Here is a 144,179-nt window from a genome sequence, read left to right on the forward strand (position 1 = left end):
AAAATGAGAGCCAGATTTACTAACTTTTTGCATCTGCTCTACAACAGTGACAGAAACTGACAAAGAAGCTGCATTGGCTCCCTATAAAAAAATGCAGCTTTTAAGGCCCTTTGCATAGGCCACAAAGCCCTACATAGCCATGGTCCGGAATATATCAAGCTAAGATTCAAGTGGTATTTACATATAGAAATCTACACCCGTCATCCTCAAGAAATTGGGTGTTACGTAAGGTGGAGCAGGCATCCTGGGGTGGTAGAAGTTTTACATCTGCCATTGTAAAACTATGGAACAACCTTCCTGTGAATATTAGAAACCTGAAAAACTCTATGCATTTTAGGAGAGGGCTGAAAACATGGTTGTTTTCTCATTAAATTCTTGTTGGCGGTCACAGTGCATCCAAGTCAGTCCTGAGAGCAAAGACGCCTTTTGTTATTCGCACGCTATACAAAAATGCCATTCATTCATTCAATTGTCTGAAATTTGTGCCGTAAAGTTGACTGAAAATAAAACTGCTTTGTATTACTTTGCATCAGGGAGTGTTTCATGAGTTCTATGTATTTGGGCACTTCCTTGCAACCACCTAAGGTTTTTATTGCAAAACCATTTTTACCAACAACAGAAGACAGGAATTTTGCCCAAAAAACAACGTCTCTTTGAGATTGGCGTTAACTTGTAGAAATGCTTTTATTTCTCCAAACGTTTCCGACTTTGCACCTGTTCTGCATCTGCACTGTACAGCATTCATCCGAAGTAGGGAAAGGTTTAAAGTTTGTCAAGGCATGGTGTTTTGTAATGGAAAGGAATTCTTCTAGTACAACATCTATGCTTTCTCCCTCTCACTCAATGCAGCTCAGCAACTTTGATGGCTGTGCGACACTGTGTAACGTCTTTGTAGATCTGCCCCAGAGTACTATTTCTTAGTGGATACTTCGTAAGATGACTAGGAAAGTGAGCATTTAGGGAAAAAAAGTGGTTGGTAGATACTAAACAATTTCAAGGTTTCTAAAGGTAAGTACCAGTGCTTCCCTGAACCTGAGAACCAGTCTGAACATATAACATGACTGCAACGAAAAAATATGAAGAATCAAACGTTAGATATCATGGTTTAAGATGATGAGCTCTCCTCAAGATGATGGTGTGCAGGCTGATAGTTGTGGTCACGCATAAAAGTAACCCACAAAGTGGAGCACTGTCACCAGGGGAACCAAACAATTTTCCATCTCCTCCTCTTGACTGTTTGTTTTATCCTGCCACTGTTGGGGCTTTTGGAGGCAGAATTGCACTGCGTACCACCCAAATGCTAATATGGAGTTATGGTTTGGTTCCTGCAAGGGAGCCCAGGTGTCTTCAGTACCTAAGAGTGAGAATTTATCATGCAGCTTTAGAAAGACTAGAAGGTAACGTGGGGAAGGCAATACCAGAGTTGAAGGTAAGCATGGCATTCTGGGCATCTCTGCCGCTCTCTGTGATGGGCAGGGCAGCCCTTTTGAAGATGGTGGCACTACCACGCCTACTGTATCTCTTTGTAGTCCGGCCTATATGGATCCCAATGAGCATATTCCAAGCGCTCCGATCACTGATAAAAGGGTATATATGGGGGATGGGCAGACGCAGGGTGACGTTGTCCACCATGCAGAGACCCGAGATAGTTGCGGGGTGCTTGCCCTCCTAGACTTTGAAAGGTACTACCTAGCGGTCCAGCTCCAATTGTATATGTACTGGATAGCGAGTTAAATCCAGAGGGCAGAGAATTCAGGCCTGTATACACCAGAGCTACGTCGGCTGGCCTGAGTGGTGTTGCAGATAGCCACCCTGAGATCAGGAGATAATCCTGAGTTTCAAGTGCTCCAGTAGTGCTGGACCCGGAGCCTACAGAGAACAAACACTGAATTACCGTTAGACCCGGGATCCCTGGTTGGCTGAGGTAGGTACCTTAGGCCAAGTAGGGTCCCGCGTTCCAACGTCAGGGAAAGGAAGGTCACCTTCTTAGATTGCCCTGCTCATCTCCTCGGTAGCTTGGCACGAGAAGCCAAGCTTATCTTCAAGGCAAATGTGTAAAGTATTTGCAACCACGCTCACAATAACCCAATGATGACACACAAATAGACTTAACACGAATTTTATAAAAACGAGTTTAAACTTTATATAAAAAGATATTCGATAAGACCACACAATAGAAATCCAACATATGAGGTTGTGTACTATTTCTCTTGGCCGGTTGTTAGGCCAGCCAGCCCTTATAAGTTCTTGCAGTATCAATGAACTCTCTAAACATTCTCCTGTACTCCTAATATCATGTCATATAGTTCGTAACGCTAGAATCAGGCACTTTTGCAATGTAAAAATACTGTAGGACATAACGCAGCAATCAGACACTCTGCAATGAAAAGAATGCAATGCGTAACGCAACAGCCAGTCACTTTGCAAGGTAAAATATGCAATGCGTAATACAACCACCAGGTATGTCATTAAGCTAATATAAGGCAAAGCGTAATACACTAATCAGGTAATTCGTTATGCAGGAACAACGCAATACGCTAATCAGGTAGTTCGTTATGCAGAAACAATACAATGCGTCATACGATAATCCGGTAGTTCGATATGCAGATAAAATGCCATGCGTCATACACTAATCAGGTAGTTTGTTATGCAGGAATGATGCAATGCGTAATACTCTAATCAGGTACTCCGTTATGCAGAAATGATGGAATGTGTTATACGACAGTCAGGTACTCCGTTATGCAGAAATGGAATAATGCGTAATACACTCAGACCCCGATCACCGGGCCTTAGGCGGTCTCTCCTCCTTCTGACTTGCAGTCAGCTTCTCAACAGTTGCCCCCCACACGGGAACAATGGAACCAAACATGCAGCTCTGTGCTTGGGGCCCTGTACTGCCACTCCCTTGGCAATATGGGCCATGATACGAGCCGAAGTAGAGGCTCGCACTACCAACACGAGAGAGAGGCCGAGAGAGTCTCCTTCCGAGCTCGCGTCCCACCCCAGGAGTAGACACACGTTACCTGGGGAGCGCAAATCCACTCTCCTCTCCTCTCCTCGTCCAGTGGCTGGGCCTCCAATGCACCTTTATGAATTAGCAACGGCAGCTCAGGCCGGCAACTCAGCTCCTCTGGGACTCCGGTCCGGGTCGCTTCAATTAAGAAGATCTCAGACTGCCACAAAGCACATGCACACAGTGTCGCTGAGTCTTCCTTAAGCTTTGGGTGCACGATCACTGGGCACTCCACACACAGGTCTTCAGCTGCATGAGGATCAATGGCACAGAGTAGCTGAGACTCACTTTAACTTCGGTGCACACGAAAACAAGGCAAATCCTCACGAAGGTCTCCCGGTGCCCAATGCATACGCACACAGGGTCGATGAGACTCACTTGGATTCCGGTGCACACGATAACATGGCAAAGTCTCACAAAGGTCTCACGGTGCCCAACGATCCCAGGGCACGCCTTACAAGGGTCTCAGCTGCAACAGGCAAGCACTCACGGCGTTGCTGAGACTCTCATGGAAACATTTCATGTTCCTGTGTTTCCAAACAGGGAGCCAGCTCACCTCGGGCCCTTGAGGATAAGTTACTTCAGGACACAGCACACTGCAAAGTCCTTCAAGCAGGGGGACACAGCACACCGCAAAGTCCCTTTAGCTTTTCCTTGGTTAAAACAGCAAACTGCAAGCCAGCCCCAGAACACACAGCAAGGGTCAGCCCTATCCTTCAGTCTCTTCAGTTGTTTCTTCCTTGGCAAAGGTCCTCTTGACCACGAAGTAGCTCTAGTCTTGTTCACACTTGATTGAGCCATTTTCCAAAGTTCAGTGGCTTCAGCTCTCATAGTTATACCCCTCAACGGCGTTGAAGTCTTTGTGTTTCAGGGGGCACTGACCCCTGTTCAAACCAGTTCTGGGTGCCTCCCTGCCAGTGACATCTTTCTTCCTTTGATTAGTGGGGGTCTGGATTCTCAATCACTCAGCAGGAGAGGAGCCAATTGTTTTATAGCAGCAACCCAGTCCTCTTCACCTCTAGGGGCTTCTCCCCCCCCTACACTCCAGATGCAGGTCAGCCCTTTGCTGTCTCACCTCCTCTCCTGGATCAAGACATTCCCCAGATCCTATTGCTTTCAAATCCAGACAGTCAATCCTCAGCCAGGCAGAGACACACAACAACTCAGCCACTTCTAAAAGAGTGGCTTCTGAACACACAAAACAAAAACCACCTTCATAAAAAGATGTGTTATTACATTGTGAGTTCGTGCATACTAAACTTCATCTTTCCATCTTAAGCTTTTAGGAAGATAGGCTGGGAAACATATTTCACAGCCTTTCCATTCTATCCTATGTGCAAGATGGCCTTTCAACAGTGAAAAACTAAAATGGAGATTATTTCACTGTCAGAACATGGCAAGCACCTTAGTACATGTCCTACCTTTCACATGCACTACACCTGGACCTACCATAGGGGTGTCTGATGTGCATAGAAAGGGGAGGGTAAGGTCTGGCAAGTGAGTGCACATGACAGAACAACATGGCAGTTTAACAAACTGCGCCTGAGTTCCCTTTTTAAGGCTACTTGTGTGGGTGGCACAAACAGTGCTGTAGGCCAGCAAGTAGCAGTTGCATTACCAGCCCTGGCACACATAGTGCACTTTACTAGGGACTTTACTTAGTAAGGCAAACATATCAATCATGGACAACCAATTACCATTACACTTTACTCAGGGAGTACTTGCACTTTTACACTGTTTAGCAGTGGCAAAGTGTCCAAAGCATCTAAGTTGGCAACACCACATCAGAAAAAAGGTCTAGGGGGAAAGCAAAAGGTTTAGGGACTTTAGTAAAAAAGGACCAAGTCCTACAATGACCATCTGTCCCAGATATCTCTCTAGAGTTCCTGACTGAGCACCCACATGGAGGCAGCTCCAGAGGTCTGAGAGAGTGGACAACACCTGGCGCATCTACAGTAGGGGCCCTATATGAGTGTGGAACATTAATACCTTTTGAAGTCTTTAGAAAAATATATGATCTCCCACAGGGCCACTTCCTACTCCACAGGGCACTCACAGAGGCAATCCAGAAACACTGGGGGTTGAGAGTAATGGACTCACCATTATCAGCAGGATTCCAATATATTGTGACGTCCTCCGGGAAGTTCAAAGCGGTCACTTGTCTATATAGGAGACTCCGGGATGAAGGAATGCCCCCACTCAACAACTTAAAGACACACTAGGAGAATGACTTAGGGACCCCCATAGAGGAGAAAGTATGGGAAAAGCTGTTGTACCCCATTCCCAAAGTATCAAGAAATGCCAGATTTAAGTTGAAGAAGTTTTATGTGCTCCATAGGGCATACCTCACACTGGGACGGATTACCCGACACTTCACGATGACAGAGGCTGAATATCCCTGTTGTGGGGAGCCAGGGGCTGAATTCTTGCATATGTTCTGGAGTTGCCCAGACTATGGTGATTTCTGGAAAACAGTGACACACACCCTGACCGAGGTAGTGGGGAGAGAGTTGTACACCAGAATATTGCCTACTCCACTGGTTTCCACATACCCCGAAGACTAAAGTACCTAGTAGTTTCCAGGTTCTGGCACTCCTATTAGCCAAGTGGAGATAGGCTGACACTGGAAGGTATCCAGGGGACCTAGTGCGAAGGGGTGGAAAAGGGAGGTCATGTGATGGGCAGACTATGAAGGAGCAATTCGTCTTAGTGATGCCACGCTAGGTTGGGGTTCCCTTGAGGTGGAAAGAGCCTGGGAAGCATTAGTAGGAGAATTTAAACAACCAGACAGTTCACTGCTGGAAGAGCCCCACATACCACCTGAGTGCACCAACAGTACCCTAGACCGAGTAAAACGCATGAGCATCATGCGTCTGTGACCCGTCGCAAGTGCTCACTGCTGGAAACTCCCAGGAATTGAGAGATAGGGTTATAGTGAAACCTCGCCTAATGCCCTCTAGACCCGGGATAGGGGAACCAATTGATTGCTGCGATGTGAATCCCAACAGCCCAGCCATGGCATGCCAGGAGGGAAGAGGTGGGAGGAGGAGGGAGGGAAGGGAGGAGGGGTTTAGTTATTTCTAATAAGAAGAACTGAAATGTATAGACCAATACCTAGAACACATGGAAGGAGGATACATTACTTTGCAACAATATACATTTAGTAGCTTGACTATTGTATATTGCAGTGGTTCCCAAACTGTGATCCGTGGCTCCCTGGGGAGCCGTCAAACCTAGCCAGGGGAGCTGCGCACCAAGCACTTTAATGCATTTAATGTTGAACGGGTCTGTTGGTTTCAGTTAAACTAAATAGACTTAAACAAATGATGTCAATGATTTGTAAGTGACATGCCTAAAGCTGTAAACGAGGGAGATGACATCTATATTTCACTGGATCCCCACGTTTCAACACTCCCAAAGTAAGCAGAAGATGCCTGATTTATTTTGTAAGACTCGTTAAAAGTTTTGTTTTCTTCCAAATGCATTTTACACCGATGTAAGTTATCAGGAAAGTACAGTTGTCCTGTCTAGTAAACACACTAAGTATTATTAAATATTGACATTTGTACCTCAATCGTAGATACTTCCAGTACACATTTCTTTCAATCCACACACATTTCCAGGCAGGTCTGCTCACTCCTTGAGCACAGGGAAGTAAAACACCATATACTGCATAATGCCAACATTTGGAAGCAAGAAAGAGGGATCTCAGGAATTCATATTATTTGCATTAATTTGGAGGCAATTTTAGGGAGGAGACAGCAAAAATAAAGCTGTATGTGGTTTAAAAAATTATGAGTCACCCTGCTGAGACAGGTGTGTTGGCACGTATGACATGGGTAGAAATGGAAGTGCATACAAATATTCTTCAAGCGCAGAAACACTTTAGAAATGGGGCCTACATGCACAGGTTGTGCTAACTAGCACTGTAAGTGGGATAAAAAAGCTTGAGAGGGTACTCTAAAAAAGGCACGGACGAAGAAGTGTAACTAGGATAATTTTATAAGAGGCACCGCCTTAGTAATGGGAAACATTCTGCGTATATGATTATAATACCTTCATCAGCTTCATCCCAATTATTTTCAGGGACAGAAATTCAAGTACTCCAGAGGCCAGGCTTACATCCATCCTGCCCTCCAAATAAAGTAACAGTGGGGAGCCACGGGCAATGGCCAATGGGTCAAGGGAGCTGCGGGTTGAAAAATGAGTAGTCTTATTATTCGGAAACAGGGGGAATGGGGAACCTATCGAAGGATAATCCATACAACCTACTTGTTGACACTCAATTGCACATGTACTGGCCATTTCTATGGATGGGTATTAATTGTATTGTAGCTTGTGAGGGTTAATACATGTTTTGGATAATCCTTTCTGTGCTGAAGCACTGACCTGGAAACTGAAGAATCTTCACATCTCCAGTGTTGGTTCTTGTGTTCGAGTTCATGCCGGTGATTCTGTTGCTTTAACTGATGCTGCTGATATTGTTGTTACAGATAGTGATGGTTCTTGCACTGCTGCCGATTGAGTTGCTGCTACCGCTGTTACCACAGTGGAGGCTTTGCTGTTTCTTTGAGATTTCTCTTGCTTTTTGTTTTCAGCATGTATATATGTTGTTGCATGAAATCAATGCAACAAATACTCAGTACATGTATTTTTGTATGTTTCAATACATCTTGTTCAAGAAACACATCCACCTATCATATTTCTTAATATTCTTCCAACAATTTATCAGCTTACAATAATTTACTATATTGGGACATTGGTTTATGAAATCATAAGCAGGTGTAGCAGCAGTGTGTCACATACATACATGATCTCCTCACTTCTTGAAGCCTGTGGTCATTGCTAGTTCAGAACAGACCAGCAGGCCTTTAAATGGTCTGCAAGCTCATATGTAGGGACCTAAAATGGTGCCTGAATTAAAATGGATTCTGCATATATCAACTCTGTTGCCTTCATTCTCTCTGGGTGATATTTCCAACTCATTTCTTTCATTGCAACACCTATCCTTCAAGGAAATACAGAGACTGTTGCTTGAGAACAAACAGCCAGTGTAAATGAGGTGAGTAGGGTCGCAATGTAATGAAGATTCTGCAGTAGATTGGGTAACCCTCTTACACCTCTTTCAGTAGGATTCATCTACAAGCGTGTGTTGCAAGCAGTGTAGTATTTCAGAGCATATCATTAAATACATTACATGAAATACATCAAGTAACATTCATCATTGGGCCTGTTACAATTAGTGAATGGAAATTGCGCATCAACAATTTGTAACCTGACCCACATTTTCAGGTCAGTTAGGATGTAGCTTGGGTTCAATGATACAGTGAGCACAGGAACCACTTCTGGGCGTACCCTTGCACTTAGGGTGGTACCTCAAACTCCCAAAGGTGATGGGAGGAATGCTTGCAAATTGTCTAATTGCTGGCATAAGCACAGGGTAGCATTCCAGACCATTGTTCTTTTGCCCAGCATGCCACCTCAGTTTGGAGTCAGCCATAGGCAAATCAGTCTTGACCCGGCTCCCGTAGGAACAGTTCAGCCCAAACTGCCAAGGAAGGTCCTCCCTGAAACAGAACACAAGTAACCCAAGACCTGTGTTCGCACTGCCAGCATGTCAACATGCTGTTAAAGCAGCACATGTCCTTTAAGGGGCAGATGCTGCTTTAAGATTGTTGAAATACTGGGAGGACCTTAGAGTAGGAAGCAGTGATCCCCTGGTACACTGCCTTTTCCCCCAAGGACCAGTTGACACAATTCCTGAAGTGGAAGCTTCCCAAATGGATAGCTTCCTGATCAATGGTTTGCAACATCAATTGCAGTTACAATCCATTTGATACATTCCATTACAACTCGCAAATAGGGGAAGGCGAACACTACACTCCCCCCCCCCCTATTTGCAATTGTTAAGGTAGCAAAACCCCTTTGACGAGTCAGAAGGACTATTTCACAGTTTAAAGAGGGCCTGTATACCCTGGAAGGGCATATTTTGGTCACACATGCTTTTGTGAATCACAGGCTTGTCAATGGTAAATTGGAAAATACCTTAGTAGATCGACCCACTAGCTCCCAAATCTCTCCCACAATTGTATCATGAATGGCTTAAACATAAACGCAAGCATTTTAAGAGATTTCACTTATCCTCTGTATCAAATATTCTGATTTATCTGTCAGTCGTCCTTTACTTAACTCTTCGTATTAAGCACTTAGTTATTGGACACTAGCCACTGTGTCTGCAAAGGAACTAATCTCCATGAATCTATTACACCTGCCTCCAGGATTCATAGTTGTAATAATGAATGCATGATCTTCCGAGGAGTCGGTTATATTGCGCTGAATACTTTTTTCCCTAAATAAGTGAATTGCAAGGAGAACTGCCTTCTCATGAATAGCAGATTAAGATAAAAGCACGTAGGCTGAAAAGGAAGTAATTCCATCTCAAACTACACAGGATTAAGCTCAGGAGTGCTACTTCTCCCCAGATCCTCGGCAGATTAACTCCTTGAGTGCGTTGTATAAGTATATTGAATCAGTACCTTTTAGAGCTGACACTCGTGAATGATATGTTTCAGTCTTGCAGATACTGCATTATTTCTACCCACAGAAGATGACTTAGTGGTTAATACACATGAAATGCCATATCCATTTCAGCCAAGTGCTACTTAAGGGCAGTGAAAGCCTAAAGTATGGAAGCCAGACTCCATTATTCATGGTATTGGGAAAAGTAATCTAGAAACAGCCACAATGTTTAGAGACGATTCTCTTATGGGGTCATTCTGGTCTCTTTGGTCGTAAATTTCAATAGGAATGACCCATAGTTCTGATTACTGTAGTGCCTTTTGTAGATAATTTATTAAACATGCTTTTAGCTAAAGAGAAAATGCTTTAAAAACATAGAGTGAACATGTTTGATATTCCAATCATATTTTGGACTAAAATTACAGCAACAGTGAGTATCTGCTCATTGAATATCGAGGGTACTAAATATCAAGATCAAAATATCGAAGAAAATAATGACAGGTAATTAAGTCTATATTTCCTATACCCAGTTCCACATATATGTACCTACGCCATACATGTCTTCAAGATACGTCGATGTGGAATGCACTTTGTCATATGCATTACCTTTCGATATTGTGTCCCTCGATATTTTGTATGTCGATATTCGTCATGTCGATACTCAGTAGCACAATCGTCAGTGAGCATGTTGGATTTCATCCTTCGCTACAAGTTCACTGGCAGCTTTTGCCAAACAGCACCTGCAACATGTGAACCCCGGATGGCAAGGTGTAGGTGGCAGAGATACAGCTGGGCCCTATTAAAGCAGGGCGAAGTCTGATCTCAAGAGCAGCGGCACTAATAACGTATTCTGTGAGACTTGACGTACTTTGAGTCTGCTATCACCGTGGTAGTGTCAATGTGATCCCGAGAGGGTGCAGGTGCCAGGTGATTCACTATGCTCCAAGTGAAAGGCCCAATCGAGCACTCTCACCATTGTGCAGCGCAATACGGTTTTTTTCTCATGCCCTATTAACTAACAGGAATGTAAATGTTTACTCATTGAACTGAGATTTGAAGATCCACATTTTAAAGATACCTGGCCACTTCCCTTTTGCACCCCAAGGCCCATCCCAGCACTCCCATTTGCCCGATTAACGGTTCAATGACCCCAGGAAAAAAAGAGTAAAATATTACAAACAGAAAGTTTTGTTTGCTTATTAGATTACACTGTTCAAGTTCAAGATAGGAAATCAGGAACTTAGAGGCTTGCTATTCATCTTTTAAAACAAATACTAGTAAATCAGATAGGTCTGTGTTAGAGATGGGGCTCTCTAGTTGGCAGAGATATGCACATTGCCCAAGTAGGGACTTTTCCTTCCATTCAGGATAAGGGAGTTACACACCTAGATAACCCTTGTTTGGTAGCTTGGCTCAAGCAGACAGGCTTATCTAGGAGGCAATGTGTAAAGTATGTGCACCCAAACATACACTAACACAGTGAAAGCACTACAAATGGACACCACACCAGTTTAGAAAAATAATGTAGCTTTATCTAAATCAAAAAGACCAAAACAACGAAAAATCCAACATACATATATCAAGATGTCACTTTTTGAATGATTATTGCAAAAACAGCATTCAGAAACAAATAGCTCCAACAGGGGGTTATTACGATGTCATAACAGGCATAAATCCAAAGTATGGTGCTGACTGCAAGGAGCGCGGGTTGGCCACGGAGTCACACGGACCCTCAAGTAACAGTACCCTGAAAACAAAGTCAATAGATGGTACTGGGCATCGTGGAGGTGAGGGCCAAGATGAGGTGATGGGCCAAGACGGGGCAAGCTCCTTAAGGCTACATAGACGGCGTTGGTTCCGGTCAGCAGGGCGGTGCTGATAATTTCAAAAAGGGGGTGGTGATGGACATCACCACCCCCTTTTCTGGATAATTTCAGGAAGGCACCCACATTGATAACTTGCAGGAGTCAGTGGGTGTGGGTGGGCGTCGGGGTTGTGGTGCAGGTGGGTGGTGTGTCATGCACTTCACGAGCGGTGCCCACGACCTCGGAGAAGGTTGCGGCATCCCTGGCAGGGTCACTGGTGGCCTCACTGACGTGTCAATGTTGTTTTTCTTGGGTCGCAGCACCAACCACAGGATTCCAAGGGCACAGGAACTGGAATTGACACCCTCTTGAATACATGAGTCCAGCAGAAGAGTCCTGGTGCTGTTTAACTAGTTACGGGTGAAGTCTGTGTGTCCCTTAGACTTCAGAACAGAAGGCAAGCTCTACTTCCAGCCCTTGTAGAATCTTCTTTAAGCAAGATGCCGCAGCAAGGCAAAAGTCCAGTTGTTTCTACTGCCCACAGACAGAAGCAGCAACTACTAACCATCCCAGCAAAGAAACACACAGCAAAGGGGCAGTACTCCTCCCGACTGCTCTTCAGCTCTTCTTCTTAGCAGAGTCCTCTTAGTCCAGAAGCAATCTAAAGTTCTGGGATATTAGGTCCGATATTTCAACCCCAATTTCTCTTTGTGGTCTTTATTTCAAGAGTTTCTGAGCTCAGTACAATCCAGCTCTGCATTTACCTGGTTCAGCTTCACTACAGGAGGTGAAGACAGCATTGTGCAGAGCAGACACCGCCTATTCAGGTGCTAGGGAAAATTCCCCAACCACTTTAAATGCAGAGATGTCTAATCAGCCTGGTTATGAGTCACCCAGGAAAGGTATGACAAACTTCAGCCTCCCTTATGATTGACTAGCATCAATGCACATCCCGAGCTTCTGTCACGCCAAAACCAAACAGTGAATACACAAATAGGCAGAGGCATACAGGATGGTCATACAAGAAAAAGTCCACTTTCTAAAAGAGGCATTTTCAAACACACAATTTAAAAACCACCTTTACTAAAAGAGGTATGTTGGAATGGGCCATTTTTGTAGGGTTATCCCCAAACATTTTGCTTCTTCCTCCTATTTTTCCTGACCTGTTTTTGTTGCCCTTAGGACTCTGGGTACTTTACCACTGCTGATCAGTGCTAATGTGCAAATGCTCTCTGTGTACATTTTTATTATAATTGGTTTGATGGAGCAAGGATTCGCACGTAACGCGACTTGCTTGTACTCAACCCTCTCGACATAACGTTTGTAGATTAGTCAACATGTTTTTATTACTAATATTGCATTACATACTATACGAGGGAAGCTTGCATACGTGCTTTTATTAACCATAATCCGCTTGCATTAATATGGCTGCTGCTACGCGGGATTTTCTACTGCGAATGCGTCTCTCATACTCACGTGACATGACGTTCTCTTTGCTTTGGAGGGAATCTTTCACTTCTGCGCACTAGAATCAAAATGGCTGCTATGTGTTACAGCATGCATGAAGCTTGCACTGCTGCTTTTGCCAAGCTGTTTGTTCTGCTTAACCTTAACGCAATAGTTAAAAATAAATAAATGGGAATAGAGTAGAGATAAGTGGTATACAGTGCATTCATATATTCGGTGTTCTCAAACTGTTGCTTTTCTATTTTTATACATAAAAACATTTTGGGCCTGATGCTTGTCGCTGAACTCCATATTGAAACCTTTGAGCCTGCGCACAAGAGACAGTCTTGACCAAGATGCGCCTGGGAACCTCACCTTCTGAACTCTACAGGGGAAACAAATGATAGAACATACATTGTTGGGTGGAATAAAGATGTCATGAGAAAATAAAACTGATGGGTGGGGCCGAAAATTTAAATATGAGATGCAGAAAGTGCATTTTGGGATGGTGTGACGGCCTCTCCTCATTCCATGTCCAATCAAAATTGGGGATCCTTACACTTGCAACAGTGGGGGGTGGTACAATGACCTGAAAAATAGTATAACTAGGGTAGGATTAGCTAGTTAATTTGTCCGACTTGTCCGAATAGCTGACCTGTCACTGACCCAACGCACTCAATGGGTGATCGAGAGCAGAGGTGCTGCGAAGCACTCTGTCAGAGGATTCGCTGACCCAATCGGGGTCCAGGAAGCTGAGGTGCTGGCGAAGCACTTTGTCGGTGAAATCGATAACCCAATCGGGGTTCTGACTGTTAGCTACAGAGAGGGAGTAGCGCAGGCGTTGAAACTGAACTGCGGGTGCCGGTCTTAACCTTTGGTGGTCCTGTCCTGATCTAAATCTGGTTTTACCTGTCCTGATTCTGATCTGCACCTGCTAGCCTACTGGCGACTGCAACTTTCGGGGTTCTGTCCTTTAAACTGACCTGTGGCCAGGGTTAGTTCTTCACACCATTCTAGGTAAATATAAAATCCATGTGGGTTCGTTATTGATTTGTTCCTTCTCTTTCCCTTCCTAATCGCTACATGTTTAATTGCTGCATGTTTTTCATATCATGGTCCTTCTTTTTTCCCTTCCTACAGTTAAAATTTGACATGTTCCTTTTTTCCCCTCCCTTTTGTTAAATGCCTAAACATTTTGATCGCATTTTATGTTCCTTTTCTTACCCTCCCTATTGCTAAATGATCGAAATTAGTTTAATAAATCTTTTGCATAGTCACATTTTGATTCTGATCTTCATAATAGAAAGTCTTTTGGTGTTTAATCTTTGGATCATGACCATTTAAGGATCTTAGATAAAGAGTTTAAAACTTTCCCGAGTCTGTGGTTATTATACGAGTGCAAATGGTATTATCCTATTATTCTAACACCCTTGATCCCTTAGGACTTTAGGTACCGGTGATGTGGATTGGTAAGTCAAGGTATAGATAGGTCAAAAGTCTAAATGTATAAAATACACTGATAGTAGAGCAAATGTTACCTGCATAATTTGTAATAGAATAATTGAATTATGGGCCCAGGCGAATATTGATAAAAAAATCTATTCGGGTGACTTGCGCGCTGTATCAGGTTATCCATGATTGGCATGTTTGATTTACCGGTAAGTCCCTATAAAAGTGTGCCAGGGCCTGTAAATTAATTTCTACGAGTAGGCTTGCAGCACTGGTTGTGCAACCCCCCTGAGTAGTCCTGCAAATGTGTCTCAGACCTACCACTGTAGTGTCTGTGCGCGCAGTTTGTAACTGCCATGCCGACCTGGCACGTGCACCCACTTGCCAGGTCCTAACCTTCCCTTTCTTATATTTAAGACACCCCTCAGGTAGGCCCAAGGTACCACCATGGGCAGGGTGCAGTGTAATTTAACGGAAGGATATGTACTGGTGTGTGTTACATGTCCAGATAGCAAAATACTGTGCATTTCGCTTTTCATGCTGGTCTGAGACACATTTGAAAGGCTACTTGTGTGGCTGGCACAATCGGTGCTGCAGGCCTACTAATAGCATTTGATTTACAGGCTCTGGGCACACACAGTGAACTTTAATAGGGGCTTACCAGTAAATCTAATATGCCAATCATGGATAACTAATGATAATCACAATTTACACAGAGAGGATATGCACTTTAGCACTGATCAGCAGTGGTAAAGTGCCCAGAGACCTAAAGCCAACAAAAACAGGGTCAGAAAATAGGATGTAAAAAGCAAAATGTTTGGGGATAAAAAAGGGCCAGGTCCAACAGTCTGGATTTCAACTGAAAGTACCAATTCATTCTTCGATTATTTTCATTCATCCAACCATTTCCTCAATCTTGCATTTACCCACTTGCCAATAGATAATTCCACAGATATTCATCAATCAAGAAGCCCTTTGTTATAAGCCATACTATTGTCTCTGCCGGTGTTTCCAACAGTCAATGGCAGCAATGTGTAAGGCCCATTGCCATTTGTTCTAGGAGACTAATTAGTATCTTTGATCAGTACTCTCAGAGTTATCTGAATATCTCTAGCAGTGTGGATTACCGAGCACGGTAGACAACAGAGCGCAAGGAAAGTGGTTCGTACCATGTGGACAGAAGTACAGTTAACAGTGCAGACAGGGACAAGGTATTCTTTTGGAACCCTGAAAGGACAGTGTGCACTGAACGTCATTGGGTGAACACACTCAATCCACACTCCATGCATGGTGAGTGGACAGCAGTTGTTAGTCAATATCAACAATGTGCGGAAAGAGTGGGAAGTATGAAGCTGTTAGAGCTGTCAGTGAATGAAGACCACAGTTTATGTCGGTATTGTAGAGGGCAGCAATCAGTGCATCCACTGTGAACGACCAAGACCAGTGCCAGCAAAATAGGTATCCATATTTTACACTGGTAGGGATCATTGGCAGCAGTCAGTGCAAACAGTGTGTGCTAATAATAGTCAGAAACAGTAGATTGCATAGACAGAAGAAGGTGCAGAAAGCATAAAATCAAGATTGTGCAAAGATCCTGGTCAATGCAAGCAGTTTTTTTAACACTGGTAATTGCTGTGAGTATGCATGAAAAGTAGTCTCTGGTCACAGTGTAGAGGATTTATGAGCAGTGCTGAAATCCACCTTGTTTGTATATTTCATGGCAGTAAGACAATGCCAGAAGTGGCAACAACCATTTAGTGCCAGAAGTCTTCACGGACAGCAGACAATAGTGGGAAGACAGACTGATGTGAATGCTGGGTTGTTTTTAAGTGAGGGTGTTATTTACACGTGGAGTGCTGCCATCTACACTTTACTCCTTATTGTGGACTATCATGTGCTGCATGCAGCAGTCTGTAAGAGCTTTAGTGGAGTGGCCTTTAACATGGTCTATGCCTTGGTGTGTATCGTGTTTCATCCTTATCACGGTGATAGTTATCTTATGTTAAAGGGACATTTAAAGCGCACAATTAACCGGAGGTGTCTTGGCACTAACTCTGCTAAGCAGGATCAAAACAATTGCTAATTACAGAAAAGCCCACATTTTTATACTTTCCTGAAAGATAACAGACTGGGCATGCATTTAATCTGAAAGGGTAGGTGATTCCATGCTTTGGCTGTGCATGTCACAAAGCTTCTTCCTCCCCAGTTAGCACTTTTGAACACAAGGCCTATAAGGGTCTTAGGGCCACATGCATCATTGTAGGATTTTGCGATTCCTAAATTACGAAAATTAAGGAATCGCAATTTAGGAATTGCAAAATCCTATGCATCAAGAAATTTTACAAGTTTTAGCGATTCCTTAATTTTTTGTATTTGCGATTCCTTAATTGCGAATCGCAATTAAGGAATCGCATTACATTGATTCCTATGGGCCTATAGGGCCCATAGGAATCAATGGCAAGGCATTCTCATTTTGCGAATTCGCAATTAAGGAATCGCAAAATGAGAATGCAATTTCAAGGGTGCAGGGGGGAGTCCAAAGGACCCCCCCCTGCACCTCTGAAATGTCACGTAAGTACATTTTACTCACACACATGTCCCAAGGGCATGTGTGTGTGTAAAATAGAAGTTTAAAAATGCACTTTTGTGCATTTTTAAAACTTTTCGCAAATTACCATGAAGGTTGACTTCATGGTAATTTTCCCCTTCCTAATTGCGAATTCGCAATTTAAAAAAAATCATGCATAGCATTTAAGAAATCGCAAAATTAGCGATTTCTTAAATGCTATAGCAATTTAAGAAATCGCTAAAAATTGCGATTTCTTAAATAGCGAAAAATGAAAAAAAATGATGCATCCCAAAAATGGTTTTTGCATTCGCAAACGGCCTATTTTTGCGATTCGCACCGTTTGCGAATGCAAAAACCAATGATGCATGTGCCCCTTAGCCCAAAGGGAAGGCAGATTCCTTTTTGGCTCACACCAATTGAAGTTCAGTTTAAAGAAGTAAGGTCCTGTATAGTGCACTGCATTGTAAGCAGTACAGAATCCCTTAAACCTGATTCAATGTCTGATTGGAAGCCAGTGTAATTTTTGAATGGCTCAAGAAGCAGATTTAAATTTGGGAATCCCTGACAGCATACCCACGGCAGCATTCTGTAAGCTTTCAAGTTTGTTCAAATGTTGTTTCTGCATGTTTAAATACAGGCCATTGCAATAATCTGTTTGTGAGAGTATCAAAGCTGTTATAAGCGATTTTTTGTGCAGATTTATTTTATTATCTTCAGGATGTAGAAAGAGGATGAGATAACTGCATTAACCTGATCTCCAAAGGCGAGCTTATTATCCATTAAGACTCCTAAGTTTCTTGCCTTCTTTACAAGAGTAGGGAGGATTCCCAATTCCTCCATCCACCAAGATGGGTGTCAAAAAGAAATCCAATTGCCGAAGAAGATGGCCTCTGCCGTCCCAGAATGTAGTTTCAGGCAGTTATTATCCATTAATTTTCATTGAAGCCAACATACAGTCATGAAATCTCGTACTTGTGTTATTATCACTCGTGGATAGGGAAACAGTGTTTTCTGTTTCAACGGCATTACGATGTTAAAGCAAAATTGGATCTGATCAAATTGGCAGCAAAGTTACATAAATGTTAAACAAGGAACACCACAGGGCAAAGAAAAAGGTTCAGAAAATTAATTGTTCAAAATCCATGGTTTTCTCTTGCCCAGAAAGAAATGATCTTGACATAGCAAGTGTGGCCCCCTGTTCCTGATGTCATGGAGATGGTCAATAAGTAAATCGTGTTTGACCACGTGAAAGGCTGCAGATAGATCGAGTAAGACAAGGGCTGCACTCCCTTCCTTATCAAGGGCAACCCCTATCTCCAATAACGAACCACACCAGGAGCAAGAATCAACAAGCGGGACCGAGCAACACTTAGAACTAGTGACTAATCTAGCTACCAGACCCCTTTCAACCACTGAAGCACTAGTCCTTAACAAAGGACTAGGGTTTGTCCCTACACAAAGATTCGATAAATTTAATCTCCATTGCGAATTAGCCGGTTTCTTTAGGAAATTGAAACTAAAAGCTTTCTTTGAAAAAAATGGAAGAAATGCTAACAGCAATGAGAATCAAGATCGCAATGAGACTGGATTACGGTTGAAGTCAACGTTCACCCCTCCTCCCCACATGACACCGGTAGAACTTTCCGCTTTCGAACAAGCTGTATTTAATGATATAGAAACCTTAGTGCCTAAGGAACCATTCACCAACCTGACAAAATTGGAAAGGCGTGCTTTGGAAGAACTAAAACACTGCGATACCATTACTATCAAACCAGCGGATAAAGGGGGAGGTGTTGTTGTACTGGACACCACTATGTATAGAACTGAATGCCTCCGCCTATTGGGCAATATACATAACTATCGACAACTGACCTACGACCCCACTCATGAACTAAAAAATGAAATCAAGTCACTCATTGATCATGGTGAGAAAAGAGGTTTCATCACTAAACAAGAGGCAGACTTTCTGTGTAACAATGAAGGGAAGATTCCTTATTTCTACATACTAGCTAAGATGCATAAGAACAAACATCCCCCACCTGGCAGACCCATTGTTTCAGGCATTGGTTCGGTCCTAGAACCTTTATCAAAATTCTGTGATGTATTTTTGAGGCCTCTAGTCCAAAAAACTCCTACATACTTGAAGGATACCAAAAATGTCCTACAACTATTGAATCAATTGACAATTGACGAGAATACCATACTAGTCAGTCTCGACATAGAGAGCCTCTACACGAGCATACCTCAGGATGACACCCTGAAGGTACTAGAAAGAGCACTGGAAAAAGAAGTTTGGACTCACAGAACTCCAAAGAACTTTATTCTTGAATGTGCTAGATTGGCACTTAAAAAGAACTACTTCGAGTACGAGGGTACCCTGTACCTCCAAATAGGTGGGACCTCGATGGGAAGCACATTTGCTCCTAGCGTGGCAGGTCTGTATGTGTACTACTTTGAGGAGAAATTCATCTTGAGTAACTAGAATCCATTTTCGTCATATATCGTTCTCTGGAAGCGCTATATAGATGATGTCCTGACGATATGGCAAGGGCCAGAAGAAACGCTGCTTGAGTTCTTCGAGTGGATCAATACCCTGGACAACAACCTGAAATTTACATACACACAAGACCCCACTACTCTGACTTTTCTCGATCTAACAATTACAAAGGAGGGAAGACACTTGGAAACAAAGACCCATTTTAAACCTACGGCTAAGAACAATCTCTTACGATTCGAGAGTTTCCATCCTAGACCACTGAGAGAGAACCTGCCCTATGGTCAATATTTAAGGATCAGGAGGAATTGTAGTAATCTCAGTGACTACCGTAAACAAGCAGGAGATCTAACCAACAAACTCCAAGCAAGGGGCTACCCAGATAACATCCTGAATAAGTGCCAAAAACGTGCGAGAAACCAGCCACGAGAGGCACTTCTGGAGGACATTACCAGAGAACAAACAGACGCACCTCTGACATGTGTGACCACTTTTTGCACCGCGTCCAACCTAATGTCGAAATCTATCAATAAACACTGGAAGATCATTAACACTGGCAATCTGAAATGGGAAAAACCTTTATTTGCCTACAAAAGAGCAAGGAGTATACGCGACAGTCTAGTGAATACTAGACCTAAAAGACAAGCTGAAGTAGAACCTACTGTGCTCAACGCATGGGGCCTACCGAAGGTTTTGGGACACTACAAATGCGGGAATTGCAGTGTCTGCCCTCTAACAGAGAACACAAAGACATTACTGCTGGAAGAAGGCAAAATTTGGACCATCAGATCCCACACTAATTGCAATAGCTCGCAGGTGGTGTACCTTATCACCTGCCCATGCAACCTTAGATATGTGGGTATGACCAGTAGGAAGATCAAGCAACGCATATGTGAACATCGTAGCACGATCCGCTGCCATAAAACAATGACCAAACTCACAGAACATTTTCTGTCTATGAAACATGGCCCCAATGACTTTAAATGGACCATTATCGAAAAAGTTGAAAAGGAGTCCAATCTTTTCGAAAAAGAACAGCTTTGGGTTTATAGACTGGCCACCCACAAATTGGGCCTGAATGACAATATCCCTTGGAATTCAGTGAAAGACTAATACTTCCACGAGTGATCTGTGCAATTTTCTGTATGCCTTGTGATTTGCTGCATGATTTGTAAAACTGACTTGGCTTAAATACTATTGCGCTAGATTATCACAGCACTTTATTTCCTTTGGTCTTCACATTCGTTTTTTCATAAGACGTTTTTTCATAAGTGGTTAGTCACATTTACTAAATGCCTGCATTGTCTCGACTTGCACTCGACTTAATAGTTATTGTCACGAGGCTAGCAATATAAACAAGTACTATCACTTTAATTTCCTTCTCCTGATTGACGCTGCTGACAGCTCCCTGTTTGGCAGTACGTACAGTGACGTCTAACTGCTCACATCCCCGTGAGTCTCCCTTCCTATTGGCCATTCGATCGCCCACACTCCCAGCGCCTATCACGCCCTACCCGTCCAACCACGCCCAACCCGGAAACGGCACACTCATTTACCACGCCGGCGCGGCAGCTCAGTAACCCACGGAGCACTCGCGGTGACGGTGTAGGTGCAAACTGCACCTCTTTTTCATCTTACAAGTAAGATTGTTCCTTTATGGCGACGCCATTAACCGCTATGCGTCAGAGTTTCATAATCGCCAACACTCTGCATTGTTATTATCTACCTAGATCGTAACGAGAAAAACGCCAGTCCCGGAGTGACTCATGGAGCATTAAATAGAAAAGCTCCTAGTAAGACGATCAGCCTGAACCTTTGTTCACTATAATCATGCATGCTAACCACTACCAGACACCATCGCCTCACGTGTGGTCGTTGTGGCAGGTCCAGAATTAGTTTTTATTTTCACGTTCTTAGTTATTTTAACCCTGCGCAGTCGCCTTCACTTGCACGACGACTCCGCTGTTTCTCAGCCACTGAGACACAAAACACCCAGCACATCGCCTTTACGTGTCTGGTGCCTTTCCAAAACTAGCACTGACACCAAGTGATTTCGGTATCATAGATACATTGGGTGTGTTACCACGTGGTATGTGACACTATTGGGACTTACCTCACAAGTCCCTCACATCAAGTTTATGATGAATGTTGATGAACATCACCACTCACCGATTGTGTGTTATATATGTGTTTTATATATGTATATGTTCGTTATCCACAACCCTTTTCCCTCATTTCTCTCAACAGGTTTTTAAACAGACTAAAGAAGAAAACCTTTTTTTGGAGATTCATTTTGTTTCTCCTACTGCTACCTACGAGGATAGGGTGCGCCTTAGCGTGCGCATACCGTCCCGAAGGTACCCCACGGTCCTGACGAATACCTGTTAATTTGACACATAGGTAGAAACATGTAGACCTTTTTTATCCCACATGCCTCATATTTCTTTCACCAACAGCTCTCTTAATTGAGCAACAGGTGGCCCCTTTTTTTTTTTTTTTAACTATATCCGTTACACCCCAGAATAAATCACGTAAGTGGACAGTTCCGGATAATTTTAATATCACTTAGCTCTTCCCTTACACACATAAAAGAATTAAAACCAGCTCCACTGTAATCAGGTGTCGCAGCACACCTGGATGGCATTCGGCTGTCCGGGTGGGACCCCGATGATGAAGCATGTCACCAACTAGGTTGGTGAGTGAGGGGTCTTCTTAAGGACAAAGGACGTCCTTTCATTTGGATTGTGGCTAACACACAGACTCGCCTCTACTGAGGTTGGGTGTATCCCCCAGGTGTAACTCCCTCATTGTTGTTTAAAAACAACCATTTAGTGCCAGAAGTCTTCACGGACAGCAGACAATAGTGGGAAGACAGACTGATGTGAATGCTGGGTTGTTTTTAAGTGAGGGTGTTATTTACACGTGGAGTGCTGCCATCTACACTTTACTCCTTATTGTGGACTATCATGTGCTGCATGCAGCAGTCTGTAAGAGCTTTAGTGGAGTGGCCTTTAACATGGTCTATGCCTTGGTGTGTATCGTGTTTCATCCTTATCACGGTGATAGTTATCTTATGTTAAAGGGACATTTAAAGCGCACAATTAACCGGAGGTGTCTTGGCACTAACTCTGCTAAGCAGGATCAAAACAATTGCTAATTACAGAAAAGCCCACATTTTTATACTTTCCTGAAAGATAACAGACTGGGCATGCATTTAATCTGAAAGGGTAGGTGATTCCATGCTTTGGCTGTGCATGTCACAAAGCTTCTTCCTCCCCAGTTAGCACTTTTGAACACAAGGCCTATAAGGGTCTTAGGGCCACATGCATCATTGTAGGATTTTGCGATTCCTAAATTACGAAAATTAAGGAATCGCAATTTAGGAATTGCAAAATCCTATGCATCAAGAAATTTTACAAGTTTTAGCGATTCCTTAATTTTTTGTATTTGCGATTCCTTAATTGCGAATTGCAATTAAGGAATCGCATTACATTGATTCCTATGGGCCTATAGGGCCCATAAGAATCAATGGCAAGGCATTCTCATTTTGCGAATTCGCAATTAAGGAATCGCAAAATGAGAATGCAATTTCAAGGGTGCAGGGGGGAGTCCAAAGGACCCCCCCCTGCACCCCTGAAATGTCACGTAAGTACATTTTACTCACACACATGTCCCAAGGGCATGTGTGTGTGTAAAATAGAAGTTTAAAAAATGCACTTTTGTGCATTTTTAAAACTTTTCGCAAATTACCATGAAGGTTGACTTCATGGTAATTTTCCCCTTCCTAATTGCGAATTCGCAATTTAAAAAAAATCATGCATAGCATTTAAGAAATCGCAAAATTAGCGATTTCTTAAATGCTATAGCAATTTAAGAAATCGCTAAAAATTGCGATTTCTTAAATAGCGAAAAATGAAAAAAAATGATGCATCCCAAAAATGGTTTTTGCATTCGCAAACGGCCTATTTTTGCGATTCGCACCGTTTGCGAATGCAAAAACCAATGATGCATGTGCCCCTTAGCCCAAAGGGAAGGCAGATTCCTTTTTGGCTCACACCAATTGAAGTTCAGTTTAAAGAAGTAAGGTCCTGTATAGTGCACTGCATTGTAAGCAGTACAGAATCCCTTAAACCTGATTCAATGTCTGATTGGAAGCCAGTGTAATTTTTGAATGGCTCAAGAAGCAGATTTAAATTTGGGAATCCCTGACAGCATACCCACGGCAGCATTCTGTAAGCTTTCAAGTTTGTTCAAATGTTGTTTCTGCATGTTTAAATACAGGCCATTGCAATAATCTGTTTGTGAGAGTATCAAAGCTGTTATAAGCGATTTTTTGTGCAGATTTATTTTATTATCCTCAGGATGTAGAAAGAGGATGAGATAACTGCATTAACCTGATCTCCAAAGGCGAGCTTATTATCCATTAAGACTCCTAAGTTTCTTGCCTTCTTTACAAGAGTAGGGAGGATTCCCAATTCCTCCATCAACCAAGATGGGTGTCAAAAAGAAATCCAATTGCCGAAGAAGATGGCCTCTGTCGTCCCAGAATGTAGTTTCAGGCAGTTATTATCCATTAATTTTCATTGTAGCCAACATACAGTCATGAAATCTCGTACTTGTGTTATTATCACTCGTGGATAGGGAAACAGTGTTTTCTGTTTCAATGGCATTACGATGTTAAAGCAAAATTGGATCTGATCAAATTGGCAGCAAAGTTACATAAATGTTAAACAAGGAACACCACAGGGCAAAGAAAAAGGTTCAGAAAATTAATTGTTCAAAATCCATGGTTTTCTCTTGCCCAGAAAGAAATGATCTTGACATAGCAAGTGTGGCCCCCTGTTCCTGATGTCATGGAGATGGTCAATAAGTAAATCGTGTTTGACCACGTGAAAGGCTGCAGATAGATCGAGTAAGACAAGGGCTGCACTCCCTTCCTTATCAAGGGCAACCCCTATCTCCTCTGTTGCTTTAATCAGGGAAATGTCAGTGCTGTGGCCCTTTCTGGATGCCAACCGGGTAGGATCCAGAAGATGGTTATTCTGTACGAAATGTGCCAGCTGTTGATTCATGGCATGTCCCCCACCGCAGCCACATCACCCCCCACCTGAGAGACCTACACTGGCTCCCCGTCGACAAGAGGATCACCTACAAGCTCCTCACCCACGCAAACAAAGCACTCCACAACGCCGGATCAGCCTACCTGAACAGCAGACTCAACTTCACCCCGACCCACCAGCTCCGCTCCGCCTGCCTCACCCTCTCCAATGTCCCCCGCATCCAACGAACAACCTCCGGCGGCAGATCCTTTTCCTACCTCGCCGCCAAGACCTGGAACACCCTCCCTACCCACCTAAGGCAGACCCAAGACCTACTCGCCTTCAGAAGACTCCTCATGACCTGGCTCTTTGAGCAGTAGCGGCACCCCATCCCCTCAGCGCCTTGAGACCCTCATGGGTAAGTAGCGTGCTTTACAAGTACTCTGATTGATTGATTGATTGATTGATGGCCTTCTCTACAAACTTTGTCGGCAATGGAAGCTGAGAGATTGCGCTGTAGCTGTTGGGATCCATCACATATAGACTTTATTAGAGGAAGTATAGAGGCATCCGCGGTTGGTAGTGGGAGTACCTGTCAGGCGGTGATGTGGGTAGGGGCAGGGTGGGGGGGGTAGTAAACTGTGGATTACGGAGGATTACAGGTAAGAAAATATATATGTAATTAAAACGAATTTCGTTGCACGCATTGCATCCCATTTGGGGATGCAGTGCACACAACAAAATTAGTTTTATTTATTTATATGTTTACTTACCTGTAAAGCTCTGTAATCCATAGTTTACTAGCCCCCATCCTGCCCCTCCCCCTCCCCACATCACTGCCCGGCAGGTACTCCCACTACTGACCGCGGCTGTATAGAGGCTATCTTCCATTATTTAGGAAAGTAGCCTGACTTGAACATTGTGTTAAAGATATTTGTAAGATTGGTGTCAATGATCTCTGGTGCTAATTTGATCACTGACGATGACATTGGGTCCATAGGAGAACCGGACTTAGAATATTGAGTTTGAATCATTTCCTGGTTAGTGGCAATTGCCGAAAATTCCGTGAAGGTTACCTCAGGAATACTTTCTTTATTTAAAGTAAACTTGTTATATATCTGTTCCATTTTTGTCTAGGAAAAAGTGTGCAAGGAAATTGGAAAAATATTGACTGCTGCCTACCCAATTATTACACAGGTCAGAGGTCAATTTCATCACTATCTGAAACAGTTCTTTTGAGGATTATTTGGAAGATTCAATATTTTTGCGTAAAAAAAGCAGATGTTTCTTTTGTCAATAAAGACTTATTATCAGCCATACATTGTTTATACTTTTATTTTTCCTCCCTGCTATGAACCTTTTTCCACTTTCATTCTTGTCTTCTGCAGCATTGTTTCCACGTTCTAAGACTGTCCGTATACCACACCATAGTAACCTACTGAGCATAGTATTTTCACTACAGAATTCAATATTGTCCTAATCACAGTAGTTAGTACTGTTCACAGAGGGAAAGTCAGTAAATGACCAGTGACAGACATATGGTGTTTGGTCGCAGCACAGATAAGATGTGTGTTGTTTTTAGAAGTTCTCAGTATAATTTTCACTGCAGCAGTCTGTATTGGGCTCAATCTAGTGCTAAAGTATTGCCCTCAAGGTGTGAGATAATTCACCCCGTCTGAGGTTATCAAAATAATATTGTTTGTGGTGGAGATCTGAAAATTCTATTCACTGAAGAGGTCGGTTCAGAATATAAGCCCGCTTAGCACCCAGAGGTGTCCTTAGACCAGGCATTCCAGTGGTTAGTACAGTGCACAGTATTACCAAGGGTGCAGTGGACATATCCATGAAATATTTGTTGCTGTGTTCAAGTAATGCAGCCAGTGTGGCGCTTTTCCACAGTGTGTTGAGAGTGAATGCGTGTGCAGTGCTAGTGGTTGGAGGGTGGTGTTCAGGTCTCATTCTCTAGTCCTGCAGTTACATGGTGTAGGGGGTGTCATTTTCACCTATGCTGTGTGTATCTACCCAGATGCTTGCTGTGATACTGTAGCCACCGCTTCTTCACCCACTGCTATCCCACTGGTCATTCTCATTCACCAGGGTTCATAGGAAGTCCTGGAATGAGTTGCTGCCATGAAAGTGACAGGATTGCTGGTGCCCAAACACCTCACCCTATAAACATAGTGCATGAGGCCAAACGGCTATGTTCTATCAAACTGTGTCTATGCCTGTGCACGTGTTGCCAATGACATAATGGACAGTCAAGTGCTTGCTGTCCTAGTGCCTACTTCTGAATTTGGGGCGATGTGTTCCTGGGTTGCAGGAAGTCTCTTCTATTGCAGGGGTGGTCATGACTGTGCCATGACCTTGAGCTGAGAAGTGCATTTGAGATAGACTGATTTGTTTTCAACCAGCACAGTTTAATGCAACTCTGTGCAATACCCTTTTGAGCTGATTAAAAATATGATCGACACTTCAATAAAGCAATGGCTGAAAGGGGCTGACCCAAAACCAGTCTATGTTCATGTTCACGCAAAAATTCTTGGCTGCCATCAGACCTTTAAAAAGCTACTGACGTAAATAGTGGTGAATGGCACAAGGGAGGATAGAGGAGTAACCAATATTGGGGCGAGTAAAATGCCTCGGAGTTGATATAAAACTGGAGTGTTTTGGTCAAAGCCCTTTGGCTCACTCAGTACTAGGTTAACAGTCCAAGTCAGCTTGTGATGTATCAGTAATATAGATAGCTGTGCATAATGCTATCCGGAAAATATGTGCATTATAAGCGTTTGATGCATCTCAGTGCCTGGTGGAAAGCAAAATAGAGAGATATTGCAAGATCTCTGTGGATGATTCTTTGTAGTCAGTAAGATTTGAGACACAGTGTGACAGTCCTGTGAATTGCTCTGATCTGGAAAATAAGTGGATAGTGAAAAGAAGATGAAAGATTTAATATGAGTACTTTGATGCTTTCTCCATACTGAGATGGAAGTAACTAGGTTAGGTGCATATTAGAGTATGATGAACTTAAAAACCAGTGCATGATAGAGGTCAGAAGAAGGATAAGTCCTGAGAATGTCTCAGTACTGGGCCGTTGGTGCAAATTAGAATATAGGTGAATTGACTAAGATATGCCACTAGTCTTTAAAGTGGGTTTATGGCATGACTTTAGTTTTTGTTTTACCAATTCCAATGACATTTTAGAAACAGTCTCACTAAATAAATTAATATGTCACTTAAGCTGCCTAGCAAAATTGCCTTTCGTGTGTTTGAGGCAAAATAAAGATGAGCTCTGCCTCCTCCTTTTTCCGCCCCTTTGCACTCTGGTGCCTAAAGGTTGTAAAACCAACATGTTCCTGATCTCCTTTTCTCACTTTTTTCTGACATCTTCAGTGGCAGTTCCTCCGCTAAGGTGGAGGAGCTTTGCCCTAATGCGCAAAAATGAAAAATAAAATGACAATAACTATCTTTATTATCGTTTTGTTTTCCCCATTGCATGCACTCAGTGGCCTTGTTCAATGTAGGGCAGGGCTGGCTAGAGCAGGGGAGGAGTGGTGTTCACTCCCTAAGTGTGTATGAACTGTTTGGCTGGCACTAACAGTTCATGCACACTTTGCATGCTCCTACCAGGCTACATTACACAGCCTGGTGAGGAACATGCACCAGCTCCCTGTTCCAATACAATCCATGGCGCTCAGACCAATCACAATGCTGCATTGCAGCATTGTGATTGACTCCGGAAAGCCTGTGTGCCGGGTGCTTCCTGTTGCCTGCCGGACTGGAGAAAAGTAGAGGACGCAGTGGAGGCAGAGGCCGTCTGTTCCAAGGTACATTTGTTTTTCTTAATTAACCCCCCCTCACCCTTCCACCCCGTCCGGTAGCAGCCGCTTCTGGGCATCTTTGAGCCACATGCCAGAAGCCCTTGCAGGCTGGCATTATCATAAGATCCTCATTATTGAATTGGACAGTACCATCACATGTTTTGTGTCTGTTCCATTTTTAAGCCACTAGCGCCAGGATACCTCTTTGGATGCAGTCATGCGCTTTATACATTTTATAGTATTGTATCGTATTATATTGTCTAATGGGGAGACGATCTTGGGAGTATGTCACCCCTTGACATTTCGGACCTGGGCCATGGTGGAGTAGCGTCGCCCCACTGGCTCAGAACCAGCAGGTGAAAAATAAAACGATGTTATATCATCGCTTTATTTTTCACCTGCTAGCTGAGCCAGTGTGCGTAGGGAGGGCCGGGGCCATTGGAGGGGGGAAGAGGGCTGGTGTGTTTGGCCGGCTGTCTTAGGTTTCTCCAACAGGGCTGTATTGAACAGCCGCGTTGGAGAAACAGCACAGACTCCTGGTCCTGAGTGGAGCTCCAAACCAGCCTTCTCAGGCAATCCCCACAGCCTGAGAGAAGCGTGGGGATTGCACAGGAAGTCTGTGAAGCTGTCCCAGTGTCTGCTGGGACCAGGAAGAACACTGAGGCGCGACGTAGGAGGATGGGCGCTTCAGGTAAGTTCCTTTATAAAAAAATATTGTTATACCACCCCCCCTTGCTCTCCCCCTTCCATGCTCCCCCCCCCGCCCCTTCCACCCGCCTCACCACTTTTTGATTGTGGTGACCGCCACTGCCTAAGGGCTGTTCCTGCCATCTTGTCTCACTACAAAACTCAGACTCTCTAAGATCACATGCATAACGTAGAAGCCCTGGTCTGTCACTTTCGCTCAGCGTCTTCACTGACATCATCACTGAAACCCACTTGTGGTGGAATGCCAGGAAATGGAGTTCTGCATGTGGGATTTAAACATGTAATGTAATTTAACAGATGTCAGTATTGATTGGTCATTTTGCTCACTGACCAACGAGATCTATAAGAGCAATCTGGCAGGACAAGCAGATCATGTATCCAGAGTCATCCCTCCTTATTCTGAGGATTCTCTCAAACCTCCCTTCAACTGCAGTAGTGCATGCTTTGCACCAATAGGGGGTTGGGTCACTGGTTGCATGAAAGAACTGGCATATGTTGGAAAACCTGTATGCACGTCCAGTTGCTGAATATTACAGACATATGGTGCAATCACAGAGATCTGCTAGAAGCTGGAAAGAGGGGCAATATTGCAGGGAACATCTGTAATGTATCAGAAGAGCGTTGTGTGAGGTTCTAGATCCTGCAATCGCAGGGAGTGCTTCAGGCCAGGATTGTGGAAAATCAGAAAATAACATTGTTTAGGAATCAGAATTGGAGTGTCAAACAGTGCTGCAGTTCAGCAATAAAGTTCACCAGCAGTATTTTGTAGCCATAGGCAACATGCCATTTTGCCAATTGGGCACTCCCCCTCCTATATCAAGAAGGCCAATTTAAAGTGAATGGTTGCAGTCTGGTATCATCTTGTGTTCTCTTGTGGAGGAGCTTTAAGACATATGCTTATAGTTGCCTTAATCTTGCACCTAGCTCTGATCATGAAAGTTGTAGAATGAGGTCTGGTAAAGCAATAGCAGGCATTGCTGTGTTGGCGCATACATCAATCCCCACCCTATAAATCACGGGGTACACTTATGATATGGATCAAGAGTGGTGTAATCCAGAAACAGAGTTTGGTTCTCCCCTTCTGACACCGTGCTCTTGATAAGTTTAGATGCAGTTCACATGGATAAACTGGAACATTCTCTCAAAAATTAAATCAAAGTTTGGCATTAAAGGCGTTATGTAAATAATGAATAGGCAAATTACAATGAACACGCCATCAGTATTGTTAGCAACAAAAATATAATCCCAAGTAGAAAGAATTCAGTCCAGTTCTAAGTGAAATCCGGCATAGATTCGCCTTATAAAATGAAGGAAAGGTGGGCTCTCCGGTTATGACGAAATTCATGTCCTTTTATAGGATTTTCGACAAAGACTTACATAATACATTCTGTATGGATACGTGGTTCTCAGGATTTTTCGTACCAGTAAGCATCAAACTAAAAGATACAATTCACTACAACATACATTCATAAAAGTTCTCAGTATAGGAGTACATTGAGATTTAGTCTTTCTCACAGCTTGTAGTTGAAAAAGAGAACAGATAAATGTTTTGAGCAAGAACCAGAGACAGTCGGAAACGTCCTTGATACATTATAATGAGAAACATCCCTGGGAACACTCTGTGCCTAGTCATGTGAACATTAGTAATACTTTTATTGAAAAAAATAAATCTGCAGTAGTCATCACGGGGCATACTGTGACATTGAGGCAAGATGGAGAACAGTGTATGCACAACCTAATATTAGCGTAAGCCAGCTCACGATGCTCTTTATTAATAAAACATCAACTCTCACAGCTGCATGTGAGGCTTATGATCCCAAATTATATAGCCAAATACTTCAGCTCTACATGGAGAAGTGTGGCTGAATGGTTAGAGCGGCAGACCCTGATGCAGAGGTCTGGCCCGGAACCAGGGTTCAATTCCCGCCTCGGTGGGTCTTGGGCTCAATTTCCCCGGACCTGATAATTCTCGCTTCGGTGCCTATTCTAATCATGGGTCCCACTCTGCAACTCTGGGCAATAGCTTGCTTAATCTCCACAATGGCCCCAACAGCGCTGAGATGCCTGGCTTCACCTTGGGGCTGCCCAGGAGTGGACATTTCACAGGGAAAAGCCAGGAAGGGTTCTACAGCAGTATGAGTACAGCGCCAGGACGCCCCGTCGCTGGGGCAGCAGCGCGCTCTACAAGTACAAATTAATTCATACATGTCAGGTGGGAGGTGTGTCAACAAAGTTGTGCATAGGGACTATATACAAACGTGGAGGGCACTAATGCATGACTGGATAATGGCATATTAACAGAACCAAGGGACTGCCTACTAGTGTAGAAGGTACCGCTGTATGCCTGGATCAGGTGACATCAGCAGGGCTGTGTGGTGAGACCAGAGGCTGGAGTAGAGAGCACTGCTCTATGCCAGGATCAAGGTGCACCAAGGCTGTTATTTGAGAGGGTGAAGTATAGGATTGGCAGAAGAGGCTGCCCCTCAGGGTAGAGGTGTAGTAATAGAGCTGTAGTACACACAGAGATGAATATGCCTCTTTTTCCCGCTGCCTGTGACCCCGCATGTTGTTACAACGCGGTCATTACAACAACGCATACCAGTATCCCCCAAGTCGTAACTATGACTTGCGAAGGGGGACGCTGGATGTTGGAATATTATAATTTACTATGCCAACTCCAGTGTGTGCGGACAGTAAGGAAGGCGTTGGATTTTAAATCCACACCTTCTTCCCCCTCCGCAAGTCGTTGTTATGACTTGCGAGGTAATGGTATGCGTTGTTACAACGCGGTCATTGTAACGACCGCATTGTAACAACATGAAGGGTCACGGTTTCTTGGTCAGGGTTGTTTACCCACAGAGATAACACACTATTGGAGTGCATGTGCAGTGCTGTGTGTGTTCCATTACTGCAATTCAACTTATCACAGTAAAGTAAACAGGTGCAGATGAGTGGAATCCCGATTAGCACTGCTGCATGGCTTCTGCAGAGGAGTACTGAGGTACATTGCCAGAGCTACATATGGGTATGAAGTGTTGGAATTAGGAGAGGGTAGCACAGCTGGATTAAGGTGTGTCAGTAGCCCTCGGTGACAGGGCCACAAACTACAACACTAGACACTGTAGCATTTCTGGATTGAGATACATCTGTACAGCTCCTTGTTACCCTCGAAATATGAAGAGATGTATGGTCGCAATCTAATGTTTACAATGTCAGTGTCAGACTCCTAGTCCTGGCCTAGAGGAGATCTTAGTGTCTGCTGGTGTTCTGTAAACTAAATGAATACAAACTGGCATTTTTGCATGGGATGTTTTTCGAACGGCAGTTTTAAATTGACAAAGGGGTCTAGAACATACATTGTACTATCTGAGCAGAAATCTAGCAACGAGCATTTGCAATGCAATTGTAAAGGACAATGCCTTTTATTTATGTTTTTAAAACGAAAACAAATATAAAAGTCATTGTTATTTGCAATGTCAATACCTCAAACTTGCGTAAATGCGAGACCTATTTCATTGCAAATGCTTGTTTGTAAGGAAATGGCCTTGCATTTTATGGAAACTACTACCGTATCCAGAAACCCCAGAAAGATTTTGTTGTACCGACATGAACCTTCGTGCTGTCTACCACTGCAGTGTATACACCTTTTTTTTAATAAAAGGTGAAAAATGGGATTGTCTTTTATTAGAGAATATTACACATTCCACAGAAGTTTGCAGCCGAAAATATGTGTATTGCCCTAAAGTGGACAGTGTCAATTCTGCCTGTTCTTAGTGAGTCTATGCTTTGTAATGGCCCCTCTCACTGGGCATGTCACCCTTATGTGTCAGCATCTTGTGCATTTGATTAGATTCATAAGTTTGTCTGTATTATATTGAAAGTGTAGCCCAGCCATATAGTAATAAGGATATGAGTGATCTTGCAGTCCCTTGGCTGCCAGTAGACTTTTCTTGGCTTGGTCTTGAAACAGCTCAGGGTGTGACCATGTCTTGATCAAGTGGAAGGTATTTGTCACATCTTTCATACAATGTTGAGTGCATTGCGGTGTTGTCTTTTGCTCAAGGAATCGTGTTTGAGGCTCAGTTTGTTGTGAGAAAATGGCAGTTTTTGCATAGCCGCCACGTTGTTTGCAGAATGTTATTGTTAGTAAACATAGACTGACCCCTGTCTGGCATATTGAACTTTACTATAATGCCATTGTATATGGTGCATAAACTACATCCATGGCATGGAAATCGAATGCCACCGTGCTATCTACTAGTGTGACATGGAAAAAACATGGCTTCAGGAATGCCAGTGGAGCCTGACTGCTGCAGTTGAAATCATTGTTCCAATACGTCAAAATAACTCTTTTGATAGGAAAAAATCCTCCCTTTTACATATTAATTACTCTCCCCTATGTAAGCCTTGTAGCCCGCAAGGCTGGGTGCTCTGTTTTTAAAACAATACAATATGTTAATATTTCACACCTATTTACAGTTTTTGGTGCTGTTTGCTTAATTATACTTTTGTTCCAAACTCACACAATGACATTTCAGAATAGTTTTGAACACATGGAGTGTAGAAAATGTTTAGTGCTTTGGGGCAGTCAGTGAGTTGCAGCAATGGGGGGGCCTAAGAGGTAAATATTTCGGATGTTAGATCATGCACAAGATGATTTGGGTTCTGGCTGACAGGTCATAAACTCTTGGAGATTGTGTAGTAGTTTAGTAGGTTGCATGGTAGTCTGAGGATGAACCCTGAACCTTGGTTTAGCCGAGAGCCATCAGAGTTCATTGTTGAAGGGAGTGGTGCTTCTGTGTGTGCCCTGGCAGGGTAAATGCGCTTCTTCTGGCAAAGTTGAGAACCTTGTTCAGTGGAGAGTGTTAAGGAAGTCTGACGAGAAGGCAGTTGTAGTAATCTCACTTAGAAAGAACTAGTGAAATAGTGGCTTACACAAATTGGATCTAACCTGGCACTCTATGTAAAAACTTTTCAGGAATGTGTAGCCACAGAGATGGATGTATTTGTAACAAGACAAAATGCAAGGCATTCTTCAGTTGTCAGCAGAAGGTGGCCCAAGAGTCCTTTTCATAAACTTTTCCATCAGTACCACTGATACACCAAGTGATGGAAAACATCCAGAGAAGGACGACGTCTTAATCTGAACTGTTAAATGTCGATAGTACCACACAGAAGGAGGAGGTGTATCACGAGATGATAACCATAAACCGTTTTGGTCATGCCTTTCCAGAGCAATGCCATGAGCTGGCAGATCAAGTCATAAAGTCTGGTCAGTTACAAGTCTCAGAAAAATGCATTAATGTATTGAAGTGGACAGCAAACCAGCCACAAAGTTGCCTTACTCCCTTTGCAAGACATTTGCAGTATTGGGGCTCCGTGGGAACATTTCACAATGACATTGTAATTAAGCACATACTATTATGCTTCTATTTAACTGACAACTGGTTGTTAGATGCTTTTGACCCCCTGCATTGCTTTGCGACCTTTTGGCTAGGTTTCCATGCACAAATACTACATACGAACCTACTAGACTCGATAAGAGTTTGTTTCTAGAAGAGCACATGCCCAGTTTTCAAACTTTTGAGAAAAAAGATAACTTTACAGCCCATCCACGAGGTGGTAGGATCATCAAGAGCTCGCTACTCTGTATCAAGCTAAAATGTTAATGTTCCAGGTAAATTAACTTGTTCCATTATTCTAAGGAGCAGGGCCAGGCTATAGTGTCCACATGTACAGCGATGTTTCATGTATTCCTGAAGGTGTCAGTATGAAATGTTAAACTGCATTGAAACCCACTCATGAGAGAGGGTTCCAAGTTCACTGTTGACTTCCAGGTGCTTGTTTGCTGCAGCGTTTTAGCTGAGATTCAACAATTCTGGAATATCTTCTTGGGTCACTCCTCATGCTGCCATTGACTGAGCCCTTATGCAATTAGGCAATACTAGATATGCGTCTCGCAAATCATTACTAGATGTCTGTACATTGACCATGTTTGACACATGGGCTGTAGTGACTCTCAAATGCTTCAAACAATTAAAAGTATTAGTTTGAGTATAGCTCATTGCTGGACCAAGGCTTCAGCTAACCCCTTTTTGGAAAGATCGCAAACTCTGAGCAGTCGCTAGGAGAAGGAATGAGTCAGTATGATGTTGAGCAGAGGGCAAACATAAAGGGAGCCTTTGTAGAGTGTTCAGATTATCATGCTAAATAAGTAAATAAAGAGGGGAAAATTCTACACGGCACTCAACCGGGATGTCTAAATTGTTAGGAGAAAATTGGTCAGCGTTTTTCAAGTTGAACCACAAGAGCAGGTGGACAAACAGGTTTATTTTGATAAATCCAAGAACCCGGGAAGGCAGCCAGGATAATAAAGACACAGCTGAGGAGGAAAATTACAAAGTATAAAAAATGTAATAAAAAAAGAACAAGTGCCAATCTCTTAGTCAAAGGAAAATATTCACTGGGAGAGAAAAGAAAATGTCTGGGTTAGTTGTACGTTAAGGCCATAACACAAGTGTGTTAATGACTACCGCAAACAGCTGTACAAAGGCAGGGACCTCAAAATGACCACATTGCGGGGGAGTGGAGTGGTGGGAGGCGTTAAAAGCCCTGAACGGCAAAATGTAAGTTTGGCTGAGGCTCTGAAAATCCTAGCACCACTGCTGGAGAAGGACAAACCTTAAACAGTTGGTAGTGAAAGCCGACTCTGTATATGGTATGCCACTGGGTGGTTATATTGTGCACAGAGTCCGGGGGTTCCCCATATGTGCACATGGCTCAATGTATAACCCAAAATGCTCTATTAGTAGAAGTGTTGGTGAGCAGGCTTAAGCCTAACTGAGAATTATTGCACAGCATTGATCAATAATGGACAGACGACTCAAATCGAGGTCCCCCCTAGTTTTAGAAAAACAAGCTTGGTATTTCATTTTAAGACCAAGATCTTTGCCATGCCACCTCAGTTTGGATCCAACCATATGCAAATCAGTCTTGAATCTGCTCCAGTGGGAACAGTTCAGCTCTGTCAAGATAATGATCGACTGAGATGCAACCTGGGTATTAACCAGTGACTGGTAATTAATTCAAGCATTTCATCCAACACTTTTTTGTATACTTCAGTGCAACACCCTAATTGCAACGGGTATACCCAAACGTGGGTCCTAGGCTCACTATGCCAGTGAAACAATCTGCACCCGACTGACGAGCCCCAACCAGGCATATGGCTGGATCCAAGTTGATTTAGCATGGTGTGCAAAATAACGACGGGCCGAGTAATTACCAGTGGGTGAGGTTAATTCAAGCATTCCATCCATCACTTTTCTGTATACTTCAGGCCCTCGTCTTTTAGAAATAAAACCACATTTTGAAAGGCTTCAATTGCCCTTAAAATTAAATGTTTTGCAAATAACAAAGCAAAGAGTGGGAGCACCGAGTCATTGCTACTGGCTGAGATTAAGGCAAGCGGCCCACCCATCACTTTCTGCATAGTTTTTCAGGTCTTGCCTGCTGACAGAGCTCTGCCCACTGGCAGGGATATTGTTTATAATATTGGGCTTGGAGCCCATCCTCTGCTTACCATTCGTTGGCATCATTGTCACTCTTCTTACTTCCTCTAAAATGGCCAGCGCGTGCCAGGCTCAACTTACTTTTCTTTGTCTGGATCATGGACCAAGTGTACATCGATTTATCTTAATTATTGTCTGTCCCCTGCTTGCGATGTGATTCAGGTACAATTCTATCACTGCTGCACTTTTACATACATCTTTATTTTATACGTTTATATTGCTTATCACCATAAAAGTATGTGTTCCAGTACACTTCCTGTGTTTCCAGTTCTTGTGCTGCTTTCTCCATTCCTTATGTTTCCAAACATATTTTTTAACATTGTTTCTCTACGCCTGTATTTTTTTGGTGTACTTGTGCAGCTAAAATAAAATGACATTTTACGTGGGTTGGCTTAGGCCATTTTTAATGCATAAATGCCACACTGACATATTTACACCTTCATAATACTTGCTGCTGAATGCCTATTTTCATTGCCTTTCAGCAATTCATCCCCTCTATGCCTCTTATTCATAGTTGATATTAAGTTTAGTTCATTGTTTAAGCTATGTACACCCACAACTGTACCACTGTACCACACTCTACTCTGTGCCACTCTATTCCACTCTGCTCTGTGCCACTCCATTCCACTCTATGCCACACTATTCTACTTTACACTCTACTTCATTCTATACTACTCCACTCTGCACAACTTTATGCTACTCCACTGCATACACTACTCTGACATTCTGCACCATGCCACTAACTTTTAGCCATGCTGAACAACTACCACGTTGCTGTAAAAATTGGCGAAAAGACATTGTCCAAGCAAGTATCTCTCTTAGAGGCGAGACCTGTTGGCTTTGCCAGTACTTGTATACTTTAGGTTCTATCACCCGACTTTCTCTTGTTTGTTCCTAACACATGTTCTTTGTGTCAGGGCATAATAGCAGTTGAATTGAGGCCACCTGGTGTCCATACTAACTCACATTTTATACTTTATTTGTATTCAATTTCTATTGTTCTTTACATTTCTGTGGACCCCTTGAGTAGGTGTCTCAGACCTCAGGTTAAGGACTGCTGCCATAGAGAGTAAGATCTAATGCCATCCTGCAAACATTGTATTTTGGAAAAGGTCTGAAAGTTAGTTTGTTAGTTTGATCGCATCCATGTTGATGGTGTTTGACCCATTGAAAAAAAAAGAACGGAGTGACTTTAAACCACAGATAGGACGTTCTTCTCACTTTTTCACAATGGGAAGGACTGGAATTTTTACCAGAATTTTCTCAGACGGTAATGAGGTACATTTTGTAATGTAGGATGGTGGGCATGATCTGTGTGGTTTTCAATAAAGCCTCTGTTACTTTTTTATTTTAAATACACTTGGGCAGTATGTAAGTTGGGTGTCATTGGTATTGGAGATGGTCCAAAAAGTGCGTGTCTCAGTGGCATTCACTATGAGGAAAAGTAGGTGTCACTAGCTCATTCAGCGACCTAGTGGTCTTCATTGGAGATGTGCTTGTAGACTAGAGACACCTTTTGCAGATAATGCTATGGTACACTATATTACTGTTGGCCCAGTGCAGATGATGATTGTTGGACTTAGCCCTTTTTGCAGGGTTAATCCTGAACTATTTGCCTTCTTCCTATATTTTCTCTGACCTATTGTTGCCTATTTTATGACTCTGGGCACTTCACCACTGCTGATCAGTGCTAACGTGCATATGCTCACTCTATTGTAAATTGATGTATGAATTAGTGATTCCAGGATTGGCTGATTTGGTTTACTGGTCAGACCCTAGTACAGTGCACTGAGTGTGCACAGGGCTTTTAAACGTAATGCTGCTAGTGGGCTTGCAGCACTGGTTGTGCCACCCACAGAAGCAGCCTGTAAAAGTGTGTCTATGGCCTGCCATTGCAGAGCCTGTGTGCAGTCTTGTACTGCCATGCTGACAGGGCAAGTGCACCCACTTGCCAGTCCCTCAACCTTCCCTTTTCTTCATATCAGACATTTCTATGGTAGGCCCAAGTGCAGGGTGCATTGTAAGTATAAGGTAGGACATGCCCTAGTGTGTGTGGCATGTCCTAATAGTGAATTACAGCCATTTTCGGTTTTCACTATTGCAAAGCTACCTGTTCTCCATAGGTCAGAATGGGCAGGTAGATTATCACATCTTACAATTCTCACGGACTCAGGAAACATGGTAGAAATTTGAGTTTTGTATGCCGGAACTCAGAATGATAAAAATACATCTTTTAGTGAAGTTGGTTTTAACATTTTGTGTTTGAAAATACCACTTTTAGAAAGTCGGTATTTTCTTGTCTAACTATCCAAGCCTGCCTCTGCTAGGTTGTGTATTCCTTGTCTGGGGTTTGAGTGACAGGGCTGGGGGATTTCAGGAGACAGGGTGAGTCCGCCCAGTGGTGAATAGAGAGATCTGCATCTAGATTGGAGGGAGGAGTTGCACCTGGGACCTGAATAGGACTGTGCCTGCCCCCCGCAGTGCTGGCTCCACCCCCTATGATGTGTCTGATGTCTCTGCCCAAAACTGTGAAAGGAGAGAAGGAATCATGTCAACAGAGTACTCCAGGGCTGTGCCTTTCCTCCACAATGCTGGCTCCACCTCCTGTGGGGCATCTGATGTCTCTGTCCTGAACTGTGAAAGGAGAGAAGATGTCATGTCAAAAGAGTGCTCCAGGGCTGTGCCTTTCCTCCACAATGCTGGTTCCACCTCCGGTGGGGCATCTGATGTTTCTGCCCTGCACTGTGAAAGGAAAGAAGGAGTCATGTAAACAGAGTGCTCCAGAACTGGTTTGGCTTGGCAAAGGTCCCTCTGCCCTCAGAGGACAAAGGATTTTGGGGTATAAGTATTGGGTCCCTGATCCCAAGAATTTAGATCACTTTTGGACAAACAAGAAGAGACCTTTGCTGAGGTGAGAAACCTGAAGAAACTGAGGCGAGACTATCCCTAAGCTGAAGTGTTGCTTGAGGGATTGGCCTGAAGTGGTTGCCTGACTGCCAAAGAGAGGAAAAAGGGACTTTGTGTACTTTCATCAACTTGTAAGGATCTCCAAGGGCTTGGAACAGAGCTTGCCTCCTGCTGAAGTCTCAAGGACAACAGACTTCAACTTCCAGATCCCCGGAGTTCCTTGGGAAGTGCTTGCTGCTGTTTTGGGCCTTCTGCGGGGCTGCGTGTCGCAAAGAGCTGGAAGCGCGACTCAAGAGGAAAAAGCGTGTCACCGTCGCTGCTGCTGCCATTGCATCTTGGATGTCGCCGCTGTAGCTGCTGTATTGCACCGCATCGAGAGAAGCATCTCGCAACGAAGAAGAAGCGCCACGCCCTCAGAGCTGCTGCCATCGCATCTTGGATGTTGCCGCTGTAGTTGTCGCATTGTGCGGAACCTTCTCGCCACATCGGAGAAGAGTGTCGCAGCCGAAGCTGTTGTCGTCGCATCGCGGAACAATGGTGTCACCGCTGCAGTTGAAGCATCGAATCGAGACTTCTCGCATCATCGGAGAAGCATGCCGCATCTGGAAGATCTTCATGTCTTTATTTCATTGCACCGGAACTTTGCCGCATTTCCATCGCTGCAACACTTTTTTTGTGCAAGCATAACGCATCGTAAGGTACATTGAGTTAAAGTGTTGCATTTTAAGAACTGAACAGAACTAAGTTAAAACTACCATTTTAAGTACAGTATTGTGGATTTTTGCCCTTTATGGTCTTGTGTTAAGTCTATATAAAGAATACTTATTTTTAATATACAACTGTGTGGTGTCCATCTGTAGTGTTGTCACTTGATTACTGTATGTGGTCACAAATGCTTTACACACTGACTCTGAGGTAAGCCTGTCTGCTCATGCCAAGCTACCAAGGGGGTGAGCAGGGGTTATTTTAGGAGTGTACCCCTTTACCCTGACTAGAGCCAAGGGATCATATTTGTCACAAGTACCTACCTGTGCCAACTAGAGACACCAAATCTTACAATAATGTTGAGGAAAGACTTCAAAATGCTGGTAGCATGGTCTGGGAGATAGTTTTTGAGATCTGTGCAGCCATCTCACATGGAGCATAAACACCAGGGAATGGTACATGGAAGGGATGAGGTTCTAGAGCCCAACGAATATTGAGATTCAGAAGTCCATATAGCTAAAGAGTTATAAATGACTGAACAAGGAAGGTTGTGCTACCACTGTGTATATTATTAGTGGTCATCATCTGGAGCCTTGTATAATTATTATAAAAAATGTTTTGCAGCATCTTCAGTAGCATAGGAATGGCATGAGTCTATCACATCCGTAAACCTTGTTTAAATGAATAGCAGATAAAAATATAGGCATATATTGTATTGTATTGTAATTGCATTCACATAGCGTTTACTACCCCTGATGAGGCGTCAAAGCGCTTTTTCGGTGAGTTGCACACTACTCCGGGACCCCTAGAGAATTAGTGTTAAATTAGTAAAGTGAAATATGAATGCAATTTTAAGTGGTGGATAGGTTAGGCAGTTATTTGAATTCGGAAAGGTAGTAGAAGGATAGAAGATGAAAAAAGTTTGTATATATATAGCACTTGTTACCCCTGATGGGGTGTTGAAGTGCTTTTTTGGGGGCAATTAGCCCGCTTCTCCGGAAACCCATAAGGGATTAGTGGTGAAGTATGAAAGTAATTTGAGTGGTGGATATTAGTCCGTTATTTGGAGTGAAAAGGATAGCGTAGGGATAGAAGGGGTAGAAAGGTTTGGATTCATATAGCACCTGTTACCCCTGATGGGTGCTGAAGCGCTTTTCTGGCGGATAGCATGCTACTCTGGAACACATAAAGGAATAGTGTTGAAAATTAGTAGGGTGGAATATGAAGTCATTTGAGTGGTGGATATGTTATTCAGTTATTTGGATAGAGAAGGGTAGGTGGCGAGATAGAAGAGGGAAAGAGGTTTGTATTTATATAGCTCTTGCTACCCCTGGTGGGGTTATGAAGCGCTTTTTTGGCAGGTAGCACGCTACTCTGGAACCCATAACGATTAGTGTTTAATTAGTATGGTGAAACATGAAAGTAATTTGAGTGGTGGACATGTTAGTCAGTTATTTGGATTGAGAAGGAATGGGGAGGGGTAGAAAAGGGAAAAAGGTTTGCATTTATATAGCTCTGGTATCCCTGATGGGGTGTTGAAACACTTTATTGGCGAGTAGCACCCTACTCTGGAACCCATAAAGGTTTACTGGTGAATTAGTATAGTGAAATATGGAATTTTAGAAGCGAACATGTTATTCTGTTATTTTGAATGAAAAGGATAGTGAGGGATAAAAGAGTGAAGGATTTTGAATATTTTTTTTAGGTCAGAGCAGTAGGAGGAGGCTTTTGTATGAGTAAAAAGGGAAGAGTTTAGAAAGGTTTGTTTTCGGGGTTCGGTATAGTAAAAGAGGTGTCAAATGATGCAAGGAGGGGTTGAGTAGGAGAGAGTCTAGAATGGGTTATTTTGGTGATCATAGTAGTGGTATGGGGTTTGGGATAAATGAGAGAGTGGGTGTAGAGGATATATTGATAGATGTATAGGGTGAGAGATAGGGTAGTGCATGGGAAAGAGTAGTAGAAAGAAGCTTGAGATGAGTCAGACAGTTGGGCTAGAAGATATATTGAGAGAAGTATAGGCTGAGAAATAGGGTAGTGCATTGGAAATGCTAAATTAGAAGATAGTGATAAATATATAGATCCATAAGTACATTGAAAATATATAGATGCATAAAGGAAGTAAATATATGTATATTACTTATATTGATAGAGGTACAGGATGAGAAATAGGGTAGTGCATTGGATATGCTTTTTCAGGAGAAAAGTAACAAACACACAGATCCAAGTACATGGAAGGTACATAGATGCACAATCGAAGCAAGTACATGTAGACCAAAGATATAATTTTTTAACATATATATATCATGAAGGAAAGGATAGTGAGGGAAACCATAAGATAGTTATGACCATCAATGGCCTGCATACCATGCAGAATTGCATTTCTTCCCCTTTTTTTCAAATTGTTTTGAATAAACGAACCTTTCAAAGGCTTGTTTAAAATACAATTAAAATCTACATTATAGAATTCAAAGGGCATTGTGTGCAGGGAAGGTAAAGTGGCAACACTTTCATACTAAAGTAAGGACTCCCTTTATCAGACAGGTGCCAGCTGCAGAGGACAGGGGTGACCCTAGATCTGGATAGACTAAAGTGAACAATGTGAAAATGGTGAGTTGTCGAAGGAGAGCTCCATCGCGCTACCCCTTGGGCATATATTTATCAGACTGCTCCCAGCAGCAGGGAGCAGGAGTACTAGTGAATCTGGAGCCGTGGTCTTCAAACTTAATTAAGCTGAGGGCCCCCTAAGAAAAATGTTCTGGAGTCCGGCCCCCTTTCAAACCCCTGAAGGGGGAATAAGGAGGCTTCCTTAAATTATTTGACATATTGGGAATTGCATTGGTGAAAAACCCCCAATCCAAGACCCCTTAGTCCTGTGCTGAAAGCCCCATGTGTCTCCTAGTGTTTAAAGATAAATTCATGATTTATCATTAAAGGTTTGTACTCCTTAAAAATTCCCCATTCGAACCTGAAATTCCAATCCATAAATTTTTTGAAATTCTCATCAATCTCAATAAAAAAAAAAAAAATCAGTGCCGTCCTTGAAAAGTTATAGCCAGTGATCCCTCTTTAATGCTCCACTAAACCTACAGTTTACTAGCCATACACCTCATTTCACAGACCAGCCCCCCCTCACGATGCATCCAGAGTCCCACCCCTCATCCATCCATTCATAGGTTTGACCCTACCCAGTATTGTACCAGCCCTGGACAGTGTTTTTAGATCAAACATAATTAAGTGAAAAATCTGTGAAATCGGTATATTTCCACTTTCGAATCTAAACCTAAAACCACAACCGTGAATAATTTGATTCGAACATTAGAGAGCTGTCTAAACTATTTATGGATTTTTACTACAGAAACCCGGAAAATGTTTTGCAGAGTCCTTTCTCCTCTACGCAATGCCTTTCTCTGCGAAATATTCGGACTCCCTGCCCTCTCTTGCGGAGTTTATGAGAATGAGGCATTTGTAGTATCAGCCCAACTAACATTAAAAATGCCCTAAACACAACGACACAAATAGGTTTCCTATTATACCATAAATATGCCATATATATTGGGTTTCTAGCTCAAAAGGATCAAAGGTTACTAAAAACACAGGAACACTTCTTGTCACGCAATGGTAGTCATCTTCACAAAAGTTGACTGATAGCAGATATTAACAAGCGTTAACATAAATAGAAATAAAATACTAAAGTAATATCTAAATATCTAAATATTGAAGAAATACTATCTTAAAATGTGCAGCATAATTTGCCTTTTCTTGCTGCTCTGGCACGAAACTGGTCAAAGGGGAAGGGGTGCAACCACCCCGTCACAGGTCCTCCCATAGGTGGGACCCTAGAGTTAGTCCAACCCCTAAACTTGGTATAAGTATAGGAACCCAATCACTGAGACTTTAGATTACGTGGACGAAACTCTGAAGACGAAATCCTGGTCCTTCAACATTCCTTATCAACTGGAAGACGGAAGAAATCTCCCTTGAGGTTAAGGAGTGACCTCCCTGTTCAAACAGACACCAAAAGCCTCTTGCTGGTCTGCATTTTCAATGCTCCTGCTGGGTCCTGAATAATCCGTGACACAGGACATGGACTTCCCGACATCTCTGAGGCCGATACAAGATCCCAGCAAAGCTGAGACCCGCAGCTAACACTATAGACGTGGGACCGGAACTCCTGGACAATCTGCAAGTTTGCAAGTGCATCGACTTCCCAAAGTTTCCCGAAGTTGTGCATTGGGCTATTTGTCACCCTTGCCCCGAGCACCTTTTGCACTGAAGCTGAAAGGCCTACACTCCACGAGTGTACCTTGGGCCTGCTTTCTTCACCACAGCTTGAGGCTCCTTTGTGATCTCTAGTCCATTGGGTAGTGGGTCCCCACGAAGGACAACCCTTAGATTCTTGAGCTTTCCTGGTTGCTCCAGATGTGTTCTGACTCCCCTCCAAAGGGTGAGTCCCTCAGACCTTGCTGGTCTGCACCGAAGCCAATCTTTGCATCTTGCGTGGGTTGTTGTTGCCAAGACTTGTTGGTTCCAATCTGGATTCCGACGCTACAACACTCGACATCCTTTATGGGACAGCTTGAATCCAGGTCCCGGTTGTCGTTGACACCTCCTGATCCTCGGGGCTGAAGATTCAAGCTTCAAGTACTTCACTTGAAAGCACCCGACATCGGTCGGCATCTTATTGTCGCCATTCTGGTCACTGGCTAGTGACCCAGACTCTGCCCCCTCGGCTTTCAGGTTCTTCAGATCTCCGATCCACCCTTGGATCCACCCGGACACTTTTCCTCTGGTTGCCTGCAGCATTTTTTTGCAGCTCTCCATTGGAATCCACGATGAAACCCGACACGAAAAGACACCTATGCACCAGGCTTTCCTGGGTGAGGTAACACAAGTACTCCAGTGCTCCAGTGGTTCTTGACTCTCGAAGTGTCAGTCTAAAGGGGTTTCACTGCATTCCACTCCTAAGTGTCCTTAAACTTTAAAATTGTAACTTAACTTTCCTCATTGAAGTCTATAGTGATTCGTGGCTGTGTTTAGACACTGCACGCTTCCCCCGTGGGTCTCCTGTGTCCCTACCTTGGGTGGTTCCTGGTTGCCCCAGCAGTTCTACAAGCCCTAGGCCTCACTTCTATCCCTCACGTGGTTCTTTTACCACTATTTTAGTATATGGTTTGTGAGGCCCGAGGGCAAAATGTATACTGCGCGATTTACTGTGTGCTATTTAAAGTTCTTGTAATGTACTTTTGCCTCTAGCCTCATAAAGAGACTAGAGGGGTTGTGTTTAGAATAAATACATATACATTTGATATATACCTGGTGTGGTGCCCTTTCATTTGATCATTTGAGAGATTATAGACTGGTAAAACAAGCTGCTTTACATTCCTTCAAGACTTAGCCTGAAGGGTGCTCTCCACAGCTACCACTAGGATAGCTTTTTTTTTTTTTTTTTTTTGGGGAGTTTTATATAGCGCGAACTAGAACCGAACCGAATCAGTTATCAGAGCGCTTTACATAGAACCAGTTACATGAGGACACACTTTCATTCTTTTTTTTTTTAGGCACGGGGAGATTAAGTGATTTACCCAGAATCACAGGGGGTTTTGGCGTCGTTACCGAGACTCGAACCCAGATCCCCAGGTCCGAGGTCGAGCGCCTTAGCCGTTAGGCCAACCCCTCTCCCCGAGAGCTTTCTATAAGGTTGCCTTAAACCTCCCATCAATAAGGTTCATTTGGACTGGTGCAAGGTGCCCACTAGAATAGTGGACATCATATGCCAGGCCAACTTCTCACACAGTCACCTTGTGCTGATGGGTGGCGAGCTGCCCTCCCATCATGTCTTCCCGATTGTCTCAATGGGCACTTTGGCATTACCAGGCTGAGCCCTGCCAACAATAGTAAGGCATCCAATTTATGTTAGTTACTTGCTTTTGTGTTTGAGTGGTGAGCTTCTGTTATGGTGGTACTTTCAGTATTTTTTTTTAAATATTTTGACACATGTTGAATCCAAGGTTATAGTGCATAGATTTTTATTTGCACTAGTCCATGTTTCTGAGCGCAGCAATAATCGTACCTGGCAACAATAACACTTAATTTAAGAAATTCGGTTAATTAATGCAGAATTATATAATGTGAGTTCTTTAATTATTTAACGAGTATTTAGTATTTAATGCGGAGACGTTTTTGAAGAACACATCCATCGGCCCTTTATGCCCACACTATAAGTCATAGGTTTGGAAAATATTACTCTCGTAATGAGGTGGTATATATTGTTTCAAAAGCTCTTTGAGAATCTCTCAAATGCAGAGGATTTTAGATGATTTCACCCAAGTCGGATGTCTGTTGTTCATGGCAGTCCTTGGTGACCACACACATTTGCTGCTGCCAACAATATTCCAGGATATTGTTTGTTTTTGTTCCACTTTAAGCCATTTAACACCCATCCCGAAGTCAAACCTCTTTAAGGGCAGGTTGGGAGATTGAAAGTCCTAGCAGGATTATGATTTTGTGTTGACATAGGTTGCTTGGCAGCACATTATTATTTGAAAAATATAATCCATACACCCTGTAGTCAATTGCTATCCTAAAGTGAGGACAGCTGTAAAACAAGCCCGCGAGTGGTGTGCGCGCAACAAGGCTGCGAGGAGCGTGAGCTATTGCAAAGCGCGCGAGAAGCCGCAATGTGGGCACGCACATGTACTGAAAGGTAAATCAAGCGCACGGTGGGAGCGTGTGAGGAGACACCATGCGCGTGCACATCGCATGTCCGGGCGCGCACATGGTTTGTCTCCCTTCGCGCACAAAACTGACGACGATAGAGGCTCGCCAAGGCAAAGCAGCGTATGCGCTGCGTCCGCTAGGCGAGACCTAAAAACAACAAGACAAAAAAGGTTCCTGTGCATGAGTAGTGTAAGGCAACTAATAAATCAATCAATCAGTACACAAAGAGAAAGTGAAACTGGTTGCTCTGACCCCTACGTGCTGGCCAATGTCAAGCAAGAAAATGAGAGCGGCAAAGATACCAATCAATGGTAGACTCTTAGCCCCTTTAAGTTGAGTTAATTACAAAGGATAGTCAGAAGTGACAGTGTGCATGCGTGCTGCGTCAGGTGCAACCTAAAAAGGGGAGAGAGACAATGTTCTGCTGCTATGATTGTACAGTGTCTCCTGGGACTCATGGTCCAAGTATAAGTCCCTACTGGATGTATCTGTTATTTTTCTGGGTAGAAGGATGCAGCACGTATAAGAAACAAAGGGGTTCACTTCCCTGAAATTGAGAGCCGTAGCCAAATGAATTGTAGTTCTAGTTATGAGAATGGATTCTGCAGCAAGTAGATGCAAAATACCAGTGCTGCATGAGCTGAAGGATAAGAGAGAAATTAAGAGAATGATATATTCTGCACTCCAGCCTTCATAACAGACTCTGGTGACGAACAGGCTGAAACATGTAAGGTGCATGAATTACTTCTTAGTACCGTGCTCATGAGGTCACTGACAGAATATGGGAAACAAAAATATCAAGTGAACAGAATATCGTGTCAAAATATTGAGGACCAAAATATTGCGAAAGAATTGAATGATTGCAAAGAGGTAAGCATAGATTTACTATTCTTAACGCCACATCTACGTACCTTGAACATATATATATCGCCAAGGTACATATACGAGTCATTATATATTGTAAAACTTTGCTTACCTATAGAAAGTTACCTGCACAATATTTGTGTCGTCGATATTCTTGACACAATATTTTGTCCACATGATTTATTTTCTCCTAAGTTTTGCTTAAACACGGTGCTCATGATCCTCAAGGAGGAGTTTCAGTTATAAAGGCTGTTACTTGGTTTTTGACCGTTTTCATTACAAGGTTTCATAAAAATTGCTAAATAAATAGCTTTATTGATTAACTGAAAATGATAAAAGGATTTTTCGATAACGTCAGAAAGAAAGGAAACTAAACTGCTTACTGCTGGATTTCATTGAGCAAGTAGGAGAGCACCCTCAAACAAATATGTAGGGCAGATAGACACTTTCTAGAGAGAGAAGTAAATAAACATTGCACAGCATCAGAGAAAACGGAACACATCACACAAGGCAGGCTAATTGGTTGTTAAGCTAAAACACTACAACCTAAAATAAAAAACAAAGGGCAAGTAAGACTATGCAGGGGATTGTACAGCAACCACCAAAATATTTTAAAGAGGACAATTCCCTAAGGAGCACTGAGAAAAGCGCTGGGTGACAACCACGTTACCTTGAAAGGGCCGTAGAATTTATTAGGAATGTAGAGGGCATGCAATATAAACATCTAATAACTTAATCACGGCCAAATTTCCTAAGGACTACTCTACGCCTGTTGAAAAGCACGGAAAGAGGCTCATAACACAGCACGGATGGAATATGTATGAATATCTTGCATTTGCTTTTGATTTCTAAAGGACCAGAACGATCCGAGCAGTGGACTTGGCCCTGCCTGCAGAACCACTCACATGAATAAAAAAATGTTTAAAGGAAAATTAGTGTTAAATTCTGGTCTGCATGGGGTCCCTATGCCCGTGGGGCCCCAGGCAACTGCCCAGTGTGCCCTATGTTAAGACGGCACTGAATCGAGGCTCTGATCAGTTATGATCTGGAATCAAAGTAAATATAAAAGAATCTTGATTTAACATATAATCGGCCCTAAAATTAAAAGTAAAAAACAATTCACAAAACTCATCAAAGTTTTAAATGATATTACAGAGATTCGGGAGTTGTTCGTTCAGTGACATGCCGGAAATATCTCGCTACCACCTCATTAAAAATACCAACGTTCCATGCAAAAAGGACATTGAAAGCCAAGTAGTCACATAATTCACATGGCTTGCATTAAGTCAGATATAATTGTAAAATGCATGCTTTATGTTGCTTCCTGGAGCTGAGATCAAAAAGTCTGCCAAACGGAAAATAACATTACAGAGAAAGATAATATGACTTTCCAATTAAAATATCTCACAAGCCTCTCATTAAAATTATCACAACGATTTAAAAAAAATATTTCACAACTAATTTTCGCTTAGCCTACAAGACTTGTAGGGCTTTAAAATGACTCCAGAATACTATATAACTTGCGAGAAATCCACACTAGGATAGGTATGCCAATGAATGAATTAGTCTTGACCTGCTTATTAAAATTGTGAAAACCTGGGAGTTTCAAGCCTGGAGACTGTACTGCTCCCAGAAGATTGCATTATGGAATTCGTATTGGGTGGCAGGCCTATGTGATCAGATGTATGGGCCAGACTGCAACATAGGCAGTTATATATTTATCACTGATTAAACCTGGGGCCCGTAGCACATGCTAGGACAAATGCCTAGATGTATTATTACGCCCTCATCTCTGTCCGCCTCGTCCCAGTCCTAACTTGTGAGGTAACTTTGCCTCGGACAGAGGTTGCTATGCTATGCTTTGAGGATTTCTAAGGCGCATGGCTGGCTGTATAAGCTTCCCAGAGCTGGCTAAGACATAGGCTTGCTTTGGGGCAAGTGGAGAAACACAGGGGGGCAATTGTCGATATAGCCATGTTTTTAGCCTTTTCCTGAACTGTATTTCGTTGTTTAGGCATCTTAATTCTTTGACGAGTGTGTTCCAAAGTTTGGGGATGAGTTATGAAAAAGATCTACTGCCCCATTTGGCCTTGTGGATTCTATGTACCTTCAAGAAACAACCCGTAGAGAACCTTAAAGCCCTACTGGGGGATTAGAGGGTCAAGACTGCCCTTATCATAGTGGGTCCTTTGGCATTAAGCCCTCTATATGCAAAACAGTGTTTTACATTTTATCCTTGCCTCAATGGGGAGCCATTGAAGAGAAGTTAGAGCACTGTTTACTGAGGCAAATTTAGGGACCTTGTATAGGATGTTTGCTGACGCATTTTGGACAACCTGAATCATTTTGATGACAAATTTGGGGGAGCCTATATATAGAAAGTTCCCGTAGTCCAACCAGGGCATTGGACCGCAGTTCTTCAAACACACTCAGGATAATGTTTAGGATTTTACAGAGGGTGCTGAGGGTGCCAAAACAAGTTGACACACCTTTTTGGCCTGCATATCCATGGAAAGGGATTTGTCCAGCCGCATACCAAGGCTTTTGATAGGGAATGTGGGGATGGGTGGATTGTCCAAACATTCTAGCCAGTCTGCAGGTAGTTAGGGGGTCAGTACAGTTCCCCAGAATCATAAGCTCAGTTTTTCCCCCATTCAGTTTTAATCAGCAGTTCGCCATCCACTTAAATACTTTTTCCAAGCAGGGAGAAAACTGTTGGGAGTGTGAGCATTTTCCTGGAGTGAGGGAGATGACCAAGTGTGTGTCATCGGCATATGATACTACTGACAACTGAACAATATCTGCCAGTGTGTGTGCATGGACAGGTTAAACAGTGTGGGGGCTGAGGGCCAAACCCTGAGGGATCCCACACTTCAAGGGAAGGATGTCAGTGTAGCATGAATTCCCACAAATTTGGAAAGTTCTGTTTCTTCAAAAAGGAGGTGAGGCAATTAAGAGCGGATCCCTTTAATCCGGCTTAACCCATTCTGTGCGTAAGTGTCTCATGGCCAACCATATTGCACTGCGCACTTAGGTGCAAGAGGATGATATCAGCTGTTCCTGAGTGGTCCAGTAAAATGTTTAATTACTATGTTACTGCGTGGAAGGCAGTTTCCGTACTGTGTTGTGTACGAAATTCCACCTGGGAAGTGTGCAGCAGATGATTTTCTTTTTAATGTTCTAGCCATGCTAGAGATCTATTATCCCTACACCATGAAGCTCTTTTATATTTCCACTACTGCTATAAAGGCTCCTTCCTCCATTCATCCTCCTCTGTTTTCCCTGTCACTGAACAGAGGTAAGCTTCGCTTTTAATATTATAATTTTATTTTGAATGTTTATGCTTACTCTTTTCTTTGGCACTAGGCTTAAAGACAGCCTGCACCGTTCAGAATTGTGCTCCCTGTCCATGTGCTGGGCTAGTGTGGGGAGACTTTGATTCACGCTGCTATTTTGGGCCATGTTGGAGCAGCAGAAGCAGTAGCGGCCGATGGTGGGAGTGCTGCAGGGCGGTGACGTGGGGTGGGGGAGGGGCTGGGTGGGGGTAGAAAATTATGGAATACAGCTAAATACTGGTAGGTAAACATATAAATAAATAAAACGAATTTTGTTGTGCGCACTGCATCGCCAAATGCAGTGGGCAGCATCTGTTACGGACTAATGCGCAGCCTCCGTAAGATCTTCGAATGGGTTCCGCTGTCATCTCGTAGCCCTCTCGTGCAAGGACTAATCATCATCCGGATGGATTATGGCAATGCCCTTCTGGCCTCCACCTAACAAAACTCCAGGTCCTTCAAAACACGTCAGCCAGACTAGTACTAAACTTACCACCTTGATCTTCTTCGGATCCCACCCTGAGAGCTCTCCACTGGCTCTCCGTCATAAAACGTATAACATTCAAGATCAATTGTATAGTTCATAAAACCTTCAATGGCCACAGCCCTCACTACCTTGTTAATAAACTGAAAAGGTATCGCCCTTCCAGAACTCTCCGATCCTCCAATAAACATCTTCTCATCCCTCCCAAGATCCGCACTGGCCGGAACGGCGGAAGATCTTTCTCTTGCCTCGCACCCTACTCTGTGGAACGCTCTCCCTATTCATCTCCGTAGCGAGACTGACCATCGAACGTATCGCAAGTCTCTGAAAACCTGGCTATATTGAGGCGGTTTCCTCCTCAGACAGTGCCCCCTCTCCTTCCTCCCCATTTCCTACGACAGGCTAGCGCTATGAGACCTTCAGGTGAAATATGCGCTCAATAAAAAACCCATGAATAACATAACATAGGAGATTATGTTGAGCCCCTGGGATCTGACGACATCTGCGAGGGGGGTCATGTAGATGTTGAACAGGGTGGGGCTGAGGGATGATCCTTGTGGTATGGTACATGTGATGTCTTTGGGTGCAGAGCTGAAGCGAAGTAGTCGGACACTCTGTGTGCATCCTGTAAGGAAGGAGGCGATACACTTGAGGGTGTCTTGCTGTATGCCTATGTTGCAGAGTCTGTTGATGAGGGGTTTCTGGGAGACAGTGCTAAATGCCGCAGAGATGTTGAGGAGGATCAGGGCCACAGTTTTTTGTATGTCGTCTGTGGCAGCAATCAGCATGGTCTTAATTCTGTGATTGGCACGGAATCCTGATTGTGAGGTGTCCAGCAGGGGACTTTTTTCATGATTTCGGTGAGATGCTGGTAGATAGCTTTCTCAAGTGCTTTGGCTGGGTAGGGGAGCAGGGAGATAGAATGATACATTTTGAGATCGCTGGGGTGGGCAGAGGCTTTCTTTAGAAGGGGTCTGACGTCTGTTTGATTCCATCTGTCCAGGAAGGGTGCTGTGGACATGGAGGTGTTGAGCATGCTGGTGAGTTTCATGTCAATTGGGTTTGTTGCAAGGTTGTAGAGGTGGTTGGGGCAGAGGTTGGTGGGTGCCTCAGAGTGGATGGAAGACATGATGGCTGAGGTGGTCAGAGCAGTGAGTGGAGACCAGGTGGTAATGGTTTGGCTGATTCTTGCAGGTTGGTTGAGGTCATTGGGGTTGAGGGTTGGAGGTTGAAATTGTTGTAGAAGTTGGTAGCTCGCTATGGAAGTAGTTTGAGAGGGTGTCACAAAGCTCTTAAGAGGGGTGGATGGTGTTCTTTATGGCTGTCAGGTTGGAGAATACTTTGACTATTTTGGATAGTTCCTTTGAGTGGTTGGCCGCCGAGTCAGTGCGGGTGCTTTCTTTGTTTCTTTTTTTTAAGTTTAACTACTACAATTTTAATAATTAATGAAAAAAGAAAAGGACAGGAAAGGGATAGAGGGTTAAAAAGGGGAGAGATATCAGATAAATCTGAGGTGGCAAAATACCCAAGCAGAAAGAAAGTGCACTGTGCGTAACATAATACAGGGTTACCACCTTCCGAAATTCAGTGTTTGGAGTCTCCACCACCTATAACAAAGTTAAATACATTTTTTTTCTGTAACCTACTCAAGTTACAGCTACTTTCAGGCATGCATGGCAATAATCTTAATACAGCACACATTTTGTCCTTATAGACCTTGATAAGCCTGCCAGGCCCCCCATATTTTCTCCCCCTTTTTGGGGCACCCTCTGCTCTTACAGATCATAAGTTCTGCTTGGCAGCACCAATCCAAATCCTTTTCCCACTCCTCCAGTGTCAGAATGTCAGCCACGCCTCATTTCTTAGCTATATTCTGTTCTGCCACTACTGCTGCTAGTACCAACAATTGTTTAGTGTGTCTCAGCCAGTCATCATTTCCCGCCATTGCCAGAAGAAACTATTTGGGTGTAAGTGGTACCTCCATGTCCATCACTGCAGCCATTGCCTCGGCAATCCTTTGCCAGTGTGTCTGCAGGCTCGAGCATAATCACATCAGATGATAGAAGGCCCCTTCCTGCCCACATGCCCTGTGGCAGAGTGTGTTCGCGCACCTGCCCATTCGGTGTAACACTGTTCTGAGATACGATACTCTATGCAGCACCGTTAATTGTATCAGATGGAATCTAGCCCTAACCTCTCTCAGGCTTTGAAGCGCCTCCATCCATTCTTCTTCCTCCAGGGAGCCTACATTTTGCTCTCATGTTGCTGTCAGAGTGATCATAGGGTCCGCCCTGGACCCTATAAATGCCCCATTATTTGGTATTTGTTTGTATAGTAGGTAGATGGCTTTGTTTTGTAGGTGTTCTGTCAGGACCCTATCTTCAAGAGGTGAGGACGCTTCCAGCGATTCTCCTTCCCTCAAGTGTTCCTTCAGGGCATGTCTCAACTAGGTGTATCTGAGCCACTCCCCATTCCCCAGATCAAATTGCACCTGTAGGTCAGTGAATGTGATAAACGCCCTCCCCCTCCATTTGTCTTCCAGCATCTCTAGTCCTAGTGGTTCCGATTTGGCGAAGCCCTAAATCTTATTTAGTCCCGTCAAACGATCTCCTTCCCAGAGAGGCGTCATTTCTGTGAGTCTGTCCTCCCATCCCAAGTATTTTGTCACTGCCAGCCATACCTAGACCGTTCTTTTTGTGTGGCTCGGGAGATGCCCGTCCACACGTTTGGAGTATGGTAGTGCCCTTGGACCTTTTGCACCCATTGCCAGACTGTCAACCCTATAAGCTGGGTCTGGTCTATCTTCAAACACCCATCCATTAACGGTCACTAGCTGGGCTTCCCAATAATAGTTACGTATATCTGGTACAGCTAGGCCCCCATCAGAGATTCCTATTTGAAGTTTCCCCAGAGCTATCCACGGTGCCGACCAGCACCACATCAGTGCATGGAGCTCCGAATTTATTTGTTTGAAAAATGCAGGAGGTACTTCATATGATGTGTTTTTGCAGTGCATATAATAATCAGGGGAGAGTCATCATTTTATGCATGGCCGACTGGCCCATCATGGTCAATGGTAATGCCTGCCAATGTTTGGCAGCTCCTATAAATTTATCAAGCTGTGGGTCCCCATTCTTTCAGTGGAACTCCTGGGCATCCCTCGTTATGTGAATCCCAAGATATTTAAAACAAGTTTTTTAGATTGGCACCCTGCATCTGGATGTGAGGGTGGGTCTTTCTCTAGATAGGGGTATAGCAACGACTTGTCCCAATTACTTCTGCATCCCGAATATCCCCCATAGACACGAAAAACCTGGAGTATGCAGTCTACTGAGTGTCTCAGTTTCGGCGCGTATAGAAGGATCTCATACGCATAGAGTGAGATTCGGTCCTCCCACTCCTCCCCCAATGGTATCGCTGATATCAAAGGGTCCTGCCGCACCCACGCAGCAAGTGCTTTTAGGGCCAGCATGAACAGTGTCAGGGTCTGAGCCTTGCACCTGTAGAGTTACAAGTCAAGACATCACCCCAAGGACTACATATCCCAGGAAGCCCTGGTAGGAGGGGCTTCAGGGTACTTGAGGGGAGCACGCACGTTAGGCTACATGCGTAACACTGATCGCGAGACACAGTCGGTTTTACTCGCGGCTATAGATCTTGGAGGCTGATATTGCATAGTTACAGCATCTACAGCGGTCCGCTGTTTCCATTCGGATGCCTGCTGGGCTTAGCAGGGAGGGACCGTCTTGTGTCAGCTGACTCGCGGTCGGGAACCAGACTGGAGTCTAATTACGGACGTGCACCAAGGAAAGCGTCCTCGGGGGAAGAGATGCTCGAGAGAGGCTTCAGTTTTCGTGGGTCTCACGTCTCCTCTCCACTGAAGCATCTCCAACGGCTGATGAGGTAGTTTGGCTGCTCGGGATCCAGTGTTCAAACGAGGAGACTCCTCTACAGCGTAACGCCGCCAGTAAGGTACTGTCGGTGAACGCTCTGATATTGAAGTTGTTACTTTGGTGGCTTTTTCTCTCAGTTTGACTTTCAAGACTCCTGGGTATTATATTTTGGTTATATTTATGGAACTTTGGTTTATGGATACATTGTTGGCTAATGCTGCAACCTTTAGGAACCTTTGGAGTAAGGGCATTTGAGCCTTTTTTTGCTTATTTTGAACTTCTTCTATTTTTATGTTAGTGAAGCACAATATCACTTATTTTCTTCTGGGCTCCTGCTTTTTTTTTTGTGGGGAATTCGACAGACAGGGTATGTATGTAGAAGGGCGGTGGTTTCTATGGAAATGAAGGTGGTTTGAATGCAGTAGTAATCTATGTGCTTTGCATTATAGGTTTATCCTTCTCCAGTTGTGAGCTGTATCATTGCTGGGTATAGAGAGTTGATAAGGAACACAGTGGCTGGTGGACACTGGCTTTTTAGGTACTACTCCCTTTAGTGAGATCATTTGAGTGTAGTAGAAACGTCTTGCAGTATCTAATCAATGTGTTCAATGTGTTTTATGTTTTCAGGTATTCCATTCCCTGCTGTTTCTACCCTAATTCCTTTCCCTCACTTGATCGACTCAATACTCTGTGCCTCTTGTGTCAGAGTTAGGGATATTGAGAGGTGGACCCCTTTGAGCATCACCTGGATTCAGAGGAGTACCTGTGGCTGTGACAAACAGGATCGGGGACAGCGGGCATCCCTGCCTTGTGCCCCAGTATAGAGAGAACTCTCAAGATACTGTGGCATTGACCAGCACTCTAGCCATTGGCTGTTCGTATAGAAGTTTAACCCATTTTATGAATTTGGGACCTATGCCTAAGCGAACAAAGACTGCAAAAAGGTAATTCCACTCCATGCTATCGAACGCCATTCTGGTATCCAAGGATAAAAGGGCCGACTGCTCCTTCGCGTGCTTCTTAGTTATATGAAATATTCCAACCTATCTGCAGAGATTTAATCTGGTGCCCCGATGGGGTATAAACTCAGATTGGTCTGGATGTATGAGGGCGGCAATCACTCCAGCCAAACGCATAGATATGAGTTTGGCAAACACCTTCACTTCATAGTTAATTCGCGAGATCAGTTTGGACGTCCCACACTCCCTTGGTGGTTTGCCCACCTCAGGTATTACCGCTATAACCGCCGTCTTCTGATCCAGGGGCAATACCCCTTCCTGCTGTGGCCGTTGAGCATAGTCAGCAGGTGTTCCGCTGTTATATCCAGCAAAGACTCACAACATTTCTACAGAGAGGGCATTTGGCCCCACTGCTTTTCCGGATTGCAGGGATTGGGATGCAGATTTTATTTAATCTATTGTCAAGTCGCCCTCTAGCATTTCTCCATCCTCCTCTGTGAGTCTTTGTAGAACTATGTCACATAGGAAATCGGCACAGTCCTCCTCTGAATGTTTGGAGTCAGATGCATAAATCCCGTGGTAATATTTGGCAAATTCCTCCGCTATCTCCACCCCAGTCTCGCTCCTGCCCCCCTCCTTGTCTATCAGTCTAGGGACCTACCCTCCGCTTGTTCACCTCTTATCTAACGAAGCCAGCAGTTTGTTTGCTTTATCGCCCACGTCGAAGAGTTGATGTTGCTTTGCTAGTGCCTGTGCCCTAGCGCTGTCTTCTAATAAATTGTTGAGTTCTTTTTACCGTATTTTTAACCTCTGTCTGTCAGTGGTTGCTTGGTGGTCGGTTCCTACTGCCAGTTGTAATATATCTTTTTCAAGGGTTAGAAATTTGAGGTTTTCTCCCTTCTTTATGGCTCCAATTTTAGCCATGTCACTGCCTCTGAGGACTGTTTTGAATGCTTCCCACAGGGTCACTGCAGAATCAACTGATCCGTCATTAACCTAAAAATATTGCTCTACCCCATCCCTCATATTAACACGGAAGGCCTCATCCCTGAAGAAACATGGGTCTACGCGCTGCGGCAATGTGTAATCTCTCACCGGGCCAGGCAACTTAGCTTACACTGGGGAATGGTTGAACACCCCTAAGCCACATGTGTGGTGTCGGTGAATTCTCCCAAACCTGGGACCTGTGTGATGAGATAGTCCAGTCTTGAGAGACTGCCTGACGCTGCAGCCATGTGCGTGTACTGCTTCATGGTTGGGTGCTGGTGTCTGCAAATATCACCTAGGCCCAATGCTTCTAAGAAGCCCTTCAACTGACCTCCCTGTCTTGTGGTGTTTGTCCCTATGCTGATCCCACTGGTGACAGGGTCAGTCCAAGTCACAGCCTGGACAAAGGGGAATGTCCTCCTCACTAGGATTCCTACACTCCTGGAAACAGAGGTATATCCTGCATGTGCTATCAGTGTATAGCCATATCTATTGAGGTCTCTACAGCTATTGCCTTTGAGGTGCATTTCTGGTAGGAGGACCACATCTGGTGTGTGCTTTTTGACAAATTGCAAGACTGTTGACCTTTTTATCTCACCATTTAGCCCATTAACGTTCCAGTTAACGTATGAACTTGTTCTTCTAGGCGTTTCGCTTTTGACTGCAGCTGGGTGATTTGAGTCTCGGCTGCTGAAACATTTTCCCTTAGTTTGGAGAGGTTTGCTCTGATCAGTGTGACCTCCGTAGACACTGAGTCAACCTTTAACATCTCGAATCACGGCCATTATGGCGGCCAATTATGGCTCTTCCCGTCCCACCTCCTCCTCCATATTTGTTGCAGATTTCACGATGGCATAATTGTCCATTTTGTTAGACTGGACCTGGCCCACACCTCTGTTTTTATCTATTCTCCACCCGTCCGTTCCCAGAGGTTCACAGTTGCAGATCTCATCCCCTCCTACCCTCACCGGGTGCTCCACTTAGTCCGGTTCTCCTCGTGGCCCTCTCACTGGGGGCCTGCGTAAGTTCTTTAATATCCATCGCAATTGCCACAAGCCAGTGCCAGTTTGGTTACGTCTTGGGGCCTTGGGACAATCCAAAGTTCGTTGGCCCCAATGTATGTCGAAATGAGAGAGGAGGAGGAAGGAAAATTAGTCGTTCGGTGTGTCAACCGGAGTGTCTTGCCCGGTTGTCTTTGCTGGGCCCCTGCACTCATGCTGGGGTCATTAATAATAGTGTCTCTTCTCTTGTTGGGGGCAGGAGCCCCTGTGGATATCTGTGAGGGCTGTATGTCACTGGCCCGAGCCCCGGTGGGGACAGGTCTCCTCCTTTTAAACTGGCCTCAGTACATTCTCCTCACACCTGTTGTACCAATGCTGCTCATTTCAACCGGCTTTACCTACTCTGGGCTATGGGAGGAGGCAACTCCTCACTTTCTTGGGGCCTGTCTCTCGGCGCAGCCGCTCTGAGCTTCCTCCACGGTGCCGGCAGTGCCCGCACCCCCTCCTGACTTCACAGGCCCTCGTTCAGGTCCGGCTGCTGTGCTTCGGGCCCAGTTCACAGAAGCTTTGGCCGCAGCTGTGGCCCTGCCCAATCTCAGCAGTTCACACCTGGTGGCGTTCAGGGCCTCCTCCACTCTAGGTGGCGATGTATGTGTCCTGGCAGCTCCGTTGCTATCCCACCTCAAAACAGCTCTTTCGGCTCTGGGTTCTTTGTCGGGCTCTGGGTCCGGGCCTCGCCCACTCCGCATCACCTCCAAGTCACGCCCAATGCCACTGCCGCCCAAGGCCCGGGGTCGATCTTTGCTGTCTAATTCTGAATACAGGAGCCACCACACGCAGCTGGGCCCCCAGGTACATTCCCCTTTCTACCACTGCTACTTGTTAATGCACAAATATCCGCAAAGGCCAGGATTAATGATCGATGTTTTGGGCTCTGTTCGGAGCTCCACTAATCTGCAGCCATTTTCATCTGCAGACAAGCCACGCCCCGATGGCAGCCTTCTTGACTTCTTTGATGTACCAGTGATAGTAGCTGAGGGTTGTTTTGTGAGCTGCTCTGTCTGCAGGGTTCTTGGTGGTGCGCCATCATTTCTTCAGTTTGTGGCAGTTGCACTTGGTGGTCCTGAGTTATGAGGTGTACCAGCTGCCATGTTTGGAGGTCTTGTTGAATTTTGTAGGATACAATGGGATGTCTCTGTCAGCACTATGGGTGATCCAGATGGTGAAGTTCTCTCCGGCCTGGTCGAGGTCTGTCGAGACCTCAGGTTGGGAGGTGGTGAGGGCCTGTGACCACTGAGTTTTGTTGACCATGGTCCATCTGCAGTGGGAGGATATCTGATGCCTAGAGATGGTGTGCTGGGTGTCAGTGATAGTGAAATGTACAATGCTCTGGTCAGTCCAGATGAGTTCTGTGGTGTGGCTAATTTTATTCTGTTGCTGGGGGTGAAAATGGGGTTTAAGTGGTGTCCGGCTTTGTGCGTGGGTTCAGTGACCAGTTGGGTGAGGCCGATGTTGTTCAGGTTCTCCAGAAGGGCGATGGAGTTGGTGTTAGTGTGGTCATCGGCAGTGTAGAGACAGTGATAGCAGGCATCACAGGGACAGCAGGCAGTGCAGGGACAGCAGACAGTGCTGGGACAGCAGGCAGTGCATGGACAGGGACTTCGGGCAGCAAAGGGACAGAGACAGCAGGCAGCATAGTTACAGGGACTGCTGTAAAAAGGTTGCACAAGTACTAGTCACAATAGTAGCCTTTTTTACACTTGCATAAAGTTTTCATATTTCAATATATTTTAATGACTGGCTTTTGTCTCCTCCCTCTTTCCTGAAGGCCCAATAAGATGTCTAATTGGCACTAATTGATTCTCTTAGACCTGGAATTCATCATCAACTAACAGAAGTCTCATCTACATCTGTGTCAAGACAAGCTGTTCATTGCGGTTCAGTTCAACAGAATTCTGGCTCAAGTCTCTCTCCCCCAGATCACAAAATTCCTGCCTTTCAGACAGCTGTCAGCCACCTTTTTCAGCAATCCTCCCTATCAGCAAGAGCACAGTTGAGGGTGAATGGTCGCATAGCTGCTACCACAGCGGTTGTCCCGTGGGCCACATTCGATCAAAAACCTCTGGCGAATCATGTCCTTCACCAGATTTAGGTAAATAGCAGTCCCTGTTTAGGGGTTGTCCCTTAGGTCACAGCGATGATGCCGAGCAACGGCTGAATGTTTTTTATCCCAATGGAAAGAAGGTAATCATGAAGGTTGCGCAACCAAAAAGGAATCTTCAAATAGTTTGTATTTATTTTTTTAATCAAATAAAGTTTTCAAAAAAACGTTTAGAATATTGGCAGTAATCCAATCGTAGGTAAATGAATGTTAATCAATCATCATGGGTCATGATGGGAAAGAACCCAAAAAACCTATCTTTGATTGAAGAAATTGGATACAGTGCATTTCCCTTTTTTTTTGGCTTACAGATGTTCCCTGAAGAAGGGCATGTGAAATGCCCGAAATGCATCGGGATTTTTTGGGTTCTTTCCCATCATGACCCATGATGATTGATTAACATTCATCTACCTACGATTGGATTACTGCAAATATTCTAAACATTTTTTTGAAAACTTTATTTGATTCAAAAAATAAATTCAAACTATTTGAAGATTCCTGTTTGGTTGCGCAACCTTCTTGATTACCTTCTTTCCATTGGGATAAAAAACATTCAGCCGTTTCTCGGCATCATCGCTGTGACCTAAGGGACAAACCCTAAAAAGGGACTGCTATTTACCTGATTCCAATATTACACTCCACTGGCCCAGAGAGTGATACCTTAGGAGCACGCCATCACCATATATATTTTTTCAACATTCTATTTTTTCACCTTCGCTGTGCGTATCTTTTCTTCATTGTGATACTTCACCAGATTTAATCAGAGGATTTAGCTTGGTGGCTGAAGGGGGCCAATCTGTCAAGGGGCACCCCCTTTTCTTTTCCTTCCCTGCGTTATCTCACTAACAATGCCAGTTTCTGGGGTTGGGGGTCTGTACTCAAAGATGAAGAAAGGAAAAGACCCTGGTCTAGTTAGGAGGAAAACCAATACTCCAATTGGAGGGAATTGACTGCAGTGTGGCAGGTATTTGCTCCCCAGTTGCAAAGTCGGAATATGGTGATGGACAATTAGGTCATGTGTTCCTACCTGAATAATCATGGCGGTACGAGGAGTGAGAATTTGAATATGTTTGCGTTTTGGGTGTTTGACTTAGCAGAGATCCATCTCCTGGCTCTTTAGGCCCTGTATAGCAAGGGGACTCTCAATTTCAGAGCTGATGGTCTCAGTCCTGACAAGCCCTTTTCAGTCACATACCATTTTTCTCAAAGGCAATTCAATTGGATTTCTGACATGTATGGAGCTCCTTGGATACATATTTTTGCATCTCCACACAATGTGATGCTCCCATCCTTTTGCCCAAAGACATGGTTTCCTCAAGTGTGGGCAATGGACGCTCTCTCTGTCCCTTGGCCCCAGGAAATTCTTTATGCTTTACCTCTAATTCCCCTCCTTCCAAAGGAGCATTGGAAGATTGAGGAGGAGAAGAGCAGAGTGATCCTAATTGCTCCTTCTTGGTTGTGACAGCCCTGGTTCCCTCTTCTGATGGATCTGTCCAAGGGTCAGTATGCTCATCTCACCATCCATCCATTTCCTCTCCAGTTCCCTGTTCTACCATTAGTCCATCTCCAACACCTCCAGCTGCCAGCCAGGAATATGAGAGGGTAGGTCTCGAGTTACTGAGTTGCTCTCAGTTTGTTGCACTTGATGTTAAGACATCCTGCAAGCCTTCTACCCAGAAGTCGTATAAGAAACCCTGGCATACTGTTCATAAATGGTGTTGTGATGAGGGTCTGGACCCTCTGTCCAATGACTGTTTTTTGATATTGGATTGTTTGAGGGAAGGATTTACGAGGGGGCCTTCCCCTTTTATACTTTCTTCTCAGTGGGCAGCAATTAAGGCTCTTAGGGCCAGATGTACGACCATGTTATTTTGCGAGTTGCAAATTGCACTCAATGGTTAGTCACAATTTGCGACTCACAAAATGACATGTACAACAGTGTCAGAGACACTCTTTGCGATTCTCAATGGGGTTGCAAATTGCATGCCTCATCAATATTCAAGAGGCACTTGCAATTTGCGACCCCATTGAGAATTGCTGGTCCTCCCAGGTATGGTGGCCTGTTGGGCTCAGCAGACCTCCATGTAAGGGACTGCTTTTAAATAAAGCAGTTTTTTTATTTTAAATGCAACCCATATTCCTTAAATGAAAACGGGATGCATTTAAAAGAAAAAAAGATAAAACATTTTCATTAAATTTTTTAAGGGCAGGTAGTGGTCCTTGGGACCACTGCCTGACCCTAAAAAATATTTTCCCCTGCATTTGCAAAGGGGACGGGGTCCCCTGGCGACCCCTTCCCTTTTGGGATTGCATTACCACCCTCTTGTAGAGGGCGGTAAATTGCTAGTCTTTTGCGACCGCAATTGTGGTCACAAAACATTCGTACTTGGGTTGTGGGGGCGCTATTTGGAAGGGAACGCCCCTTCCTAATAGCGAGTGGCAAAACACTATTTTCCGAGTTGCTATTTATTTGTGACTCACAAAATAGTGTTAGTACATGGCCCACAGGTTTTTTGCGTGCGCAAATGGGTCGCAAACCCGTTTGCGCAAGCAAAATCTCGTCGTACATCTGGCCTGTAATGTTCATGATAATATTTCAAGGGTCTGTCTCCTGATGTCATGTCTCTTGAAGAGTTTCGGATATAAAACACCAATGGTTTTGGATCCATTTCCTTCTTGGGATCTTTCAATAGTCTTGACGGATTTACAGCTTGCCCCCTTTGAGCCTTTAATCATGGCTCCTTTGTCTTGGTTAACTGCAATTACAGCGTTCTTGATTGCCATCACGTCAGTAAGATAGTTGTGGGAATTGGGGGTGCTTCTGTCTTCTTCCCACTATTTGTGCTTCTTCCCAGATAGGGTTGCAATTCACTCCCCCTTTCACTTGAGGCAGAAAGTTGTGTAATAGTCTTTCTTTCTGAAACTTATGATATTCCTTCCACATTAGATGTCAAGCGTACTTTGTCTGTTTATTTTAATAGAACCCAAGATTTTCGAAAATAAAAGTCTCTGGTTCTTTTATAAGGCATGGCCGTCAAAGATAACAAGGCTTCCACTCAAAACGTTAGCAGATGGGTTACAACTAATATGGCGATGGCGTTTTGAAATCTAGGAGCACAACCTTGACACCACGGTTTGGATATTCAACCAAATAATAAAGCGTCACAACACACTTCATTGGCCGTGTGGAAAACGATTTCATAATTTTTTTCTGTAGTGCACTTTCGGCATTATATCAAGCATCACGAAGAAAGTTTGGCCCTAGCAATGACCATCCCTTCAATGTAGTACCTTCCTCGAACGAATATCCATTTTGTGGGAGTATCTCTATTATTCACCACAATTCGTTTGAACATCTTCTTGAGCAAAAAGCTAAGTTAGCGTATCATCTTTAGAGCTTTCAACTATCAGATTTCTTTGCATCAAGATGGTTCAATGATGAAGGCAGTTATGTTATGTTATGTTATAATTTGATAGAGCGCAAACAGCTGCCCCAGCAAAGAGGCGTCCCGGCGCTAAAGAACCACGAAAACTCAACGGAGGACAGAAGGAAAGAAAGCGGGGGGCCTAAGGGGAAGGGAAAAGGTAGGTTTTGACGGCTTTCCGGAAGGCAGACAAATTTTCCAATGAGCGAATGTTCGCTGGCAGGGTGTTCCAGAGTTTGGCTCCACGCACCCTGAAAGAACGTCCACCAGTACGGGCTAGCTTTGTGCGGGGGACCGTCAGTAGATGTTGGCCTAGAGAGCGCAAGTTGTGCTGTGGCACATAGGGTGTGAGGAGTGGCCGGAGAAGTTCAGGGCTTCCAGTTTTAAGGATTTTAAAGATCATGATGAGAGCTTTAAACTGGATTCGAGACTCGATGGGTAGCCAGTGCAACTTTCGGATTGTAGCTTTGGCTGAACACCTGCGGGGAAGACCTACCAAGGTTCTTGCCGCGGTGTTCTGCACGCGTTGCAGTCGTGCTATCTCCGCTTTGTTGGCGCATGCTGGTGAGTTTCATGTCGATTGGGTTTGTTGCAAGGTTGTAGAGGTGGTTGGGGCAGAGGTTGGTGGGTGCCTCAGAGTGGATGGAAGGCATGATGGCTGAGGTGGTCAGAGCAGTGAGTGGAGACCAGGTGGTAATGGTTTGGCTGATTCTTGCAGGTTGGTTGAGGTCATTGGGGCTGAGGGTTGGAGGTTGAAATTGTTGTAGAAGTTGGTAGCTCGCTATGGACGTAGTTTGAGAGGGTGTCAAAAAGCTCTTAAGAGGGGTGGATGGTGTTCTTTATGGCTGTCAGGTTGGAGAATATTTTGACTATTTTGGATAGTTCCTTTGAGTGGTTGGCCGCCGAGTCAGTGCGGGTGCTTTCTTTGTTTCTTTTTTTTAAGTCTAACTACTACAATTTTAATAATTAATGAAAAAAGAAAAGGACAGGAAAGGGATAGAGGGTTAAAAAGGGGAGAGATATCAGATAAATCTGAGGTGGCAAAATACCCAAGCAGAAAGAAAGTGCACTGTGCCTAACATAATACAGGGTTACCACCTTCCGAAATTCAGTGTTTGGAGTCTCCACCACCTATAACAAAGTTAAATACATTTTTTTTCTGTATCCTACTCAAGTTACACCTACTTTCAGGCATGCATGGCAATAATCTTAATACAGCACACATTTTGTCCTTATAGACCTTGATAAGCCTGCCAGGCCCCCCATATTTTCTCCCCCTTTTTGGGGCACCCTCTGCTCTTACAGATCATAAGTTCTGCTTGGCAGCACCAATCCAAATTCTTTTCCCACTCCTCCAGTGTCAGAATGTCAGCCACGCCTCATTTCTTAGCTATATTCTGTTCTGCCACTACTGCTGCTAGTACCAACAATTGTTTAGTGTGTCTCAGCCAGTCATCATTTCCCGCCATTGCCAGAAGAAACTATTTGGGTGTAAGTGGTACCTCCATGTCCATCACTGCAGCCATTGCCTCGGCAATCCTTTGCCAGTGTGTCTGCAGGCTCGAGCATAATCACATCAGATGATAGAAGGCCCCTTCCTGCCCACATGCCCTGTGGCAGAGTGTGTTCACGCACCTGCCCATTCGGTGTAACACTGTTCTGAGATACGATACTCTATGCAGCACCGTTAATTGTATCAGATGGAATCTAGCCCTAACCTTTCAGGCTTTGAAGCGCCTCCATCCATTCTTCTTCCTCCAGGGAGCCTACATTTTGCTCTCATGTTGCTGTCAGAGTGATCATAGGGTCCGCCCTGGACCCTATAAATGCCCCATCATTTGTTATTTGTTTGTATAGTAGGTAGATGGCTTTGTTTTGTAGGTGTTCTGTCAGGACCCTATCTTCAAGAGGTGAGGACGCTTCCAGCGATTCTCCTTCCCTCAAGTGTTCCTTCAGGGCGTGTCTCAACTAGGTGTATCTGAGCCACTCCCCATTCCCCAGATCAAATTGCACCTGTAGGTCAGTGAATGTGATAAACGCCCTCCCCCTCCATATGTCTTCCAGCATCTCTAGTCCTAGTGGTTCCGATTTGGCGTAGCCCTAAATCTTATTTAGTCACGTCAAACGATCTCCTTCCCAGAGAGGCGTCATTTCTGTGAGTCTGTCCTCCCATCCCAAGTATTTTGTCACTGCCAGCCATGCCTAGACCGTTCTTTTTGTGTGGCTCGGGAGATGCCCGTCCACACGTTTGGAGTATAGTAGTGCCCTTGGACCTTTTGCACCCATTGCCAGACTGTCAACCCTATAAGCTGGGTCTGGTCTATCTTCAAACACCCATCCATTAACGGTCACTAGCTGGGCTTACCAATAATAGTTGCGTATATCTGGTACAGCTAGGCCCCCATCAGAGATTCCTATTTGAAGTTTCCCCAGAGCTATCCACGGTGCCGACCAGCACCACAACAGTGAATGGAGCTCCGAATTTATTTGTTTGAAAAATGCAGGAGGTACTTCATATGATGTGTTTTTGCAGTGCATATAATAATCAGGGGAGAGTCATCATTTTATGCATGGCTGACTGGCCCATCATGGTCAATGGTAATGCCTGCCAATGTTTGGCAGCTCCTATAAATTTATCAAGCTGTGGGTCCCCGTTCTTTCAGTGGAACTCCTGGGCATCCCTCGTTATGTGAATCCCAAGATATTTAAAACAAGTTTTTTAGATTGGCACCCTGCATCTGGATGTGAGGGTGGGTCTTTCTCTAGATAGGGGGTATAGCAACGACTTGTCCCAATTACTTCTGCATCCCGAATATCCCCCATAGACACGAAAAATCTGGAGTATGCAGTCTACCGAGTGTCTCAGTTTCTGCGCGTATAGAAGGATCTCATACGCATAGAGTGAGATTCGGTCCTCCCACTCCTCCCCCAATGGTATCGCTCATATCAAAGGGTCCTGCCGCACCCACGCAGCAAGTGCTTTTATGGCCAGCATGAACAGTGTCAGGGTCTGAGCCTTGCACCTGTAGAGTTACAAGTCAAGACATCACCCCAAGGACTACATATCCCAGGAAGCCCTGGTAGGAGGGGCTTCAGGGTACTTGAGGGGAGCACGCACGTTAGGCTACATGCGTAACACTGATCGCGAGACACAGTCGGTTTTACTCGCGGCTATAGATCTTGGAGGCTGATATTGCATAGTTACGGCATCTACAGCGGTCCGCTGTTTCCATTCGGCTGCCTGCTGGGCTTAGCAGGGAGGGACCGTCTTGTGTCAGCTGACTCGCGGTCGGGAACCAGACTGGAGTCTAATTACGGACGTGCACCAAGGAAAGCGTCCTCGGGGGAAGAGATGCTCGAGAGAGGCTTCAGTTTTCGTGGGTCTCACGTCTCCTCTCCACTGAAGCATCTCCAACGGCTGATGAGGTAGTTTGGCTGCTCGGGATCCAGTGTTCAAACGAGGAGACTCCTCTACAGCGTAACGCCGCCAGTAAGGTACTGTCGGTGAACGCTCTGATATTGAAGTTGTTACTTTGGTGGCTTTTTCTCTCAGTTTGACTTTCAAGACTCCTGGGTATTATATTTTGGTTATATTTATGGAACTTTGGTTTATGGATACATTGTTGACTAATGCTGCAACCTTTAGGAACCTTTGGAGTAAGGGCATTTGAGCCTTTTTTTGCTTATTTTGAACTTCTTCTATTTTTACGTTAGTGAAGCACAATATCACTTATTTTCTTCTGGGCTCCTGCTTTTTTTGTGGGGAATTCGACAGACAGGGTATGTATGTAGAAGGGCGGTGGTTTCTATGGAAATGAAGGTGGTTTGAATGCAGTAGTAATCTATGTGCTTTGCATTATAGGTATATCGTTCTCCAGTTGTGAGCTGTATCATTGCTGGGTATAGAGAGTTGATAAGGAACACAGTGGCTGGTGGACACTGGCTTTTCAGGTACTACTCCCTTTAGTGAGATCATTTGAGTGTAGTAGAAATGTCTAGCAGTATCTAATCAATGTGTTCAATGTGTTTTATGTTTTCAGGTATTCCATTCCCTGCTGTTTCTACCCTAATTCCTTTCCCTCACTTGATCGGCTCAATACTCTGTGCCTCTTGTGTCAGAGTTAGGGATATTGAGAGGTGGACCCCTTTGAGCATCACCTGGATTCAGAGGAGTACCTGTGGCTGTGACAAACAGGATCGGGGACAGCGGGCATCCCTGCCTTGTGCCCCAGTATAGAGAGAACTCTCAAGATACTGTGGCATTGACCAGCACTCTAGCCATTGGCTGTTCGTATAGAAGTTTAACCCATTTTATGAATTTGGGACCTATGCCTAAGCGAACAAAGACTGCAAAAAGGTAATTCCACTCCATGCTATCGAACGCCATTCTGGTATCCAAGGATAAAAGGGCCGACTGCTCCTTCGCGTGCTTCTTACTTATATGAAATATTCCAACCTATCTGCAGAGATTTAATCTGGTGCCCCGATGGGGTATAAACTCAGATTAGTCTGGATGTATGAGGGCGGCAATCACTCCAGCCAAACGCATAGATATGAGTTTGGCAAACACCTTCACTTCATAGTTAATTCGCGAGATCAGTTGGGACGTCCCATACTCCCTTGGTGGTTTGCCCACCTCAGGTATTACCGCTATAACCGCCGTCTTCTGATCCAGGGGCAATACCCCTTCCTGCTGTGGCCGTTGAGCATAGTCAGCAGGTGTTCCGCTGTTATATCCAGCAAAGACTTACAACATTTCTACAGAGAGGGCATTTGGCCCCACTGCTTTTCCGGATTGGAGGGATTGGGATGCAGATTTTATTTAATCTATTGTCAAGTCGCCCTCTAGCATTTCTCCATCCTCCTCTGTGAGTCTTTGTAGAACTATGTCACATAGGAAATCGGCACAGTCCTCCTCTGAATGTTTGGAGTCAGATGCATAAATCCCGTGGTAATATTTGGCAAATTCCTCCGCTATCTCCACCCCAGTCTCGCTCCTGCCCCCCTCCTTGTCTATCAGTCTAGGGACCTACCCTCCGCTTGTTCACCTCTTATCTAACGAAGCCAGCAGTTTGTTTGCTTTATCGCCCACGTCGAAGAGTCGATGTTGCGTTGCTAGTGCCTGTGCCCTAGCGCTGTCTTCTAATAAATTGTTGAGTTCTTTTTACCGTATTTTTAACCTCTGTCTGTCAGTGGTTGCTTGGTGGTCGGTTCCTACTGCCAGTTGTAATATATCTTTTTCAAGGGTTAGAAATTTGAGGTTTTCTCCCTTCTTTATGGCTCCAATTTTAGCCATGTCACTGCCTCTGAGGACTGTTTTGAATGCTTCCCACAGGGTCACTGCAGAATCAACTGATCCGTCATTAACCTAAAAATATTGCTCTACCCCATCCCTCATATTAACAAGGAAGGCCTCATCCCTGAAGAAACATGGGTCTACGCGCTGCGGCAATGTGTAATCTCACACCGGGCCAGGCAACTTAGCTTACACTGGGGAATGGTTGAACACCCCTAGGCCACATGTGTGGTGTCGGTGAACTCTCCCAAACCTGGGACCTGTGTGATGAGATAGTCCAGTCTTGAGAGACTGCCTGACGCTGCAGCCATGTGCGTGTACTGCTTCATGGTTGGGTGCTGGTGTCTGCAAATATCACCTAGGCCCAATGCTTCTAAGAAGCCCTTCAACTGACCTCCCTGTCTTGTGGTGTTTGTCTCTATGCTGATCCCACTGGTGACAGGGTCAGCCCAAGTCACAGCCTGGACAAAGGGGAATGTCCTCCTCACTAGGATTCCTACACTCCTGGAAACAGAGGTATATCCTGCATGTGCTATCAGTGTATAGCCATATCTATTGAGGTCTCTACAGCTATTGCCTTTGAGGTGCATTTCTGGTAGGAGGACCACATCTGGTGTGTGCTTTTTGACAAGTTGCAAGACTGTTGACCTTTTAATCTCACCATTTAGCCCATTAACGTTCCAGTTAACGTATGAACTTGTTCTTCTAGGCGTTTCGCTTTTGACTGCAGCTGGGTGATTTGAGTCTCGGCTGCTGAAACATTTTCCCTTAGTTTGGAGAGGTTTGCTCTGATCAGTGTGACCTCCGTAGACACTGAGTCAACCTTTAACATCTCGAATCACGGCCATTATGGCGGCCAATTATGGCTCTTCCCGTCCCACCTCCTCCTCCATATTTGTTGCAGATTTCATGATGGCATCATTGTCCATTTTGTTAGACTGGACCTGGCCCACACCTCTGTTTTTCTCTATTCTCCACCCGTCCGTTCCCAGAGGTTCACAGTTGCAGATCTCATCCCACCCTACCCTCACCGGGTGCTCCACTTAGTCCGGTTCTCCTCGTGGCCCTCTCACTGGGGGCCTGCGTAAGTTCTTTAATATCCATCGCAATTGCCACAAGCCAGTGCCAGTTTGGTTACGTCTTGGGGCCTTGGGACAATCCAAAGTTCGTTGGCCCCAATGTATGTCGAAATGAGAGAGGAGGAGGAAGGAAAATTAGTCCTTCGGTGTGTCAACCGGAGTGTCTTGCCCGGTTGTCTTTGCTGGGCCCCTGCACTCATGCTGGGGTCATTAATAATAGTGTCTCTTGTTGGGGGCAGGAGCCCCTGTGGATATCTGTGAGGGCTGTATGTCACTGGCCCGAGCCCCGGGGGGCAGGTCTCCTCCTTTTAAACTGGCCTCAGTACATTCTCCTCACACCTGTTGTACCAATGCTGCTCATTTCAACCGGCTTTACCTACTCTGGGCTATGGGAGGAGGCAACTCCTCACTTTCTTGTGGCCTGTCCCTCGGCGCAGCCGCTCTGAGCTTCCTCCATGGTGCCGGCAGCGCCCGCACCCCCTCCTGACTTCACAGGCCCTCGTTCAGGTCCGGCTGCTGTGCTTCGGGCCCAGTTCACAGAAGCTTTGGCCGCAGCTGTGGCCCTGCCCAATCTCAGCAGTTCACACCCGGTGGTGTTCAGGGCCTCCTCCACTCTAGGTGGCGATGTATGTGTCCCGGCAGCTCCGATGCTATCCCACCTCAAAACAGCTCTTTTGGCTCTGGGTTCTTTGTCGGGCTCTGGGTCCGGGCCTCGCCCACTCCGCATCACCTCCAAGTCACGCCCAATGCCGCTGCCGCCCAAGGCCCGGGGTCGATCTTTGCTGTCTAAGTCTGAATACAGGAGCCACCACACGCAGCTGGGCCCCCAGGTACATTCCCCTTTCTACCACTGCTACTTGTTAATGCACAAATATCCGCAAAGGCCAGGATTAATGATCGATGTTTCGGGCTCTGTTCAGAGCTCCACTAATCTGCAGCCATTTTCATCTGCAGACAAGCCACGCCCCGATGGCAGCCTTCTTGACTTCTTTGATGTACCAGTGATAGTAGCTGAGGGCTGTTTTGTGAGCTGCTCTGTCTGCAGCGTTCTTGGTGGTGCGCCATCATTTCTTCAGTTCGTGGCAGTTGCACTTGGTGGTCCTGAGTTATGAGGTGTACCAGCTGCCATGTTTGGAGGTCTTGTTGAATTTTGTAGGATACAATGGGATGTCTCTGTCAGCACTATGGGTGATCCAGATGGTGAAGTTCTCTCCGGCCTGGTCGAGGTCTGTCGAGACCTCAGGTTGGGAGGTGGTGAGGGCCTGTGACCACTGAGTTTTGTTGACCATGCTCCATCTGCAGTGGGAGGATATCTGATGCCTAGAGATGGTGTGCTGGGTGTCAGTGATAGTGAAATGTACAATGCTCTGGTCAGTCCAGATGAGTTCTGTGGTGTGGCTAATTGTATTCTGTTGCTGGGGGTGAAAATGGGGTTAAGTGGTGTCCGGCTTTGTGCGTGGGTTCAGTGACCAGTTGGGTGAGGCCGATGTTGTTCAGGTTCTCCAGAAGGGCAATGGAGTTGGTGTTAGTGTGGTCATCGGCAGTGTAGAGACAGTGATAGCAGGCACCACAGGGACAGCAGGCAGTGCAGGGACAGCAGACAGTGCTGGGACAGCAGGCAGTGCATGGACAGGGACATCGGGCAGCAAAGGGACAGAGACAGCAGGCAGCATAGTTACAGGGACTGCTGTAAAAAGGTTGCACAAGTACTAGTCACAATAGTAGCCTTTTTTACACTTGCATAAAGTTTGCATATTTCAATATATTTTGATGACTGGCTTTTGTCTCCTCCCTCTTTCCTGAAGGCCCAATAAGATGTCTAATTGGCACTAATTGATTCTCTTAGACCTGGAATTCATCATCAACTAACAGAAGTCTCATCTACATCTGTGTCAAGACAAGCTGTTCATTGCGGTTCAGTTCAACAGAATTCTGGCTCAAGTCTCTCTCCCCCAGATCACAAAGTTCCTGCCTTTCAGACAGCTGTCAGACACCTTTTTCAGCAATCCTCCCTATCAGCAAGAGCACAGTTGAGGGTGAATGGTCGCATAGCTGCTACCACAGCGGTTGTCTCCTGGGCCACATTCGATCCAAAACCTCTGGCGAATCATGTCCTTCACCAGATTTAGGTAAATAGCAGTCCCTGTTTAGGGCTTGTCCCTTAGGTCACAGCGATGATGCAGAGCAATGGCTGAATGTTTTTTATCCCAGTGGAAAGAAGGTAATCATGAAGGTTGCGCAACCAAACAGGAATCTTCAAATAGTTTGTATTTATTTTTTTAATCAAATAAAGTTTTCAAAAAAACGTTTAGAATATTGGCAGTAATCCAATCGTAGGTAAATGAATGTTAATCAATCATCATGGGTCATGATGGGAAAGAACCCAAAAAACCTATCTTGGATTGTATCTTGAAGAAATTGGATACAGTACATTTCCCTTTTTTTTTGGCTTACAGATGTTCCCTGAAGAAGGGCATGTGAAATGCCCGAAATGCATCGGGATTTTTTGGGTTCTTTCCCATCATGACCCATGATGATTGATTAACATTCATTTACCTACGATTGGATTACTGCCAATATTCTAAACGTTTTTTTGAAAACTTTATTTGATTCAAAAAATATATTCAAACTATTTGAAGATTCCTGTTTGGTTGCGCAACCTTCTTGATTACCTTCTTTCCATTGGGATAAAAAACATTCAGCCGTTGCTCGGCATCATCGCTGTGACCTAAGGGACAAACCCTAAAAAGGGACTGCTATTTACCTGATTCCAAGATTACACTCCACTGGCCCAGAGAGTGATACCTTAGGAGCACGCCATCACCATATATATTTTTTCAACATTCTATTTTTTCACCTTCGCTGTGCGTATCTTTTCTTCATTGTGATACTTCACCAGATTTAATCAGAGGATTTAGCTTGGTGGCTGAAGGGGGCCAATCTGTCAAGGGGCACCCCCTTTTCTTTTCCTTCCCTGCGTTATCTCACTACCAATGCCAGTTTCTGGGGTTGGGGGTCTGTACTCAAAGATGAAGAAAGGAAAAGACCCTGGTCTAGTTAGGAGGAAAACCAATACTCCAATTGGAGGGAATTGACTGCAGTGTGGCAGGTATTTGCTCCCCAGTTGCAAAGTCGGAATATGGTGATGGACAATTAGGTCATGTGTTCCTACCTGAATAATCATGGCGGTACGAGGAGTGAGAATTTGAATATGTTTGCGTTTTGGGTGTTTGACTTAGCAGAGATCCATCTCCTGGCTCTTTAGGCCCTGTATAGCAAGGGGACTCTCAATTTCAGAGCTGATGGTCTCAGTCCTGACAAGCCCTTTTCAGTCACATACCATTTTTCTCAAAGGCAATTCAATTGGATTTCTGACATGTATGGAGCTCCTTGGATACATATTTTTGCATCTCCACACAATGTGATGCTCCCATCCTTTTGCCCAAAGACATGGTTTCCTCAAGTGTGGGCAATGGACGCTCTCTCTGTCCCTTGGCCCCAGGGGAATTCTTTATGCTTTACCTCTAATTCCCCTCCTTCCAAAGGAGCATTGGAAGATTGAGGAGGAGAAGAGCAGAGTGATCCTAATTGCTCCTTCTTGGTTGTGACAGCCCTGGTTCCCTCTTCTGATGGATCTGTCCAAGGGTCAGTATGCTCATCTCACCATCCATCCATTTCCTCTCCAGTTCCCTGTTCTACCATTAGTCCATCTCCAACACCTCCAGCTGCCAGCCAGGAATATGAGAGGGTAGGTCTCGAGTTACTGAGTTGCTCTCAGTTTGTTGCACTTGATGTTAAGACATCCTGCTAGCCTTCTACCAAGAAGACGTATAAGAAACCCTGGCATACTGTTCATAAATGGTGTTGTGATGAGGGTCTGGACCCTCTGTCCAATGACTGTTTTTTGATATTGGATTGTTTGAGGGAAGGATTTACGAGGGGGCTTTCCCCTTTTATACTTTCTTCTCAGTGGGCAGCAATTAAGGCTCTTAGGGCCAGATGTACGACCATGTTATTTTGCGAGTTGCAAATTGCACTCAATTGTTAGTCACAATTTGCGACTCACAAAATGACATGTACAACAGTGTCAGAGACACTCTTTGCGATTCTCAATGGGGTTGCAAATTGCATGCCTCATCAATATTCAAGAGGCACTTGCAATTTGCGACCCCATTGAGAATTTCTGGTCCTCCCAGGTATGGTGGCCTGTTGGGTTCAGCAGACCTCCATGTAAGGGACTGCTTTTAAATAAAGCAGTTTTTTTTATTTTAAATGCAACCCATATTCCTTAAATGAAAACGGGATGCATTTAAAAGAAAAAAAGATAAAACATTTTCATTACATTTTTTAAGGGCAGGTAGTGGTCCTTGGGACCACTGCCTGACCCTAAAAAATATTTTCCCCTGCATTTGCAAAGGGGACGGGGTCCCCTGGCGACCCCTTCCCTTTTGGGATAGCATTACCACCCTCTTGTAGAGGGCGGTAAATTGCTAGTCTTTTGCAACCGCAATTGTGGTCACAAAACATTCGTACTTGGCTTGTGGGGGCGCTATTTGGAAGGGAACGCCCCTTCCTAATAGCGAGTGGCAAAACACTATTTTCCGAGTTGCTATTTATTTGTGACTCACAAAATAGTGTTAGTACATGGCCCACAGGTTTTTTGCGTGCGCAAATGGGTCGCAAACCCGTTTGCGCAAGCAAAATCTCGTCGTACATCTGGCCTGTAATGTTCATGATAATATTTCAAGGGTCTGTCTCCTGATGTCATGTCTCTTGAAGAGTTTCGGATATAAAACACCAATGGTTTTGGATCCATTTCCTTCTTGGGATCTTTCAATAGTCTTGACGGATTTACAGCTTGCCCCCTTTGAGCCTTTAATCATGGCTCCTTTGTCTTGGTTAACTGCAATTACAGCGTTCTTGATTGCCATCACGTCAGTAAGATAGTTGTGGGAATTGGGGGTGCTTCTGTCTTCTTCCCACTATTTGTGCTTCTTCCCAGATAGGGTTGCAATTCACTCCCCCTTTCACTTGAGGCAGAAAGTTGTGTAATAGTCTTTCTTTCTGAAACTTATGATATTCCTTCCACATTAGATGTCAAGCGTACTTTGTCTGCTTATTTTAATAGAACCCAAGATTTTCGAAAATAAAAGTCTCTGGTTCTTTTATAAGGCATGTCCGTCAAAGATAACAAGGCTTCCACTCAAAACGTTAGCAGATGGGTTACAACTAATATGGCGATGGCGTTTTGAAATCTAGGAGCACAACCTTGACACCACGGTTTGGATATTCAACCAAACAATAAAGCGTCACAACACACTTCATTGGCCGTGATGAAAACCATTTCATAATTTTTTTCTGTAGTGCACTTTCGGCATTATATCAAGCATCACGAAGAAACTTTGGCCCTAGCAATGACCATCCCTTCAATGTAGTACCTACCTCGAACGAATATCCATTTTGTGGGAGTATCTCTATTATTCACCACAATTCGTTTGAACATCTTCTTGAGCAACAAGCTAAGTTAGCGTATCATCTTTAGAGCTTTCAACTATCAGATTTCTTTGCATCAAGATGGTTCAATGATGAAGGCAGTTATATTATGTTATGTTATAATTTGATAGAGCGCAAACAGCTGCCCCAGCAAAGAGGCGTCCCGGCGCTAAAGAACCACGAAAACTCAACGGAGGACAGAAGGAAAGAAAGCGGGGGGCCTAAGGGGAAGGGAAAAGGTAGGTTTTGACGGCTTTCCGGAAGGCAGACACATTTTCCAATGAGCGAATGTTCGCTGGCAGGGTGTTCCAGAGTTTGGCTCCCAGCACCCTGAAAGAACGTCCACCAGTACGGGCTAGCTTTGTGCGTGGGACCGTCAGTAGATGTTGGCCTAGAGAGCGCAAGTTGCGCTGTGGCACATAGGGTGTGAGGAGTGGCCGGAGAAGTTCAGGGCTTCCAGTTTTAAGGATTTTAAAGATCATGATGAGAGCTTTAAACTGGATTCGAGACTCGATGGGTAGCCAGTGCAACTTTCGGATTGTAGCTTTGGCTGAACACCTGCGGGGAAGACCGACCAAGGTTCTTGCCGCGGTGTTCTGCACGCGTTGCAGTCGTGCTATCTCCGCTTTGTTGGCGCCCAGAAGTAGGACATTGGCGTAGTCCAAGCGGGAAAGAATTGTGGCTTGTACAATCATTTGGCGAACCTTGGAGTCGAAGAAGCCGAGTATGGGATAAAGGCTCCTCAACAGGCCCACACATGTGGCCGCTACTTTTTTTGTGTGGGACTGGAAGTTAAGTGAGGAGTCCATCCAGACGCCTAGGTTTTTGACCAAGGATTTGGGGGGTGGAATGGTGCCCAGCGACGACGGCCACCAGTGCTGGTTCCAGTGGCTAGTATTCTTTCCGAGGAGCAGCACCTCCGTCTTGCCTGCATTAAGCTGCAGGCAGTTGTCTGTCATCCACTGGGCCACAGCAGCCAGATCATCCCTGAACCTAGCGGCAGAGACAGAGGGACCCTCGGTGAGAGTGATGGCCAGCTGCGTGTCATCGGCGTATGTGAGAAGTTGGCCTGATGTGCAGTGGTCACTATTCTAGTGATCACTATATATCAGTCCAAACAACCCTTATTGATGATTGGTTGTAAGTCAACCTTATAGACCAGCTATCCTAGTAGCATGGATACGAGCAGTCTAAGGCTAAGACTCTAGAGGGCGTGTTAAGCCAGCTGTTTTACCATCACATTACCCCTTGAACACCCAGTGAAAGGACACCACACAAGTGTTATGAAAATAAACAATGTATTTATTAGAATCACAACAACCCTGTACTCTTTATGAGGACAGGGTGCTAAGCACACAACAAAACTCTTACGAAAATACTTAAGTTAGCACGTTATACACAAATGCCCGAGGGGCACGAAAAACCATATACTTTAAAAGTGGAATGCGAAATTACTAGCAGGTAAGTACAGTACTAATAGGCTTTGGACTCGCTAGGACTTGACTATAGAATCGTTAGATTACTTCTAGGAGACCTAGGGGACTCGGGTGCAGAGTGTGCACTCTCACGCGGGATGCGGGACAAAGTCTATGGGAGCTAGTAAAGGCAAAGTTAGTGTTCACGGGCGAACCCGACCTGGTAGGGAGAAAACGACAGTGGATCCTGACCCTAGGATAGTGAGGCTATGCTGGGACACCGAAGTGCCGAAGTTACCTAGCCCAGGGGCTGCAGCTGCATAGGTCTGAAAAGACGTCGGGAATCTCGTTGCCGGACCAGGAGCCTGGAAGAAGGAAGTTGCTGGCAGGCGACCAGTGAAGGAAAGTTCGATGGATCCAAGCCTGGATCAAGGAAGAAGAAAACCTGAAAGCAGAGGGGACCAAGTTCTTGAATCACTAGCCAGTGATTAAGTGGGCACCAGGATGGCACCGGGCGAAGTCACCTCGACTAGGTGAGTGGGCGACGCTGGCTCTGCAGATCTCACGGACCAGGAGGCGTTGTCGGCAACCAGGATGGAGAGGCGAGCTGTCCCACGATGGATGAAGCTGTCGGCGTCGAAGTTACCCAGGATTGGGCAACAAGCCTTGGCTAATTCAAGCCCACGCTGTGGACTCAAAATGGCGTCGTGAGTGGACCAGGAGGGTCCGGAGTGCTCCTCTTCTGGAAGGGAGCAAGGGCCAGTCTGGAGCAACCAGACTAGCAGCAGTGATGTCGTCGGGCGTCGTTCAGGAGGCCACAAGCCAGCGGGCTAGTAGCCAAACAACGCGGTGAGCAGCAAAAAGCAGAAGGGCCCCACGCCGATCGTGGAGATGCTGGGGGGCTGCACTTCGGTGCTGGAGCTGCTCAGGGTCGGGGCTTCTCGGACCCCAAAGCACTCACCAGGAAATTACTCGGCGGGCTTGCTGTGCAGAAGTCGTGCAGTCTTGCAGATGGCCGGTCCCTCGAGGTCTCGTCGCACCCACGGTTCTCAGCTGGGCTGTAGAGGTGGGTAGAGGTCAGAGGTGCCAGGGAAGCCGGTTCTCGTCGAGCTGGGCAGTCGGATTCCGGAGGAAGGACTTGCAGCAGACCGCAGTGTTCTTTAGATGGTGCCTGCGGATGCAGGGTGACTACTCCTTAGTCACAAGGGAGAAATCTTAGGAAGAAGTCTTGAGTTCCTTTCGTGGAAAGTAGTTTCAGGATTCAAAGATGATCTGATTTGGAAGGGGGCCAGTTCCTACCTTTATCCTGTAAAAAGGGGCTGGCACGCGACTAAGTCCTGCCCTAGGGGTGGGACTAGGAGGGGGGTGGTTACACCCACTTCCTTGGCGGGCTTTTCCCCAGCACAGGGTCTGGAGTGACCCTGGAACTGGTTCCAGCCAGCCTATGCACAGTGAGCACCGGGGTGCCACGTGCAGTCACCTTCCTCTGAAGCCCTGCCTACCTACAATACACAAACCCTGTCTGGGACGGTGCTGGCACCGCCCCTGGCAGGAAACCCTTTGTCCTTATCTCCTGCTCTGGGAGGACTCCCAGCAGCAGGAGGGCAGACTTGTGTCTCGGTGGCAGCATCCATTTTGTGGATGCTAAGGCTCTGTCTGATTTTAACCGGGGTTAGGGGTTACATACATGTCGTGTCCCTCTAGAAGGGTGGAATGCTAACCCCGTCGCCAGAATTGGCGAGGGGTTAGTATTCCAATTCGTATGACACCTTACTCGACATGTTTTGATAAAGCGATACCAGAGTTGGCATATAACCGCGAGGATTATAATGCACTTAAGAGTATATGGTATGCGATATCATGGAAACGGCTAAGGGATGGGTCCCGAAAGCCGCAGACAGGCTCAGCTCATGCCAGAGCACCATCTCACACGATTCCAAGCACTCTGCCTTCAGGATTGTTAAGGCCTGCCATAGGAGTGACTGATAGGAGATCTGTGTGTCCATTTTTAGGGTTAGATATAGGTATACTATATCTAAAGCAAAGGGTGATTACACCACCTTGCCCCAGCTGTCAAGCAGCCAGTTGTGTCAGATTTGGATGGCCAGCCAGGGGTGGCATAATACATGCTGCAGCCCCTGGTAGGCCCTGGGTACACCTATGCCCTGGGTACCTAAGGTACACTGTACAGGGACTGGTAAGGTGACTCAGTATACAATTTAGATATGTACCTAAGGTACATGGAATCCATTTTACAGAGAGAGCAGTAGGCCTGGGGTCCTGAATAGCAGGGCCCCAGGTCAACTAAGTCAGAAAACCAGCAAAACACCAGGCAAAAAGTTGGGGGCAACCATAGTCAGGGATCTACCTTCCTACATAACCCCCCCCCCCCCCAAACGAAAGGAGATAAGGCTAGCCTTGCCAGGTAAGCCTATATTGCCTGAGTGGCCATATAAGGAAGTAACAGCACTGGCATGGTTACCCCCTATCTCATGGTCCACTAAGCAATCCCTCACCCTAAGGGTATCTGAGGGTCTCCACCATAGGGAATCTCTACCTGTGGTGTGTTTTGGCAAAGGAAAAGGCTGGTGCTGAAATGGAGTACTGAAGTGAGGCTCCACTAATTTTGGGCTCAGCTTCCTCCAATCATTTTCCACCATAGAGGCCTTTCTTTCCAAGACTGAGTTGTTTTGGGCTCTCAGGGTCAACCTCTGGCTACCTACAGCTGGAGGTTGGGTCCCTCTGTTTGGCTTACTGGAGGGACAGGTCAGGTCTGGGGCCCTCAGGTCCCAAGTTTGGCTGTGCCCAACAGTGTCCATCTGTGGGAGGTCCCTAACTAATTTTAAGGGGGATCCCTCAGGAGTATGTTTTATTTTCACTGGGCTAGGACTACTAGCTTCAGTGCCCTTAATCTGCTGATTGGGAAATTCTTTTGGACAGGGGGCCCCTTGGGGTCCACCACTGGCCTCCCTGACCTCTACAGCCCTGGGCTGACTGAGGCAGGGTAGAGAGGGGCAGGTTACCTGCTCCAGACTGGGTCCCACCTTGGAAGGGTCCACTGACATCAGGGGTTCTGCCAGGCTAGGCCTGACTACCTCTGTGGCAGTTTCTTCACAAGGGGTCAGATCAGTTCCCTGAGGAGGCTGATCTTTTCCTAAAGTCTGGTGGGAGGGAGATTTCTCTTCCTCCTCAATGCTCTCTGTCTGAGTGGAGTGATCCATAGTTTCAGGCTTCACAACACTATCATCTGTCTGAGTTTGAGCTGTGGCCATCACAACTCTCCCAACCTTTTCAGGAGGGGGCTCAGTTTGGGTGTGGGCTGTTACCATGACAGCCTTGACAACCTGTTCTGGGAAGGAAGTTGTCTGAGATTGGGTTGTGACTGGCACAACCCTCCTGACCTGTTCAGGGAGGACATCTTGGACTGGGGCTGTGGCTATCACTGCCCCACTAACCTTACCATGGGTATTTACCATTTTAGAATGGGTTTCTTGCTCAACTTCAGCCCAGGCTGAGAGCTCTAAATCATTCCCCAGTAGGCAATCTACAGGCAAGTTTGGTGACACTGCCACTCTCTTGGGGCCAGTGACACTTCCCCAGCTGAGATTTACTACTGCCATGGGATGAGTTTTCTTCACTCCATCAATGTTTACCACCTGGTATGTGGCACCAGGTAAAAGTTGCCTTGAGGGGACTAGACTCTCAGTCACCATGGTGATGCTAGCCCCTGTATCTCTATAGGCCTCAACTTCCATTCCATTGATGAGGGGCTCCTGTCTGTACTTGCCCAAAGTGTTGGGACAAGTTGTGAAGTTGGCAAACCCCATGCCAGTCTCACAGACAAGAGTATCTAAGTTTGGGGACCTGGTTAGGCCAGAGTCCCCAGGAACTCCCAAAGTAAATGCACCCAAATTCTTGGGGGCACTCCCACCACCTGGGGGATTACTACTAGTAGTAACAGGAGGTTTGGGAATGTTACTTGGGGGTATGTTTTCCTTATTGTTATTCTTTGGGCAACTGCTGTCAGTTTTTAAATGACCCACCTGTTTACAGGGATAACAATAAGGTTTCTTCTGGTTGTTGGAAGGATTCTGGGACCCACCCCCCTCAGAGGATTTTTGGGGCCCTGATGTGGTTTGATCTGTAGATTTATTCCCACCCTTCTCTTGAGGCTTGGTTGATTCCTTTTTCTGGTCACCACCTTGGTTCTTGGGCCTAATCCTGGTTCTGACCCATTTGTCTGCCCTCTTACCCAATTCTTGTGGAGAGGTCAGATCAGAGTCTACCAGGTGCTGGTGTAATAACTGGTTCTGACAATTATTTAAGACTTGCTCTCTCATAATAAGATTATACAATCCTGTGAAGTCAGTAACCTTGCTACCCAGTAGCCAGCCTTCCAAAGCCTTAGTGGCACAATCAACAAAGTCAGACCAGTCCTGAGACTGAGTTTTCTGGGTGTCTCTGAACAGCAACCTGTACTGCTCAGTGGTTAAACCAAACCCATCAACCAGTGCATTTTTCAGGACCTGGTAATCATTAGCATCCTCCACTCTTGTAGTGAGGAGCTTATCTCTACCTTTACCATCAAAGGAGAGCCACAGTATAGCTGCCCACTGACTCTGGGGAATGCACTGCACAGTGCAGGCCCTCTCCAAAGCAGCCATCCATTTCTGGATGTCATCCCCTTGCTTAAAGGGGGGCACTATCTTAGTCAGGTGTTTAGTATCTAAACCCTTCTCTCTATCTCTTGGGAGATTGCTGCCACCAGTGGGAGCTAACCCACTCATCTGCTGCTCTCTTGCCAGGGCAAGCTTCTCTTTGGCCAGGGCAATTTCTTCCCTTTCAATCCTCAGTTCAGCTTGTCTCATCCTAGCTTCATGCTCCCTTCTCTGAGGGGAAGTAAATCTCCTCTGTGGAGGATTCCTTCTCCCCTGAGAAGAGGCATTAGAGTGCAGAGATCTATTGGAGTCCCTAGAAAGAGATCTATCTCTCCTAACTCCAAGGTTAGGCCCACTTCGGGTTAGTACTTGGGGTCCCCCAGATCCTAGCCCAAGTAAGTCTAAGTTGGCCCTGGTTAGCCTTCTGACTACCTCAAGACCTTTGTCTACCTCATCCCCAGAGAGTTCCTCCTGATCCTCCTCCTCCTCAACTGCAGTAGCAGTGTTGGGGAGGTCTGGATCCCCAGAGGTCCCCTCTAAGGCTGGCATGTTCTCATGTAACTGAGAAAGCTTTCTGGCATCATATGTCTCTAAGAGACCTATCAGAAAGGGAATGGTGGGGTTAGACCCCTGCTTCAGTTTTCTGGAGACACAGATCTGTCTCATCTCCTGGAAACTGAGAGCTGCATATCTTGAAGTGACCTGTGGAGGGTCAACACTGACCAGGGGAGTCTCAGTAGAATCTCCCTGGGTAGACATGCTTTTCTAGTGAGGTGTAAGTGGTGCACTTACCTACACTATATGTTTGCCTACTGATCCCTTGCTAGAGTTGTAGTTTAGGGTGTGCTAGGCCCTAGGAGCTACAACAGCTGGTTCAGTAGAACTCAGAGTATTCTAAGCTAAGTTATATGTACCTTTAGTACTTATGTGATCTTTCACAAGATATTCTTAGGGCATGTGTGGTAAAACAACAGCAAGCTCAAATCCCAACCGCTGCTCACCAATGTGAGAAGTTGGCCTGATGTGCAGTGGTCACTATTCTAGTGATCACTATATATCAGTCCAAACAACCCTTATTGATGATTGGTTGTAAGTCAACCTTATAGACCAGCTATCCTAGTAGCATGGATACGAGCAGTCTAAGGCTAAGACTCTAGAGGGCGTGTTAAGCCAGCTGTTTTACCATCACATTACCCCTTGAACACCCAGTGAAAGGACACCACACAAGTGTTATGAAAATAAACAATGTATTTATTAGAATCACAACAACCCTGTACTCTTTATGAGGACAGGGTGCTAAGCACACAACAAAACTCTTACGAAAATACTTAAGTTAGCACGTTATACACAAATGCCCGAGGGGCACGAAAAACCATATACTTTAAAAGTGGAATGCGAAATTACTAGCAGGTAAGTACAGTACTAATAGGCTTTGGACTCGCTAGGACTTGACTATAGAATCGTTAGATTACTTCTAGGAGACCTAGGGGACTCGGGTGCAGAGTGTGCACTCTCACGCGGGATGCGGGACAAAGTCTATGGGAGCTAGTAAAGGCAAAGTTAGTGTTCACGGGCGAACCCGACCTGGTAGGGAGAAAACGACAGTGGATCCTGACCCTAGGATAGTGAGGCTATGCTGGGACACCGAAGTGCCGAAGTTACCTAGCCCAGGGGCTGCAGCTGCATAGGTCTGAAAAGACGTCGGGAATCTCGTTGCCGGACCAGGAGCCTGGAAGAAGGAAGTTGCTGGCAGGCGACCAGTGAAGGAAAGTTCTATGGATCCAAGCCTGGATCAAGGAAGAAGAAAACCTGAAAGCAGAGGGGACCAAGTTCTTGAATCACTAGCCAGTGATTAAGTGGGCACCAGGATGGCACCGGGCGAAGTCACCTCGACTAGGTGAGTGGGCGACGCTGGCTCTGCAGATCTCACGGACCAGGAGGCGTTGTCGGCGACCAGGATGGAGAGGCGAGCTGTCCCACGATGGATGAAGCTGTCGGCGTCGAAGTTACCCAGGATTGGGCAACAAGCCTTGGCTAATTCAAGCCCACGCGGTGGACTCAAAATGGCGTCGTGAGTGGACCAGGAGGGTCCGGAGTGCTCCTCTTCTGGAAGGGAGCAAGGGCCAGTCTGGAGCAACCAGACTAGCAGCAGTGATGTCGTCGGGCGTCGTTCAGGAGGCCACACGCCAGCGTGCTAGTAGCCAAACAACGCGGTGAGCAGCAAAAAGCAGAAGGGCCCCACGCCGATCGTGGAGATGCTGGGGGGCTGCACTTCGGTGCTGGAGCTGCTCAGGGTCGGGGCTTCTCGGACCCCAAAGCACTCACCAGGAAATTACTCGGCGGGCTTGCTGTGCAGAAGTCGTGCAGTCTTGCAGATGGCCGGTCCCTCGAGGTCTCGTCGCACCCACGGTTCTCAGCTGGGCTGTAGAGGTGGGTAGAGGTCAGAGGTGCCAGGGAAGCCGGTTCTCGTCGAGCTGGGCAGTCGGATTCTGGAGGAAGGACTTGCAGCAGACCGCAGTGTTCTTTAGATGGTGCCTGCGGATGCAGGGTGACTACTCCTTAGTCACAAGGGAGAAATCTTAGGAAGAAGTCTTGAGTTCCTTTCGTGGAAAGTAGTTTCAGGATTCAAAGATGATCTGATTTGGAAGGGGGGCAGTTCCTACCTTTATCCTGTAAAAAGGGGCTGGCACGCGACTAAGTCCTGCCCTAGGGGTGGGACTAGGAGGGGGGTGGTTACACCCACTTCCTTGGCGGGCTTTTCCCCAGCACAGGGTCTGGAGTGACCCTGGAACTGGTTCCAGCCAGCCTATGCACAGTGAGCACCGGGGTGCCACGTGCAGTCACCTTCCTCTGAAGCCCTGCCTACCTACAATACACAAACCCTGTCTGGGACGGTGCTGGCACCGCCCCTGGCAGGAAACCCTTTGTCCTTATCTCCTGCTCTGGGAGGACTCCCAGCAGCAGGAGGGCAGACTTGTGTCTCGGTGGCAGCATCCATTTTGTGGATGCTAAGGCTCTGTCTGATTTTAACCGGGGTTAGGGGTTACATACATGTCGTGTCCCTCTAGAAGGGTGGAATGCTAACCCCGTCGCCAGAATTGGCGAGGGGTTAGTATTCCAATTCGTATGACACCTTACTCGACATGTTTTGATAAAGCGATACCAGAGTTGGCATATAACCGCGAGGATTATAATGCACTTAAGAGTATATGGTATGCGATATCATGGAAACTGCTAAGGGATGGGTCCCGAAAGCCGCAGACAGGCTCAGCTCATGCCAGAGCACCATCTCACACGATTCCAAGCACTCTGCCTTCAGGATTGTTAAGGCCTGCCATAGGAGTGACTGATAGGAGATCTGTGTGTCCATTTTTAGGGTTAGATATAGGTATACTATATCTAAAGCAAAGGGTGATTACACCACCTTGCCCCAGCTGTCAAGCAGCCAGTTGTGTCAGATTTGGATGGCCAGCCAGGGGTGGCATAATACATGCTGCAGCCCCTGGTAGGCCCTGGGTACACCTATGCCCTGGGTACCTAAGGTACACTGTACAGGGACTGGTAAGGTGACTCAGTATCCAATTTAGATATGTACCTAAGGTACATGGAATCCATTTTACAGAGAGAGCAGTAGGCCTGGGGTCCTGAATAGCAGGGCCCCAGGTCAACTAAGTCAGAAAACCAGCAAAACACCAGGCAAAAAGTTGGGGGCAACCATAGTCAGGGATCTACCTTCCTACAGCGTATGACACCAGCGTGAGGTCCCATTCTCTGGCTACTGCGGCAAGTGGTTGCACATATAGGTTGAAAAGGGATGGGCTGAGTGCAGAGCCCTGAGGGACTCCCTGTCCGATGGAATGGGACTGGGAGAGGAATGGAGGAGCCGATACCCGGAAAGTTCTGTCCTTCAGGAAGGAGCGGAACCATTCCAAGGCAAGGTTCGAGATACCCACAGTAGTCAGACGATTTAGCAGAATGTTATGAGAAACCGTGTCAAAGGCAGCGCTGAGGTCCAATAGGATCAGCGCAGCACTTTGACCGGCATCAAGTATCGTCCGGAGATGTTCCGACGTGGCTAAGAGGGCAGACTCAGTGCTGTGGCCCGGCCTAAACCCGTTTTGAGATGGATCTAAGGTGTTATTTTGATCCATGTGTTTGGACAGGTTGATGTTTACATGGGCCTGCGCGAGTTTGGACAGCCATGGGAGCAATGAAATGGGTCTAAAATTCTCCAGTTTGGAGGGATCGAGGGTCGGTTTTTTAATAATGGGAGAGACCCACGCTTGTTTCCAGGCAGTCGGGACACTGGCCGAGGAGAAGGAGAGATTCAATATAAATGCCAGGGAGGGTAAAAAAAGTCTAGGGATTCGATGAAGTGGGCCGGTCTCATTGGGTCTGCTGGGGAACCAGATTTGACCTTTCTACATAGTTTAGTGAGGTCCTCATGAGAAATTTCAGGAATATGCGTCATCGTGGTGCCATTACTGATGGGTATAGGGGGGCTGGGTGATGTAGCAGAGTGGTGTGGGAAAGATTTATAGATTTGTACTTTTTCAATGAAGAATGATGCAAGGTCCTCACATTGCTGCGCAGAAGTAATGCTGGAGGAAGGAGATCTGCTACTCTGCAGTTCTTCTACAAGTGTGAAAACAACTTTGGCGGGGTTAGGGCTGGAATTAATTTCTTCAGCATAAAAGGCGGCGCGTGCGGAACAAATGGCTTTGTGGTATAGCTTTTGTTTGGACAGATAGAAAGCTTTGTCTCTGTCATTGTATTCTCGCCTCCAGGCTCTCTCGGCTTTCTTACATTCCCTCCGCATGGTTTTCAGGGTGTTGTTATACCATGGGTTGGAGGGGGAACTGCGTCCCTTAGTCCATTTGAGGGGGATGAGGGTATCTAGTCCCTGAGTGATCCAGTCAGGGAAGGCAACATATGCTGTATTGATGTTCATATGTGCCTCTTGATGGAAATCTTCTAAGGTGGAGTGCAGGTCACTGGTTGAGAGTTTATGCCATGATCTTTTTAGGCGGCGGGTAGGCTCAGCCCTGTTGAACGTTTCCTTAATCAAAATAGTGAATTTGATTAAGTAATGGTCTGTCCATCCCATGGGTTTGGGCGCCTGAGTTATAGTCTCTGGGATGTTAGTAAAGACAGGGTCTAGTATATGTCCAGCAGAGTGGGTAGCGTCCTGGATCAGGGGGTAGAGTTGTAGGGCTGACAGGTCGGCCAGAAGGTTTTTAATAATGGGGTCTTGGATCCGGTCGAAATGGAGATTAAGGTCTCCTAGTATGGTGAAGTTTGCTGAGCTCACCACAAGGGAGTTCGCCACTTCAGGGAGAGCTTCAATGAACGTAGACGTAGGTCCGGGGGTCGATAAATATAAAGGCCAGATAGAGAGAAATGGGGGCCCGCTGTGATCTTAAAGCGAGTGCTTTCACAGCTCGAGATATTTTCTTTGGTAAAGGAGCAGAAAAATTGCTTTTTGTAGATGACAGCAATACCGCCACCTCTGGTGTCTCTATTTATCGATTTCATTTGGTAGCTCTCTGGTAGCGTGAGGTTAGAAACACTAGTCATATCATCATGTAGCCAGGTTTCGCAGATAAAGAGAATGTCAGGGTTTTCTTCGAGTAGGAGAGCGTTAACCTCTGGATGGTGCTTGCAGAGAGACCTAACATTAAGTTGAAAGATGGTAAGAGGGGTTTGTTTTTACCCAACTGAGAGGCGCCTAGGTAGACAAGGGCTGGGTGTGGAAAAGTGACATGACTTACATTGAAGGCATGTCTGTCTGAGATGTCCCGATATCATCTCGCAGCTCCTTCCAGGGTTCAGGGCGACAAGGAGATCTCTATCATAGCGGTAGATTTCCCGGGTAGCTTGGCCAGGGGGACAGGCGAGAGGCGATGTCTTGGCGATGACGGGAGTAGACGGGCTTGCCTTAGGCGCGCCTTTGGCGCGCAAACGGCGCGCCCGCTGCGCCCGTCCACTGCGCGTACGGTGAATGCACATATTATCAAAGGGGTGGAAAGGGCGAGGGGCGTGGCCTCAAAGTGGGCGTGGCCTCGCGGCTCACCGGCAATGGCGGCGGGAATTGTTTTGTGCCCGAGTCCGCAACCAGCGCTGATTCCGCTGTGCGGTGAGCCCAAGGGTCAGGCAACAGAGTCCTGAGGTGCCAGGAAAAGAGTAAGTGGTTTAAAATAAGCACAGTATAGTGACACACACATTTTTAAAAAGTACAGTGAGCTCCCGGCTTCCGCCTCAGAAGGATACGTGGTTCTGATGTGGACGCTCGTAGTCAGCGTTTTAAGTAGAGCAGGGCGAGGGACGTGGCCTCAAAGTGGGCGTGGCCTCGCTGCTCGCCGGCAATGGCGACGGGAATTGTTTTGTGCCCGAGTCCGCAACCAGCGCTGAATCCGCTGTGCGGTGAGCCCAAGGGTCAGGCAACAGAGTCCTGAGGTGCCAGGAAAAGAGTAAGTGGTTTAAAATAAGCACAGTATAGTGACACACAAATTTTTAAAAAGTACAGTGAGCTCCCGGCTTCCGCCTCAGGAGGATACATGGTTCTGATGTGGACGCTCGTAGTCAGGGTTTTAAGTAGAGCAGTGTGAGGGGCGTGGCCTCAAAGTGGGCGTGGCCTCGCGGCTCGCCGGCAATGGCGGCGGGAATTGTTTTGTGCCCGAGTCCGCAACCAGCGCTGAATCCGCTGTACGGTGAGCCCAAGGGTCAGGCAACAGAGTCCTGAGGTGCCAGGAAAAGAGTAAGTGCCGAAACACGCATAGTTCCCATCTACCGCTTGCCCTCATAAGTTATCATCTTCTGCGTGTCCAATCAAATTTATTGTGGACCATCGTATATGATCAAGGAAAAGATACATTTGATAATAATGTATATATTGTTGTTGTCACTCAAAGTGGCAATCAAACTGTGTCTTAAACAATAATTATATTAATGAATGATAAAAAAGCTATATATAGATAAAGTAAAACAATAAAATGAGAATATATTTTTCTAAAGTTTGGCAGTCCTCCCCATTTTTATTACATTATGTGGTTACTGCTTATTTGCACCCAGATCATGTTGAGTTTAAAAATAAGCTTGCTATTGGTCTTTTCACATACACAATTCTTATTGTCCCTATGTATAGCAAGTACATTTGTTTGGCAGGGGTCCCCCTTTTTTCCAAAGAGGTTTGTCAACTAATATCCAAGGCAGACACACCAGCAGGAGAGGTTCCCCTGTTGTTATTCAAGGGTGGTACACTCAGGCAGTAATAGCATCTTGGGCAGAGGTAGGACAAACGTCCGACCACCATTGCAGTGAGATTGAGATCGCCCAACAAGCAGTTGGCAGTCCCACCCACCATATTTTTATAAGACCACTATGTAAGCAGTTGGAAACAGCATTTTTCTACTGTGACTTGTGGTGCAGTCTGGAAAAGGGCCACAGCACAATCCACAGTCCAAAAAGGCATGCTTTCAAACATCCATGCACCATGTGCCAGCCACAATGTATCGCCTGGCACACGGTGCATGGAGGTTTGGGGGTGCACCACATGTGTCCGCCTAGCCACTGAGTAGTGGCCCAAGGGGGTTTGGGGCCCTGCTTTGGGTTTCCAAAGTACCTTTGCATATGCCTTTACATGGCAATGGAATCAACAGTTAAAGGCTGAAGGAAAGGGACATTGTATTCCCTATGGCTGTGTGTGCGCAGGCACTGCTTGCATTGTAGGGATTACAGTCCGACCGCTGTGCTGACGAGCTCCTTGAGCCTGTCAAAGACAGTGGCCTTTCTCCATACCACTGCGCTCTGACAGCCGGTATTGTATCCAGCGGTCAAACCACTTCCCTGGATATTGGGTGGGACACCACCGACGGCCTGTCAGTGGCGATCCGTAATGAGGGTCCGGTCTATAGGAGACACCAATGCCCCCACTTAATATCCAGAGTCACCTTAAACCATCTGTCTTACTCAGAGAGCTCAATTATTGAAAATGAGCCATATACCTCCTCAACAACAGTGCCTGTGGCAACCCCTTATGAATATCACAGCTAAAATTACCTTACATTTCCTGAACAAAATTTGCATTGAAGGTTGGCCCTTTTTATTAGGTCTTTCTTTGCACGACAGCTATTGGCAAACCTTGTGTGATCAACAGAAAAATAGCATAGAGGAGCTCTACTGTAGACAGGCATTGGCTCCTCATACATGTGAAGTTTATTAACCACAGCATGTGATTGTGCAGACATTCTGGTTCCAAGGAAAAAGATTGCTCGTTTTGCACTTTAAGCGTTGTTGGACAAGCTAGACATGGTTTTATTCAGTTGCCATAGGTCTGTTATCCTAAGGTTTTATGATAAAGACAGTGGATCTGACTTATTTATTGTAAAAAGCATGTGTTAAAGTGAATTGGCCTGTAAGAATGACATCTTATTACAGTGTGTTAAAAAAGGTATTTTGTTACATGGAGTCTCAGCGACTAATGTAAAAGTTAATAAGCATGTCTGGTTGGGTTGTTTTTACAGTGCTGTGAAGCCAATATACAGATTGTTTGTTACATAGAATCTTACAGATTACCAGGAAAGGCAAAGTATAGTGCTGTTTACCCCATCTGACAGACCTTCATGGTTGAATATTTGCACTGTGAAAATCCTAGATAGGTCCACTTAGGAGGTGTTGTGTATTGTTTTGTCAACTGTAATGTACATACTTGCAATTTCATGCATGTATGCCTGGTGGTTGCCTTGTGTGAAAGCACATGCTCAGTACAGGAGGCTATCATTAGGGTATAGTAACAGGCGATTGTCAAAGGCTACAAATCATATCAGCTATAGGAAAAAGTGAAGTCAGATTCCTTATGGCTGTTCTGTTGATGAGGAGCAGCTATAAGAAAGGCAGTAAAGCAAACTTAGCGTTTGGTGCAAAATATATGCTAAAGGCAATAGACTTTAGTGGTGGACTTTTATTACACTGTGTTAAAAACTGTAGACAGGAATTTTGTTGCATGGAATCTGAGAGGTTACTGTAGTTGCCAAGGATTTTGATGTTTGTTATCCCATCTGACAAGTCCTTGGGGTAGATTTGTATTTGAGAATCATTGTTAGGCCCCTAAAAAAGAGTTGCGAATTATGTCTTCACAATCTGACCACAAATTACAAGATCGCTATCAAGATTGCAGCTAAACGGGGAACCAACATCATAATGGACAACCTCTATGAAAATAACTTTATCAGTCAAAATGTTCAGCATGAGTTACTTATATACTGTTTGATGCATATCTAAAACTAAAATATGCACAGATGTTTGATTTCATTCTAGAAGTAATACTGCAGAATGACCAGACTGGCATGCATACTAAACACTATATGACCCAATTCAAGTCTACCAGTTCTGTTAATGTTACCAAACATTCCCAAGAATCCACATACATTCCTGGTAGACCCATTATTTAACCAACTGGGTCATTACAAAAACTGCTATGAATATGAATTAACATCTTCATTCAAAATCTAGCAAAATGTGGGCAAACATTAGTGCAAGACATTCTAAGAAAGCTATAACAAATCCCGACAGATGATGCAACTAACATTTATTCCTTGTCAAGAAGGGCATGGATTATATTTGTTTCAGATCTGAGATTTTTTGAGCAAATTAGACATTTTTGCTTACACTCGTGAATTACATTCTGCCCCACAATTATTTCAAGCCCCTTGATAAATATTATGTACACACGAAGGCACTCCTATAGACTCTTTCCCTGATCCATTCATGCATAGTTTTGCTAAAATTTATATTCTGATTAATGATCCATGGGATAAGAAGATTTGAGGTACAAGGAAAACCTATTACTCCTTAGGTAAGGGACAAATGAAGACTTAGAAAGCAAAATTACAAACTTGAATTTGATACGCCTCATAAACCATTATCTGAAAGAACAGGTGTCATATTCACAATTTCTGAGAATAAAAGGATTGTCTCTGCCTCCCATAAGAAAATAAAAACCAACGAAGCAAATTGTAGGGACAGTAAAAAATGAGACAGTGCACACAATTAAAACAAAACAAATTGTATTCCCACTCCAGAGAGAATCTATTGAAAAGTAAGTTGGAGAAAAAAACAGTAACTCAAGATTAAAAGAATACTTCATTGGAAGATAATGGTATCTGACGAAGTCCTCAAGAAATCTTTTCCAAATAAACCAGTGTCTGCTTTCTCCAGAAATTGAAAAAAAAAGGATGTGGTTATCAGAGCAAAAATCAGATGACAGCCACTGAAGGCAGCCATCTGTCAGCACTGGAAGCAAGCATTTTAGATTGACCACAAAGCTCCATGTACAGCTATTAAAAGCCCCCGTCTCAAGCTGCAAGTAAAGCACTCCTGCTCGGGCAGTGACCCTCACTTAGTGAAAAAGTGCACACAAACCACTTAGGCAAAGGAAAAATAAAACAGAGAGAGTAACTCCTGGAAGAGCCAGGTAATTCAGAGGAGAAAACACCCAGTAACTTCAACCAACTCACGGACCATGTCACGTGACAGGAAAAACAAGTACGATCCAGCAGCCTTCCTAAAGTCCCTGCCACCATTGGACACAACAAAAGAGCAAAACATTTGCGACAGATGGACCTATCGGATAAACAAATGTAAGAACTTCATTGATTTCCTGGAGGAGTTTTAAGATGCAAAGATAATCTAATGCCTCATAAACCTAGCAGGCGATGGAGTGAAGGAGGCCTTAAGGAAAAGAAAGAAGAGAATACCACACACCAGAGTGTGACAAACGCTCTGGTATACAAATCTGAGCCGAGAGATAATGTGGACTGTGACAGATACAGGTTCAACAAAGTAAGATAGCATCTGACAAAACTATGGAAGCATTTGCCGAGCAACTACAGGTATTCCTTAAACACGCACATTCAATCAATCCAATGATGAAGAGGCCATGAGACTAAGGATCATTGATGGATGCATGTCTGAATCATTTCACAGACAAAACCTCAGATACACACACCCGTTGGACAAGATGCTGGTCAGTGTGAAAGCAGAAAAAAGGGCTGAGAGGCAAGCTGCTGCCATAGAAGCAGTATCTAACCTCAAAGAAAGCGTACTCGCCATAAGGAGCAACAGCCACACAGCTAAATACAAACAGTCTGCAATCCAGTGGGCCAGCGTGGACATGCTATTTATTTGGATTGTCATAACCACACAAAGTGCCCTGCCATGGGGCAAACCTGCAAAAGCCACGAAAAGAAAGACTACTTCAAGTCTCTCTGTCGAGGACAGGATGGACGGGGGAAGATAAATATCCATGCAACAAAAGGGAAGTCACACTCAGATAGCGTCACAGGACAAACTGAGGCACTACCCAGTTTAGACGACGATCTTCCACATCGTCTTCCTGCCATAAACAATTAATAATGGTGATTTGCTACTTCTAAGTGTGCTGCAGAATGCAAAAAAGGGACACCTTCCTGCACAAACATTCATCAAGGGTCGTTTTGTTCTTTAATGTGTGCTTCGGAATGCCTCACACACAGAAAAACCAGAAATGAGGTGAAATAAAAGTATTTCTCCACGTTTCGCCGTTCTAACTCCTATTCTTGCATGACATTGGTTTTTGGTGATGCATCAGACTTACACATCCTTGTAAATCTGGGGTAGTGTAAAAAAACAATGGATGTTGGTGTGGAGCACCCACAGCAACACCCATTGCAAGCCTCTTTCATGCAAAGTGATGCCTTAAAGGGACCGTATTTACAAGGCTGCGTTAAGACACAAAAAGTGACTTAACACCGCTTTGTAAATATGGAGAAGGGCATAGCGGCACAAGGTGGCGCACTGCCCTTGTAAATATACCACCCTGTGTTGTGTTGCATCAAACACGGAGGGGGAGATTTACTAAGATTTTGCACAGTGTTTGCATCTCAAAAGTGACACAAAATGGCACAAAATCTTTTTTTCCGAATTTACTTTCCAGTGTTAAACTTGTTTAGTGCTAGCAATAACTTCGCATTACTTTGTGCCATGGGGGGCGGTCCAAGGGTGGTACATGGGCGTTCCCATACAACCACTTAAGGTTTCTCACGCTAAACCCAATTTACTAACTACAGTAGATTGAGATTAGCGAGAGAAAATTGTGCCCTTTTAAACTAGGTGCAAGGAAGGAGAACTGCTTTAATTTCTCCATCCTTTTCCGTCTGTGCATACGTGCTGCACTGTGCAGCGTGCATACAAAGTGGGAAAAGCTTTCCCTCGTGTCTAGCGATAGTATTTTGTATAGTAAGGGTACCCTTCCTGTACAAAAACCTATGCTAGACTCACACACACCCTAACGCTATGGCAGTGCATGGTGCACAGCAGTTATAATTAGTGCCGGTACAAGGGAAAGGGGAGGAGAGAGTCATATCTTTGAATATATGGTGCTCTCCTGCTCCATCCCTGTCGCGCAAGGCAGCGCATTCTGTGTAAATCTCCTCCAGTGTTAAAAACAGCACCATGTATACTAAGATATGTTGCTGTTTTTCACTCCCTCAGTTCTAGATCAGTTTAGGGTACAATGTCCCAACGAACACACTTTTGTGCCACACGGCAAAGATGAGTGTATTTTGCTAAGCATAGGTTTTGCACTGTAACAATAGGGTTCCAGTACAAAACTATGCTTTAAGACTTTTCCTAGTGGCTCTGTGTACTGTACAATACAGCACACATGCAAAGTTTCAAAAGTATAGAGAAATTGAAATAGTTTTGACACTTATTCCTGTCTACCAGCGTTAGAAGATAGAGATTTGCACCAAAACTCCTTAGTGGTTGCATGTACTCCATGTGGAATACCGCCTTGAATCACAATAGCGCAAAGTCATACATAGCACTACTTTGCGTTCCTTAGGAAGCTTACCAACACAAATCAGGATTTGAGTTGGCAAGTATATACCAACACAACATTTTGCACTGGGATTGGTTCACAAAAGTGTGGTGCAAAAAGGTGATACATTTATTCCTGATGCCTGAACTCTCTAATTGCTGTCTACCGTGTATACAGTCTTTTCCTTTCTTGAACAGGTGTATATACACGGGAGGATCTAACAGATGCATGGTGGAATTTTCCTCTCTCCTAAGAAAACTGTATTCAACATCAGAGGTCTGTGTGCTTTGAATAAACAAAAATAATATTCACATTTACTTTCATACTCCCCTGTGGGTTGAGCAACTTTACACAGTGGGTTAACCACATGAGGCAGCATTCAGCAAGAGCAACGCACTGTGAAGAAATGTAGCACAGCAAGATATGAGAGGTTGCCATAGACCCGAGGACAACCTTACCTTATTCAAGGTTGCTTGAGCTGAAAAAAAAGAGTAGATGTTTTTCGTTTGAATTCCTTAAATCGGAAATACTCTGATGCTGGTATTTGTACAGACATTGGTATCACATTTTAACATATGATAATTTTAAGAATATGATTTACTTTATTTAGAGACATGATACTGATGAAGCAAAGCTTCGCATATTTTGCGGACTTGCTGTACTCATGAACCTCGTTTATGTATAACAAGGTAACAAGTGTACGTCTTACTAACATTTATATTAAGTTTGAATAAGGATCATGAAGCTTGCACATGTGTTTTACTAAAATAATTTACTCGAGTCACTTAAAATGTCTGCCGCTTGTATTTAGTTACTGCGCATGCGTCAGCCACACTCACGTGTCCTGACGCGTCTGCAGAGTTGGAGGGAAATGTATGCGCATGCGTAATACATAGCTTGGCCCAATGTGGTACTGCTCGTGCCACTGCTTTTGTCACCGTTTCTATGTAGCTAACATTTAGACTGCATAAGTATATTTTTATGATGATAAGTTGAAAGTACAACTCTGTGATGTGATTTCATAACGTTATTTCTATGTATTAATTTGTTCTCGCTTACTTTTCATGTACCGCGGGGAATGGGGGTCCGAACTGATTGGGAGCCATATTGACGGTCTCTTCTGCGCATGCCCATGGAGCATTGAAAGGTGGCCACTTTGGACAGTGGAACTCAGCCAGCTGGCAGCCACAGTCAAGATGCGCCTGGGAAAGCCACCTCTGCGATACGAGAACGGCGAATGTTGCGCCTCATGTGTTACATTGTTAACTTGCCATTGTATTTCTGCACAGTTTCTCATGGGAACCCCAATCTTGCTAGGCGGTACCCAAATATGTAAAGTAGGCATACAAATCTTGTATTCTGATTGGTGTGTTACCCAAAGCCTACCTTAGGACCAATCCAAATTGAGGGATTCTGACACTTTTGCAACATTGGGGGGTGGTACACCGTCCCAAAGAGTATATCTACCCTGGGTTCACCTAGGGAATTTGTCCGACTTGTCTGGTTTAGCTGACCTGTCACTGACCCATCGTACTCAATAGGTGACTGAAGACACAGAGCGCTGCGGAGCACTCTGTCCGAAATTGACCATAGACTAAGGTTTTACTGAACCTTAAGGTGCTGGCGAAGCACCTTGCTGGGAGTTCGCTGACCCAATCGGGGTCTTGATCGATAGCTGCAGAGAGGGTGGAGCGCAGGCGTTGCTTCCAAACTGCGGGTGCGGTCCTGTCCTGAGAGGTCCTGTCCTGAGGGTTTGCTGTCCTGTCCTGAGGTCCTGTCCTAATTCCTAATCTGAGGGTATCCTGTCCTGTCTGGGGTGTCCATTCTGCACCTGCTGTCCTTTGAGGGGTATCCTTCCTTGAGGGTTTCCTGTACTTAACTGACCCGTGGCCAGGGTTTGGTTTCCACACCAGTCTAGGTAAATACTGCTCTAAGTTCTTTAAACTTGCACCTTTCTATATTTCTGTCTTTTGCTTAAATAAAGACACACCTTTGCATATGTTGATTTTTCCATGCTTTTGGCACAAACTATTGAAACGTAAAGTCATTTGCATAATTTTCTTGATATGTTCTCATGTCATCCTACCTTGTAGAAATTATATTTTGCATTGCAGTTTGTCATTTTCTGATATGGTCTAGAACCTCCTTACCTAGACTGTTCAAAGGTCCCTTCACTTTAAGTTTAGCGTGTTACTCCTTATAGGCCCTCCTATAGTTACCCATGCATAGTCTGTCCATGCTTAAACATTTCTGAGATTATATAGTATTTTTCCATTTGCATTTTTATAACAGTATTTCGATGATTACTCTGTCTTTATTTCTCTATAGTTATATCATTTACATTATCCTAGTTATTGAATGTCTTGTTCTTGTATATCTTATGCACAACGAAAACGAACTTTAGATAAACATTTTAAAACTTCCAGTTGTCCGTGGTCATTTAAACAATATTGAATGTCATTTGGAATTTGCATTTGCTGCCTTTCCTTTTACAGCTAGGCCCCTGATTCATTGAAGTCATAGGTACCCGTGTCGGTGGATGGTAAGTCGGGTACACTGAGTCATAACAATAGGGAACGCACACACAATTGGTAGCAGCCCGTGAAGTCGCCTGGTCAATGAATAGTGTGAATTGAAAGTATATGGGCCCTGAAGCCGGAAACGGCGTAATCATTGGCTGGGTGACCTCGCGCGCTCTATCAGTTTTCTGGTAGATCAGAGGATGGTTAGGGACTAGCTAAAGGTTAGGCAGGATTAGTTAGACTAGTTGAGTCGGAAGCTGCTAGTACATTAATGCTGCTAAAAGAGCGGCTGTTCAGAGAGAGCTGATCATTCTCTTGGGAATACGCTGCTGAAATTCATGAATTGCTGTATTGTTATTATTCTTGTTCTTATATTGTTATATGTATTAATCCATGCATTTGTAAACCGTCTCGTATTGTGTTGTCCGAACTCCCCGGGGAATTGAAAGGGCAAGTGGTGAATAGAATCCATTGTCCTGAGGTCACAGGCTTAAAGGAAAGTTAGGTGCAGGTTAGGATAACCGGGAAGCACTAACTAGGGTTTTCTGAATACATGTGTGAATAAATGTCAGTAACGAGGTTCATTGGCAAAATTCCCATAGTGGCGTAACCTAGTAAGGGTCACATCGGAAAAGTAGCAGGTTCCTCGGAGCTTGGGTGAAAGCAAAGGCGTCCGCTGAGAAACCTTAGACTCGGAACATATCCCGGAAAGAAGTGGATGAGTTTAGGGGAATAACAGGTTCACTGATGCTAGAGTGAAGGGTAGGCGGAAGAGATCTGCCCGCAGCGCGTGAAAAGTAAATGGAAGTAGTTTACTTGCAGTAAAACAAAGCTATTCTGTCTAGACACTTGAGCACTGTGGCGAATGTGTATTTGTTGTTAAATAACCAAGCACTGAGCACTTTAGAAAGAAAGAAAGAAAGTTTCCGTTACCTTGTGAAGGGAGGGAGTCAGCCGCGAAGCGCCTCTGACGTCACTCCGTGCCGCGCTGGGATTGGTAGAAGCAGCGGGCGGGTAGCGGGGCTGGAATTGTAAAGGAGGGGTGAAGCGCCGAGGAGTGGGAACTATCTCACGAAGGGGCCGCGCACCCATTGGTCGAAACTATTTGAACGCGTGCACCTCATTGGTCGCACAGAATTGCAAGGCGCGTTCTGATTGGAGGTAGCTTTGTAAACAAAGTTAAGCGTAGAAATCGTATGTGGCACTCGTATTGTCCAGAGACTAGACCCGATCCAAGGAACCAAGGGTTTGAGAGGGATCAGTGGAAAGCCAATAGATACGATATTATGTACGGAGGAAAGAGAAAGATGTCCCTTGTAAGTAGGGTAAAGAATTATTTCAAAACGGACAAACCGATTAAATCTAGAGAAGGCGTTATTGTCCCGCCACCGAATACTCCTGCCTCATTCATGATGTTTGACCGAGGGTACAACACCTGTGTGTGGTTGGAGAATTGGGTGAAGTACACAAAAGATGACGGAGTATTGGCTTTTCCGTTAGACGGTACTTTTAATGGTAGAATTTTATTCAATTTGAGAACCCGCATGAATGAATTACATCCCAGACCGAGACTAACGCAGTATGAGGAATTAGAAGAATGGGAGATTGAGGCTTTTGAAAGGGAGAAACCCCGAATGGACAAAGGTCTGACTAAATGGTACCCCAGGCTGAAACAAGAGACCAGGGATAAGAGGATGAAACAGTGGAGGCAGAGCATGATTGTTGAGGGTCTGTTTCCTATGATGCCAGCATGTACCCCGTCGGGGGGAGAAAAAAGGACAGAAAAGTGTAAGCATTGGGGAGCCCTTGGAGAGTCAGACGATGAATTGTTAGATGACATTTTTACGAGAAGTCCGCCCCCTTATAATGAGGGAGCCCGAACTTCCAGTGCAGGAGAGAACCACCAGCGTCCATCTATTAAGGAGGAGGACAGATCCCTATGTAGGGGGGGAGGGGGCCAGGTATTGCCCTATTTTGAGAAGCCCGAGCCCCCAGAGGTACGAAATATATATCCCAGTATGCCCGTGAACCAGGAGGAAAAATATTCCCGTGAAAAGCTCTTTTACCCCAGACCTCTTTATGAAAACGAAGAGAAACCATTAAGTTCAGGAGTACCCTTTTTGCAGCCTCCATATGGGGAAGAGCGTAGGTCATTTGGCACAGGAACTTTGTTCCCGAAACCAAATTATGGTGGGGGACCAAGTGAGACGCATCCTACTGCCCCGAGTTTTACGCCTCAACTGACCCCACAGATGATACCTGACCGAACATTAGGAAGAGTGTTAGATGAAAGGGAGCAAGAGGCCATAGCTAAACAGAGGTCAGAAATAATTCAGAAAATTTCCCAGTTAAATACCAGTCCTGAAGCTTTGACTATTCCGGTAACAATCGGACCAGTGGTTCCGTTGTACGGGAATTATCAAGGAGGTCTGAACCCTCCAGTTATGAACCCGATAATGGCCCCGCCGAGGCAAGAGCCCCTATTGATAGACGATCAGTCCAGTGAGTGCGAGTCTGAAGTTGTGTTCTTGGATCTACCAAACAAACAGACCGGAAAGGGAGTGCAGAAGAGGCATAATCCTTTTGATACGAAAGAAATTAAATTAGAGTCAGCAACGGGTACCAGGAGTGTCTCTTTGGTAACGCCGGAAGAAATTGAAAATTGGAGTCGGGAATTAGAAAAACAGGCTCCACAAACGAAACCTTTAGACCTCTACAAACTGAGAGTAGAAATAGAGGAATTAATGGCAGGAAATGTGGGGTTAGATAGACTGAACACCTATTCTGAAGAAGAGTTGCTGTTCATGTGTAAAAGCCTTACCAGAAGTACTAGGGTGCTCCACGAGAAACTGACCGACACCGCAGCTAGTATGGGAATAGATATATCCAGATCAAAGCCCTTGCAGAAACCATACCGAGCTGAGTTCTCAGACAAAGATTTAGAAAATTTGAATGTGTCAGGAAGAAAGTCGCAGATTAAAGAGTTGCTTGCAGTTTTGCAAAAATGGGGAGACGTGGAAAAATGGAAAACGAGGTGGGCACATAAGAAAGAGGAGGCCCGCTCCAGACAAGCTACCCCTGAGTTCCCTCTAAGAGAAGTAGACAAGCCCGAAACTTTATGCCCCATGCGCGAAGTACCCGGTGGGAGGTATGTGCACGTTCCATGGTCCAGACAGGATATTGTGTCGTTTACTAACGATTTCCCGAAACTGCGGGAGAAGCCAGTTGAATGGTAACGGCAAGTGGAAAGGTTTGTAAAGGTGCAGAAATGCCTGTGGAAAGACCTGGATGGGTTTTTCGACATTGTGGTCCCGGTCGATCTATGGACCGAGTGTAAAATAGCCATAGCCTGGCCTAGTGAGGAGTATACAAGAGATAAAGAAACAGGGGAACCTTCGAAGGAAGTCATGAGAAAGTATGAACAAGTAATTCAGCACTTGAAACTAAAGGTGCCAGCTAAAGAAACTGATTGGACCAGGATAGATAGAACAACGCAGGAAAGAGAGGAGACAGTGCACTCCTATTATGAAAGGCTGTTACAGGTGTTTAAAACATACAGTGGTATAGATAACATCGAGATGAAGGACATGACGCACTTCATTTATAGGTTTGTAAACGGTTTAAGACCTGAAATTTGTCAGTGGATAAAAGATAACAAAATCTGTTGGCACTCCAAAAAGGTAGACGAGGTCCTGCGGTACGCAAAGTACTGCGAGGACGAGATGGCAGAAAAGAAAAAGGCTCTAAAGGAAAAGGTGATGTGGGCTCAGGTGAAGCTCGCAGAACAGCAGGAAAAGCAGTTGAGTAACATGGTCAAAAATGCAAAAAACGAAGGCCCTGGGGGAGGGGGAGGAGGCAAGCCCCGGCCCAAAATGAGCAGGGAGGAGGCTATGAAGAAATTTCCCTGCCATCAGTGCGGCGAAATTGGACACTGGCGTAACGAGTGTCCTTACTTGCCCGAAGATAACCCCAAAACTCCTGATTTAACTCCACAGACGCAGAAAGAGAGACCAAGAAAGACTCAACCACAGGTAAAAACAGTTCAGGTGCCCCGAGCACCAAAGCAAGTATACAGGGGAAAACAGGCAGAGGGAGATGAGATAGAAGTCTGGGAAAGCAATGAGAACAAAAATGCAGCAACTTCGCAGTATCTTTTAAATGATACCTTCCTTTGTGATGACCAGTACTGACGGGGCCTGAGAGGGGAGGACGAGGAGTGCGTACTTGGCGCCTCCTTGCCGGTAGACCAGTCCGGACCATACATTGAAGGAAAGGTTGACGGAAATGATGTTACCTTTCTGTTGGACACTGGCGCTACCCGTTCTACTGTGAGAACAGTGGACGTTCCAAACCTACCCCTCTCGGGAGAAGCCATCCAAGTAGTGGGTGTATCTAATCAATTGATTAGTACTCCTGTTACCAAGCCCATGGAGATCTCAATTGGAAACTTTAAGGAAATGCATAGATTTGTTGTTTGCGACACCAGTCCAGTAAACTTACTGGGACGTGATTTGCTGTGCAAAATGAACTGTACCATCTTTTGCACACCAAAGGGTGTTGAAATTCAGACCCCAGATGAAGACGGCATTTATAAATTAATGTTAGTCCGCCCTGACTCGGAAATTAAACGAATGACCATGCAGGATTTACCCCAAGAACTCCAAGAAGCAGTGAAGCCAGAGGTGTGGGACTTTACTGGGAAAGATGTAGGGTTAATGAAAAATGTGGACCCCATACAGATAGCAATAAAGGACAATGCGGTATACCCCAATACTAAACCCTACAGGATGAATGCAGAAGTGAAAGCTGGTGTTGCTGTGGAAATAAAGAAATTGTTAGAAGGGAACATCATACAGGAGGTGATGAGTAGCCCATGTAACTCTCCGATTATGGGCATTAAAAAGCCTAGTGGCAAATACAGAGTAGTACAGGATTTACGAAAAGTTAACAAGATAGTAGTTCCCTGTTGCCCTATTGTCCCGAACCCAGCAGTGATTCTGTATCAGATTCCCTGGGATGCTGAATGGTTCACTGTGATAGACCTGTGTCATGCATTCTTTTCCATTCCCTTGCATCCAGATAGCAAATTTCTTTTCTCATTTGCCTTCGAAGGTCACGTGTATTGCTGGAACCGGGTCCCTCAAGGGTATACAGAGAGCCCCTCTATCTTTAATCAGATCTTGAAAAAATGTTTGGAAACTTTAGTCCTACCTGGGAACTCTGTCTTAGTGCAATATATAGACGACCTCTTGGTGGCGTCTAAAAGTCATAAGGATTGTGTGATTGACACCATTGCTCTGCTGAATCACCTGTGTGAAAAAGGACATAAAGTGTCCCCTGACAAGTTACAGTTTTGTGCAAAATCAGTGAAATATCTGGGGCACCAGATAGAAAAAGGTGTCAGAAAAGTGACATCGGAGAGAGTGAGAATAATTCAAAAGATGCAGTTGCCCCGTACTCAGAAAGAAATAAGAATGTTCCTGGGTGTGATAGGATACTGCAGGCAGTGGATTCTGGGATTTGCAGTCCTAGCCAGGCCCTTGATAAAAATGACTAAGAGAGGAACACCGGAAATTGTAGAATGGGATGATGAAAGCTTAACAGCCTTCACCAAACTACGAGATTGTCTGTGTACTGCTCCTGCATTGGGGATGCCAGACTTTTCCAAAGAGTTTGCCCTATTCTGTGACACTCGCGATAATTGCGCATTGTCAGTCCTAACTCAAGAACATGGCACAACGAGAAGGCCTGTGGCATATTTCTCTGCCACCTTAGATCCAGTGGCTGCTGGATTACCAGGTTGTCTGAAAGCAGTAGCTGCTACCTGTGCCAGTTTAGAGCAGAGTGAGTCAATTGTCATGGGACATCCGGTAACTGTGTATGTTCCGCATGGAGTGGTAATTTTGTTGACCAGAACAAAAACTCAGTATCTCACCCCTAGTCGGCTGACTAAATATGAGAGGATTCTTGTGGGTGCTGCAAATGTAAACATTGTTAGGTGCAGTATTCTGAACCCAGCCACCTTACTCCCGACCCAAAGGATATGGAAGGGGGGGGTGGATGATGAACACGATTGCATAGACTTAACAGAATTCAACACCAAGCCACGCCCAGACATAAAAGAAACGCCCTTGCCTGAGCATGACAAAGAATTATTTGTAGATGGTTCATGTCTAAGGCATGAACGAGGAGGCCTGAGTGCTGCGTATGCGGTAGTATCCTTAGAGAGAAAATCGAGGAAGCAGGTTACCTATATCATATCAAGTCTGCACAAGTAGCCGAATTGATTGCTATGATAAAAGCTTGCCAAATTGGGAAGAACATACGCATAACAGTGTATACTGACAGTCAGTACTGTTATGGGGTTGTGCATGACTTTGGCCAGTTGTGGTTACAGAGGGAGTTCCTGACTTCATCAGGTACCCCCATTCGAAATGGGAAGGTTGTTCAGGACCTTTTAGAGGCAATCCAGTTACCAAAGGAACTGGCAGTGGTAAAATGTGCTGCTCATAAGAAGAGCATGGACAAGGTATCACTGGGAAATGATTATGCTGATCGAGTGGCCCAATGGTGCGCAAGAGATCGGTATATTGTAAATCCGAAACGAGGGGGGCCAGGAACCAGCTGCCAGCTTCAGGTGTTTGAGGAAGTGCCTACATGGGATGAGGTGAAAGAGTGGCAGCAGGCGGCACCTTGGCAAGAAAGAGAGAAGTGGAAGGATGATGGGTGTCGACCAAGGCGTGTGGATGGTGTCATTATAGGTCCAACTGGTATGCCTGTGTTACCTAGACACCTACTTAGCACAATGGCAAGGTTGATACATGAAGGATCACACATTGGTAGGGACGCCATGATTCTAGTGTTCCAACAGACTTGGTACAGTAAAAAGTTCAGGAAAGTAGCAGAGTCCCTCTGCCAGAGGTGCCTGACATGTCAAAAGATGAACCCAGGGAAAAAGACTGTAGTGGAACTGGGAAAAATTGGGAGGTCCGGGGGTCCCTTTGTAAGGATACAGGTTGATTTCATCACCATGCCCCGTTGTGAAGGGAAAAGATATGTCCTTGTCATGGTCTGTTTATTTTCCAAGTGGGTGGAAGCTTTCCCTACTCCCCAAAATGACGCAAAGACAGTAGCTAAGTGTTTACTAAAAGAACTGATACCTAGATTCGGGGTGCCAGTCACTATTGAATCAGATCAAGGCTCACATTTTCATAATGAAGTCATCGATGAACTCTGTAAGGCCTTTGGAATTGCACAAAAGCTACACTGTGCCTACCGTCCAGAGGCTTCTGGAGTGGTGGAACAAATAAATGGAACTATCAAAAACAGACTAGCAAAACTGTGTGATGCAACTAAATTGAACTGGGTGAAGGCCCTGCCCTTGGTCCTGATGGGACTCAGAAGTATTCCTGATCGCAAAACAGGCCTAAGTCCCCATGAAATCATTATGGGAAGAGTGATGAGACAAGCGTGGGTACCAGGAAGCAAACTGTTGAGTATTACTGATGATTTGGTGCTTGAATACTGCAAGAGATTGGGTGACCAAGTGCGTTCTATCTCTCGCCAGATCGGAGAAGACGCCATCCTCAATCCAACGACTCCTCTCCACAAACTGGTCCCGGGGGACTGGGTGAAGATAAAGAAGCACACTCGGAAGACCTGCCTGGAGCCAAGGTGGGGAGAAAAACGTCAGGTGATTCTGGTTACTACCACAGCAGTCAAGTGTGCCGGGGTTCCGCGTTGGATACACGCCAGCCACACCCAGAAGGTACCACCAGACGAAGTGCCTGAAGCAGAAGGACGTCCAGCAGAGGACTCTGCAGGAGCCAGAGCAGAAGTAGCTGACAGCGTACAGCCCAGTACCAGTCAAGCTGCAGAATCAGCAGACGTTGGCCCAAGAATAGTTGACAACGAACTACCAGGAGCCCAGCCTGCTGAAGGGGTCCAAGGAGCTGAGCCAGAAGTAGCTGAAGACGAGCTGCCAAGCATATGGCCAGAAGAGTGGATTCCATTGATTGATCTCACTGAAGACCCTATTCGAACAAATGAAAGAAATTGGGAAGGTAGAGAGTGGACTAGTCAGGAAAAGCAAGGCATAGGCGAAGAGCCTCAGAATCTTGAGATTCACATCAAAACTGAGGAAGGAGAAGGTCAGACAGGGACAGAGCACGTGATTAATACAGAACAAGTGAATAAGACGGAACAAGTGCCCGATACTGAACAAGTGAAGGATCCTGAACAAGAAAGGAATACAGAACAAGTGATTGATACTCCTCCACTGACACCTGATATCGGGAAGGGACAGACTAGACATAGTGTAATAGTTCGAGCAGAAGAAAGTCCAGAGATCGAAGTGCTTGAACAGGATCAGATAGAATTAGAAGAACGTGTTCAGGAAACAGAATCAGAGACACTTGAAGAGCAAACACACCGTATACCTGAACAAGGCCAGATTAGTACCCAGGCAGAAGAAACAGATGCTAGCCCTGGAATTAGTCAGATAGAAGAAGAAGAAACTGAAACAGAATTGCCACAAGCTAATGAAAATAAGAGGGCAAGAGAAGAAAACGAAGTCCAAGTACCAACCAAAAGACTAAAGAAAAGAAAGCATCTTGAGCCTAAATACATAAAGAAATTGAGATTGAGAATAAAAACAGTAGAAGAAAAACGTGCAGGAGAAAGGAGAAGTGCTCGTATAGCAGAACAACCAGAAGACTCTTCCAAAAGAAGGAGTGATCGGATAAAGAGACAAACCAAAATGTCTGATTCAAACGTGAATGGTAGACCCAGTCGCAGCTGTTGCAAAACATGCTGCAAGGTATGTGTCTGTAGTATAGTTGTCCTGATATTACTCTGAATAGGACTAACAATTTTCATTCCCTTTGCTGTAAGCAAAGATACTAATATTGTCCCTACTGAAATTGTAAATACTGACAGTGAGGAGCTAACAACACAGAGTGTAGCAAGACATGAGAGAGCACTGAGACAAACAAAACAGAACTTAGAAGCATCAGATGAGGAAGAACTACACTATCATAGAATCAAAAACAGGACACGCTTAAATGTTTTCGCAAACTTGTTAATTCACTATGTAGAGACTATGGAAATTGAAGATTGCTATGTCTGCATGAAGCTACCTACTTCTGTAGCTGAAGGCGTGACATACCATCACTTGCCACTGACATACGGAATTTCCTGTAGCATTTTAGCTAGTTTATTTTACAAAAGAGGACCGTTACAGTACTATTACTCTAATAATGACGTGATCTTTTCTGAGCTTCCTATACGTGGGAACTTGAATCCTGTACATACCAAAAGTGACGCAATACGATACATGGGAGATTATTTCCTGACTATAGGTAACATTGACATAGCGGACGCACACAGAGATAACTTGACTTGTTCTTTGCATGAGCAGGAAAAGATGTTCCTAAACATGGCAGAGAAAAGGAGAATTAAAATACAAAAGAAGGCTAATGACGAAAGTCAGAAAAGGCCAAAGTGGGCAGAGAACATGGAAGGCACCTCAACTGGTGGGGCGGGTCCTGCTCTGTTGCTGGATTTTGAAAAGAAAGGCAAGCTATGTCTTCACCGCGAGAAGACTAGCTATTATAATAACATTTTCATTGGTTCCAGTGAATGCGAACATAATTACAAGGTAATTGGAGGTTGGGGTTTCAAAAATGGGTCAGAGCCTGTGTTTCCTGGAATTTATTATATTTGTGGGGACAAGGCTTATTTCAAATTGCCGGATCACTGGTATGGAAGTTGCTATTTTGGCATTGTCTTCCCGAAAATATACCATGTGAATGGGGGTGCTGGAAGCAGTGAAAATACTAATGGCTTAGTGCGTAGTAAAAGAGAAAGCATAGGTGAAATAATGGGTAGTATTTTTAGTGCACTGATACCTGGAGTGGGAGTGGTTCTGAACACTCACAGAATTTGCAAATTGTCTACTATAGTGGATGTATTGTCTACTGAGACAGCTCATGGATTTCTGCTGGTCAACACCGAAATGGTTGCGATCAGATCAATGGTTTTGCAGAATCGACTTGCTCTTGACACCTTATTAGCGAAAGAGGGCGGAGTCTGCCGGATGTTGAAGGCGCAACATTGTTGCACTTATATTCCGGACAAAAGTGTGCAGCTCAAAAGATATGTGAGAAACATTACTAATTTGGCAAAGGAACTCAGACCACTCGAGGTTGATAGTGCCTGGAAGAGACTGGTAGATGGTCTCTCAAATGTAGGTCATTGGTTCGCTAGTATAGGTAAAGGCTTATTGCTCATAGTACTGATGCCAATTGGAATTATAGGTCTCATCCTATTTTTCATATTTGTCTGTTGCAAATGCCGCAAGCACACAAAGAAGTATGAAGTGAATGCGAGAGAAGAAAATACAAGAGGAGTGAAACGGAGTGTGGATGAGCTCGAATTAGAAGAGATGAATAATCAGATCTATAAAAAGGTGAAGAATTCTCACCCTACCAAAAATGAACGAGAAAAGTTGGAACGCTTGCTGGAAGAGATTGAATTGTATAAAGTGTGAAAGAAAGTTGGCATCTGGTTCCATTTATTTTGTGATGATAGTAAATATCATCAAAGAGGGGATTGATGAAGCAAAGCTTCGCATATTTTGCGGACTTGCTGTACTCATGAACCTCGTTTATGTATAACAAGGTAACAAGTGTACGTCTTACTAACATTTATATTAAGTTTGAATAAGGATCATGAAGCTTGCACATGTGTTTTACTAAAATAATTTACTCGAGTCACTTAAAATGTCTGCCGCTTGTATTTAGTTACTGCGCATGCGTCAGCCACACTCACGTGTCCTGACGCGTCTGCAGAGTTGGAGGGAAATTTATGCGCATGCGTAATACATAGCTTGGCCCAATGTGGTACTGCTCGTACCACTGCTTTTGTCACCGTTTCTATGTAGCTAACATTTAGACTGCATAAGTATATTTTTATGATGATAAGTTGAAAGTACAACTCTGTGATGTGATTTCATAACGTTATTTCTATGTATTAATTTGTTCTCGCTTACTTTTCATGTACCGCGGGGAATGGGGGTCCGAACTGATTGGGAGCCATATTGACGGTCTCTTCTGCGCATGCCCATGGAGCATTGAAAGGTGGCCACTTTGGACAGTGGAACTCAGCCAGCTGGCAGCCACAGTCAAGATGCGCCTGGGAAAGCCACCTCTGCGCTACGAGAACGGCGAATGTTGCTCCTCATGTGTTACATTGTTAACTTGCCATTGTATTTCTGCACAGTTTCTCATGGGAACCCCAATCTTGCTAGGCGGTACCCAAATATGTAAAGTAGGCATACAAATCTTGTATTCTGATTGGTGTGTTACCCAAAGCCTACCTTAGGACCAATCCAAATTGAGGGATTCTGACACTTTTGCAACATTGGGGGGTGGTACACCGTCCCAAAGAGTATATCTACCCTGGGTTCACCTAGGGAATTTGTCCGACTTGTCTGGTTTAGCTGACCTGTCACTGACCCATCGTACTCAATAGGTGACTGAAGACACAGAGCGCTGCGGAGCACTCTGTCCGAAATTGACCATAGACTAAGGTTTTACTGAACCTTAAGGTGCTGGCGAAGCACCTTGCTGGGAGTTCGCTGACCCAATCGGGGTCTTGATCGATAGCTGCAGAGAGGGTGGAGCGCAGGCGTTGCTTCCAAACTGCGGGTGCGGTCCTGTCCTGAGAGGTCCTGTCCTGAGGGTTTGCTGTCCTGTCCTGAGGTCCTGTCCTAATTCCTAATCTGAGGGTATCCTGTCCTGTCCGGGGTGTCCATTCTGCACCTGCTGTCCTTTGAGGGGTATCCTTCCTTGAGGGTTTCCTGTACTTAACTGACCCGTGGCCAGGGTTTGGTTTCCACACCAGTCTAGGTAAATACTGCTCTAAGTTCTTTAAACTTGCACCTTTCTATATTTCTGTCTTTTGCTTAAATAAAGACACACCTTTGCATATGTTGATTTTTCCATGCTTTTGGCACAAACTATTGAAACGTAAAGTCATTTGCATAATTTTCTTGATATGTTCTCATGTCATCCTACCTTGTAGAAATTATATTTTGCATTGCAGTTTGTCATTTTCTGATATGGTCTAGAACCTCCTTACCTAGACTGTTCAAAGGTCCCTTCACTTTAAGTTTAGCGTGTTACTCCTTATAGGCCCTCCTATAGTTACCCATGCATAGTCTGTCCATGCTTAAACATTTCTGAGATTATATAGTATTTTTCCATTTGCATTTTTATAACAGTATTTCGATGATTACTCTGTCTTTATTTCTCTATAGTTATATCATTTACATTATCCTAGTTATTGAATGTCTTGTTCTTGTATATCTTATGCACAACGAAAACGAACTTTAGATAAATATTTTAAAACTTCCAGTTGTCCGTGGTCATTTAAACAATATTGAATGTCATTTGGAATTTGCATTTGCTGCCTTTCCTTTTACAGCTAGGCCCCTGATTCATTGAAGTCATAGGTACCCGTGTCGGTGGATGGTAAGTCGGGTACACTGAGTCATAACAATAGGGAACGCACACACAATTGGTAGCAGCCCGTGAAGTCGCCTGGTCAATGAATAGTGTGAATTGAAAGTATATGGGCCCTGAAGCCGGAAATGGCGTAATCATTGGCTGGGTGACCTCGCGCGCTCTATCAATACTAATATACGGTCTAGTATAATAAAACCTTGCTCGCAGTGCTCCGTTCTTGTCTACATCTAAATCAATAGTTTATTTTAGAACAGGTGCCAAGGTAGTGTTGGTAGCTCTAACAGAAGTAACTGGAATCATTAAAATATGTAAGGATTTTTTGTCACCATGAGTCTATTTTCTTTCAATTGATTTATGTTTCTCCAAAAGCCAAAAGGAGTTCTGCTTTTATGAATTACATGAATATTTAATTTACATACAGTAATAATGTGGGCATCAGTAAGTCTCAACAAGTGTTGTAAATGTTGGTGACTGTTAAAAATGACAACAAACACCAAAGTGATGGATGGAATAGCTGAATTAATCTAAGCCACTGGCAATCATTCAGGGCAATGCTCCAGTCCATGGATGTTCACCAAACAAGTCACTCTAGGTAGAAGCCCACCTTATGCAACTCAGTACTCAGTAAAGCGCTGGGATGCCCTCGGGTAGCCATGCGCTATACAAGCACGTAATCATTCATTCCTTCATTCAGTACTGACCCTGCTCCTCATAGGAAAATCCATCCAGAATTACTAGGAGAGGGCACCCTCAGAAGAAAACACGTGCAACCCCAGACTGGGTTGCACTGGGTTTTGGGTCCTGTGGCACAGTGAGCAAAGGGTCCACATATGGCATACGCATCACACTTAGGGAATCAGATGCAACACATTTTTTGCAACTATACCATTTGTGAAGTTTTTCTGTACAGAATTGTACTTCTTCAGGATATGTTCTGCTGAATATATCTTATGCAGAGTGTTCAATAAGGATATGTATAACATAATTTGTTACAAAATTCGGAATGTTTATGCATGTGTCAATATGAAAATCTTTACAAAGCTTGCAGCTTTTTGTCATCGTTCTTCACGAAGGCTGAAAAAAACCTAATTTAGCACACAACGCAAGTAATGTCAATTTTTCCTTCTCATAACTCTCGTCGCAAAACTCACATCCAGGGCCAGATTTTCAAAGATTTTACATCAGGTTTGAATCACTTTTTCGACACAGACCTGACATAAAAATTATTTGTGGTATTTTATATGTGCTGCTTTATAAACTAAAAGTAGCGCAGCACAGCTCATTCCAATGCCTATTTTTTACTGTGCATCAGGCACGTTCCATGCACGGTACATGATCATTCCTGGGCATCCATCCAAGGACTTTGATGCAAAATGGGGGACCAGCGTGAGTCTGTCATAAGGAGGAGCACACATACAAAGAGGAAATAGCCTTAGTGCAGACACCTTTGCGCTATGGTGCAAGCATGCCTGCGTTGTTGCAGGGTAGCCACAAGTGCAGGTCTGCTCTCTCCCGTACACGCAACACAGCACAGTAACTTCCCTTGCTGCACTGCGTAAACTCTTCAAAAACATGCTCCCCAGTTTGCAGGTTCACATGGGCAGAGTGATTATTTCACAAAAACTAACATAGCATTATCACAATTACAAATACAATGGCTCATACAAAACACACATTTAGCCTACTGTAGTGTAGTTTCTATATTCCCAATAGGCTCTGCGCATTGGAATAATATATCCTATAGATTTGACGTAGGACTAGGGTCGACTAGGTCTCTATCGAATATATTAAACTTAATAGTGAGTGCCAGCTAGCTCAGAGGTCACTAGAAACGTTCTCGAATTCACAAGACAGGATTAGTTTCTGACAACCGCATAAACATGACGACTTTGTTTCCCAAGAATAAGAATATATCTCTAGAGTCGTGGAAACAATAGATAAGTATTTCACTAAGTCAATCGTGCATGCTTCGTTTCTACAGAGTTGCAGAGAAATAGAGAGTTGGGCGTTTTCAATAAAAAGTTACAAATGGGGGTGGGGTGGCACACTACTCACACACCGGCGGTGTCGCCCCTAAGGACTCTGGTCAATGTAGTAAAGTGTTCGCGATGCATCATCTTTCGATCTTCTGCTATCTTCGCTGTCTTCGCCATCCCTGGACACGTGTTTCGGGGTATTACCCCTCATCAGCAGGGATAGGCCGTGTACTGGGGTTGCTGATGGCTGCCAATATCTGCCAGGTATAGTACCACTCAGGCACGTAGGTGCGGGATCCCAGGCTCGTCAGCCCGCTGCTCAAGGGAGCTTTAAAGTTACAAATGGGGGTGGGGTCGCACACTACTCACACACCGGCGGTGTCGCCCCTAAGGACTCTGGTCAATGTAGTAAAGTGTTCGCGATGCATCATCTTTCGATCTTCTGCTATCTTCGCTGTCTTCGCCATCCCTGGACACGTGTTTCGGGGTATTACCCCTCATCAGCAGGGATTGGCCGTGTACTGGGGTTGCTGATGGCTGACAATATATTTTAGGTAGCGTAGGCACCTGGCACACCTAATTTCTTTGCTTAATATTGTTCAATTTTGAAGATTATTTATTACTACACTTTCTTCCACCTATTGCGTGCTCTCAGGTGTCATGGGGCTGCCAGTCCCCGATGTATATAGAACTCAAAAGGAACGGATAGTAGTCAACTGCTACTCCCTGACCTGATGCACTGCTGAAATATATTCAACTACTGATCAAAATAAATTTACAATTTTTACTCAATTCTTCATCAATTTATCTTGGTTTTTATTCACCATATTTCTTTTTATGATGCAGACATTATTTTTTCACTTTTTATCTAATCATATTGTAGTTTCCACATAAAACATTTTTGCCTATACATTTAATCTTGGGTGTGATACTTCTCACACTTTAACACATCCCATAACAAATGTTATCGACGATTGAGGAATGATTGGCCCGATGCATTTCGGGACCCTGTCCCTTCTTCGGGGGCCTTCCTGTGAATAAAATACATATGTATCACTTACTGTTTCACTTTTCAATATTTTTTTTTTTGTAAATTTGTTTTTATTGTTGCCATCACACGTTAAACATCGACGCTTAGCCATTCGTCATTGCAGCTTCAACATTCAGCTGCCTGCAATCATTGGAGCAACTTTTCAAATTTTATGTTTTCCCCCCAAACTCTTAACTTACAACTCTATGGGTCATGATATACATTCCGTGGCAAAATTCAAATACAGCATCTGCGTGAATAGAAGCAATCAAAGCATTTCACTTTTCCTATAGCAAAACATGCTTGCCAGTATTTTTTCAGTACATAGGGCTTTGTGCATCCCGCTGTACCCAACGCCCTTCCCCTTTCCGTCGCTCCCCCCCTCTACTCTATATCCTCGTCCTCTCCTGAGCTGTCCATATCTTCTTCTTCAGGCAGTGGCTCACAGATATCCCCCCTGTATGTGTTCCAAGGTGACCATATTTTGTTCCACTTACGTGGGTTAAGTCTTTGTTGGTAGATTGCCCTCTCTGTTAACATAAGCATGTCCATAGTTCTGCACCACTGAGCCAGGGTCGGGGTATCTTGCGCCCCCCAATTCTTCGCTATGTCTCGTTTTGCCAGCATCATACCAATGATCACCCATCGCTTCCCATGCGGTGTCAGGTCTGTTGGGCCCCACACGTTCAATAGGCAAACCCTAGGGTCAGGTGTGAACGAGGTCTGTAAAGTCTGGCCGATAGTGCATGCTACACGCCGCCAGTAGTCTCGTATATTAGGACAGACCCACAATGTATGGAACAGCGTACCCTCCTCCCCACAATTTCTCAGGCAGTACGGGTGTTCCGCCCTGTGGATTTTGTGTAGTGCCGTACGGGTGTAGTAAACCCTATGTAATACTTTAAATTGTACAAGTCTGAATCGGGTGGATATACCCGCCTCCCTAGGCGAAGCCAATGCTGCATTCCAGTTCGCCTCATCCAGGTCCCCGATCTCATCCTCCCAATGTTCTTTCAGCTTCACCAGTGGATCCGGTAAGTTGTTCAGCAATTTACGGTATGTGAGGGAGGTAGCGCTCGCCTCCATGTAGTCCGTAAGCAGTCGGTCCTCTAACGGAGCAGACTCCGGGACGGTCACACCGGGCTCTAACACGGACATGAGTGCGTGTCTAATTTGTACATATCTGTATGTTTCAGTCACCCCCAGATCATATTGTTCCCTCTGGGTCGCAAAGGAGAGCACGCCATCCCTTGTCCACAGATCCCCTACCGTGGAGATTCCGATGGTGTCCCATTGGTCAAACCCTTTGCAGCTGCGCAGATTACCGAGGACCTTAGCATCCCATAGCGGTGTGAGTTTGGTAATCACCCCCTCCCATGCCAGTCGCCTCTGAGCTTTGTGCCATATAGACACAGTGTGCTTGGTGGGGCCTTCCAGTTTCTTCACCAGTCCCTTGTTGTAGAGTGGGGCCAGGAGGGTATTCGTGCCCAGCTGGCGCCTATCCGCCAGGTAGGCCGGGTCGTCCTGTGCACCATGAATCCACTGATTGATCACCTTCAGGTGAGCTGCCCAATAATACAATTCAAGGTTCGGGAGCGCTGTCCCCCCGCTGTACCAGTCTCTAATCAATTTCAAATGTGCCACCCTGGCCGGCTTGTCTCCCCACAGTAGGCCTGACAACTGTGCCGACACTTGGCGGAAGAACGATATCGGGACCAACGCCTGCGTGTTTTCCAGGACATAGAGGAAGCGAGGCAATGCCATCATTTTGAAGAGCGCCGCTCTCCCTAGCAGTGTTAAGGGGAGGGTCTTCCAGTGGCGTACGTCTCTCTTCAGCCTATCCAGCAGGGGCTTAAGGTTCAGGTCCAGAAACGTCGCATGGTCTCTTGTGATTTGAATGCCCAGGTATTTGAAGGAAAAGGGTTCTACGAGCAACGGGCAATCAGTAGTTAGGCTCGGTGGATCGCCGTGTATCATATAGAGTATTGATTTTGACCAATTGAGTTTATACCCTGATGCCGCACCATGTCTCTCACACAATGCCAGCAGGACCGGAATACCATTCGTGAGGTCCGTGAGGTAGATGAGCATACAGGGAAACTCTATCTTCCCAATCGCCTTCCCACTGTATGCCCTTCAGCAACTGGGTGGTTCTTATAACCATGGCCAGGGGTTCCAGCACTAATGCGAATAATAGCGGCGAGAGTGGGCACCCTTGCCTCGTGCCTCTCGCCAGCGGGAGCTCCCTAGAGATATGGCCATTGGCCGTCACCCGCGCTACAGGGTTGGTGTACAGCAGCCTGACCCATGATATGAATTTCGAGCTAACACCCATGTGTTCCAGAACCGCAAAGAGATAGCGCCATTCTACCATGTCAAACGCCATTTTGGCATCCAACGACAGCACCGCTGCCAGTTCCTTCAGCAGTGGGGCGCGTGCCAGTACCCCGTGGAGCCGTCGCAGGTTCAATGCCGTACTCCGGTGTGGCATGAAGCCCGATTGATCCGGATGAATTAGGTGCGCCAGATGAGGCAGCAGTCTCGTGGCCAATAATTTTGCCAAAATTTTACTTTCAGCGTTAAGGAGGGAGATTGGGCGGTATGATCCGCATTCATCGGGGGGTTTGCCGGGCTTAGGTATGGCAATGATAGTGGCCGTGCGCTGGTCGGGCGGCAGATGCCCCCGCTCATGGCATTCTTTATACATGTGGAGTAAGGGTGTAGACAGCGTCTCCGACATGATCTTGTACCATTCAATCGGCATTCCGTTGGGGCCCAGTGCTTTACCTGGGTGTAACGCCGCTATAGCTACTTGTATTTCCTCGGCCGTTATGTCCGAGTCAAGCTCGTCCCGTCTGTCCTGGGGCAGAGTACGGGTAGGTACTCCTATGAGAGATCCTTCTGCCATCTCCCGTGTGACCCCGAATTCAGGGGAGTACACTGATTGGAAATGATCGGCCAGGAGTTCCACTATTCGTGCCGGACTGGTCTGTACCCCACCTTCAGAATCTTTCAGTTGCAGTATGGCCCTCTGACCTCCCCGTTTTTTTTCCAACCAGGCTAGGAGTTTACCTGCCTTATCGCCTACGTCATATATCCTGCTCGTTGTCGCTGCCATACTGTCCATTACCCTGCGGCGCACATGGTTGGCATGACGCTGCTGACACAGCCGGAGCTCGTGTTGTGTAGCCCCAGTCGGGTCCCTCTCGTGGTCTTGTGTGGCCCTGGCAAGTCGCTCCTCCAATTCTACTAATTCCTGACGCAGTGTGCGCTTATGTTGTGCGATAACAGAAATGGCCTGTCCGCGAAGAACCGTTTTATATGCTTCCCACAAGGTTGTGGGGGAAGCCACCGACCCTGCATTTTCGTCGAGGTAGGATTTCGTGCCTCTCTTTAAAGCCTTGGCTATAAGAGGCTCCCTGAGATACCCTGGGTAGATAGGGTAGATGCGTCTGTGGGTTCGTTCCTGGCTGGAAAGAGTCAGTGTCAGCGGGGAATGATCTGAGACCCCTCGCGGTCTGATTTGAGTTTCAGCGATAGTGAGGAGGCCGCCCCCCAGTGTGAGGAGGTAGTCAATTCGTGACAGACTGTCATGAACCGCCGAATAGTACGTGTATTGTCGGTCCTCTGGGTGAAACTGCCTCCATATGTCTACTAAGCCCTGTGCTTCCATGAAGTCATGTAATCGGGAGGGCCCCGGTGAATGTGCGCGCACAGGGAAGCGGTCTAGGGAGTTGTGTGCCACCGCATTAAAGTCACCCCCCACAATGAGATCCCCCTCAGGTAGGTCCAGCAAGAATTTTCCCAGCTCTGGGAGAGCTATGGCCTGCAGTGCCGGCGGGATATACACCGAGACCACGTTTAGCGGCTTCCCCTCCCACTGCCCATGTACCGCCGCAAAACGCCCCTGTGTGTCTATGCTAATGGATTGAGTTATGAACCCGGATGATCGGTGTATTAATATCCCCGTACCCCGGGATCCCTTAGTAAACTCAGAGTGAACAATCATGCTGTAACCTTTCCTATCCAGGGCCCGTGTCGCTGTGCCTGTTAGGTGCGTTTCCTGTAGTAGGACCAAGGCGGGATTAAACCTCTTTATGCTCTGTAGTACCAACCCACGCTTTATCTTGTCTCCCAACCCTCTCACATTCCAGGACATGAGGCTCAACGGGGATGCCCGCCCCATACTAGCTTCTCCCCCCACCATGCTTGAAGGAGTGGATTGTTAGTCTATTCTCGCAAAGAGTCATGCAGCTTGTGCAGTGAGCATGAGTGCTATGCCGTGATACCGCTACTCTACGCTCGCGTGCCATATGGTTCCGTTCCTGACCCCGTATACTAACTAAGAACCCAAAACATATCCTACCCCCAACTCCCCCCCTCCCTGCCCCCCTGCTTAACGGACTCAGAACTGCCCGCCCCCCCAACTTAGCAGAGTGCCTGACCCCAACCCAAAACATAGTACTTGCTCGCTGGGGTGAAGGACTCTCCGGAGTCAGCGGCCCCCCTCCTCGGCCGCGGAGGCCCTCAGCCCAGTGTCCAAGGCGGCACTGCCGGTCATCGATGCATTTAGTTCAGTCAGACAATAGCAGTGGATCATTGTTCCCCGTCATCTTCCCCCTCCTGAAATTCGTTGAGAGGGGAGTGTATCTCTGCCTCCTCGCCGGTAGATTGCGAGCCCGGACGGGACCCAGCACCGCGGTGTTTGTTCTGCCTGTTGGAGCGACGAGGGAGGCCCACCGTTCTCCATCCCTCCAGCCATTCTTGTGCCCCCTCCGGGGAATCAAAAAACCAGGTTTTATTATCCGCCACTACCCGAAGCTTGGCCGGAAAAAGCATTGAATACGGGATCTCCCTCGCTCTCAGTTCCTTCTTTACTTCGAAGAAAGTTCTCCTCCTCCGTGCGACCTCCGCTGTGTAGTCCGGAAAAAAGGCCAGAGTAGAGTTCTGGATCTTAACAGGGGGGTGAGGTCCTTGCCGCCTGCAGGATGGCATCCCGATCCCTGAAATTAAAGAGTCGTGCAATGATTGGCCTGGGGTTAGCGCCCGTTTTCTGGCGTCCTCCAGGGACCCTGTGCGCCCTTTCCACAGTGAAAAAATCGGAGAGTCCTTTAGGCTGTAGGTTCTGCTTGATCAAGTTCTCTACGTACAGGTCCATCGCCCTCGTGTCTTCCGATTCCGGCACACCTATTATACGGATGTTATTCCGCCTCGAGCGCCCTTCCTGGTCATCGAGCTTGGCACGCAGTTCCTTGTTTTCCTTCGAGATGCGTTCCACACTAATCTGCAGCTCCGACACATCTTCTACCAAGGATTTGGTCACTACTTCCATATTATTCACTTTCTCCGTCATCTTATGGAAGTCTGCCCGTATTAGTGTGATTTCGGCGGAGATCGACCCCACCGTGGCTTGCACTTGCGTGAGGGCCCTCATGACATCATCCAGGGTCGCCTTCTTGCCCCCCGCCGCTTCCGCGGTTTTGCCCGGCTGTGATTTGGCGTCTGGCGGGGGGGTACCGGGTTTCTCATAGGCGAACCGGTCAAGGCGGGATTGCGCCGCTCCTGTTTTCGGTCCATTGCCGGCCATCTTGGCAGTGGGGCTCGCCAGAGGTGAAGATAGTCGATAACCCAGTCCCTAGACAGGTGCACCCATCCGTCTGCACTCTCACCTGGCTCCGCCTGGGCAGTCCCTCTCGTGCCTCCCCTGGATGGCCACGGGTTCACTGTTCAGTAGCCAACGTGGCACTTAGTGGTTTGGCGTGGTTCCTGAGACTCGCCTCCGGTCCAAGCGAGTAATAGCGACAGTGGTTACCACAGGGCCCCTCTACTCTTCCTCCGCTCCTGCAGTGGCGTGCTAGATCAGTGGGATGAGACTGCCAGCGGATGCGTAGCCCAGCCGTGGGGCTGCCGATAGCCCTTCTCCCCTGTAAGTGCGTGCGCTGCGCCTCACCACTCTCCCATGCGCCGCCCCTGCTCTGCGTCAATGGATTCTCCCGTCTGACTCCACAGTGTCTGCCGTAGGGCCCGCGGCACTAGTAGGTATGCCGGCCTGCCTCTGAGGGGAGAGTCCTGCGTGGATAATCGCTAGGGCCCGGAGGCAGCCCCGTGACCATGTGCAATGAGGTCCGGTGTCCGCCCGGGCTCCCCGACTCGCGATGCGCCCCCGCTCAGTGGGGGGCCCAGGAGCTATACTCTGCCCTGCCGGGCGGGGGGAAAATCGCCCTTTGCCTGTCCCTGTGCTCCGCCGGCGTGTCCGGACCTGCAGCGGCTGCTGCGGGACTCCCTCCGTGTCCCCAAAATGGCTGGTCGCTCCTCCCGATGTTGCCGCCCGAGTGCTCCTCCTCGCCCCTGCAGGACGTCAATGCATCTCTCCTCCTCACCTCGAAGTGGTGTCTGGGCTCGCGCCTCGGGCTCCTGAAGTCCGGTTGCAATTGTAGGATGCCGAGGCTTTCCCCTCTCCGGTGTCGGCCGCGGGCGGGCGCTTCCGGTGTTCCTCTGCCCGGGTAAGTGCACTTCCTGTCGGTGCAGCAGCGCAGTCCGCACCCCGGCCCCAAGGCTTCTCCGAGGCCCACCCGGGGTCTATTCAGAACTGGACTTCTCGACCTCGGATGTCAGTCCCGCTAGTCTGCATTCATGCCGCCCGGTCCTGGGCTTCGGTACCTTCCCGCCTGGGAAATTTTGTGAACGGATGAGTGTACGGATTGCTTAGGAGGCCGCTTCAGTCACGGAGCTCTCCTCCTAAGCTGCCGCCATCGCCGGCTGCTGGCCACGCCCCCCCACTTTTCAATATTTAATCTAAGGTCACTTTTCAGTTTCAAATCAACCACCAATAATATATGTGTAGTTCTGTCTATTCACATTGCATTCTAAACTGTGATGCTCATTTGTAATGGTGAATAAATATTACACCGATACTCACTGACTGATAATGAAATCTTGTTATTTGGTTATGCACACATGTTAGGACGAATACTGCGTTCGGCATGTTTTTCGATTTGCATTGCATTAATGACTAACGGTTATAAGGTGAATGATTTGGGAGGATTAAACACTGCATTCACTTTGTCAGAAATAAATGCCCATGGTCATTTCGCATGACGAATTTAAGTGTCGGGTAATTTACCTTATCGTTTACTTTAAGAGTTCTTGTGGGTTTGGTTTCACTCTTATTGTGCATCTACTGGAAAGCTGTAAAACATAGTGAACCCATTAAAATGCTACACCGAATCTACTAAATCCTTAGTTAAATATGGTGTCTACCGAGCCAGTCTTACCGCGTTTTGTTGCTTGTTCCGCGAGTGCTTACAAATAATGAATGGATGCTTCGTAGTCACCACTTTCACTCTGCGTTCTACCTGAAAGATTAACGTGGAGTTCAATTTGAAGTTAACTCCTGTTTGATCTGAGATCATAAAAGACCTTTGAGGTTATTACGGTATATTAGCTTACCAACTAGCGTTCTTATTCTGGGCTTGCTCGTCGGACTCAGTCATTCGATCTGCTGCTCTGTTGTCGCGTACCGAAATCTCGAGGGATTAGGACGCGATGCTTTGTTTTGAAGTGTTTCCTATCTGGGTTTTAGCTTACTGGTGGCCGTCATCTTAAAGTGGTGTAAACGTTCACTAATAATATAGTGTGTTAGTCTAAAAAGGGATAAGGATTGCGCTATTGGAATACTGGTGATCACAATCTATAAAGATTAAGACGCACTGTAAATAGTGGGAGCATAACCAGATTTACGCTTTCTCTCTAATGGTAGGTTGAACGGGTTAAATTGCGAGCCTGATACATACTGGCTCTGAGAATATTGCTGTTTTATACGTGCCCATTGTTCAACAGGATCTCATCTTACCTTAATCTTATAATTATCTACAAGTATTGTACATGTGTTTCCAAGTGGATGGCTATTTATGTGGCTTATCCTACCTATACAGATTATGCCGGTGTAAATTGTTTATCATACTGTATTTACATACATGATCAAAAACTGCATTCTCATATATCAGAATATGAAAACTTATAAAAAACATGCCATATCCAGTTTGTCATTTAACCCTAATGGTTCCATGGTTTGAAATTTTTTAATTAGCATTACCTCCCTTTGAGACAGAAATTTTTGATTATCCCTTCCTGGTTTTATTTCAATTTTCTCAATCACTAAGAATCTTAACTGAGAGATGTTGTGATGTTTTTCTAACCAATGAGTTGCTAGATTGGAGTTGGTATTTTTATTCCTTATCCTACTTTTATGCTCTCCTATTCTGATTTTGACTTTTCTCTCCGTTTTCCCAATGTACATGAGCCCACACGGGCATTTTATACTGTAAATAACAAAGTTAGAGTTACAGTCTGCTGTTAGTTTCAGTGGTATTTGTTCTCCTGTTCTCGGATGGGATACAAATGATTGTTGCATGACATTGTTACAGTGAATGCAGTTGTTGCATTTCTTCATTCCTTTGTATTGCAATGTTACTTTATTGCTTTTATTTTTCAATTCCTCCTTTAGATTCCTGCTTCTGGTGTATGCGAAAATTGGTTTGTCTTGAAATATATTATGAAAATCCTCGTCTTGTTGTAACAATTCCCAACGTTTCAGTATAATCTTTTTGATTTTTCTGGATTTTGTGGAATACTTGGAGACAAAGACATTGTTTGACTTTGGTGCTGGTTTCCTAGTGCTTTTGAGCAGACTTTCTCGACTTCGTTTGTTGGCCTTTTCTTCTGCTTTGTTGATGCTTATCATCGAATATCCTCTTTGTTTAAATCTAGTTTTGATCCTCTGCATGTCTTCTTCCTGAGCTTCAATTGTAGAACATATTCTTTTGCTTCTTAACATTTGTGAAAATGGTAAATTTTCTATTAGTTGAGGTAAATGAAAACTGCTCGATAGTAATGTATTATTCCTGTCAGTTGGTTTGACATATGTTTGTGTTTGTATTTCGTTTTCTCTCTTGGTTATTTTCACATCCAGAAAGGATATTTCTTTATTGTTTATTGTATGGGTGAATTGAATCCTGTTTTTTTTAAATTTAATTCCAAAATGTTGCTTTCAAGTTCCTCTTTTGTTCCTCTCCAGATCAGAAATATGTCGTCTATAAATCGACGATACATCAATAAAGAAGTGTTCCATTTTATGTCATTGAGAATTGTTAGACCTGGCATCATTGGCATGAGTCTCTCCTCCATTTTTTCTGTTTGCCTCCTCTGTTTACGATGTTTTTGCTGGTATATGCTTTGGGCACTGTGCCACTGCTGATCAGTGCCACAGTGCAAGTGCTCCCTATGTGAAATTGCTGTATTGATTTACTTCCATGTTTGGCTTATTTGGTTTACTATCAGTCCCTAGTAGCGTGCACCAGGAGTGCCAGGGCTTGTAAATACAAATGCTGCTAGTATTTACACAAGAGCGGCCTAGTAAAAGTATGTCTGAAGGTCTACCATTGCTAGACCACGTGCAGTCTGACTGTCACGAGGACTGCGCAAGTACACCTACTTGCCAGTCCCTAAACCTTCCCTTAACTTCATGTTAGTCACCCCTATGGTAGGCCCACGGGCAGGGTGCATTGTAAGCATAAGGTAGGACAAGCCTGACAAGGTTGGCATGTCCTAATAGTGAATTACAGCCATATTCGTTTTTCACTATTGTAAGGTAACCTGCTCTCCATCAGTTAGAATGGGCTGCCAGGATTATTAATGCTATAATCCTAGCGAGCTCGGGGAGCATGGTGCAATGTCGAGTTTGGTATCCCTGAACTCAGGGTTTAATAACGCATCCGTTTGTGTGGATGGTTTTTGGACTCTGTGTTTGAAAATAGCACTTTTAGAAAGTAGCTATTTTCTTGTCTAACTGTCTACCGGTCTCTGCTGGTTCTGGTGTGCGTGTGACAGGAGCTGGGTGGCTCCAGAGGTCTGAATGAGTCAGTGTGGGATGAGTGGGGCATTTGCATTGAGAGTAGGGGAAGAGTAGCTCCTGATAGCCTGCCCTGCCTGATACAATGCTGACTCCGCCCCCCTGCCAGGCGGCTGATGACTCTGTGCCTGCCTGGGACTTTCCTGGCCCACCTCCTGCCGGGCAACTGATGGCCCTGCCCCTGCCAGTGACAATGCTGGCTCCGCTCCTGCTGGGCGGCTGAGGACTCTGCCCTGCCCAGTGAATAGGCCAGGTGCCTCAGCCTGGCAACACCCACAACAAACCCGAGATGGGGGGAAATTCCCCTGCATGGACAAAGGGATCAAAGCCAAAAAGGGGTATAAGAGAAGGACCCCTGAACCAAGAATTGAGATCACTTCTGACAAGGAAACCTGAACCAAGGACAAGAAGCCTGGTGATCTAAGGACTGCCTACCCCTTCTGCCAGAGTGCTGTTTGTTGGGGGAATCCTGCATTGCTTCTTTATTTTTGCCAAGGAACCAGGAGAGAGGAACTGTGTGTGTACTCTCACTCTTTGCTAAGAAAATCTCCAAGGGCTGGAAGAGTGCCAGTCTCCTGTTGAAGTCACAGGGCTAAAGGACTTCATCTGCTTAAAGTGCTATTTGCTGGAATTTGTGAATCCAGCACCTCTGAAAGAATCCAGCAATCTCGACGCCGACGGATGCCGCCGAATCCAGCTCGACATCGTGAGTAACGGCTCCAGTGTCCCGCTTCCTCGACGCCGGCCGCCGGGCCCGATCGACGCCAGCAGCAACGCCAGTGAGTAGTGAGTTCGGCTCCAGCTCCAAGTGACCTCGTGTCTGCACCGCCGCTGATCGCATCGACTTCGAGCCCTCTCGACGCCGTGAGCGCTGCTCACTCTTGCAACATCGACATCGACGACGCCGTATCCTGCTTCATCCCATGAGCGCTGCTCCCGCCTGACTTCGGTCGACGCCGCTGCAGATCGCCCCGACTCCGAGGCCCGATCGACGCCGAAGACGCGACACCGGACATCTCGACGCGGCTGATCATCGAGTGCTTCACTTTTCCACGGTACTGTGTTGTTGGGGTCTGTGCGACTCCGGGCTCGACGTAGCGCTCCTCGCGGTCGACGCCGAACCTTTGGATTAACTTTGCCTCGACGTCGTGTGACTCCCGTGTGGGTTACATTGTTGCCAAGAACTGTGTTTTAGAGAAGAAGAGTTGCTTTTGATACTAAAGACTTTGTGCTAAGAAGAAACCGTGCTTGAACTATTATTTTTCCTCCCAAGAGTATTTATTAAGATCGTGGTATATTTTTGTCGTTATTTGGTCTTGTGCTAAGCCTTATATAAAAATACTTATTTTTATAATACTACTGTGTCGTGTCCATTTGTAGTGTATTCACTTTATTACTGTATGTGGTCATAAATGCTTAACGCACTGCCTCTGAGATAAGCCTGTCTGCTTTGCCAAGCTACCAAGGGGGTGAGCAGGGGTTATCTAAGTGTGTGATCCCCTTGCCCTGACTAGAAAAGGTGTGTCCCTATTTGTCAGAAGTGTATACCTCTGCCAACTAGAGACAGCCACTTCTAACAAGAATGTATTGCTCTTCGAATTGCGCCATAAAAATATTAGCGTACGTTGGTGCTCCTCCAAAACCCATGCTGGTTCCACTAATTTGTAGAAAGAACTTCTCTTCAAAGTGAAAATAGCTATGCTGTAAGCAGAACAGTAGTAGTTCAAGTAAAAAAACTTTATTGACTCCAATGTCCTCTGTTTGCAGTAGTGCCCATTCAATGGCTTCTATTCCTTCTTTTAGTGGTATTGACGTGTAGAGTGAATTGACATCAATCGTACAAAGTAACCATTGATCAGTGTCTTCCATTGTTAGTGTTCTTAGTAGATTGAGGAATTCTGTGGTGTCTTTTATATTGGTTTTCCACTGGCTCACACATTTTTGAAGGAAAAAGTCTATATATTTGCCTAGAGGCTCAAATATTGATCCTACTCCCGAAACTATCGGTCTAAACGGTGGGTCTTTCAAGTTCTTGTGCACCTTTGGGAGCATATATAGGTGTGGTCGTCTGAGTTCTGTTTCTGAGAGAAATTGTAGAGTTTTTGTTGTGATCCAACCCATGGTGAAGGCGTTTTGAAGTATTGATTCTAGCGTTCTTTTTATTTCATTCGTGGGATCCATATCCAGTGGTAGATATGTTGTCTCGTCCTTTAGATGTTCTTGAACTTTCCTTCGGTAAAATGTGGCATCCATAATTATCAGGGCTCCCCCATTATCTGCTCTTTGAAATTCTAGGTTGTCCATTTCCGCCAATTGTTGAAGAGCTTTCCTTTCGAATTTGAAGAAATTGGTCTTGCTTTTGGTTTGAAAATTTAACTTTTGAAGGTCTTGTAAAACTAATTTTTCAAACATATCGATGGTTTTGTGTGATGTAGGAGCTGTGAACTTGCTCTTGGGTTTAAACTCTATGTATTCCTTGGTGGTTGCTGGTGTGGAGTCTGGAAGTACATTGCTGAAAAAATGGCGTAATCTAATGGTTCTCATAAATTTCAAAAATGCTTAATGGAATTGACGAGATATTTATTACGATGTTTTCCCGCTCCTCAGATAAGGTGTTTTCTTTTCTTTTTGTTTTTCCTCTCCTGGTTTTTGTACGTTTGTACCCGTTTTTTGGGTTGTTCGATCCGGTGGTTGGGTTGTTTCTTGGTCCTGTAACAAAAAAGGATCTGTTGCTGTTGCTCCTGTTTGTTTTGCTTGTTCTTGTGTGGTTGCGATTGCTGGTTCTCTGCTTTGGATCGGTGCTCTAGGTGCAGCTATATCACTGTCTGACACAACGCTTTCATTAGAAGATGTATACTGCTTCTTTTGCGGCCTTCTTTGAGCATACATCTCTGCCCATGTATATACCTCATTTAAGTGGTAATCTATGGTATCTCTCTTAAATTTTCTCAGTTTTCTCTCTTGTAGGTCTTTTTCATATTGTTCAAGTCTTTTGTTGATTTCCTCGAGGTTTTGTTTCCATTCTTCATTTTCAAATCTTTTGGATAAATCTCTTTGGAGATTGAAAATCTCTTCTTCTAGTTCTTTTATAGTCTTCGCTAACTCTTCTACTATTAGAAGGATCAAGTCCAGAGAAAATTTGTTTAGTACTGAATACCACTTGTCCATGAATATTTTGTTGTGTTGTAATCTAAACAGGAGTGGTTTGATAGCTAGTCTTAGTCCTCTGGGAATTCGCTGGTGTTTATGGTATTGGATGAGTGTAGTTGCATGCAGGCGTTGATTCAGTTCTCTGCGCATAATAAACTCATGTGTTTCAATTGTTGTATTGCCGAACCTTGGTGGGACTTGAAATTTTTTGTGGCCTTTATTAAGCCATAAATTTCTTTTGCTTCATCTTCTGTGAAGGCTCTTGTGTTTGCTCTATTTTCTGTGGTGCTTGCTATGCTGTCAAAAGTCGACATAATGTTATGTCGGGTGCACTGGCCTAGGGTGGCAGTTAGGGTACTAAACTTTAAGGTAACGTAGGCACCTGGCACACCTAATTTTTTTGCTTAATATTGTTCAATTTCGAAGATTATTTATGACTACACTTTCTTCCACCTATTGCGTGCTATCAGGTGTCATGGGGCTGCCAGTCCCCTATGTATATAGAACTCAAAAGGAACGATGATGCATCGCGAACACTTTACTACATTGACCAGAGTCCTTAGGGGCGACACCTCCGGTGTGTGAGTAGTGTGCGACCCCACCCCCATTTGTAACTTTAAAGCTCCCTTGAGCAGCGGGCTGATGAGCCTGGGATCCCGCACCTACGCGCCTGAGTGGTACTATACCTGGCAGATATTGGCAGCCATCAGCAACCCCAGTACACGGCCTATCCCTGCTGATGAGGGGTAATACCCCGAAACACGTGTCCAGGGATGGCGAAGACAGCAAAGATAGCAGAAGATCGAAAGATGATGCATCGCGAACACTTTACTACATTGACCAGAGTCCTTAGGGGCGACACCGCCGGTGTGTGAGTAGTGTGCGACCCCACCCCCATTTGTAACTTTAAAGCTCCCTTGAGCAGCGGGCTGACGAGCCTGGGATCCCACACCTACGCACCTGAGTGGTACTATACCTGGCAGATATTGGCAGCCATCGGCAACCCCAGTACACGGCCTATCCCTGCTGATGAGGGGTAATACCCCGAAACACGTGTCCAGGGATGGCGAAGACAGCGAAGATAGCAGAAGATCGAAAGATGATGCATCGCGAACACTTTACTACATTGACCAGAGTCCTTAGGGGCGACACCGCCGGTGTGTGAGTAGTGTGCGACCCCACCCCCATTTGTAACTTTAAAGCTCCCTTGAGCAGCGGGCTGACGAGCCTGCGATCCCGCACCTACGCGCCTGAGTGGTACTATACCTGGCAGATATTGGCAGCCATCGGCAACCCCAGTACACGGCCTATCCCTGCTGATGAGGGGTAATACCCCGAAACACGTGTCCAGGGATGGCGAAGACAGCGAAGATAGCAGAAGATCGAAAGATGATGCTTCGCGAACACTTTACTACATTGACCAGAGTCCTTAGGGGCGACACCGCCGGTGTGTGAGTAGTGTGCGACCCCACCCCCATTTGTAACTTTAAAGTTCCCTTGAGCAGCGGGCTGACGAGCCTGGGATAAAAAGGTTTATTGAACAGTCTTCTTTCTCATGCAAGAGAAGTGAACGGCTACAATTGTTATGCGGACTGTAAAGTATAATGCGTACAGTGAGAACAATATTATAAAATAATACTGTAGCATTTGTATGGTTTCTAAGCCATATAAAAATACAGACATAAATACATAGACTAAAATACTCAACTGGTGCTTCTAAAATACGCCTACCCCAATGTACCTATCCTAAGTCTAGTACGAGGGAAGAAGTAAGTTTTGTGTAGCATAGGTTTTTAGTTTTTGCCAAGAATCTATCCAAGATTTCTCTTAGGTTCTAATCACCTCCATACCTTGGTTAGAATGAAGGAGGTCTGGTATCTCAGTCTCGGGACCCGATTTCCTTACACCCCGCAAGGGGAGCATGGAAATACCGGAGCTGGATTCTCTGCAGGAGAAGAGACAGCTTCCTAATCAGGGCGTCAGCTGGAGGGTCGGCTTCCTTCGGCACTTGCTGTAGCGAGCTGCGTCAGGCAAGTAGATAGTCGAACTGCTCCGAACCACCGTGTCTTGCTAGAGCAAGTGAAGGTATTTTTATACCTTGAAGGTGTCTAGGAATTGCATAGTTTGATGTAAAGTCGGGCATAGTAAAGTCAGGAAAGAACCCCTAGGGAATAGCTGTTCTTTGCAAGGTACATGAGGTCTTGGACAAATCAATATTCGAGCAAGGGGAAGTTCCCTACCAGCTTAAGCCAATTTTCCAAGAAATCGTTGTGACGTTTGGTACGGGTGGAAGTAGCATGCCTGTATTTGGTCTGCATGGGCTTTGTCTAAATAAGGGCTTGATTTCTATGCCTATATTAGGGCAATGCGAATTGTAACTATATAAGGGCATGAATCTGGAAAATTCACTCAGAACCTAAAACGCCACACAACACCCACTCCACTTTATTATGTACGACATTACTAAGTTTTAAACACATAAAACATATCTAAACATGATGTGTTAAAATCCCACCCAAAATATATAAAAATGCATTGGAATTGGTTGTACACGAAAAGAGCATTTGTGCTGTACGCATTTAAAAGCAATGTTTCATTCGAAGCATATAGATGACATTTTGAAAAAATGCTATCCGAATGAATCACGAAAATACATTTATGAAATGGCTCTTAAATACAAAAGAAAAAGTCAAGACCATTCCATTGCAAATTAACAAACTGTTTGAATGTGGACATGGTCAAATATTGTCTCTTGGAAGTTTTCAAAGAATTCTAGATCTCTGTGAATAGTTCTACTTTAAGCAGATTATTTTGAGCCCAAAAAAAGCTATATAAATGTTTGGAAAAACAAACGTTTGATCATAGAAAAAAATACAGTTCCAAGGTTAGATCTTCATTTTGAAAGAATGTAGGTCGAATCCAGAGTCTCCCAGAACACTGCGTGCCAACTTCAAAAGTCAGTGTCATCGTTTGGAGAAAACATCATATCTTCTAAGTCTGTAAAGAATTCGTCTACTATTGTAGGTGAAAGTTGGATTACCTCGTTAAGCAGATTAATCGCACATAGATGTGAATCATCGCCGTCAGCGGTGGTCGCATTAGCAATGTTCGAAGTAGATGGTACCTCAACGCCTGTAGCTCCATGTATCTCACCATCAGCATGTTGCGTCTGTGAGATCTCAACGAATGCCATCATCAGGATTGGTAGCCACTGGGGACAACACAGTGCATGAGCCGTTACTGGTCCAAGCAAAGTATCAACTTCCGTTGGAAGGACTGATGGGAGTGTCAGACAGATGTCTAGCACGCATTCTTCTCCACATAGCAGGCATCGTAGAACAGGTAAGATGCAATCTTGCCAAATTGGTCTGAATGACAGAAAGCATGTGGTATTCAAATCTCTTAAACGAGTTAATCCCAAAATTTGGATTATGCGCTCACGACACTTCATCGCCAGAAGAGTTTTCTCCAAGGTGATCTGGGTGTCGATGGTGAGTTGGCTTGCCGTATCGGAGCAGAAGGAGCAAAAATAGTATCCCTGCTACGAGTCCCAAAACGAGAGGCAGTCTGCCAAACACAGACTGCCTTGGAAATATGCCTAGGACTGCTTCAAAGGGTGCTGACAGTCCCGAAAAAACTGTTTTAAATACACATACAATACCACTCGTATCAGACATGTTTAAGATATGACCTAACATTTCTGAGAAATGTATAGGGCAGTTTGTGGATAAAAGGGCATGTATCTCTGCAGAAGTCCTTGCAACTTGTAGATCATACGTTTCTTTGGCCGAGGTCAGTGGCACAGTTTTTTGTAAAAGAATGGCTTTCATTCTGCTTAAAGTATCAATTCGTATAGAAGAGATGATCAGTGAAGGCCATACCTGCGACTCCCCGTCTGTCTTAGTTTTAGGAAACAATACTTCCATACAGCAAGTGAACCTGGCTGAAACAGTTACAAAATAAGGGATTCCTGGCAACATGCCACAGCAGCTGTGATCATTCAATATAATATAACTTCCATTAGACAGTTACCTGAAAACCGGATCAATCACCGCAGCTGGTGAACCTTGCAGGTGGCAGGATAAGTTGTTTGAGGAACCATCGCAGGCCCCATGTAAATTAGTACCCTGATATAGGAGAGAACCGCGTAGTGCGTTTTCACAATTTGTACCTCTAAGAAACGCTTCTTTCCCCCCACTCCAACATCAGTGTGTGTATGGTAAATCCCAGGATGTCTTAATGTATTCTTTACCCAACTTTTCATACACACCTGCTGGTATATGTTTCAAGCAATACTGAAAATGGAAAATTTTAACATGCAGAGTGATTGTACTCTGTATTATCCATTCTGTTGCTGGTTGCTCAGAAATAGTTAATGGCAATCTTTCCTGTTTCTCAATGCTCAGCACGGTATAGTCTGCTCCCCTCTGTGCCAGTTTGATCTGTTTATCAGTGAGATTGAATTCTGAAAACAGTGACGTGGTGTTGATTAAACGCCAAGGCACATAGCCTGATCTAAGGTTTTGTAACGTCCAGCCCAATAGCATTATAGAACGCAATTGTGACTGACCATGTTGTAACATGACCAAGTCCTGTTCCATTATGTCTATGGCAGAGGATACTATGCTGTCCAAAGAATATATTCTGGATGACAGAGTCATTAACCAATTGTCAACTACAGAGAGAGATTTCTCTAAATTAATACAATCAATTTCTCATATTCGTTCTTCAGTCTCTGCTTGCGTAATCTCCGCTCCGTCCATCATCCCCTTTTGTATCGCTTTGTTCGCCCTAAGTGTGGCAGGGTATGCTCAGACGTGAGTCCCTTGTTCACTTGGCCACTGGATTCAAGATAGCCTGGCTGATGAGGATTATGAATCCGAAACTGGTCCCAGGATGCTTGTTTCCGGTCCAGGGAAGACGTGGCTTGGCGGTTCGGGCTGGACTGTTCCCACGAGGCACAGGGTCAGACTGATTTGCATATAGCCATGTCGGAACTGGGGTGGCTGAGTGAACTAAAGAATGGTGATGGATTAAACCCAGATCAGTTGACTGGGGGTGAGTGTTTGATTTCTTCAAACGCTCCGTCCATCATCCCCTTTTGTATCGCTTTGTTCGCCCTAAGTGTGGCAGGGTTTGCTCAGACGTGAGTCCCTTGTTCACTTGGCCACTGGATTCAAGATAGCCTGGCTGATGAGGATTATGAATCCGAAACCGGTCCCAGGATGCTTGTTTCCGGTCCAGGGAAGACATGGCTTGGCGGTTCGGGCTGGACTGTTCCCATGAGGCACAGGGTCAGACTGATTTGCATATAGCCATGTCGGAACTGGGGTGGCTGAGTGAACTAAAGAATGGTGATGGATTAAACCCAGATCAGTTGACTGGGGGTGAGTGTTTGATTTGTTCAAACGCTCCGTCCATCATCCCCTTTTGTATCGCTTTGTTCGTCCTAAGTGTGGCAGGGTATGCTCAGACGTGAGTCCCTTGTTCACTTGGCCACTGGATTCAAGATAGCCTGGCTGATGAGGATTATGAATCTGAAACTGGTCCCAGGATGCTTGTTTCCGGTCGAGGGAAGACATGGCTTGGCGGTTCGGGCTGGACTGTTCCCACGAGGCACAGGGTCAGACTGATTTGCATATAGCCATGTCGGAACTGGGGTGGCTGAGTGAACTAAAGAATGGTGATGGATTAAACCCAGATCAGTTGACTGGGGGTGAGTGTTTGATTTGTTCAAATGCTCTGTCCATCATCTCCTTTTGTATCGCTTTGTTCGCCCTAAGTGTGGCAGGGTATGCTCAGACGTGAGTCCCTTGCTCACTTGGCCACTGGATTCAAGATAGCCTGGCTGATGAGGATTATGAATCCGAAACCGGTCCCAGGATGCTTGTTTCCGGTCCAGGGAAGACATGGCTTGGCGGTTCGGGCTGGACTGTTCCCACGAGGCACAGGGTCAGACTGATTTGCATATAGCCATGTCGGAACTGGGGTGGCTGAGTGAACTAAAGAATGGTGATGGATTAAACCCAGATCAGTTGACTGGGGGTGAGTGTTTGATTTGTTCAAACGCTCCGTCCATCATCCCCTTTTGTATCGCTTTGTTCGCCCTAAGTGTGGCAGGGTATGCTCAGACGTGAGTCCCTTGTTCACTTGGCCACTGGATTCAAGATAGCCTGGCTGATGAGGATTATGAATCTGAAACCGGTCCCAGGATGCTTTTTTCCGGTCCAGGGAAGACATGGCTTGGCGGTTCGGGCTGGACTGTTCCCACGAGGCACAGGGTCTGACTGATTTGCATATAGCCATGTCGGAACTGGGGTGGCTGAGTGAACTAAAGAATGGTGATGGATTAAACCCAGATCAGTTGACTGGGGGTGAGTGTTTGATTTGTTCAAACGCTCCGTCTATCATCCCCTTTTGTATCCCTGCGTGATCTTCCATGCCTCATTATAAGCAGCATAGATACCGGTGTATATAAAACGTTTATGACGCGGTTTAGTAGGTCCTTGTAAAATGTCCCTCAGATCAACACCATTTTTAAGTAAAGATAAGTGTTGTTTTACTTCTTTTAGAGTAGATTTGTGTAGCCATTCAAGGCACAGTTTCCCTACACTGTATGATGTTATTATCCCTGGATGTTGTCTCAGGACATATCTTGGATCTGGCCTAGTAAATATGAACCCTTGTTTCTTATTCAGGAATCTTTCTTGACAGTTGTTTGTGTCTGTGGGCCAGATTAACCATTTTTTCCAATTAGGATCTGTTCTGTTTTGAAGAGAAATAGTATGTACATCGACCACCCCTTCCGTAGTGCTTATACTATCAGGTGTAGGTGTAGGTATGGACGGTTTGTTTAAATCTTTTATGTTGGCTAACCCAAGACAAGATGTCTGTTGGACAGTGTCATTCAAAAACATTATTTGTTCTGGGACGATGCAGGTTCAAAATAAAGCTTCTAATCCCTGCACCTGCCAGTCTTTTGTGCCCCAGACTGTTTTTGTCTCAATGTTGTCTTTCCAAAAGTTAAAACCTAACGAAGACAGCTGAGCATAAAAGGCTGCAGAATACATTTGCTTGGTATTTGTCAACATACTTTTTATTCCTGTCCTATTAACATTTTTAAAATAAAACGATTCTGGATTTGAAACGTTAAAACATGAAAAGTATGGACATGTGTCATAAAATGTTTTTGAGCTACCCTTTGGTGGCGTAGGACAATGTTCCCAATGGTTGTAAGTTAGCACATTTCTAGGATTTGTAGATTTGTGCAAGAAATGATGACCATAGTGATTATAACAGTACATTTGTCCATAATCTGATGAACCTTCTAAGTATTCATGATTTGTAAATTTTGCAGACATTTCTAAGTCTGACATCATATTATTAACAGTCTCAAAGTCCCAATCATCAGAAAAGGTGCTAGATGAAACAAAGTCACTCAAGGAAACCTTGAATTGGTGTGGAATCTTCAACAGCTCTGCAGGACCAAAGATGTCATAATCCGTTCTGTCCCAGGCTATGCCACCAGGTATAGGGTCGGCTATGATGTTCACTGATGACAAATCTCTTTGTTCACGATGAGATGATTTGTGTGGCTTGAGGAGTAAGTTGATGTTCTTACTTGCTGTGTCCTCTTTAGCATATCTTTCATTTATCAGCATTCCCAAGGTATATACAATAGTCAACCAAAGTAGAAGAAAAAGTATACCCAACACAATCCAAAGTTCAATCCATGGTGAAACCAGATAAGTCTTTTCCAGGTGATGAAAAAGTTCTGTAGCTTGTTCTTTGAAAGTTCTTTTTACTGCCGTTGTTTCAGGTTCACTGGGATCCTCCGAAAACGTATCAAAGTTTATTGAAATAGCAAGAGGCAGTTTTGTCAATTGTAGGGATTGCATCAGGATTTATTGAAATAGCTGGAACCACTTGATCACTTGTCATATTTGTATGGTCAGATACTATTTCATTGTAGAAAGGCGTCTCTTGATGAACTGTTATTTGGGTCTCAAGAAGCGCAAGTTCCATGGCTTTCTTGCATAGTCCTTCTTTTCGCTCTGCAGATTCCTCAAAGGTGATGAGTCTCTCAGTTTGAACCTCTTGGATAGTAGCCAGATTAGGGCGCCTGCTACATCTTTGGAGTCCACTTGGCCTACTACTTATGATTGGCCACATGATGTGGTTTGACCAGGTCGATGGACATGAACCTGTTCTCCTTTTTACCAGCAAGGGGCGGCAGTATTACTGTTCTTGATCCGTGGATTGCTAGGACAGGTACTGGTTGTCTATAAGAAGGCCCAAATTTCTTCTTGTCCACGATCTTTTCTCTGACTAGATCCCCAATCTTTGGAATCCAGGCAGGCCTTCCTGGGACAGGTGGTTTCTCTTCAGTGGTCGTTGGCTTCAGTAACAGGCTGCTTTGGCTTTTTCTTATTTCATTTATGTCCTGCAAAACAGCCAAACGATGTTTGATATCAAAGGATTTTTGTTCTACCACTGAAGTGTGGCGATCGAGGTCCTGAACAATCATTCTAGTTCCAAAAATGATTTCATATGGAGTTATTCCCTCTAGAGAATTTCTTGGCAGATTGTTAAGACTACGTTGGACACTTATTAGATGTTTGACCCACCCGTCACTCGAACCTAATACCCTAGCTGTTATGTCCCGTTTTTTTCTCTCCACTACCGAATTTCCCTCAGGATGGAATGGACTAGAATACCGCTATGCAATGCCCAGATTGGCCATGGCCTCCTTGTAAGCTTCTGAGCTAAACGCAGGACCCTGGTCAGAATGTAGCGTGCCGACTGTGTATGTGCCGATAAAGACTCGCAAATCTTTTATAAAAGTTTGAGCGTCAGCCGAGCGCTGAGGCCACATCCAAATGAATCTTGAGCATGAGTCCACTGCGACCATGATATATTTATAGTTACCATCCCTCTGTTAGGGACCGCAGTGGTCCAGATAAATGCAAGTTAATGGTTTATCTGAAATTAACAGGGGCGTCTGTGCAGGTCGTTTCACTGTAGAGACTTTCATCTTTTGGCAGATTTCACATTCCAAAACATAGTTTCTGGTCTGTTTCCTCATGATTGGCCACCAGTATCTCTGTTTTAATAATGACACTGGCGGAAACACCTGCGTGTGAAGAAGCAAGCCCTTTATGTGCAGCTAAAATTAGTCCTAATCTATGTTCCATGTTTGGAATTACTCTATCCCCCACTCCTGGGATTCGAGCAAACGGAACATTATTTACATCAGTTATGTATGAGTATTTGAGTGGAAATCCTTTTGGTAATGTTTTACCACTGTCTATGCTTGAAGCATTGACATCTAGCATTATTTTACCATCTATTTTTGTTTTTGAACAAGTGATTGCAGCTACGGAAGCCGTTTGCATGGCTGCCTTCGTGGCTTCATCAGCCAATGAATTCCCTGCAACGTGAACGCCATCACGTTGATGACTCAGTGTATGTATCACGTGAGTCTTTTGTAGTTCTTGTCGTAATTGAACTACTTGTTCCCAAAGCAACTTATGCTTGATTATGCCACCTTTTGCATCTTTGAAAGCATTTTCAATCCAGTTTTGCAAGTATTCATTGTAAGATTGAACGCAATAATAGGAATCGCAAACTATGAGTGTGGGGAATTCGCGATCAGTATTTTCAAGCACCATCTTGAATGCTTGTAGTTCAGCTCGCTGAGCTGTACAATCTCCTAGGGGTTGCGTTTTAGTGACCAAAGTTCGGAATTTGCCATCTCGCCAGCGGCCTTTAACAATCGCGCACGCAACACAATAAGCTTGTTTACCCCCAATTGCGGGTTGTGCTGATCCGTCTGTAGAAATTATACATTCATACTGTTCTAGAGGCAGAATCTCAGTAGGCAGAGGACATTCTTGTTCATATTGTAGAAATTCTTGTGTTTTCAAATAGGGTTAAAAACGTATTCAACGTCTGTTGCAGCAAGAGAATGAACCCATTGAATCCGTCTCGGATGTAAAGCCTTTGCATTTGAATGCTCGCTTTTGTCACTGCCTCTGAGGCATGTGCAGGAGTAACGACCATTATGCACTTACCCTGTGAGAGGGCTCTCTCTTTTGCTACTGCAGTTTGAACCGCTGTCAGAATGTTTTCTGTAGAGATGAATTTCATTTCTGCTTGTGTGTACAAGTGTAATTTATAAGCTATGGGTACTTTTTCTCCTTCATTAAAGGTGAAGTACGTGAATCTACATCTTCCTGGAATGATTCGGATCACTAGGTTGCGTACGTTTACGCATGTTTGTAAATGTGTTGTTGCTAACATGTCTGTTTGCACTCAACACAACATTTCTGTGTGTTTTTAAGTCCAATTAACTGTTTTGAAATCAGGTTTGATTAAATCGTAGAGAGATTTAACCCTTTCTGCATAGTTTGTGGAGGTTGGAGCAGTGCACATTCCTCTAGAAAGTTTGCTGCCAGGCTTTTGCCTTCACTTGATAATTCATATCCTAGAAAAAGGACGTTTAAATGGGCAATTCTTGATTTCTTGAAATCGAATTTATACCCTTCAGAGGCGAAGCCAAGTATTATGGTGTTCACCCTGTTCAAGTGCCTATCCAAGTCATCGTCTGTTAGATAGATGTCATCGACATATGATAATGCCTCATCATCATAGGTTTGTAGTAACTCTGATACTCTGGCTGAAAATAACCCTGGACTATTCTTGAATCTCTGGGGAGACAACAGAATTGACGCTGTGTCCCCATAATTGAGAAAGCGGTCAAATACCTACTTTCTGGTGCAATGTTTTGACAGAAGAAACCATTAGAAATATCTAATGTGGTTTTGTATTTTTTACGCACAATGTTATTCATTAGTGCTGCACTGTGTGCATTTTGTACTGCAAAAGTTTTGCAACAAGAGTTTAGATGTTTGTGATCCAAAACTAGACAATATGTATTGTCTGGTTTGGAGACAGGAAACAAAGGATTGTTCATTGACAAAGTGCATGTTTCAATCACCCCTTGGTATTCAAGTTGATCTAATATCTCCCTGACCTGTTTCCTAGCTTCTTGCTTAATTGGATACTGCATTTGCGCAGTTGGTTGATTTTTTAACTGAATTTTATGGTGAGGAGAATCCTCATCCCATCCTACATGATTTTTATATAATGCAGGAGCCTGGGCTACTGCCCATTTCCTGGCATAAGTATATTTGAAATTAATTGGAATGTGGATGGAGAAGGCTGGCATAATGATGTTTTCGCCATGTGGGCACTCCCTGACAAATTCAGGTGGCCAGTCTTGTAAAGCTGGAAGAATGTCATAACCCTGAGAGAGCTTCTCCCAAAAGAGTGCTCTTATTTTTCTAATTATGTCCCCCTCCATCCGGAGTGTTACTTCATATAACTTGTGTGGGACGCTAACCCTGGTATCTGCAGTTTCAACTTGGATGTACTCATTCAAGCCCACTGTCTCCAGATGATCCTTCAAGATCTTGCAAACTATGGTGATTTCTGCTGCGCTGTCCAACATTGTTTGAGCCCACTCCCCGTTCTTGAGTTGTGTCCTCAAGATCCTCGGCATGTCTGATTTCTAGACCTGCTACCTTCTTTTTGGTGAATTGAGTTTTCTTATTTTTTGGAACGTGTTGATCGTCTTTGGACTTCACGCATTCTTCTTTTTGTTCTGATCGTCCTCTTCTTTCGGATTTCTGTGATGAAGTCTGAAACGTACGAGAGGAACGTGTTTCAGTATCTTGATATCTGTCAGGTTTTAATATAAACACAAGTCATACTATAAGTCTGTAATAAGCTCAATATTGTATGTCAATTGTAAGAGAGAGTATGCATGAACTAGTGTCTGGTCCAAAGGACTAGGAAAGAGGAAAAAGGAAAAAGTGTGAGAACAAAACATAAATACTCCCATCAGCCCACCACTTGGCGGAATCTCGTCATCTGGGATTTTTTGTAAACAGACTGGTATCCGTGAGGTCTCTCACCTGATGATATTGTGCGGAGACCTATCAACAGAACCTCCAGTGACAAAGAACAAATATAGAAAACTTGGCTAGATGGGAGAAGTTGCAGTGAAAAACAGTGAAAGAAAAAAAGTGAAATAAAATTACCTAATGTGATGCCAAGACAAAACTACTTTATTAGGGGTGGGTCATCACGAGGGTAATGTTAAAAGCAACAGTATAAGGATAGTGTTGGAACAAATATCACTATCAATCAGATGGAGCTGGTCGACATGTTTCAGCCTAACAAGGCTTTCTTCAGGACCTAAGATTCACGATACTACTGCAACAAACACTATACAAGTTAATAATCACTTGATAGAGGGACCACAATTCTTGTGGATGCCTACCGTGTACCTCATGTCACCTCGCCTGGCACTCGCTCAGGTCTAAAAGAGGCCCCGCTCTGTCCGTCGGTACCTCGGGCTTAAACTGAGCCGAGGGGGAGGTCCCTCGGCTCAGTTTAAGCCCGAGGTACCGACGGACAGAGCGGGGCCTCTTTTAGACCTGAGCGAGTGCCAGGCGAGGTGAGGCTCTCCCCCATAAAACTTTTGGGTGAGAATCTACTGACCTACCATGAGGTACACGGTAGGCATCCACAAGAATTGTGGTCTCTCTATCAAGTGATTATTAACTTGTATAGTGTTTGTTGCAGTAGTATCGTGAATCTTAGGTCCTGAAGAAAGCCTTGTTAGGCTGAAACATGTCAACCAGCTCCATCTGATTGATAGTGATATTTGTTCCAGCACTATCCTTATACTGTTGCTTTTAACATTACCCTTGTGATGACCCACCCCTAATAAAGTAGTTTTGTCTTGGCATCACATTAGGTAATTTTATTTCACTTTTTTCTTTCACTGTTTTTCACTGCAACTTCTCCCATCTAGCCATGTTTTCTATATTTGTTCTTTGTCACTGGAGGATCTGTTGATAGGTCTCCTCACAATATCATCAGGTGAGAGACCTCACGGATACCAGTCTGTTTACAAAACATCCCAGATGACGAGATTCCGCCAAGTGGTGGGCTGATGGGAGTATTTATGCTTTGTTCTCACACTTTTTCCTTTTTCCTCTTTCCTAATCCTTTGGACCAGACACTAGTTCATGCATACTCTCTCTTACAATTGACATACAATATTGAGCTTATTACAGACTTATAGTATCCCTTGTGTTTATATTAGAGTTAGATTGGGGGATAGGATACTGAATAGGTCTCTAAACTTGTTTCCCCTACAGACCCTCTTACACAGGTGTTTTTGTCATCTGTCAGGTTTTCTTAAATGATCCCTATTCCTGAGGTTATACCTCCTTTCAGAGGTCTCCTTTTGAGGAGACCTACCTCTGGAGTGAGAACGCTTCTCTTTAGAAGTTTGTCTAGTGTCTATGGATTTTCATTAGTTGTTTTAGTGTAACTAATAGTTCTGCATCTGTCATTTCTTCAATGGCAGGATGTGGTGTATAGCATGATAAAACCTGCCATGTTGCTCCTGGTCTACCTAGTGAACCGAGCCTGGTAATGGGATTTATATGTTTTAGGGCGCCTTTAAACCAGAGAGCATGCTCTTGGTATGTTAATGGAATTTCAATATCCTCGAAAGGAATGTATTCCGTTGGATGTTCCTCTTCTTTGTAGAAGTGAAACACATGTGTCCCTGCGGCCCCGCCCCCCTCGAGCCCCCATTCGTCGCTGCGTCCCACCTCCCAGCTGCTCCTCCCTCCCACCTCCCCTTCTTAATGGCGGTCGCTGCGGGCTACGGTGAGTGACCTTTGACCTTTGTGAATCAAAGAAGGGTACGCAGTTCCCCAAAGTGGTATACCAAAGGGAGTGGAAGAGGAGAGGAGAGGAGGCAACACAGGAAAGGGGGAGGGGAATCCTCCCTTTCGGGACTAAAACCCTCACACAAGCTAGGTTTCATGCTTCATCATATGGGTTTTGCTCCTCGTCAAACTGGCGGTGCAATGTCTGACGGGCACCCAAACGGGGCTCTTTAACGGAGATCTTCTGTCCCTGCCAGTTGGTGCATGTGGGTCTGAGGGCCCTAGTGGGAGGTGTAGATGCAAAATAAGTGGTGATAGTTAAAAAAGGTTAGGTAGTCCACTGTATGTATTTTATCGGTGTGGCTATCCACCTTAATAAAAACAGTGGAGAGAGAGATGACTTCCTAGTCCAAAGATCCAGAGGAGTATACTCTACAAAGTGATCGGGCAGCGGTTGGTCAACATGTTTCATGCATTTGTTCTGAGGGATACAGCGCAATTCATCAGGACCGAAAAACTAAAAGACTATCTACAGGTTGTGGAAAGTGGAAAAGTTACCTACTCCACAATGGATTCAGGGGTAGGCCGGTTGTCCTACCACTTCTTAGTGGAACCTAGGTGGAGAAAACAATTGAATACAGGAAAAACAGAGGGATTACTGTCAGAACCTAAGTAAACCCCTCTTCACTCAAAAGGTATACTAGGACAGGAAGATACCCTTGCCAATGTATGTGCATAGTTAAAAACAAATAAAGGCAATGGCACAGTTAAAAGCAACGGAACATTGAGTACAAGAAAACATGCAACTAAATAGGAGAGGCTAGTAATGTAAAACACGTCCTCACCCTAGTCTATGCAAAGAGTCGCTTCAGCGGTCTCCTCCCGTGTGTGGAGTACTTCAAAAGTAAGTATCCTGATGGGAGACAAGCAGGGGAAAGTAGGGAAGAGTGCTTAACAACGGCCAACCCGGTATATGTGGGACGAGAGGCCAGTTTCTAACGGACACGCCAAAAAACCCTTGTAATCCCTTACCCTTCGGAAGTAGGGAAAGACACTGAGAATGTACTTGCAGCAAATAAGGTACCGGTTACTAACGATGTCAGAACCCAGTGCCCATTCAGTAACCGTTGCGGGCGACAGGTATAGTAGAGTCCCGCAAGGTCCCGGTGGACGCATAACCATCAAAGGAAGCTCCGCTAGGATACTCAAAGGCACCGCCGCCCAGCACACGTGTAACCAATGGCTGTGCCAGAAGGACAAAGGGTGCCCGCTACCTAGTTCCGAAAGCTCCACTCTAGGAAGCCCCAAGTCCAATGCCTCATGAAAACAGTCCAGCCCGAACTGCCAAGCCATGTCTTTCCTGGACCGGAATCAAGCATCCAAGGACCGGTTTTTGGCTATCAGCCTTCATCAGCCTGGATTGCTTGACTCCAGTGGTGTGGAGAGCATTGGACTCACGTCTGAGCATACCCATCCCACTCGGGGCGACAAAGGCAAAAACAACAGGTGATGGACAGAATGCAGAACATTGTCATACATTCACCCCAGTACAGAGATATGGGCCTAAATCCATCGTTATTTGCACTCCACACCACCCCAGGTCACCCCGAGTGGGAAGGGTATGCTCAGACGTGAGCCCCGTGCTCTCCATGCCACTGGAATAAAGCTATCCAGGCTGAAGAGGGCTGAAAGCCCGAAACCGGTCCTTGGATGCTTGTTTCCAGTCCAGGGAGAACCTGGCTTAGCAGTTCGGGCTGGACTGTTCCCATTGGGCACAGGGTCAAGACTGATTTGCATATAGCTGGGTTCAAACTGGAAAGGCATGGTGAGCAAAAAAACGATGGATTTAGGCCCAGATCTCTGTACTGGGGTGAATGTATGACATTGTTCTGCATTCTGTCCATCACCTGTTGTTTTGCATTTGTCACCCCGAGTGGGACGGGTACGCTCAGACGTGAGTCCTGTGCTCTCCATGCCACTGGAATCAAGCTATCCAGGCTGAAGAGGGCTGAAAGCCCGAAACCGGTCCTTGGATGCTTGTTTCCAGTCCAGGGAGGACCTGGCTTAGCAGTTCGGGCTGGACTGTTCCCAATGGGCACAGGGTCAAGACTGATTTGCATATAGCTGGGTTCAAACTGGAAAGGCATGGTGAGCAAAAAAACAATGGATTTAGGCCCAGATCTCTGTACTGGGGTGAATGTATGACATTGTTCTGCATTCTGTCCATCACCTGTTGTTTTGTACTTGGCTAAGAGCTCACAAATGTAGCACCTATGCATAAAGCAGGACATCTGCTTGACCGGATTTATGCAAATAGAAATTAATTGAAAGCAGGCCCAGCTATGTCGCTAGTGTGGTCCCCAGATGAAGTTCAGGCATTGGGAATGATTGGACCTCACAGATTTGAATAGTCAACTAAGAAACACCCTTCCCATAATATCCAAGAGATAGAGATAGACTAACCCAAGATTTATAACTGGTTGTGAGAAGCACCAGGCACAGTGCTACCAGAAAAAACTAAGGGGGTGATTATAATGGCAGGCAAATCATTACCGCCGAGCCAGCGGTGGCGATCCACCTGCCATCCCAACTTTATTTACCCCCGCCATACTATTATGGTGGGGGTACCGCGGCAGACGGAAAGTCTGCACGCCGCTTTTCCGCTGGTCGGCAATCGTTACAATTGCCGACTGGGCGGACTTGGCCACTAATATGCTGGCGGTGCCTACCAGGCACCGCTATCCATATTAGGATGGGTGCAGTAACTGGCCTTTCCATGGCAGCGTTGCTGCCATGGAAAGGATGGCCGGAATTGGCTATGGGGGCCTATTGTGAGCCACCTGGGGGGTGAAGGGGTGGGGGGGGTGCACTTGGCGGGGTACCTATGGTACCCCCCTGCAGTTCCCTGCACCAAGTGGCAGGCACCGAGTGGTGCCTGACACATGGTGCAGGGAAATGCCAGACATGCCCTTTTACCATTGCTAACTGTGCTGCAGCCAGCTGCACCGTCCACACCGGTAAAAGGGCAGGATGCACCCGTCAGTATGGCAGGCACATCCTAATTGGGCAGGTGGGACCGCCGCACGTCTGGCAGTTGGTCCCATCACCGTTTTGGTGGCGGGCGGACTAATGTCTGCCCGCCATCATAATGAGCCCCTTTGTGCCTAACCAGAATCCACCTACCAGGCCCCTGGTTCACAGAAGTACTGCGGCTAGAGAAGGTAAGATGTAAGGGCTTGGAGATAGTCTGGAAGAGGGGGAATGATGGAAAAGGGAAACTCAGGTATAAAACTGCGCTGAAAAAAGATCACAGGTTTTGCAGAGTAGCCCGCACCAAGTTTTACATGGATCAAATCACGGCAGCCAACAATTGCTCAAAAACGCTGCTCAGAGTGGTAGAGGAACTCAGTAATCCTAAGAATACTCAATCAGAGCCAGTGCTGTCACAGTCTCAGTGTGAGGAACTGCATGTTTTTTTGTCAAAAGGTGGCAGACATTCTGAGGCTTTAAATACAGGAAGGGAGGACGACCCCTGTTATGTAGCATTGAAAGGAAACCGACCATTAAGGCATAAGTCATTCAGCATTTACAGAAGAGTGTCAGAAACTGTCAGGTTGGGATATGCTGGATAGAGAGGGGTTCCTGAAACTGCTGAAATTAATTAGATCCAGGTCTCCTAGAGACCCAGTTCCAGTTGCCAAAATGAGAATCTTAGATGCAGACAATCTGCAATTCCTATTAGGACTTTTCAACTCCTCATTAGAGCAGGGGCAACTCCCACAGACATTGAAGCATGCTTTGGTCAGGTCGTTGTTGAAGAAACAAACCTATACCCAGGTAATTGGCTAAATAGCCTAATCGTTAGTAATATGTAATCCTGAGCAAATCTACTATTTGTATATATATGTATATAGAGATAAATCTAACCACTAGTATATGTAGTAGACCCTTGTACTCACTACCATTCCTATATGATTCTTAGAGTTTATCCATTTGTATCTCTTCCTTGAGTGACTTTACTACTTGTACATTAGCAATTTTCTCTGTTTATATCTCTTCCTTGTGTGACTTTACAACTTGTACATTTGCAATTTTTTCTGTTTGTATCTTTTATGTAACTCATGTATTCCTAAGTCCTATGTATCACAACTGGTTCTTTTGTAAAGCGCTCTGACACCTTCGGGTAATGTTTGTGCTATATAAAATCACATTAAATAAAATAAAATAAAATAAAACAAAATACCTGTGTGTTTATATTTTATCTTCCCACATTGTGTTAGACCTCTGCTCCCTTATTTCCACAGTCTCATAATGATTCCTTAATCAAAAACACACAGTTGTTGAAATCTCTGGCATACAAAGGGTAAATCTTATGTTTTATTTCTTCCTTTGTTGCCACACCGAACAAAACAATCAGCCAATGAGGAGATCGCTTTCTCAGTCCTTCTTTAATGCCCACGATGCTCCTCTTTAAACACACAAATTGCTGCACCCTTCCAAACAACCTCTGAGTGAGTACTACAATTCCTAATGCTTGATCCCGCTCATACGCGATTCCTCGATATTGTTCCTTTGGCCTATTTCCTTTAAAAACAACCCGAGAGATATCCCTCATTCGAAGCACCCAAGGCTACATTAGACGCTGCT

This window comes from Lissotriton helveticus, chromosome 8 (assembly GCF_964261635.1).
Source record: "Lissotriton helveticus chromosome 8, aLisHel1.1, whole genome shotgun sequence".
Lineage (NCBI taxonomy): Eukaryota > Metazoa > Chordata > Amphibia > Caudata > Salamandridae > Lissotriton > Lissotriton helveticus.